General features: G+C 36.7%; 4 protein-coding genes across 4 annotated transcripts; 3 read left to right on the forward strand and 1 right to left on the reverse strand.

Moving 5' to 3' along the window:
* The first annotated feature begins 1,183 nt into the window (after window positions 1-1,183).
* LOC140158882 (nose resistant to fluoxetine protein 6-like) lies at window positions 1,184-16,647 on the forward strand. Its single transcript, XM_072182149.1, has 15 exons — window positions 1,184-1,313; window positions 3,055-3,206; window positions 4,511-4,592; window positions 5,887-6,001; window positions 6,323-6,570; window positions 8,859-9,032; window positions 9,557-9,653; window positions 9,887-9,979; window positions 10,987-11,152; window positions 11,515-11,594; window positions 12,260-12,391; window positions 12,837-12,981; window positions 13,715-13,916; window positions 14,799-14,941; window positions 16,287-16,647. Exons 1-15 carry the CDS (start codon window positions 1,244-1,246, stop codon window positions 16,440-16,442), a joined length of 2,055 nt encoding a protein of 684 aa, XP_072038250.1. The 5' UTR covers window positions 1,184-1,243; the 3' UTR covers window positions 16,443-16,647.
* Window positions 16,648-31,026: 14,379 nt separating this feature from the next.
* LOC140164712 (nose resistant to fluoxetine protein 6-like) lies at window positions 31,027-57,656 on the forward strand. Its single transcript, XM_072188071.1, has 14 exons — window positions 31,027-31,150; window positions 37,564-37,721; window positions 49,752-49,839; window positions 49,956-50,073; window positions 51,665-51,924; window positions 52,944-53,117; window positions 53,321-53,417; window positions 54,313-54,405; window positions 54,575-54,740; window positions 54,963-55,042; window positions 55,284-55,415; window positions 56,159-56,306; window positions 56,531-56,729; window positions 57,505-57,656. Exons 1-14 carry the CDS (start codon window positions 31,042-31,044, stop codon window positions 57,654-57,656), a joined length of 1,974 nt encoding a protein of 657 aa, XP_072044172.1. The 5' UTR covers window positions 31,027-31,041.
* Window positions 57,657-59,824: 2,168 nt separating this feature from the next.
* On the reverse strand, window positions 59,825-103,936 carry LOC140164722 (uncharacterized). The gene is made up of 19 exons (XM_072188083.1): window positions 103,826-103,936; window positions 101,772-102,286; window positions 85,614-85,763; window positions 85,352-85,420; window positions 84,632-84,830; window positions 83,389-83,577; window positions 81,743-81,990; window positions 74,710-75,065; window positions 74,048-74,228; window positions 73,084-73,263; window positions 72,045-72,197; window positions 70,630-70,811; window positions 69,488-69,579; window positions 69,086-69,180; window positions 67,823-67,897; window positions 65,506-67,090; window positions 64,642-64,892; window positions 63,339-63,439; window positions 59,825-62,087 (listed from the first exon to the last, which is right to left on the reverse strand). The coding sequence occupies exons 2-19, from the start codon at window positions 102,139-102,141 to the stop codon at window positions 61,950-61,952; spliced, it is 4,614 nt and encodes a 1,537-aa protein (XP_072044184.1). The 5' UTR covers window positions 102,142-102,286; window positions 103,826-103,936; the 3' UTR covers window positions 59,825-61,949.
* A 3,703-nt stretch (window positions 103,937-107,639) lies between these two features.
* Window positions 107,640-113,339, forward strand: LOC140164733 (protein FAM204A-like). Its single transcript, XM_072188091.1, has 6 exons — window positions 107,640-107,787; window positions 108,251-108,375; window positions 109,388-109,508; window positions 111,997-112,226; window positions 112,492-112,638; window positions 113,017-113,339. Exons 1-6 carry the CDS (start codon window positions 107,640-107,642, stop codon window positions 113,077-113,079), a joined length of 834 nt encoding a protein of 277 aa, XP_072044192.1. The 3' UTR covers window positions 113,080-113,339.
* Window positions 113,340-115,306: the final 1,967 nt, after the last annotated feature.

Genomic DNA, 115,306 nt, shown 5'->3' on the forward strand with positions numbered 1-115,306 from the left:
CGTTTCCGTACGGTATTCCTAAGCCTTTTTAGAGCGTTTTATTTAAAAGGCGACCCAAGAATGTGTGCCAAAAATCGCTTACCCCCCTCTCGGCTTGCCAAAAATTGCTTGCCCCCCCCCTTTCGGCTCGCCAAAAATTTCTTTCCCCTCCCAATTTTACCCTCCCCAGGGCTCATAATTATTGCATAGCCCCTAAACTGTTAATATGTTTGATATTGTTTTGTGAGTGGATTTCTTAAATATTGTTTTGTGAGGCGGTTTATGTGTTCTATTATTTTGTGAGTGGATTTCTTTTGTTATACCGTATTGTTTTGTGATACAAAGTTGAAACATTTCCAATGCTGCATATCGATATTACATCGAAAAAATAATGTAATTATGGGCTTGACGTATTTGATATATTTTCGGTGTTTTTTAAAATTGTTTTATGAGGTACCAGTCTTTTTAATAGTTCTATAGAAATGTGCACAGGGGTTGATGTACATAGACCGCTTGATCACTTGTTCAAAAAAGTTCAAAAAAAGATAACTAAGTCGAAGCCAACCAATTTGCATGTACTATATGAAAGATAATTGTACAAGGATTACTTAGCGACTTCAAAATTTGAAGAAAAAATTCGCCTTCGGCTTAAAAATCCGGAAAAACTTGAAAATTTATGAAAATTCAGCTCAAAATCCAAGATGGCGGCCGTAAAGTGAAAATTGTCAGAAGAAGAAAACTAAATCGAAGCCAAGCCATTAACATGTCTCACATGATAGGTAATTGCATACAGATTAATTGGGGACTTTAAAAAATGAAGAAAAAATTGGTCTTTGGTTTCAAAATGCACAAAAAGGCAAAAATCCAAAATGGCGGATATGCGAACAAATGATCAGGGCCAACACCTGTGTGTGAGGCTGTAGAAAACAAAGATCCGATATTTTTGCACTCTAAATCGTGCCGTATCTATTTTTGGACACCCTGTACATGAACCAAATCAAAAACTACACAACAGACCCACTTTCCTTTTGTTGCTATTGAACTTGAACTTGACCAGTGAGGTCAACTACAACTATAAATGGTGGACGTGATTTGGTGCATGAAAACTAGCTGACCTGGCATGCATGCATCATCATAGATAGTGAAAACTATGCGTGCATGCATGCATCAGTATATCCTGTCATGGTTAGTCAGTACTGTAGTTTTCCAGGTTAAGAAAACATAAGGAAAGGATATCGAATGAGTATGAGCTAAAATCATCAAAATGGGCGACGACATGGATTGTAGAGACGGCATTTATCTACTAGTCAACAACACTGCAGCGACTATTAAAGGTAGTACTAGTAGATACCCAGCAACTAAAATGTGTTTATAAAATGTTTAGGCCCTGTTCAAAATGTTTTAATAAAAAATTTAAATGTCAGGTTATATGAATACGTTTTTAAAACATTACGCTAAGGCTATCAAATTGTACAATATTTTGGGCAAACATGTTTGCAAAATATTCTGTCAACAGTTAAATAACATATTCTGTTAGAATGTATTGCATGCATTACGTTTTCAAAAATGTTTTATGAATGTTATCAAAATGTTGCATATCCTTTACACATGCGCGTATTTTTTTGGGTGGGGGGGGCTTCGGGGCGCGATCCCCCTGGGGTAAAAGCAGGGGGCTTCAAAAAGAAGGGTGGGAGATGAAGGGGCAGCAAGACGAATAATATGAAAGAAAAAATGGCGGGGCAGAAGGGGCGGCAAGAATAATTAGGCTATTAATGAAAAAATGGCGGAAAATGTGGACATGGCAGTCTTAATACATTCTGATGTGTAATCGATCAGCAATGATTTAAATGAAGCACCTAAAGTCAGTGGGTGATAACGAACTGTACATCGACGGGTGTGCCTTTTGTGCTTACGGCTACTCAATCACACCCTTGGGTTGTATGGGGAACAAAGGTACTTTTCGTTCCAGTAGGCACTTTCACGCGACTTTCGTTTGATCACTTATTGACAGTAGCCTGCTAGGTAAAGCGTTAATACGCTGTCAGGTCTGCTTACCGATTTGATTTAATGGCGGAAGCCCTTTGTCCCGAACAAAAGGTAATTTTCGATGAATAGCTTGGCGGAAAATCAATTCGGCATCAAAAGAACAAAGCATTACGTAATTTATTTACCCTCCAAGTCCTTTCTATCTAAGCTTATCTAACATCCTTGAGAAGAACCCTGTAGTACACCCGGCGCGGTATTTTGAAAGGCTACATTTTCGACCATGCTTTGCCAACAGAAACTAACAGATAGATAACGCTCTGAGATACAGGATTCCATCCACTTCAGCTTCAGAGCTCTTCAGGGCAAATTGTATTAAACATTTTCACTCTGCCAAAATCCCCGCCAAAATCTCGACAAGCGGCTTTATCATATAGTAAATCCTGCACCAAATTATTGGGAAAGTACCGAAAGTACCTGTTGGTTGGAAATGTTCAAAACGGAACGTTACATCACAATTGTATTGTTATTCAAGGTTGTTTAATACGCGTGTCTGTCATCGACTTGACAACAGGCACACCCCGGTACAAAGCAATTGTATTCCGTCAGTTTCTGTTTGGCAAATCATCAATACACATGTATTTTGGTCAAAATGGCAACAATCTTTTTTTTTTTACCCCTACCCACCTGTAGTAGCTTTTCACAACACATAAGTGTATTTTGTCTATAAGGTGCGAACTTTGGTCAAAATGGCAACAATCTTTTTTTTACCCCTACCTACCTGTAGTAGCTTTTCACAACACTTAAGTGTATTTTGTCTATAAGGTGCGAACTCGGCCAGGCCCAGAATTACGGCGTGCGGAATTTGGTAACCACAATTCGCCTGTTTTGTCACAATTTCTTTGGAAATAGTCGAAATACATCGATTTGGAGCGTCAATTATGTCAGGATGGTTAAAATGAGAAAAATATGATTTTTATATCATACCATGAACTCGTTAACAATGAGAAAAATAGGAGGAGGATGCTGTCGATCGAGTTAAAAAAACTTTAAAAGTACTTATATTATTTTCCAATATGTATTTCATTTCAGCTCTAGATGCATTTGGTAAAGTGCCTGCTGGTGTTTTGGCTGGAAATTTCGACTGGCTGGGAGACTATGACGAATGTGCATCTCTTACACATATGCACTACTGCTCCATCAACATCGGGATCAATGCGTCTAGCCTTGGTCTACCGATACCGGTACGGTAAAATTAAAGGAAGATATGTAGAACGATGGCCCGTAGGGGTGGTGCAATTTGTTTTCGGATGGGGAATGTCCCGGGGGAATGTACATATCTAGATTAATAAAATGGATCGAGTCAGCTATAGAGTGTCTTTGGATATTACGCAAGTAGTACGAAAGTGTTCTTGAACGTTGGCTTATCGGGTTTTTTCTACTGGCTACGGCTTGCAGTACCTTTATTTAAGACACCTTAAAGCAAGAATGTGCCAAAGAATGCATTCTTACTTCGTCCACAGAGTCAAAGTGCTACACTATCGTAAGTGCAGTTTGGACAATTTTACAGGAGGAGCATATTATTTTGTGTTTTGCGTAGCCTACATGTAGCCGTTTGTTTCCAAGTAGACATAAAATGACATGGGAATGTAAAGCAATTCAATTGTAATTATAGAATATATAAATGGTGTTAAAAATAATAAATAGGTGAATTATTTACTGATTTAGATGTCGTAACTGCCACATACGATAGTGTTGCACTCAAATAGAAATTAGTGTAGAGTGCAACACTATCGTATTTGCACTCAAATAGAAATGAGTGCAGAGTACAACACTATTGTATGTGCCACATACGATAGTGTAGCATTGACGAATTTGACGGCTAAATTAGGATATGCGTAATATAGGCTCAAATTTCCAATATCTGTCATTTTATGTTACTTAAACAACTGTTAATTTATTTCGGTACATAATATTTACAATAGCAAGACATATTTTGCCTTAATGTTATCTCCCAGGGGTTATCTCTCAAGATTTATTACTGAATCTAAGAATAAAAACACCGGATTTGTCGTCTCTATTACCAGTCATGGGAGCTATGAACTTAGGAAGCTTGGTGACAATGCCTACATCCGTCAGCGTCACAGTTAGTGATATGTTAGAGACTGTTTTGTACTTACGATGGTGTATCATTCCGTGATTTTGATGTGTAGGTTCAAGAAAGTAGCGTATGTGGCACATAGCACTAATAGCAGATGGAAAACTGCGTGCAAAACTATCGTAAGTGGCACATACGATATTGTTGCAGGCATTAATAAAATTGCATTGCACTTACGATGTTTTATTTTATTAATTAAAAAATAATTAAGCAATTTTGAAACTTAAAACCTGGTTTAAAATGTGTGTTTTTATATAGCCTTCCATTATTCGTCAACATCTCAAATCGGCCAAAAATGTCACGTACGATAGTGTAGCACTCTGCCGACGACTTTATTTTCCACGAAATGTTAGTTTCACTAATCACGTTATGTTTATTTTTAATGAACAGTTGCAGCTCAGATATGGCGTGTGCGTTCCCGACGTGTGTTCAGAGAATGATATCATACAAGAAGTAGACAACCTTACCATGTGTGAGTAGGTCTGTGCTAGACTACAGATTAGTCTATAAGTATTGCCAAATGTGCAATTCGTGAACACGCATATCTCAAAATGTTACCTCAAGTTGTAAAGAGTATTTGTACCCAACGCATTTAAAGGTAATTTTGCGAATGTTGAAACATAATGGGTTGGAAATACTGGGCCCCGACAGATGATGAGATCCTACTGATATCTGTTTACCAGCTCCCATTTCTTGAGCAATAAACCGACCAAAACGCTGATTTGAATGTTATCGTAAAGCTTGGTATGACATTAGGTGTAAGGACACCATAGGCAATCTGTTTTATCCAATGTCAAAGTTTTAAGTTAAAACTTTGATGAAATTCACACCAAAATATTCCTTTGATAATAAGAATCTACAATATGTACAGCTTGACCTACGAGTACCAGCTCAATATCCTACCATTGTACGGCGAATCAAAAAGGTCAAATTATGGATTCAACAGAGGTCACAATCGAAACAGTTATCCGACTTTGAAGAAAATTATTATGATCTTGGTTACCATATCGATTCAACCAAAAATCGTTTGTACTACCTTGGATGTTCCGTTACGTATACAAAATGAGTCAAATTCAATACCCAGTGGGTACAGATGACGTTGACGTTATTCCCGTTGGGTATCAATAATTGATTCCTAATAATGATGTGACCTATTGTCATGATTATTGTTAAATGTGTTAAGTATAGGTGACGAAATGTTCTAGATATTTCAAACCATTCCTTTTTGAATTGCTATGGCGAAAAATTTGAAATTATTGTCACCCATTATGTGGAGCATTAAAATGTTGACCTATGACATTTTTGCCAAAGACGCCAAATGAAGGCCGCGTTGTATTTCCAGTGTTTTCATTTGCCTTTATAAGTTGTATTTAAAGTTTTGATTATCTTATATGTATATATAAGACTTTCTATGTTAAGTAATTTGATCAGGTAGTTTTATAGGCGGATATTAAGAAATATTCTTGGAATGTAATTTTTGTAAAACTGCAGGCCGATATGTCGTAGATAGGTCAACTCCTTTCTAAATCTTTTGCGTGCACATAAACATTTTGGTCTAACCGTAGGTTCAAATAAAATTTGGAGCAATAACGTAAAATGTGTAGATTTCCCAGTTGATTCATCATTTGGCACCCATTTAGGACGTAAACGTATAAACACCTCACTTATACGGTCAGAGGTAATTTACGGGATTACCAAGTTGACAACTTAGTAAACATTTTGATGTAAGATTGGTTTGCTAAACGATAGTATTTTTCTTCATGCAGTAATACCGCCCGAGTACCGCTTACTTGACTTAGCGACGCCCATGTTTGCCGATTCACCGGTTAATTGTCAGGATTTTCCACAACGACCGTATGATGCTGGATTTATATGTTTCACGTAAGTATTGATAGTAGACTCACTCTCCAAGCCTACCCCCAATGGTCCGTCCAGAAGTACCCTCAACCGCCCGTCCGCCCGCCCGCCCGAACGCCCGCCCGCCCAATATGGCACACAAGGCATATAAGAAGAGTAAGATGATTCGACTCGGTACAACGTTTTCATGGTTTTGAATAAATGCTCTAAGAACATTTTAGTGTTTGCTGGGTAGCGCTAACGTGAGTCTACCGATTGGTGTCGAATACCTGTATCTCAGCATGCTTTCGTACTCGCAACCATCTTATCATAATTATGGTTTCATCATTCCATTATTATTTGCAGTGTTTTCTGCCTGATTTTAGCCATCATGATGTTGTCAGGTGCAGCTCTTGACGTCTTCCAGAAATACAAGAAAAGAAAGATGATCAAAGACAGTAAATTACGGTCGTCATCCCACCAATCGTATGGCAGTACAGGAGAAACCAACAAACTAGCTACTAAGACTTCAATTGAAGAATCAAAGCCTTTACTTGATTGTGAAGTCAAAAATATAGAAAGCAGTTCTGCAGATATTGCTGGTTTAAAACCAAGTAGGTTTTACAGTAATTTGCTAGGTATAATCATCTGAATAATATGAATAATGAGCATTTATTGGATTCGTTCAGTTTTAGTGGCTTCAAAAATGAATTATGATAATGTACATGACAGATATGTGTGGATAGAATACGGAGGAAATTTACGTTTGAGCTAGATCAATGTAGGTATCTTTAAAAGACATCAACAACATATCAAAAAATAGGGTCATATAATTCTGAAACATATTGGCACATATTCAAATTAGTATTTTCCCTACTTCTCTTTTCCTCCTTTTTTGATTATGTTGTTCAGGAGGGTGCCTAGACACATCAGCAAGCAAGGACATTGGTGTTCCAATATTGTCCAGGTGTACTATTGAAATAGGGTTGTTTCATTCTGAAACATCATCATCATCAGTCGGCTGTGGAGCAGGCGACTACAAGCTTTCTCCAACTATTGCGATCTTGGGCAAGCGAAACAATTTTGTTTGGCTGCAGCATCCCTTCAGTATCTCCCAGGAGGTGCTGGACATACTGTAAGTACAGTGTGCGCGGCCGTCCCGGTTTCCTCATCCCGTGTGGTGGAATATAAAGGGCATGTTCTTTCACAGGCTCGTCGTCTTCAAGACGCAGTATTTGGAATCCGATCCACACGCTTGATGTTTAACATGACTCTGTAGCAAGATGTTGCAAAGGCATTGATCTTGTTTTCCATGTCCTTGGTGATTACCCATGACTCGCACCCGTACAGAAAGACAGTAACACAAGTTGTCTCAAACAGCTTGATTTTTGTTTCGACTGGCAGGGATGGGCTTCTCCAAAGGCGTTCCAGTTTCCAGAAAGCTGCCCAAGCTAGTGCTTTTCTTCTTTTTAGGTCTCCAGCACTAGAGCCCATCTTGGAACCCAAGTACTTGAAGTCTGTGACATGGTTGGTGGTACTACCATAGACTTCAAGTGCTGGTTGGGCGTTACAGTTTGCAGTCATATATCCTGTCTTAGGTGCGCTGATGACAAGGCCTAGATCTGCTGCTGCAGTCGCAGTCCTAGTAAGCTGCGACTGGGCCCGGGCTATGGAAGATTCCAACATGGCAATTATCATCAGCAAAATCCAGGTCATTCAGCATCCTAGCAGGATACCTGATTGACCGACGTGGGTAGGTAACAATTCCAGCGGCAATTCCAGAAATTGATTTCTTCTGAAGGTAGTCTACCAGGATAATGAACAGGAATGTTGCCAACACATCACCCTAAAGCACTCCAGTTGTTACTTGGAATGGCTCTGAGATACTTCCATCTACCATAACGGCACTATTGGAGTCCTTGTAGAGCACCTGGATGGAATTTACCACAACCTTTGGTATTCCATAATGCCGCAGCACTGAAAACATGGCGGACCTGTTGATGGAGTCGAAGGCTTTTTTGAAGTCCACAAAAGTGACTGTCAAAGGAAGCTCGTAATCCTTGAAGCCTTCCATGATCCTCATCAAATGTGTATTTGCTGAGCACAGCTGCGACCTGATCTAAAGCCAGCCTGGTTGCTTCTCAGCGAAGGATCAATGAGAGGTCGGATCCTGTTCAAAAGGATCTTGTTGTACACTTTTGCGGCAATGGACATAAGCGAAATACCACGGTAGTTTGTCATGAGAGAGAGGTCGCCTTTATTTGGTAGAGGAATGATTACATTTGTGATCCATTGACGTGGCGGTGTCAGCGTTGAAAATACTTCTATACAAAATTCGAGAATCATATCAATCATGCTATCCCCTCCTCCCTGAAGTGCTTCACCAGTTATAGCACAGTCCAATGCTGATGCCTTGTTGGTCTTCACGGCTGCTATTGCTTCAACTACTTCACGAGTTGGGGCTCAGTGATGATAGGAAGATCTTCAACAGCTGGTGCAGGAAGTTCTGAAGCTGCTGTGCCACTGTCGTCGTTAAGGAGTGAGCTAAAATATTCCTTCCATTTCTCAAGCAGTTCAAGGTCACTGGTTGGGGCTATTCCAGCCCTCTTTTTGACTTTCACCCTTTTCCTTGAGTTCTTCCCAGAAAGCGAGTGTATGATTTTCCAGGTGGTGGTGTAATTTCCCATCTCGTCGGCCGGCCAAGTCTTCCATCTGCTTATTGAGCTCCGGGGTGGATTTTCCACCCCCCCCCCCAAATCCCAGCTATGCCACTGAGAAGCTATTGGTCATTGGCGGAACCTCTCGTGTGCTTGTGTACTAGGATGGCTATAGAATTCCAATTAATGATACAGTATTACTAGAAACTCTGTTTAACAGTAGATTTGAATTTATTTCTTTTTAGGTAGGCTTCAAGAAGTTGTTCTGTGTTTTGCTTTCAATCGAAACATATCCAAACTTCTGGATACCAGTATCGGTCAGTCTCAATCCATTGGATGTCTGCATGGTATACGTGTTATCAGCTTAACATGGGTAGCTCTTGGACATACGATTATATTCGGCGTGATGGCTGGAATAGGTTTGTGTGCACGAAGATTGCGAGAGTTTTTTTAGGGGGTCAGCCCGTTAAGCTCCGTTATTCTGAATGGCCGTTCGAAGGGGCATTATTCCGTAAATATTGGTATTGGTACGGGTTAAAAGGCTAGGGTAAGGGTCAATGCGGCTTAGGGCTACGGTTAGGGTTAGGTATAACCCTAAAGTATTAGGGTTATGCTTACAGAGTGGGGAAAATCCGGAATAACACTCCTCTTGCCCCATTCGAAATAACAACCCTTCGGAATAACAGGAAGTTAATGGAACCGTTTTTAGGGTAGTTGCGTGATTATAACTTAAGTACGATATTGGTTTTGCTATTTTTCTTTGACTAACAACTCCTAATTGCAAGTGTGTCTAACGTGATTATACTTTGTGTGTGAAATTAATTTACATTATCAAATTATATTTTACTAGCTGTCTTAAATGTTGGCATATGTTTAAATTCAGCCCAGAATTTCCCCAAAATAATATTGAAGTCACAAGTTTGATATCTATTTTTTCCTCTAGGAAACCCGTCGGAGCCATTTGAGAAGTTACTTCCCAGTTTCTTCTTTCAAGCTGTTAGCAATGCATACTCAGCAGTGGACACTTTCTTCTTCATGAGGTATGTTTTGTTGATGATGACGATGATGTATCATTATTGTCGTCGTTGTTGTCGTTATCATTTTATCGTAGTCGTCAACATCATTGGTCATCATCATCGTCGTTACTGTGTAGCCCTACTGATCATCATCGTCACTGATCATTATCATCATCTGTATTATATTATTAATATTATTATTATTATTATTATTATTATTATTATTATTATTATTATTATTATTATTATTATTTTAGTGGATTCCTGCTTTGCTATTTGACATTTACTCGGATGGCGAAATCCGACGGGAAAATTTCGTGGCCTATGTTTTACTTTCACCGGATATGGAGGTTTGTTGTATATTTTTAAACTGTCTTTCTTTCTCTGAACTCTCTTGTCGTAATGCACTATATTTTGCTGGACTGTAAGCTAATGTAGTCCAGCCTATAACATTATAATGTTGCGTACATTACTAACAATTTGCTCTTGCACTCAGCGTGTTTATAGTCAGAGCAGATGTGCGGTACATAAATTGTTCGGAAACTTGCCCACTATAAACACTAGCCGTACGTATAAACGGGTATTATGCTATCCGTCTCAATCGAAGGATATTGGCGCGAGAAATTTGCACGAAGATTAATTTTTGTACTATATTACCGGAAGTAGCAACCTCTTCATGATGCGTTGGATGCGCGCAGTGCAGGACATTCAAAACTCTTCTAAACCTCATCTCATATCGAAAGGTTTGGCTACAAAAGATACTCTTATAAATGCATCTATGCACAGTTTCCACCTCGACACACCTGAGTACACAAATTTGTCCAAGGTCAGAGAGTCTAGTAATCCATTGTCACTACACGGTTGAGTGCATAGCATCATAAGAGCTGTGTGAGCTTCTAGCCGTGGCTTCTAGCTGGTGAATAGTGTAAAAAACGGTATCTGTGATCGGTTTTGTTAAAACCCCGATATTTTCCTTCATCCAATCAGAAAAGTTTTTATATCGAACGAAAGCTAACACTTCCCGCTAAAAACATGTCTTCTTGTCAAAAAGGATACAATCTTTTCTTTTGTGATCCCTATTACCACCTAGAGTCTGTCCCCTTAAGCTATCATGGCTGCCATTTCAATTGTTATACCATTCCGGTTACTTTAGGTTAAAGGTGTAACCAGATTTCACCCTCAAGTGACCCTCTAATAAGCACCCCTAATCAAATTTTGTTTTTCAATCCGAAACATGTGATTACTGCTGACATGCCCCATTGTCCAGCTATGGTACTTGGTATGCGAATCGTCCCGTTCGACCTATATTTTTCTGAGCTCACACATTGTTTTGTTAGTTTCTTTGCTTTGTTTCCAGAATAACTCCATTGTACGCATTTGTTATCCTCTTCATGATCTACCATCATCCATACTTCGGAGATGGACCTAAGTGGTATCAAGCTATCCACTTCGATTCACTTTGCGAACAGTATTGGTGGCGAAATCTTCTTTACATCAACACCTACTTCCCACAGGCAGATATGGTGTATGTTTTATGATTTGATTTCTTTAAGCCATACATTGACATTTTATAACCATACCAGTACCATACTGAATTTTCAATCCTTATGAGTGTATGGTTTTGACACACCATGAAATTCTTTAGAGTAATTGCAAAGATTTGTGCCAAGTCTACACGTTTTACAATAAGCAATGAACTTTTTAGACTGCGACAAGTCTGTTTTAGGCTGATTACATGTCTGTTCTTTTAAAAATATTTTTGGATGATTTTTTTTGTTTTTTTTTAAAAAATGGACTTATCGAGTCCATGTTGAAAAAAATATTGTGTTAAACCTTTTTAAGCCTAATAAAAATGCTTATGTTGACTCCTTTTATATCCTTTTAGTGCATGCAGTGGTCATGGTATTTGTCATGTGACATGCAATTTTTCATCATATCTCCATTGATTCTACTACCTTTATTCAGGTATTCGCCGTCGCAGTGACGTCATAATCGGATTATCTCCCATAGCAATAGATGAATAAAATTTTCGAATATACCGCCCTGCACTACAAGCAGGTTGTACTCATCACCTGTGTATGTCTGCAAGCATAGATTGAATACAATACCGCTCTTTTCAAAGATACTTATCTTACAGGTGCGAGTGATCAGCATTTCTTTGACATCTATGATTCACTGCATAGGTACCGCGTGAACGTTGTAGTGCAGGGCTGTATTCAAAAATTGTATTCATTTGCTATGGTAGTTAATCCGATTATAACGTCACTTCGACGGCGAATTGATAAAAAGTTTTAACTTTTCAAATTTATCTTTTCAAATAAATCATGAAAATAAATGATATGCATATAGGCATATGCTGATGATGATGACAATGATGATGATAGCAGTAATATTCCACCGCCGAGAGCTGCTTTAAATGTTCAACATTATGTAATTGGTGGACATGGTAGTTGGTTTGTCGGTTAGAATCGTCGTCTTCTACTGACCTGCAGCAATGTCATGTAAATGCCGTATACCTGTATCAAGGTATTCTTTATATCATGTAATGAGTGAAAAGATAATAATAGTTATAATAAATCTATCGATCGTGATGCTACAGAAGATGATTCAAGTTTTGACTTTACACACAGGTCTCGAAACGCTGGTATACTCGTTGCTTCTGTCATGCTCTTAGCTAGCTTGGTGGTAACAGGTTCTTTGATTGGCAAGAATCACCTGACAACAAATGGATATGGTTCAATCTTAGGAGCTGATATTGGCTTGTAAGTGGTACTAGTGATCGACACAAAAAGTACTACCAAAAGTTTTGTATTACAGTTAATCAGTCAAAAGTTTTCCCTTTATTCCTCATAAAACAGGAAACTTTGAGGACGTAATAATAATGTGCCTTTTGTAATTTTATGGAAAAGGACACTCTGAGGGGTTGTCAGACTGAGAAATCGTAAAATATGAAAAGTATCCGTGTCGAATACAGATTTGATCAAAATGATACTATACAGCAACACATCAAATTTTAACAAGCAGGGTTTCATATGAAAAGTAATTTAAAAATAATATCCTCAGGTAAAATAACAAAACAAATAAATGGAGTAACATATTATTATTAGTAGTAGTATTATTTAACATGAATAAACCATGTTGATTTGATCGTTTTTCTGCTAAATGTGCCTAAATTATCACATCCCAAATTGTCTCTCTAATTCACAGATCCATTAACGGTTATTCAAAGAATTACTTGGAATTGGTATACATCCAACCATACACACGAATTCCTGCTTTCTTAATAGGAATGATCATGGGTTACATTATGTTCAGGCAAATAAGTGAACATCAACGTATACGCCTTTCTTCCGTAAGTGAAATATCGACTTATTCAAGGCAAATACCCCGATTCTTTAAAGTCTGTCCTCAGATGCGACACTTTTCTTTGTTATTATGTATACGAGTGCCTGTGATAACCGTGTTCTGATGTTAGACAGATTTTTACCGTACCACACTAGCCTAGGGGTTCCCAATATGTTTAAAGCATGCAACATTTAAAGCCACAACTAACATTTCCATAGGAAATGTATGATTTCTTTTCCACACAATATTAGTTTTCACTGTCAGATATGTCCCTGTTTCCGAACTGAGGCAAAAAAAAAGAAAGAAAAAAAAAAGAAAGAAAAGCAAATCGCTATTTTTATACCAGCGGATAATGTCGGTTAAATGCGTATCACTCGGTCGAACGTGAATGTCGTCGGTTCTTTTGATGTGTTACGACCTTCCCGCACGCCATGTACGTAAAGTGTGATTGAGATCAAATTTTGAAGCTAGCACATGTCCGAGCACAGCTACCTTTTTTCCAGAGCAAAAACGTCATGCATATTTGATTCTGTGCATATTCATTGGGGACAACTGAAATGTTTTAAGGACAAGCAAAATCTTAGGTTGTCTTTATGACAACCTTCAAATTGTTCCTTATTTTGGACAGTAACAGTAACATCGCGTACGCGTTCGATTTCGATCGTAATAATCTCAGGAACTCTCTGAACAAGTCTGAACTTTTCATAACTGTTTTATTTTTATTTCTCACCTATATTCAGATAGTTGTGTCTGGCGGATGGGCTTTAGCATTTGCAGTAGGTATAAGCGTCATATATGGAACTTACACCAGCTATGGCGATGTGTCTATGTTCGAAAGTGTATGGAGCAATGCCGTCAATGTCCTGTATGGAACTTTCAGCAGATTGGGATGGTCACTGGTCTTGTCATGGGTCGTATTCGCTTGCTATTACGGCTATGGAGGTATGATACAGGGTGTTTGCTAAACATCTTTTTTTTCACAATCATGTCTTTTTTGTCTTTTACATAGATTTAGCCTCAGTCTAAGAAACAAGCTTGAACATACCCCTCAGATAATTTTACTCCTGAGTTTGGGTCAAAGTTCCATAATGTGTCTTGAGTTGATCATGATCATAGATTTCTTGACCAGCTATCGAAAAATTGATTTAGTCTCTGATAATGTAACCATTTTCCCAGTTCACGAATCGCCCCTGAATAAGCCTCAAATATCCGTGTGCGGCACACTTTTGTACGGCACAATAAAAAGATTACTGAAAGATAATGAGCATCTTATGATGATAAGACAAATGAGCAACAAATGGGTATTGGAGTTTGAACATAATTTAACGCTTTAACTTTTAATGGAAACATTCAAAAGTATTTCTGTATTATTTAATTTATTTCAGGTTGGATCAATGACTTTCTGTGTTGGTCATTCTGGATACCATTGAGTAGGTTGACTTACTCAGCGTATCTCGTACATGGTCTGGTTATACAAACATTATCAAGCATATCCATCTTCATATCATGTATCTATTTCATTTATTTCAGGTTGGATCAATGACTTTCTGTGTTGGTCATTCTGGATACCATTGAGTAGGTTGACTTACTCAGCGTATCTCATACATGGTGTGGTTATACAAACATATTATCAAGCATATCCATCTTCATATCATGTATCTATTTCATTTATTTCAGGTTGGATCAATGACTTTCTGTGTTGGTCATTCTGGATACCATTGAGTAGGTTGACTTACTCAGCGTATCTCGTACATGGTCTGGTTATACAAACATATTATCAAGCATATCCATCTTCATATCATGTATCTATTTCATTTATTTCAGGTTGGATCAATGACTTTCTGTGTTGGTCATTCTGGATACCATTGAGTAGGTTGACTTACTCAGCGTATCTCGTACATGGTCTGGTTATACAAACCTATTACCAAGCATATCCAGCAACAGGTTATATGACAGTCATGTCATCCGTAAGTAACACAATTCCTCTCAATTACAGGCACATCTCACCAATAGCCTTTCTTCTGTTTTCATAGAAACAAATACACATACACCCACTCACCCCCCCCTCCACAGAACGATAACTGCTTCATACACACCTGACATCGAATAATGCAACCCAGTCAATGACGTAATGTCATAGGGGCACGTGCCCCCAATCGGAGACAAATTCCATATAATAAATACCGAAAAAGACCGGTGCCCCTCATCAATCAGACCCAGTTCCGGTGCCATCCGCCCTAAGCAGCTCCCTCCACACACCCACCAAGCACACCCCCGTCACAAACGCAAACAGTCACACACTCCACACTGTCTGCATTTGAATGGTAGTTTCTCATGTATGTGTCCCCGCTTGGGGCGGTTACAAGTGCCCACACAATACCCACACAAACACATTGAAAACATTATGATCTCTCAGTACTTGAAGCGAAAACACATCGCCGACGTATCGCACACTCAATGCCCAATGAACACTAGCCCTACTATAGGGCCTTTTAAACACACTATATCCGAGAACCGCTAAAACCCACTAACCGTTGGGGAATACAATGTAGCAGTCACAGGGTTTAACAGTTCTCTGAATATAGCCAGGTTCAACATGGTTTTGGATCACCACAGTCAAAAGGCCCTATACTAGTAGGGCTAATGAACACTTTCCATTTCTTTCAAGCAAAATTAGTCTGAAGTAAGCCCACGTCAATTTTGGGATTCTTACATTAACCATTTAAGCGTATTCAAAGCTCCACATTAGTGGAAACCTCATGTCAATACGACCTTTGGTTACAAGGTTGCAACAATTTCAACACCAGTACATCATTGTACATTAAAGAATTTAAAGTTTAAAGTTAGAGTACTTTAATTGAGTTATTTTTAGCACACCTAAAATACAGGTAAAGACATACTTATTAAACTTAGTAACTTTGGCTTAAGATATGGCTACGAAATCTGGCACAACAAAACGCTAAATCCGCGCTTCTTTTGAAATAATTTCACGATTTTTGACATTATTTATTATCGAAGTTGGATGGGGGTCAAAAAACATTTTCCCTTCGGAAGAAGAATGTTTTTCCATCCATTTTTGCAAAAAAAGGTCAATTTTGATTTCCCACTCCTACACACATTGTTTGGCCCATATCTCAAAACTAGGATTGTCGCGTTCCGACTGAGTTTGGCTTGATCGCATATACATGATACAGTTTGACTGAATAAGTGTATTTCCCCCTACATTGAATGATTATCTAGGTACCCAAATCCTCCCCGGACGATTGAAAACGGACATGCATGTTGCATTAAGCCATATATTTTTTATTCCAGTGCTATATCTTTTGTGGCTGTTTGATGATTTCTTATGCCGCTGCAGCTTTATTCTCCATAGCTGTTGAATACCCATGCGCAGGATTGGAAAAACTGATGTTAGGACATGATGTCCAATGTAACAAAGACGAAGACAAGTCTGATGTTAGGACATGATGTCCAATGTAACAAAGACGAAGACAAGTCACAGAAGAGTGGTGTAACAACGATGACATAAATCTGTTTCAAGTTGCATTTTACTTCATCAGTTTCGAGCTATTTCTGTCGACCATCTTGACGATTTCAGTGCAGCAGATTCCCAGAGCGTAGTTTAGACATAGTTAATACATCCTTGCTTGTGTAATTGGTCCTTTTTTTTAAATAACAAAACGCACTTTGGTCCTCGTTTGAACGATATACCCGTATGTTTAAGCAAAATGCACAAGGCCCTCTTGATCACTATATAATTAGCCTGGCATAAATAAGGACAGAATTATAATTCGAAGTAATAATAAAAGTAAATATAAAAGTGAATTCCATCAAAGTCTCATCGTTTCTTGGTTCACCTTTTCAATACTCAATACTAAACCCAGAAAGTATCGAAACGATTATAGATAGTCAGATATATCGGGAACTGAAATATATAGCAAACACTTATTTAATGTATATAAAGCGCAGCTGTCTCCTGTGCATTTTGATACCTCTACGATATCATTTGGTCGAGTTATGGACGCTTGAGTGGCTTCAAGTCGGATTTTGAAAGTTGCACTTAGCTCCTATTCAAGCCAAATGCGTTCGTCGTGTACAACCCCCCCCCCCCACACACACACACACACAATTAAGACAAAGGACACCGATGTGCTCTGTTTACTTAACCATGAACTTTACTTTATTTTACTCCTTCGACTTCCAACTTCGATACTTACTACCATACCCTTTACTTATCTCTGACTTATCTCATGAACTCTTTCTGCGGACATCTCAATACTTGGTGTGCCCACCATCACTGTCTATCACTGCCTGGATTCGTCGTCGCATGCTTTGAACAAGATGTCTTATCTAAAGCCAAGAATTTTCTGCTTTACAAATGCTAAATTCCGCTTTTCTCCGCTTTGTAATTTTAGCACATTTCTGACATAATAAAATTTCACAAGAATCTTGTGACGATCATTGCGATTTGCAAAGTTGGGATGGGTAATTGGGTATCATGGCTGCAATGGGGCGTTGTACGGTAAATCTATGACGGATTTTACTTTATTTTGATGAATTTTGAAGACCCATTTCATTTAGTATTTTATTTATTTCTTTTCAATTGTATTTTTTGCTTATTTTTTATTTTTTTTCTCAGAAATGCGTTTTCCGCTTTATCTCCGAATTCCGCGATTTTCGCGGAATTTCCGCAACGCGGAAAATTCTTGGCTTTAGTCTTATCTTTCCTTGGTCAATGTCTTGCCATTTCCTGAGCAGGATGCGCCGAAGGCCTTCTAAGGTGGTGTCAGACTTGATTGCCTTGTTAGCTTTCCTCTTAAGTGTTCTAGTGGATTAAGGTCAGGGCTCTTTGCAGGCCAGTCGAGAGTATCCACAGAACACATCGGTGATCTTTGTCTTGATTTTGTGTGTTGGGGTGTGTGTGTGTGGGGGGGGGGGGTGTACACGACGAACGCATTTGGCTTGAATAGGAGCTAAGTGCAACTTTCAAAATCCGACTTGAAGCCACTCAAGCGCTCATAACTCGACCAAATGATATCGTAGTGCAACAAAAGTGGTATCAAAATGCGCAGGAGAAAGCTGCGCTTTATATACATTAAATAAGTTTTTGCCATATATTTCAGTTCCCGATATATCTGACCATCTATAATCGTTTCGATACTTTCTGGGTTGAGTTTATAAAAAAGACTATGTTTATGTGAAAGGACACGTCAAACTGTTAGTTTAAAAAACTGTACGCTAACAGTTTTTTAAACTAACACTTAAAAGTGTTTACCTCTTGATGTTCCTTAGCTGCATGTGAACCACTGATTGGCGGCCCATGTTTTTTTCTTTTATAGTGCATATTATGTGCCTATATAAGTTCTTGACCCCGGTTCTTGACCTGTGTCGCTCCTCATTTGCCATTGTTCATTCTAGCATTTTATAAAAAATGCCTCATCAATAATGTTTAAAATTTAAACGAGGTGCTTTACGTAATCGCCTATATTGTTAGTTTTTTTAACCGTTTATAAATTATAACGCTTTGGTGTGTTTAAGTATAAACTTTAGAGTGTGATTATTTGATAAGGGAATGAAGGCAAGGTGCTAGGTTTTAGTAATTTATAGTATTTCCATGAGTACGCCGTCGGTTATCAGAACTGATGAAGTCAGAGACACATCTGACGAAAACTCGACCACTCACCATACTCACACAGGAACGGCTGTACCGGTACTGTGATATAAACCGACTGCGTACTCGTAGAAATAATAACTTCTTATGGATACCTGTCAAAAAGGCCTTATCTGTCAAAAAGACTTATTTGCTAGGTTTTATGTAGGATTTGTAATATGTAGGAATAGAAAATAAATACTAGTAGCCGTAATTTTTCTTATTTCAACATTTTATTCAAAAGGCATATTATGAGCGTTTTATTTAGGTGCCCCATGAATGTGTGCTAAAATCACGTGCCGCCCCTTTCGGCTCACCAAAATGTCTTGCCCCTCCCCATTTACCCTCACCCAGGGCTCATAATTATTGCACAGTCCTATTAAGATTTGGTTTTTTTTTTTTTTTTGGGGGGCAAATTAGTGAAAATCTGTATTTTGATGCTATTTTGAGGGGTGTTGCAATAATGATGTGTACCCCTGGGGTGGTGAATTCTCAAAATGGTCTGCCAAAAAGTGCTTGCCCCCCCCCCCCTTTGGCTGTGCCAAAAAATCTTTGCCCCCCCCTTTTGACGTGCCAAAAAACCTTTTGCCCCCCTTTTGACGTGCCAAAACATTTTACCCCCCACTTACACATGCAAGATTTTTGGGGAACCCGAATTTAAAACCTTAAATTGTCTTATCATAATGTGTATTAATACTAGCGCTCAATTGTTGATAACTGCGTGTTCTATATACAATAAATGAGCCTACGCACAATAGTTTTTCCATACATTATATCGATTTTGACTCGCACGTGCTCGCCGTATACCAAAAGTATGTCGGTGTGGCGTGGCCTACCATTTTTCTTGTAGTTTCTTGTATACACGTCGATGTTTTCATCATTTATACAATAAATCCACATTAGACCCCTAATTTTATTTCAGGAAATAAAAGATTAGATTACCATAAAAACGAAACAGTAATCATTGGTAGGGTCTAATGTCATTTTATCATGGAATTTTCAAGGTTTTTTCTCATATCGCCATTCTCGCTCAATTAAAAAATATTTTGGCGTATATAAAATTGAAATAAAATTCTCTGCCTCATAAACGACATCAAATGTGGAATCACGAATCGTTATATATGATGTGCAGCTAATATTCATATTTTCTTTTATACAGAGGATGCTTCAGTTTTGACAGGAAAAATATTTTCTTGAAAACCCTCTCACTCGGTTATTTCAAAACGGTAACCACGCTTCCCTAGAATGTGCAATAAATTAGCATTAAATTTTTCTTATTCTAACAGCAAGCGTTTCTAAAATGCAGTATGGCGAAATGTGGTGTAGTAGCATGGTAACTTTTATGTCAATCTAGTTGACTGATCATGAAAACTAGTTTACTAAGTTCATGGACTGATGAAAGGTGAGCTCAAAATTTTAATGCTAAATTATTGCACATTCTAGGGAAGAGTGGTTACCGTTTTAAAATAACCGAGTGAGAGGGTTTTCAAGAAAATATTTTTCTTGTCAAAACTGAAGCATCCTCTGTATAAAAGAAAATATGAATATTAACTGCACATCATATATAACGATTCGTGATACCCAATTGTGGCACATTTGATGCCGTTTATGAGGCAGAGAATTTTATTTCACATTTATAGACGACAAAATAATTTTTAATTAAGCAAGAAAAAAGAAAGAAAAAACGTTGAAAATTCTATGTATAAATAACATTAGACCCGGCAAAAGATTACTGTTTCGTTTTTATGGTAATCTAATCTTTTATTTCCTGAAAAACATTTGGGGTCTAAAATGGATTTTTATGTAATTGATAAAAACATCGAACGTGTATACAAGAAAAATGGTAGGTTCCTCTATAGTATTTTACTGACCATGGAAATGTACTGACACCGTGCGAGCACATGTCAAAATCGATATAATGTATTGTCCATATAGACGCGCATTTATCATGTTTATTGTCGGATTAACAACAATTGAGCGCTATTAATACACATTAATGTTTTTAGGCAAATAAAATTCCAAAATATGGTACGTTTTCTGCTTTTGCTTGTCACGTGGTAGGCCTATATTGAAGTTGCGATTATATCTTCAAATAAGTTTCAAATGGATTCCATCAAGACAAGCGGCCGAGTGGTCTAAGGCGCTAGGCTCATTATGCATATCCAAAACTATTTTGACCCCCCCCCCCCCCATAATGTACCATTCTACTAATTCAATTCTAGTCAAATGGCATTAATGATACTAAAATTTGTATTCAAGTGCAATGAAATTATACCCATGTTATTGATATAAAATATGTGGAATTGTGGAAATGTTTTAAAGTAGCACGCTAAAATTTTTGCCATTTGGAAGCTAAACGAATGACATTTGATGTAAAAGTGGTTTAAATACGTGGATTGTACTTTGGGGGCTAAAATGGCCAAATATGAGCTTAATTTGGTCAGAAACACACATACAGGCGTCAACATGGGGGGATGATTGTATGGGCCATCGGGATCTACGCCTATTTTACTGGGACTTTTTGTTGCGGCGATCCGCGCAAAACTAGACTATTTTAGCCCAAAATACAGGGGCGTAGCCAGTTTTCTTGGTCGGGGGGGGGGGGGGGAAATAAAATTTCGGGGGCACAGACGAAAAAAGAAATTGCAGTTGCAAATACATACCGGTTTGTTTTTAGAGAGACTGTACATGTATTTGAGCTTCCAAAAAGGCTTTATTGGGACAAAACGCGTGCAAAAATTGTGTATTTCGCCCATGATGGGATGAAAATGCCTTTATTGTGATAATGTGCGCACACAGCGTGCAAACATTTTGTATTTTACACTATTTTGGCCCATGATCGGGTTGAATTTATATGGAAAAGGGTCTCCTTGCTCCTTTTCTTTGCCCTCCAGATTTTCTCTTTCATTTTTGTCAGAGGGGCACTTTTCTCTTTCATTTTTTGTCAGGGGCCCTTCCGCCCCTGTCTACACTGCTGCCGAAATGGTGTGTTTTGCTTTTAAATTGATGGCCAAGTTCACGTGATCGTGAAGCGCAAAATGTTGCAATTTTACCCTATTTGGGCCCAAAACATGGTGCTTTTCGATGTGCTAAAAAAGTTGCACATGGCAATTATTGCTTTATTTTTTCTTCTTTAAGGATTTTTATGGGATGTCCGGATCATGTCCCCCATGGAAAAATTTAGGGGGTGGGACGTGTACCCCGCGTTCTCCAAGCTTCCTCCATCTATAATTGTAATGCAACATGATTTAGTGTATATATCAGTGATAATAAATTAATAATCTGTACTACATGAAACATTATAATTGTAAAAATTGTCAACACTAAAGAAGAGCAAAGATATTGCAGCTTTTAGTGATTTAAAGAGCTGACCAGAAAGAACTGACACAAACCTCAAATTTAAGTTATAGACGACAATTTGTAACACTGGATCAAATGTAGGCCTACTTTTGTTCTCCAGGGTTTAATATGGGAAATTTTTTTACCCCCCCCCCCTCTACGTGCCGAAAAACTTTTTAACCCCCCTGTTCATACCCCCAAAACTTTTTTTTAACCCCCTATTCAGAACTCCTAAAATTTTATGACCCCCCTACATATTTTCCAGCCCCCCCCACCAGAGTATTTCTGAACACTCCTTATGTACTTGAACCATATAGACTTCTACTGTTTATGCTTAACGCTTGAACTAGAAATACAGGTCTGGTTTGGTCACTTCAGTCAGAAACTGACAATGACCCGACTTTGACCTCTATTATGATCAGCTATTTTGGTCATTCATTTGCTATAATATTTAAATGCAACGGACGGCACAAAGTAACCCTGGAAATCGACTGGAAATATGTAGTAGATAAAGGGTGAGAAACAGACCATTACCATAGATAATCGGTGTCTTGTTGAGGTATGGTGAGCATGTTAGTCGCTCGGAAGGCGAGACCCCGAAGGGTCGAGCCTTCCGAGCGACTAACATGCGAACCATACCTCAACAAGACACCGATTATCTATGGTAATGGTCTGTTTTGAACCGTTTATCTTACATATACGGTGAGCCAAAATAAACGAATTTGTTGTTATGGTTTATTCATTTTCCAAAAGACAAACTGGAAAAGCTGATATGATTATCTTGTGTAAGTTTAGGGTTTTCCAAAATAAAAACACACCGAGACAGTGTAATATTCTTCCCGTGTGTCCTGCGTTCGAGTCTACGAGTCTTATCAAGTATCAATTGCAAGTGATTTAATCAAATCAATACAGCATTGATTTTAACGGGAGATTCAATTCAATTCATTTGTGGTCCTGTCCCACTCGATAGCCTTATTTAATTCTTATTATTAATTCTTTATACATATTCGTAATATTAATAATGAATATGTAAATAGTTCAAAGTTCAAATTACCAAAGTGGGTGTGTTTTACCTAGACATGACGGTATCATTTAACACCATAGAATTTATATTTATCTTTAATATACGTATAGAACAAATGTCCTGAACCAAATCAACGCATATTCCTTGGTACCCTCCTCGACCTATTTTGGTTGGGGTTAGGCCTCAGATTGTTGTAGTTTTCTACATCTAGTCTTGTGGCCTGTAATGTACTGCATTTTAGGTGCAAAATATCCTTGGTTGAACTTAATTTGTAAGACCTCATGGCTCTTGTTTTGTTACCTACTTTGTCGGAATCTGCGTTTGTTGGGAGAGGGGGGACAAAGGTAGATTGACATCCTCGTCCTAATTATACAGGCTTTAAGAGACATAATACAAACTAATTTGCATTATTCAATAAAGGTGTTTTTGGTGTCATTCAATACACACAAGTATTGTTTACCATCTTCATTTAAATCTAATATGCATAAACTTGCATAATAATTTATGCTGATCGTGTAAAATATATTAAACTTTGATGCATTTTAAGTTTGTTGAAATGTCCAAAAAGTCAAATCATGTGGCCAGTGTTTCTAAATATGAACATGTACTTCTCCTGTTATTGACCTGACCAAGATTATCTTGACCTGACCAGATTATCTTGACCTGTCCAGATTATCTTGACCTGTCCACATTACTTGATATAATCAACAGTTGACCAGACTTTGAACAAAAGAAATACAATAGATAATGGAACAAAAGAAGAGGGCTAGACGTATATGTATCGATAGGATATGATTTGGGGGCATGAACGTGATGAATGCAGACAATAGATCCGGTCAATAGATATAGACAACATGAGCTAACATGGACTGAAGGGGTTGTTATGTATTGTATTATTTAATACCGCGATACCGTCATGCGTTCGTTTGGTGTCAGTAGAGAGGTTGCGATTTCCAAACGTAGACATCGGACGTACGTTGATCTATTCAAAACCACTCTCCTGTATCGAAGCGAGGTCACGTATTTAGCTATTTTTGAAGATATTCCACGTGCGAAATCGACGTAGATACATCGTTGAAAATGAACAAAATTTGTCCATTTCACAATATGTTAAAGACAGTCAAGGATAATGAACATACGAAGGAAAGTCTAATTATTATTATGATCCTTTTTGTTTGTAACAAATCATTATAATAAAGGTACAGCGATGTGTTAAAAATGGACTAAATTTAAACGCAATATTCATACGCAGAGATTGTCTATTGAAATGTGTGTGATACTTTGCGTCAGGGGCGGACTGGTGGTTTTAGGCGGCCGTGGCAAATTTATTAAGACCGGCCCTATTACTTAAATAGAGCGCAGCGAGCGAAGCGAGCGTAGCGACTAGCGCATGGGGTCCAGGGGTAGGGTCGAGGGGCAATGGTAGGGTCGAGGGGCAAAGCCCCTGGTGGGGGTCCAGGGCGAAGCCCCCGGACAACTAAGGGTTTTAGCTATTCTAGGGGGTCAAGAAGCCCGGATTTGACAACGATTTCTGAAGCCAAATTCCATTTGTACAGACTTGAAATATTCTTTATCCGGCATTGTCACTCACTTGCAACAATCAAGATCAAACCAAAAGTTGGTGATGATGCAGTGGAATAAATTCGCCCGAAGCGCGAAAAATTGACACTTTTTAGGCTAAAATGGCCAAATATGAGATTGATTTGGTCAGAAACTCACATAGGCCTACAGGTGTCATCATGGGGGTTTTTTATGGACCATCCCCTTTAAAATATTGGGGTTGGTTGATTTATTCCCCATCCCCGGGATCTACGCCTATGAGTTGAAACATCAAAAGGGAAAGAAATTGGTTTGAGTATTGAACTGAGTAATGTGGCTGTAAGTATTATGTAATGTAATCCCTGCATTACAAGGAGCACACCAGCCCAGAGGTTTTCGAATGATGGTCTAGCCGTGCTAGTTTTGACAGCTGATGGTGGTCCAAAGGGCTTAAGGCCGGGAGGGGGCACTCACTAAAAATGAGTGAAGCGATGTGCGTGCAGTGCGGCCACAACCCACATCACATTAGCCCCCATTTTTTATTTTACTGAATTACTGAACTCCTCACTCAATGACCCCTATTTTTTCTTTTCCTGTCACAAAAAGACCTCCCTATGTAAAGAATTTTTGACAAATTTCTGGTAGTCTTTCACCGTTGTTTCTCAAAAAAAATCCCATTTTGATGACTTTTGAAAACAATTATCAAAAATTTGTCAACTTTTATATTTTGACCCAAGTTTTGTCCCAGTCTCACTGAAAGAACCCCCTTTTGAGGCCTCCTTATACTGGACCCCCTTGGTTATATGGCGTCGAAACTCTCACCAAAAGACCCCTATAGCATGTATAGTTTCAAACTGGTGTCCCATGTCCGCACATCCCCGTCACTTCGAAAGTCGAGTGCCTGTAGGCCTATCAGCCCATATTTCTACAGGCCTTAGGCCCTATCACTATGCAGACAAACAGCGGGCACACTGTGTAGGCCCTTATATTACTCATCCCCTCAAATGTCCCCCCTCATTCCTTCTCTTTTCCTTTCTTTCTCCTATGTCTGCCTAATACCAAATGCCCATACCGGCCCTAGCCTCATTCCGCAGCCGCAATGAAATACCAATATTCCATTGACAGCCAGCCCAATATTTTGCTGTTGGCTTAAAATTTAAAAATTTTACTGTATCGCATCTAGAGTAGGCCTATTGGCCTTTTGCTGTGTTTACTTTCTAGAGAATTGATTCAAAAGGCCATTTGTAGGTGATGCCGCGACGGTGTACTAGTGGCCGGCCTATAATAGCTTAGTGTTAGGGCCTATACCTTAAGCCCTAGGGCCTATGTCTTAGGCCTTACGCCTTCGGCACTCGGACCTATGCCTCAGGCCCTAGGGCCTATGTCTTAAGATACTCCTTCCCCATTCTCTCCCCTTTTCTTCTATTTTCCTTTCTTTCTCCTCTTTTCCTTTTCTCTCTTTTCTTTTTCTCCCCTTCTCCTTTCTTTTCCTTTTTCTTTCTTTTCTCTTCTTTTTGAGCAACCGGCCCTGAGCGGTCCAGAACCAAGCGGCCCATGTGGCGATCGCCACAACGCCACAGTGGCCAGTCCGCCCCTGCTTTGCGTATAAAAAATTACCTTGCGATTTGACATATTGGACTCAACGTAGCATTAAAACGTACGTTCCACCATGGTTCCACGTGGAAATAGGCTGATTTTACCTCGAGTCTAGGTAAAGGAAACGTAGAGAACGAGTGTTTCTCTACGAATGTTATGGTCAAAATATCATGTGTTTTTTGTACAGCTGAGGGGTGGTGCAATACCTTTGTGTATCCCCGAGGTGGTGAAGTATTATAGGGGTGGGGGGGGGGTCAAAGATTGGTTGGCAGGTCAAAGGGGGCAAGCATTTTTTTGCAGGTCGAAAGTTGGGTGGGGGAGGGCAAGGAAAGTTTGGCTCAGATATTTTAGGAACATTAGGAACACGTTCAAATATGCACAATTCCTGATCGGTTATTTATTTATTTATTTATTTATTTATTTATTTATTTATTTATTTATTTATTTATTTATTTATTTATTTATTTATTTACACACAAATTCAAAGTATAGACCTCTGGCAAGGCAACGGTTCACTCGCACCTATAAGATTAGTATTTTTGAAAAGAGCTGTATTGTATTCAATCTATGTTTGCAGACCGTCATACACAGGTGATTAGTGCAATCTGCTTGTGTTGGCATGGTTGGGCGATCTATTCAAACATTGTATTCATCTATTGCGATTATTACGTCACTTCTTAACTTATAGAGGCCCTGCATTCTTTTATTGATTGGCTCAAAACAAAGGATTTGAACCGGTGTCCTTCACCGTAGTTATGGCGGAGTACAGTTCAACAAAAGCATGATTGCAATCTACCACGACATTTCGGCTCACACACATAAGAAATGCACTACGATAAAATAGGTTGATGAAAACAGTGCAACAGAGCATTAATGCCCAAAATTGAAAAGCTGTATAATTTATAAACAATATACACTACACATAAAAAATACTACTACAAGGGATTTTCAACATATAAGAATCCAAACAATCAAGTACCAACATGCACAGTTTTGTCCTTATATCACTTTTGGGTTTATAACAAAATGTTTTCAAGCCTCTATCGTGATTGGCAGCTGCATATAGCCCTAGAACTCTGGCCATAGTATCCGTTTTTACTTCCACTAGGGCCAGAGGCACTTACATTGAAAAATTTGTTGGAGATGCTTGAACGATCCAGTACAAAAAATCAATGCTTGATCGAACCAATACAAATGTGTGTCAGGTCACTAATTAACATGATAAAACCCACTTGAGAACACACAATCGCCAGTCATTTCTAAAGACTCATTTATACTCAATCGCTTTTGCAGAAATCTGAATCGCACGCATGATCAGTGTACTAAATCGCCGTCGTATTTGCCTGCTGAGCATGCGCATGAATCGCTGTTTTTCAAAAGCGACACGTAGGCCTATATTGACACCCTCTGTCGGTCAAGGATTCAGTCTGATGATGAGCAACCCATGGGTATAAACACAGCTTTACACAATGACTAATTTACATAGGCACAAAAGACCGTGTTCATGTACCGTTACTCAGCCAAACATGGCAGAGTAGGTCCCGGATGACGGTACATGTTCCTATCTCCTCAACGTTATACCTTTCCAACAAGGAAAGAGATACGAAAGGCGAACGTCTAGTCCATACAGGACCAACGGAATATTTAGCACCATAATCAACGCCGTCAGGCGTTGGTCCTTACACATTGGGTCGCTACCCCCAGCAGTGCACCCTCATTATAATAAACAGTGACCAAAACCAAACCAGTCGATGAGTTACGTCATGAATCCAAATATGGAAAATAGCCCCGCCCATCATTCGGGCCATCATTCAACCGCATCTATTACATAACTGGGACTCTCAAGTCATCTCTAGTACTTGGTATCTCAATCGATTGATTTTGATAATGCAATAAAAGCAATACAAACTTTTGAGGTCGCTTACTAGTGCATAGTAGATATCTACTATTTCCATGACCAGTGTAAATCGGGCTAGTATGAATTAAATGAAAGTTTATTGTTGCTATATCAGTGCAGAGATAATGTAGGCATAATCAGTGTTAACAAAAAGTCATTTATATGATTCTAGGTTTGTTTTCTTTTTTATTTAAAATTGTCACATTTGTCGATAGGCCTAACCGTGATACAATTAAAAAAGCTAAAAGAACATTAATTCTACACACCGTTTATTTGGAACTGAACTTTGATTTATTAAAGTCTAAGTCATAATGTACGATCTTATATAAATATGAATTTGGTTATTTTTTTTCAAACCTGATTTTTTTGGCATATTTGTAATGTATAACACATTTCACAACTTGCACCTATATGTATTCAGCCAAATTTGTTGTGTTTGTATGTAAACAGAGTAAAGTTTGACATAAAAGTCATAATTCAAGAATTATGACTTTATGTCCTCCTATAGAACTGCGTGTTAAACGGCCAAAATAACAAGCAGTGTTTACCTCGTTATTTCCGCTCAAAATGGACAGAAACCATTCCCGATAATTAGGGCCTATTACTGGTATTATTTCAGCATTTTGAATATATAATGACAAATTTAAAATTTGAAGGAAATCGTACATTAAGCCTTTAACACCTAACTGGAAATAATAGAGTGAGTAAAATAAAACAAAAGGCGATACAACTCTGCAAGTACTGTTGATATTTCAAATGCATGTGAAGAAAAAAAAGGAACGGAAAAATTACAGTATATTTCTTTAATCCCGAAGGCATGAAAGGGCCTGTGATTACTATTTGAATTTAGGGTTTTGATTTAAACTATTTTAATATCAACTCTTTAAAAAACAACATGGCCCTCTCGTTTTAACCGAGGGCATGGGATTCACCACTTTTAATTGATCAATCGAAAAATGAATTGATGATTTAATAAAATAATATGAATTTAATGTAAATAAATAAATATTTTCTTTCTATAAATAAATGGATAAATAAATCAACAAATAATTCGAATAAAATAAATAACAACCATAAACCTGATAAATGACAATATATAAATCAATAAATGAATAGAAAATAAATAAATGAATAATAAAACCAATACTGATGAATAGAAATAAATATATATATTAACGAATAATTAATGAATACACATTAGGTTAATTCCTTTTCTTGAAAATAATAAGTTCAGCAAGTTCTTTCTTTCTTTCCTTCCTTCCTTTTTTCTTTCTTTCTTTCTTTCTTTCCTTTCCTTCCTTCCTTCCTTCCTTCCTTCCTTCCTTCTTTCTTTCTTTCTTTCTTTCTTTCTTTCTTTCTTTCTTCTTTCCTTCTTTCTTTCTTTCTTTCTTTCTTTATGAGTGAAACCCAAAGTTTTTATGAAGCGTGTGTCCTCCAATTCTATATTTTTCTTAAACATGTTAAACGAATAGGCCAACTATCACAGTTAATAGAGGTTGTGCATATGACGTATCATATACCGTAAATATGGCGGACTACTCAAATCCATTCAGCAAAAGCATGAGTGCAATCTACCGAGACAGTTCGTCTCACATACATAACAAATGCACTACGATCAAATAGGTTGATTACAACATTTGATTAAATGGACTGCACTGGCCCATGATTACGGTGAAGGACACCGGTTTCAAATCCTTTGTTTGTAGCCAATCACTAATTTCAAGCACAATCTCTATACAAAAATAGTAACGAATCGTGGTTAACCAGGACAATATTAAATGTAGTGATGACAAACAAAAGGAATTGATTGTGTGCAACCATGGAAATAGTAGATGTGTCAGTGAACTGAGGGTAAGAAGAAAACCGAGTATTATAATATCATTAACACATATCAACTGAAGAGGATTAATAATCAATTTCGTTACGCAATACTTGTGTCAATCCCAAGCTAGAAGCTAGTGTTCTGGTAGCAGGTAGGCAAGCCACACCTACTGACAGCTATTGATGATATTCAGTCAATCGGATTGGCTGAATATCACTAGTAGCTGTCAGTAGGCGTGGTTAATCAGTTTGACATTTCCCCCGACTTTCCGGGAAGGATATGTCTAATGTAGAAGGACCCACGCCTGACGGCGTGGACTATCGTACTAAATGGAGCGTGGTCCTCCTTGAAGGACTACGAACGTCTAGCTGCATAAGACATCTCTTTGACAGCTGATATTCACCAAGTGGCTATTAACTGATGAGTACTGTCATTATGCTAATATGAAATCATTGTTTATCAACAAAGGCGAGGGACTCGTCTGTCGATATGCTCAAACAAACCGCTACACTGTTCAATGGCTTTCTTGTACTATATGAAATATGGTGGGCGATTTGAAATGCACGTGCCCTGAGCAAACTACGATGCGTACGCACACTGCAGGGCAAAGAACAATGGAAATTGTCATAATTCGCGCGCATACTGCCGGGCAATGACGTCACATGTCAAGTGGTCTATACCCGATCAATGTTGGAGTTGCCTATAGCCTATATGTTTAAAATTCAATATGGCTACCGAACTGTCATGTGGTCCAGTGGATTAGTGCGCTGGACTTCTGTATTCTGTATGTAGCAGCGGCGTGGGTTCGAGGCCCACCTGTGCCGAACTGAAATTCCATTTTTTTTTAAAATTTAATATTAGGGAAATGAGACTGGGCGAATTTATGTATGACGTAGAGAGGATTAAGATCCCTTTATTGATCCCTGACCCCACCGACTACCCCGGGCTGATTTCATGCAAAACAAATCACCAGATGACTGACTATAGGACATAGCGCCACAACACGAGCGTTGGTAAAGTATGTGGCCTCACTGCAATACATAGCTACGTAAAAACGTACGTGTTAACGTACGTGTTAACGTACGTGTTAACGTACGTCCTACGTCTACGTTTGGAAAATCGCAATCTCTCTACTGTCCAATATAGTAAACTTATACTCGGTAAACTGTGCTGTTGTTAATGCCCGTTTTTGTCATAATTATGAAGAAATTTTTGCTTAGAAAACTCATTGAAAGAAAACTGAACACCATGGATTGCATCAAAGCAATTCTTGATATGTTGCGGAACGACGAGGATGTGGATATGCAAGGTATGTGGATCACTTTCTCATTAAAATAAATCAAACATACTGAAAAAATAGTCGATCAAGTCATGGGCACCTTTTAAAAATACGAAGGCATAGGAAAACAGTACGGAAACGTGAAATGCACGTGCTCGTAACATTCGCAATATTATAGCCTGTAATTCTAGACCATATTATAACCCGAGAACTACGAGGGGGGAGGGGGGGGGGGTTGTACCAACCCTCGTAAGATTTTTTATCCGTCATAAACATATAAACCGCCTGTTTACGCCCAAACGACCTAGGCTAATCGTAGATCAAAAAATGACCGGGCGGTTTGAGGCCCACCATTGGTTTCTACTTTCTTATAGTAAACATTTTCATTTTCATTTCGCTCTTGTAGCTGTTTATTGTTTGTTTGTTTACCCAGGTTGGTCCGTTCCAAGCTCATTCAATAAAAATGCACAGGCCTGGGTCCCGGTCCACGCACTCCGTGTATCCGCGGGTATTCATGCTCGTCGAAAATTTCGCGAAATAAGGGTTTTCAGATGAAGAAACGCGATTCGCGAAACACACAAAAAAGGGGTGTTTTTTCAAACCATGTGTTCGCGAAATTGAAAAAAAAGATATTTTCATCGAGCAGCCTACGCGTTTTTGCCAGAAAAGGGCATATTAGAAATATCGTTCGTGTTTTAGCGAAAATAGGGGTATTTTCGAAGGGAAAATAATTCGCGAAATCGCTAAAAAAAGGGGTGATTTTCCCATAACATTTCGCGAAATGAGATGCAAAAGAGGGTGTTTTTAAAGTTCACCGACAAGCATGAATACCCGCGGTTGGACGGAGTGCGGGGACCGGGGCCTGGGTAGCCAGTGTAGCACAGCGTCATCATCCCTATATCTTCGTGTCAAAAATTGCCGTGATAGTAGGCCTACGGCGAATCCTCTCGTTTTTCAATAGCTACGCATGGCGATTTTGTTCGAGATAGGCCGAGCGACTCATGCTAAGCATAGTACGACTATCATATGAGATACCGCCAAGTTCTATTCTACACGTTATACAGTGGAACCTCATTATAACGAAGTTGTCAGGGACAGAGAAATTAGTTCTTTATATCCAAATTTCGTTATATCAGGGTTGTAAAAAACAATAAATAACAAAAGAATTTTGTATCTTGGTTCTGGAAAAATTCTTCTTTAAAACAGGGTTTTTCTTGTATCCATGATTTCGTTATAATGAGGTTTTACTGTATACGATTTGCGCATGCTCTAGTATCCCACATGGTGTTGCTATTACAAGGAAATTCGATTTGTTTTCAGGTAAACCCAGGTTTTGTTTTTAAATACACTAACTTGAAATTAAATACACTAATTAGCGGCCATTGCTGTTTGCTCTTGATACATTTTTACTGCATTTTTGGCGTAACGATTTTTAAATCGTAAGTTAAAATTGTGATATATTTAATTTTGAGAATTACAATTATATAAAGGAACACATTTAGCCCATTCACCTAAAATCCAGGTGCTTGTATTATACAGGGTGTAACAATAAAATTTATACAATTGCATTTTGACTTCTCAGGAAAAAACTACAAAAGTTGTGGCACAAATGTTTTATGCAATACAATCAGTAATATCTTGGCTAAGAGAATACGTTTAGTTGGTTTCTTTACTAGCTTGGGTTCAAAAGTTATGTCCGATTAACTAAATCGTCCAGAAAACGTGTTGGGCCACTTTTGCCATGTTTGCGGTGTGAATTGCGCATAATCAAGTTTGAACCGCGTAGATATGTTTATCGGTCATTAAACATCAAAGCACTGACACAAAAGAATTATAAGTGGTGTTTCTTCTTATATTTAACATGAACTTAATATTAATTATGATATTTCTTTAAAATCTATAAATGAAGTCGTGAAACTTTGTTCAATTAATCTTATAAATAAAGTAATTTCTCACAACCCTGAGATATCATTGGGAAAACTGAGAACAGTTTTTGCATCCATAAGTCATGTAAGTACAAAACAATAAAATTTTGAACTTAGTTCAGCTGGGCTTCTAGCTGTTCTAGGGCGACCACTATTATATTGCCAGCATTTCTGTTAACAAATTTTGCATACTTCGTATGCCTTGATGGAAGACGTGAGTTTGGAAAATGAGCTACGGTATAAACAATCGTATGGTTTCTGGTTGACCTCATGTGCTACCGAATGTCACAGCCATAAAAATACGCTCTTCCAACGTAAATTGGGGTTAAAGTTGTTGAGCTGCAGCCACGATTTCTAGTAAATGAGGTTGTTATGTCAGTGCTTAGATGCGACTTTCAAAAACTCAAGGAGATATTCTATTATGTAATCATTTCTACCACTTCCGAATACCCCATTGTTTAAAACTGCATATCATAAGAGCACCGTCCAACTGGTCCATGGTTCAAATCTATCCAAAAGTGGCCCAAGCGGTTTTAAGACTAGGTTACATAACAGGCAATATCTTCACTTGTATACCATCGATTTTATTGGACCAAAGCTTATCTGATGGCTAAAGAAATTATCTTGATAGACATATAAATATCAAACCAAAAAATAAGCGGCATACTTGTGTCATTCTATTTTCACAATTGTACAAATTTTATTGTTACACCCTGTAATATTCGATCACACGTGTATATCACAATGCATGTAAACTTTCTTTATATCTATGTCAATAATAGAATATAATATATTGTATGAAAAAATATTTATAACATAGGGTGTTGACGCTGTGTGTAGGCTAAGATGAATGCTGGCCCAGATAGCTTTGATATACAAAGCAAGAAATGGAAGAAAATAGCAAGGAAAATGATACAGGAGAGAAGGGCACTCCTAAACACAATTGTACAATTTTACTCTTAATCCTTATTTCATGAGAAAGGAAACTAGAATTCCAATCTCCGATGCAAAGGCTCAATCAAAGTATTCCAAGAGCTACTGACCTTTTACTTGTTATTATCTGTTCCAAGCCCGGTGACACCTCATTACAGAAATTGGACCTGTCGATAGGTTTGTATGAGGGGATAGCCTTTTGCTTGATAAAATCAATATAACTTGTCAGGCGCGAATGAGGCCATTATAAAAAGTTTTTTTGCTACTACGAAACGCATGGTCATTCACCAATTAATGAATAAATTTAAAAAAGGCCTAAAAAAGTATACAAACTTGTCATATCATTCCACCTGATGATTGCTACATGCTTGTAGCATGAAACTCGGAGTAGTGGCCATGATGTGTTAATTAAACTTTATTTAATTATTTTATACAAATTAGTAAATAGTATATACTTATCCAATGTCCACCAACCTTGCCATAAGCCTACATAGCTTTTATTATATAAAACTGCATGAATTTGGATAACATGTTCTGTATGCCATGTTGAAGAACAGTAAAGGATATAGACCTATAATCTGAGTTAATCATGCAGGTGTTTCAGTTGTATTTAGTGATTATACAAGATAGTGCTGAAATTTAAATTTAGTTAATTTCAATAAGCACAGCATATTTTTAACAATTGTTTATTCAATTCATAAACCAATGTGATCCCATATAGAAGAAAATACCATGTATTTCTGTATTGCGTGTCCCCTCAATTACAAACACAACAAAATATATATTTGGCCTCATTATCCTGATTAAAAGACCATTCATAAACTAATACATTCACAAAGGTTCATTGATCTAAGAACAGGACTAGTTTAGTATATTAGCTTTCGGGTACTTTCAAGACAAGACTGACACACTAGTGTTTTTTTCCTGTGAAATAGGCCTAGGGTCGAGGTTAAAATATAAGAAAATGGCAAGCAGCTAAAATCCGGGGCACACCGACACCGCCTGGCTAATAATTATTTGGTGCAGAAGGGACACTAAAATGAATACACGGGATCGATACACGTGAATTGCTATGCACGATTTTGATATCAGACGAAAATCTTCTGATACCGGGTTAGAAAATGATGAATATCTCCCGTCATGATTTTTTTTTCTAGAAACCAGATTTGGTCTCATAAACTTGGAAATACGTGTTGAACAGATATGATAGTCGCTAGAATGCGCTTTGAAAATTGGCCGTGCGCTTTGAACTCAAAATTTGACCATTTTATATTGCGTTGGTCCTGTTATGGACTACAGCGTGCAGCGTGTAGTACAGCTGCACTCACTGTAGGCAGTATAAAAGTCGATGACCATTGACCTCAATGGGGTATACAAGCTTAATCACGCACAACCAAGATCGATTACCCAGCTATTGTGAGTAGCCTTAGTTATGTCCCTCGACTAATTATTAGTTTAAAAGAGCTTTAAAGGTTTGAACCAAATGGCTAATCGTGGCTGTGGATTTAACCTACCATGGCGATTCCTGCCATGAAGATATAGGGTCGAAGACACTGTGCGGGGCTAAAACAAAACACCCAAATTGTTATGACCGAGTTAAGCCCGATCCTGACTCCACTTCGCAGCGCGATGCGATACTGCGATGCTTTTCAAATATCGCAGCATCGCGCGATGAAATTAAAATGTACATTTTAATTTCATCGCGCGATGTTGCGATGTTTTAAAAGCATGTGGGGTCTGCATCTCATTTTAAGGTCATTCTACCGACCTTGATTTTCCAGCAGCCAATTAGAAGCGCGCACGGCTGCGATATCGCAGCGCGATGCGAAAAAGTTGAACATTGTTCAACTTTTTCGCGGACCGATATTTCCACCGCGCGATGAGAATTTTCACCGCTGAGCTCGTAAAAACCTGGCTCAGATTACAGTTTTTATAGCATCGCAGCATCGCATCGCGCTATATATAGGATAATGTGGGATAAAGTGAAAGACAATATACAAAACATAAAATATAAAGATCTAAATTTTCAATTCTCATAATTTCTTTTAGATTTACAAACCCTAATAATAAAACAAAGTCAAACATAAGAATAACTTTTTCTAGATGTTTTTTTTTCGATTCTCATAATATTCCTCATAATACAATGAAAAACAAAAGAAATAGATTTTCAAACCCAAATAAAATAAAGTCAAACATCAGAATAACCTTTTTCTAGATGCCTATTTTTAATTCTCATAATTTTCCTCATAATACAATGAAAAACAAAAGAAATAGGTTTTCAACCCCTAATAAAACAAAGTCAAACATAAGAATAACTTTTTTTAGATGCTTATTTTCAATTCTCATAATTTTCCTCATAATACAATGAAATACAAAAGAAATAGATTTTCAAACCCTAATAAAACAAAGTCAAACATAAGAATAATTTTTTTCTAGATGCTTATTTTCAATTCTCATAATTTTCCTCATAATACAATGAAATACAAAAGAAATAGATTTTCAAACCCTAATAAAACAAAGTCAAACATAAGAATAACTTTTTTCTAGATGCTTATTTTCAATTCTCATAATTTTCCTCATAATACAATGAAAAACAAAAGAAATAGATTTACAGATCCTAATAAAATAAAGTCAAACATAAGAATAACTTTTTTCTAGATGCTTATTTTCAATTCCCATAATTTTCCTCATAATACAATGAAAAACAAAAGAAATAGATTTACAGATCCTAATAAAACAAAGTCAAACATCAGAATAACTTTTTTCTAGATGCCTATTTTCAATTCTCATAATTTTCCTCATAATACAATGAAAACAAAAGAAATATATTTACAGATCCTAATAAAACAAAGTCAAACATCAGAATAACTTTTTTCTAGATGCCTATTTTCAATTCTCATAATTTTCCTCATAATACAATGAAAACAAAAGAAATATATTTACAGATCCTAATAAAACAAAGTCAAACATAAGAATAACTTTTTCTAGATGCTTATTTTCAATTCTCATAATTTTCCTCATAATACAATGAAAAACAAAAGAAATAGATTTACAGATCCTAATAAAACAAAGTCAAACATCAGAATAACTTTTTTCTAGATGCCTATTTTCAATTCTCATAATTTTCCTCATAATACAATGAAAAACAATGAAATAGATTTACAGATCCTAATAAAACAAAGTCAAACATCAGAATAACTTTTTTCTAGATGCCTATTTTCAATTCTCATAATTTTCCTCATAATACAATGAAAAACAAAAGAAATAGGTTTTCAACCCCAAATAAAACAAAGTCAAACATAAGAATAACTTTTTTTTAGATGCCTATTTTCAATTCTCATAATTTTCCTCATAATATAATGAAAAACAAAAGAAATAGATTTTCAAACCCTAATAAAACAAAGTCAAACATAAGAATAATTTTAGTAATATTTAGTATGAGGTTTTCAGGCCTCACTCACATTCACGCTCTCTATTGAATTCCTTAAAATGTTATGGTTTTAAAATCTATTTCTTTTGTTTTTCATTTGACGCTAAGAGGCCGTGACAATTTAATTACTTATAATTTTATATATTTAATTTCAGCTATAGATGCATTCGGCAAAGTGCCTGCTGGTGTTATGGCTGGAAATTTCGAATGGTTGGGCGACTATGACGAATGTACGTCTCTTCAAGGCTTCCATTACTGCTCCGTCAACTTCGGAATCAATTCGTCTGCTATTCCGAGTCCCGCACCTCTACCGGTAATCCTAACAAGAAAATGGGAGGGGTATATACCATGGCCCTCTTGGGCGGTGCAATTATTTTGTGTCGGGGTTGCCGACCCGTTTTATTCTGTATAATAATGCCCAAAGAGAGCTGAACAAACTACAGCAGGTCTAAGACAATGGGCTGTGACCTTTATCTGCTTTTACACTTTAGTCATTTTAAAGGCAATCTTTTTGGGTTTTTCCTGTCTAATTTTGACACGTTTTCTTTAAAAAGTTAAAAAACCACCAAACGAAACATTAAATTATTGCCATTTCGACCGCGTCCAATTCTCCGGTCACCATCATGTGCTAAACTGTGCTATATACGTACAACATAGAGCTCTATATTACCTCTGTATACGATAAATTACTAAATAAATTAATACTAGACTTAGCTGTGGTCTAAGGCCACGAACACAGCCGTGTTGTGGCCCTTTAATGACCTTTGACCCCAAAATCTATGAAAACCCCACAGTCATTGGCTTATGTCAATGCATGTGTGCACAAAGTATCACTCTGCCATGTTATTTTTGATAGCAGGAATATTTTGAATGTTTTTTTGTCTTGGACCGGAAGTGACCCCTTAATTAATGACCTTTGACCCAAAATAAAAAAATACCACGTGTAAACTGGGTAACATCAATTCATGTGTGAATATACCGTCACTGTGCTATGTTTTTCTTAGCTGATAACATTTTTTGAAGGTATATTGTTTTATACCGGAAGTGACCCCTTAATGACCTTTGACCTCAAATCTGTGTATGATTTATAGACACTGTGTAATAGCAATGCATGTGCGCAAGTTGCATCACCGTCCTACGTAATTTGTGGGAGAAGTAGCATTTTGAAGCTATTTCGTTTTATACCGGAAGTGACCCCTTAATGACCTTTGACCCCAAATAAAAAATACCACATATACATTAGGTTAAGATAATTCATGTATGCACATACCATCACTCTCCTATGTTTTTCTTAGCTAATAAATTTTTTCGAAGGAATTGGGTTTTTTACCGGAAGTGACCCCTTAATGACCTTTGACCTCAAATCTGTGTATGATTTATAGACACTGGGTAACAACACAGCATGTGTGTAAGTGGCGTTACTGTCCTGCAAAATTTGTGGGAGAAGTAGCATTTTGAGTTGAAATCATGTTTTTGACCTTTGTGACCCCTGCGTGACCCCACGAGTTTCATGTGACATCTAGGGGCATGGTCAGTGATGGTTGTGACCAAGTTAGGTCAAAATCGGTGTAAGCATGTCAATGCTAGAGCAAATGTAATGGTCGACAGAAGAAGAAAGAAAGAAACTAGACTTAGCTGTGGTCTAACCCACGAACACAGCCGTGTTGTGACCCCTAATGACCTTTGACCCAAAATATATGAAAACGCACATAGACATTGGATAATGTCAATGCATGGGTGCACGTGGCACCACTTTGCTATGTTACTTGTGGCAGAAGGGGCATTTTGAAGGTTTTTCGTCTCAGACCGGAAGTGACCCCTTAATGACAGTTGACCCCAAATAAAAAATACCACATATGAATTGGGTAACCACAATTCATGTGTGAACATACCGTTACTGTCCTATGTTTTTCTTATCAAATAAACAATTTTGAAGGTTTTTCGTTTTATACCGGAAGTGACCCCTTAATGACCTTTGACCTCAAACAAAAAATACCACATATACATAAGGTAAACATAATTCATGTGTGCACATACCGTCACTCTCCTATGTTTTTCTTAGCTTATAAAATTTTTTTTGAAGGAATTTGGTTTTATACCGGAAGTGACCCCTAATGACCTTTGACCTCAAATCTGTGTATGATTCATAGACACTGGGTAATAGCAATGCATATGTGCAAGTTGCGTCACCGTCCTATGTAATTTGTGGGAGAAGTAGCATTTTGAAGCTATTTCGTTTTATACCGGAAGTGACCCCTTAATGACCTTTGACCTCAAATAAAAAATACCACATATACATTAGGTTGATATAATTTATGTGTGCACATACCGTCACTCTCCTATGTTTTTCTTAGCTAATAAAAATTTTTGAAGGAAATTGGTTTTATACCGGAAGTGACCCCTTAATGACCTTTGACCTCAAATCTGTGTACGATTTATAGACACTGGGTAATAACAATGCATGTGTGCAAGTGGCGTTACTGTCCTACGAAATTTGTGGGAGAAGTAGCATTTTGAGTTGAAATCACGTTTTTGACCCCTGTGACCTCTACGTGACCTTTGACCCCACGAAATTCATGTGACATGTAGGGGCCTGGTCAGTGATGATAGTGACCAAGTTAGGTCAAAATCGATGAATGTATGTAAATGCTAGAGCAAATGTAATGGTCGGCAGAAGAAGAAGAAAGAAAGAAAGAAAGACTAGAGCAACTGTGCCCTTTGCAAGGGCACGAGGTAAGTTAGGCTGATGATTGTGACGATCTGATGAAGCAGCAATACTGTGCTGGATAAGATAAGGATCATTGCATTTAAATTTCAGCTCAATTGAAGCATTTTGAAAATTTGACCTTTGACCCCTTTAATGCCCCCTAATAACCTTAAATGAATCTTAAAATGTTTTTAAAATGTTCAGAACATCATAAGGATCATTGCATATAAATTTCAGCTCAATTGGAGCATTTTGAAAAACTTGACCTTTGACCCCTTTATGACCCCTTAATGACCTTAATTGGATTTTAAAATATTTTTAAATGTTTAGAATGTCATAAGGATCATTGCATTTAAATTTCAGCTCAAGTGGAGCATTTTGAAAAACTTGACCTTTGACCCCTTTATGGCCCCTAAATGACCTTAAATGGATATCAAAATATTTTTGACATGTTTAGAAAGTCATAAGCATCATTGTATTAAAATGTCAGCTCAATTGGAGCATTTTTCAGTTAAATGACCTTTTTTTTTTTTTTTTTCTCCTGGATGACCTTCGACGTTGAAAAACCCCATAACTTTTGTAGCCATCTACCCAATACTGCTTGTGACTGAGTTTGGTCGAAATCCGATCAAGGATGTGGCAGAAGAAGCAAATTGTGAGAAGAAAGAAGAAGAAAGAAAGAAACTAGAGTCAACAGACGCTGAATACAAGCCGCAATTTGACCCCTATAACTTGACCCCTGGGTTACGGATGGGGTCAACTGCTCTTGCATTGTGCTTAGGATGTCATAAGAAATATTCCTGGTGAATTTCAGCTTAATCGGAACTTATACATGGATTTTGATTTTTGAAAATTTTGATTGACCTTTTGACCCCTTAATGACCTTTGACCTCAATGAAAAAAAACCTTATGTACACCGACAAAATGCATTGTTCCAATTTTAATTAAAAAATTCTACTTTGTGTAGTTGTTGAGATAAAAATTCTTTAAGTTATTTAGCTAAAAACTGGAAGTGACCCCTTAATGACCTTTGACCCCCAAAATAAAAATACCATACATACATCAGGTAACACTGATTCATGTATGATGGTTATATTACTCTGGTCTGTCTACATTTTGAGACAAAAATTTTTTGAACATTTTTGATAATTTTGGTTTTTGACCGGAAGTAACCCCTTAATGACCTTTGACCCCGAAACTGTAGGCATCCTAAAGACCCTGGCTAGTAGCAATGCATGTGTGCTAATGGCGACTCTCTGCTATGTAATTTGTAAAGACAGTGAATTTTTGAATATTTTTTATACTTTGACCGGAAATGACCCCTTAATGACCTTTTGACCCCTTATCTGAGCACACCCTATAGACACCGACTAAAGTCGAGTCACATGATATAACCATGTCCTCATCGCATGAAATTTGTGGAAGGAGTAGCATTTTTTGTGAAATCACATTTTTGACCATTATAGCTAGGTCAAAGGTCACAGCGAGGTCAAAGTCAAATGGAAGGTTTGGCCTAGCCCAATGGTCATTTGGGTCAACTTTGGTTGAAATCTGTCAATCCCTTGCGGAGCTACATGCAGTTGATTGCGGTTGCCAGAGGAAAGAAGAAAGAAAGAAGAAGTGAGAAGAGACAGAACAAGCCGACATTCGTCGTCGGCTTGTAACTAGAGCAACTGTGCCCTTTGCAAGGGCACGAGGTAAGTTAGGCGGATGATTGTGACGATTTGATCAAGCAATACTGTGCTGGGTGCTGGATAGTATTAATTTTAATAAGACTGTTTCATGAATTGCCGTTTAAATGTACATTCATCGTGGAAAGCTGGCATTTTGAAAACTTGACCTTTGACCTCTGTATAACCCCTAATGACCAGAAATGAATTTTGAAATATTTAAAACATGTAAAAAATGTCATAAGGATCATTGCATTTAAATTTCAGCTCAATTGAAGCATTTTGAAAATTTGACCTTTGACCCCTTTGTTGCCCCTTAATGATCTTAAATGAATTTTTAAATATTTTTAACATGTTAAGAATGTCATAAGGATCCTTGCATTTAAATTCCAGCTCAATTGGAGCATTTTCAAAAACTTGACCTTTGACCCCTTTATGACCCTTAATGACATTTAATGAATATTAAAATATTTTAAGCATGTTTAGAATGTCATAAGGATCATTGCATATAAATTTCAGCTCAATTGGAGTATTTTCGGTTAACATGACCTTTTTTGACCCCTGTGACCCCTTGGATGACCTCCGACGTTAAACAACCCATAACTGTTGTAGCCAGCTACACAATACTGCTTGTGACTGAGTTTGGTCGAAATCCGATCAAGGATGTGGAAGTAGTAGCAAATTGTGAGAAGAAAGAAAGAAAGAAAGAAGAAAGAAGAAAGAAATGGCAAGAAAGAAATAAGTTAGGCTGCCCGCCTAACTTAAGAAACGCAAAGAAAGAAATAAGTTAGGCTGCCCGCCTAACTTAATGATTGTGACGATCTGATGAAGCAGCAATACTGTGCTGGATAAGATAAGGATCATTGCATTTAAATTTCAGACCAATTGGAGCATTTTGACAACTTGACATTTAACCCCTTTATTGGCCCCTAATGACCTTAAATGAATCTTAAAATATTTTTAGAATGTTCAGAACATCATAAGGATCATTGCATATATAAATTTCAGCTCAATTGGAGCATTTTGAAAAACTTGACCGTTGACCCCTTTATGACCCCTTAATGCCCTTAATTGAATTTTAAAATATTTTTTTAATATTTAGAATGTCATAAGGATCATTGCATTCAAATTTCAGCTCAATTGGAGCATTTTGAAAAACTTGACCTTTGACCCCTTTATGGCCCCTTAATGACCTTAAATGAAATTTAAAATATTTTTAAAATGTTAAGAATGTCATAAGGATCATTGCATTTAACTTTCAGCTCTATTGCAGCATTTTGAAAAACTTAACCTTTGACCCCTTTATGACCCCTTAATGACCTTAAATAATTTTTAAAATATTTTAAACATGTTTAGAATGTCATAAGGATCATTGCATTTCAATTTCAGCTCAATCAGAGCATTTTTGGTTAACATGACCTTTTTTGACCCCTGTGACCCCTTGGATGACCTCTGACGTTAAACAACCCATAACTTTTGTAGCCAGCTACCCAATACTGCTTGTCACTGAGTTTGGTCGAAATCCGATCAAGGATGTGGAAGTAGTAGCAAATTGTGAGAAAGAAAGAAGAAAGAAAGCAACTGTGCCCTTTGCAAGGGCACGAGGTAAGTTAGGCGGATGACTGTGACCTCTGTATGACCCCCTTAATGACCTTAAAAGAATTTAAAAATATTTAAAACATGTTAAGAATGTCATAAGGATCATTGCATTTAAATTTCAGCGCAATTGAAGCATTTGACCTTTGACCCCGTTATGACCCCTTAATGACCTTGAATAAATCTTACAATGTTTTTAAAATGTATAGAATGTCATAAGAATCATTGCATATAAATATCAGCTCAATTGAAGCATTTTGAAAAACTTGACCTTTGACCCCTTTATGACCCCTTAATGATCTTAAATGAATTTTAAAATATTTTTTTATCTTGGGAATGTCATAAGGATCATTGCATTTAAATTTCAGCTCAATTGGAGCATTTTGACAAACTTGACCTTTGACCCCTTTATGGCCCCTTAATGACCTTAAATAAATTTTAAAATGTTTTAAACATGGTTAGAATGTCATAAGGATCATTGCATTTAAATTTCAGCTAAATCGGAGCATTTTCGGTTAAAATGACCTTTTTTGACCCCTGTGACCCCTGGATGACCTCTGACGTTAAACAAATCCATAACTTTTGTAGTCAGCTACCCAATACTGCTTGTGACTGAGTTTGGTCTAAATCCGATCAAGGATGTGCAAGAAGTAGCAAATTGTGAGAAAGAAGAAGAAGAAGAAGAGGAAAGAAAGAAATGGCAACTAGAGCAACTGTGCCCTTGGCAAGGGCACGAGGTAAGTTAGGCGGATGACTGTGACGATCTGATCCAGCAGCCAATGTGCTGGATTGTATTAATTTTAATAAGACTGTTTCGTTAATTGCCGTTTTAATATACCTTGATCGTGGAAAGCTGGCATTTTGAAAACTTTTAAAATATTTAAAACATGTTAAGAATGTCATAAGAATCATTGCATTTAAATTTCAGCTCAATTAGAGCAATTTGAAACACTTGACCTTTGACTCCTTTATGACCCCTTAATGACCTTAAATGAATTTTAAAATATTTTCAAAATTTTTAAAATGTCATAAGGATCATTGCATTTGAATTTCAGTTCAATTGGAACATTTTGGAAACTTGACCTATGACCCCTTTATGACCCCTTAATGACCTTAAATGAATCTTACAATGTTTTTAAAATGTTTAGAATGTCATAAGGATCATTGTATACAAATTTCAGCTCAATCAGAGCATTTAAAAAATTGACCTTTGACCCCTTTATGACCTTAAATGAATTTTAAAATATTTGTCAAATGTTTAGAATGTCATAAGGATCATTGCATTTAAATTTCAGCTCAATTGGACCATTTTGAAAAATTTGACCTTTGACCCCTTTATGACCCCTTAATGACCTTAAATAAATTTTAAAATGTTTTAAACATGTTTAGAATGTCATAAGGATCATTGCATTTAAATTTCAGCCCAATCGCAGCATTTTCGGTTAAAATGACCTTTTGTGACCCCTGTGACCCCTGAATGACCTCTGACATTAAACAAATCCATAAGTTTTGTAGCCAGCTACCCAATACTGCTTGTGACTGAGTTTGGTCGAAATCCGATCAAGGATGTGGAAGAAGTAGCAAATTGTGAGAAAGAAAGAAGAAAGAAGAAAGAAATGGCAAGAAAGAAATAAGTTAGGCTGCACGCCTAACTTAAGAAAGAAATAAGTTAGGCTGCCCGCCTAACTTAAAGAAAGAAGATCCTGTAAGAAAAAAGACACAGCCGTGACTAACGTCAACGGCTGTGTAAAGAAGAAAGAAGAAGATCCTGTTTAGTAAAAATACTAATTAGCTGTGGTCTAACCCACGAACACAGCCGTGTTTTGACCTCTAATGACCTTTGACCCCAAAATATATGAAAACGCCCATAGACATTGGCTAATGTCAATGCATGGGTGCACGTGGCACCACTTTGCTTAGACTATGCCATAGACGAATTTTATTTAAAATATGTATGAACCCATTTCGTTGAACTCAAAATTATACTGATGTTTATTAAAATTAAAGTATTCAATAGTAAAATGGTCATAAAGAGTTAAAAATATCAGATGATTAGTGACAATAAAAGTAATTGAATGCAACATTATCTTGCATAATTATAATGGCTCACTTTAATACTGAACAATTCTGATTTTGGAATCTACCAGTTTATTGATAGCGAACCCCGAAAATCCGTCTATGGACTTTGAATTTTAAGCAGAACTTTACCCTCTGGACTTTGCTCTCTAAAAACACACTGTCAAGCATACTTGTTTATCAGTCCATTAACCACAAGTACTAAGCATGCAGCTGCATGCTATAGTACAAGACGCGCTTGATGTTTGATGAGAGATTAACTTTCGCGTCAACACAAAAGCGCCGCAAGTACCACAGATACTATGTGTACGATGTAGTTAATTGTAATGACGCGGGCCCGGCAGATTTAAACCATAGCGAGATATGGGCGACCAATCACAAGGCAGATCCATAAAGATGCATTACATCATGCCCAATTTTAGTTAGGCCAGAAATTGGCCTAACTCTCCATAGAGTCCCGTGTTAAAAATCTTAACCGCAAGGCAAAGTCAGTAGTCCACTTGGGAAGCTAACAAACAGAGGGAGTGCGGTGACTGAAAAGATCAGATACAGATGTGAAAATCTATCAGTTGCACACAAATGACAAATCAATATAAATCAGAGTTTTATGTTTAAACGTAATAGCCAGAGTATGCAAAATGGGCAAGTGGACTACGGAGAAGTCTACACTTTGCTATGTTACTTGTGGCAGAAGGGGCATTTTGAAGGTTTTTCGTCTCAGACCGGAAGTGACCCCTTAATGACATTTGACCCCAAATAAAAAAAAATACCACATATGAATTGGGTAACCACAATTCATGTGTGAACATACCGTTACTGTCCTAGGTTTTTCTTAGCAAATAAAAAATGTTGAAGGTTTTTCGTTTTATACCGGAAGTGACCCCTTAATGACCTTTGACCTCAAACAAAAAATACCATATATACATAAGGTAAACATAATTCATGTGTGCACATACCGTCACTCTCCTATGTTTTTCTTAGCTTTCTGGCGCAGTGTAGTTCATTGAATCAAATGTTGTTATCCATACTGCAGTTACTGTCCGTTTTCCTATACACAATACACATTGTCATTGGACTCAAAAACAAGCATGGGAGACAACACAATTTTGTGGTGGTCATGTTCTATACCAACCGAGAGATCATTTGGTTTATTTATATATAAAGAATCCTCTATGGGATTTCTTAAGTATCTCATACCAAAGAAAAATGCCTCGACACCAGACATGACCATAATCTGCGCGTATTTGAAGGCACATTATTTCTTATGACGTTATTAATTTAACAACTTCTAGATTCCGTGGGAAAGTGACCCTTGACCCGGACAAGACCATAATCCGCAGCCATTTCAGGGCACATATTATTCCCTATGGTAAATGCCCCAAAGCCAAACATGACCATAATTTGCACTAATTAAGGGCACAAGTTACCATTGTTCACCATAAATATTCGCCAATTGGCACACTTCTAGATTCCATGGGAAAGTGACCCTTGACCCTTGACCCGGACAAGACCATAATCCGCAGCCATTTCAGGGCACATATTATTCCCTATGGTAAATGCCCCAAAGCCAAACATGACCATAATTTGCACTAATTAAGGGCACAAGTTACCAAAGCCTCAAAGTGTATTTTATAACACCCAATTCCAACTTTACGCAGATTTCAAATAATGATCATGTCATTTGCCATGATTTGTCATAAATGCATATAATTAATGCATAATATCATTGAAAGCCGAAAAATAACTGCACATATGCGTCTTCTTTTATAGACATGAAAAGTTTTGCTTCACTTATTTCCCGTACTTATTTCCCATCTTTGGCACAGTTAATTGCAAGTATTTACCACCCTGCCTAGGAAACTGGTGACATACAGTCACATACTTGGCTTGTGTCTTTAACGTCAACAACCATTTTTGGTTGTTTTGGTTTTTATTTTTAATTTTTAATTTTTTTTTTTTTTTTTTTTTTTGATTATGTGGTAAAGTGTTTCTTTAATTCTTCTACTTTTTGATTTTATGATAAAGTGCCTCCTTGATGCCGACAGAAACATTCTTTTTGTGGAATTATTTAGCATACAAATTCTCAGACTTCAGAATTTGCTATGAATTCAACGTCATATCAGTCACACTTATTTTGAATTTGTTGACTCTTGTTATCTTATTTCTATACAGCTAGTTCTCTATTTACATTGTGAACCATTTTTCTCCAGTGTTTTGCGCTTGGAGCCATTCATAGTTTAACACGACCGCTATATGCAGTGTTTAGGACTTAAACTTGAATTCAAAATTATAATAACTTGCTGACTTGCGAGTTATTATCTTATCCGTGTCCCCACTTATTATGATAAACATGTTTTATTAAACATGTTAAGGCATTAACTTAATTTCCATTAAGCCTGCATGTCTTGTTAATATTTGCTTCAATTCTTATATTGTTATGCATGACTTCGAATTTAACTCATTTTGTGAATATTTGACATTTCTTAAGGTATTTTTGTTTCAAATGATTAACTTTGAAATGTTTAACGCTCTGATAAAACATTTAATGCTTGTGTAAATTTAAGCCGCATAATTTAGCATTAAACATGTTTTCACAGTTACGTAAAACTTATGACCAATTGATTATTCTTACTAATTTAATGCTTGTGTAAATTTAAGCCGCATAATTAGCATTAAACATGTTTTGACAGTTATGTAAAACTTATGACCAATTGATTATTCTTACTAATTTTCCGCTAAAACATGTTAACTTATACATGACTCACTGTTACTTTACTTGCACTTAATATATGTACATTTATTGGGTGTGGAGGGTGGGTTTTTCAATAGAAGTTGATCTCTCGATGATAAAACATGATATGAGTCAAAAACCCATTTGCATTTGACCAGCTACAATTATGCCAAGTGATTGGTTGCATCATAGCAACAACAAAAACATTTAACAAAACCATTATGATTGCATTATAACCATGCACCTGTTTTAACATGGGTGAACACATATCTGAAATCACTGATGTGCTTAACTCCAAGTGGATCAACGGCTTAACCCATATTATACACAAGGGGGAAAAAACTCCCATCTTTACACCTGGCCAAAAATTTCTCCCCATTGACAATTTAGTTTTAATTCGACTTCGCTTAATTAAAAGCCAGTGCTCTCACCATTGACGCGTGACCCTACAAATGATGTATGTTGGGAGAATGGACACTTGCCTAGTTAACATCACTGTGTGAAAAATAACCAGCCAATATTTTATTTATTCTCCAAAACTTCTAGCAAATATATTTCTCTAACATGACCTAAAATTACAGCTAGGTTAGATGTTCAGAAATGGTCGTACTTTTGTAAAATATGAGTGAGGGCAAGGCATAGCTAGCCAACTCCCCGTGTTATTTGAATGGAGATTTGACCGAAAATATTGGTATCGGACCGCTCACTTCTGAAGGATGCCACAAAAAACCGGTAAAAGCTACATTTAAATTATTCTAAATAGGTTCTAGAAAATAAAGTTTTGTAACATGTCCTAAATTTTTAGCTAATTTAGGTGTTTGGAGAGGGTCGTACTTTTGTGTTTTAGGAAGGACATGTAAACGACAGATAACACCAAAAATATGAAGAAATTATTTCTAAACCGTGTTAAGTCAAAAATCATTATGTTGCTCATTTTCAAGAATGCTGGTTTACAAAAAGCACGACATTGTCTGATTTCGTGAACAAAGCCACACATAACATTGTTTCCTTTCGTTTCCTTTGTAATCGGTTACCCAACTGAAGCTATGAATACCAGTTTTATTGCGATATCGCACATGAAAACAGTCACTTGTGCACAACCAGAGAAGATCCGATTTAATCAGTTGAGCTGTTTCAATGAGTGTTATCTTGGTTTAATAGCTTTTAATGGGGTTAAGTCCTGCAAAGGTCGAGATGAATTCTACTGTAGACATGACTGCATCATGCAACCTATTTGATCGTAGCGCATTTGTGAGAGGAACTGTCGCGATAGATTGCAATCATGCTTTTGTTAAATGCATTTGAGTAGTCCGCCATATTTACGCTATGATACGTCATATGCACAGCCCCGACACCGCTGAACCACACGATGAGATAAAAAACTGGAACCTACAAAACAAATAATAAACAAATAATTAATCATTTAATCTATCGAATAAACAACTACATGTACTAGCAAATGTAATTTATATTAAAAAAAACTATTCGAGCTCTTTTCAACCAGCCATCTATCTTTGCTGAAATTCAATAAATGTTAATGTTTCGTTCTACTTCATTAAACAGTCCACTTTAGAGTTCAAGTATGGCGTGTGCGTTCCTGAAGTGTGTTCAGAGGAGGCAATTACACGGAATATAGGCCTTCTTACCAAGTGTAAGTATGATTTCATCGGTTTACAAATAAAACACTGTGTCCATGTCCCCAATAACAAAAACATTTGAATCTCAATTTGATGTGTTTTACTGTTTTGTTATTTTTTCTTCATGCAGTAATACCAGCCGAGTATCGTTCAATAGCTACCTTAGCGACGCCCATGTTTAGCGATTCACCTGTTAATTGCCAGGATTTCCCACAGAGGCCATATGATACTGGATTTATATGTTTCACGTAAGCGTTGAAGTACAATTCTTAAAGGGCTTGCATGGGGGGGTACTTGACTTTCGAAGTAACAGGGTATGCGACATAGTAGGCAACCTTTCAAGATCAGGAGGCACAAAATAGGAAGAGTACCGACAGCCTAACATCTTAACACTTTTTGGAAGTGTATTTAACCAATGTCAACATGGGATCAGCAGCAGAAATGTTTTTCTAACCATGCTTACATACGGTATTGGAGTAACGCCTCAGCTAGGCTATATGGTACTTTACCATGATGTTTACAATATGCCAATATGGAAAGAAAATGCAATGTCCGTAATTTTTCGGTCACTTTTCAAATGATTTTTGACTAAATACTATTTCAAACGACGTCATGATGTAAAACATCAATATTCTTCCAGCCAGCTCGTCAAAATCCAAGGGGCGTCTTTGGTCTAGTTATTTTATATATTATGTCTATACGAGGGGGAGGCACATTTTTACGCCACTGGTATGTGGACACTGATGCAAAACTAGGGGCCTTTCGACGAGATAATTGACGCCAAAATTGCGGGTTTATTGGGTTAGAAGCTCCGTGAGAGTTTTAGGTAGTAGGGCCTATAATTGAGTAACAAAGGGTGTTCATTAAGTTAGATGGAGTAAAACCATTTTCGCTGATTCCATGGCTTACACTGGGTTTGCACTGTGTCTATCAGCAGCCATTTGGTCTAAAATGGTATAAGAAATATCAAAGACGTTAACGGTTGTTTGATGGCATGTAAAACTGAGTCATTTTAAAGAAAAGTTGAACAATGATGACCGTATTTATTTAAAAGCTTTTTGCATCTTTACAATGGGTAGACACTTGTAAAATGATATCAGAACATCAGCAAACAGACTAACAAATGACAAGGGAATTTTCAAAAAACATTATCATGAAATGTAAGATAGCCTATATAAGCTCATATTATTTGGACAATTTAAATTAAAAATATATGTAAATAGCGCCCTCAATTTCCACACAAAATTATGTGCTGTTTATATAAAATTGCTACAAAATATTATGTGTATATACAGTTTATTATTGTGATAGCTGTTGGTATTATTCAGGTCTATAATTGAACATAATAATATTAATAATGTTTTGTTAGAAATTAATGATCACATTAAACACCCTTAATTAAGGGTAAGATGCATCCCATATATCCTGGACGAGACTGCCACAAGTTTACCGGGGTCGAACTCCATTTTGGTTTGGGTAGGGACGCGCCTCCGAGTCGAGTGTCTGAAGTGGTACCCATTCTTTTTTCCCGACAGTGAGACTAATCCCGGCATTTCTGTACCTCAATCCTGGAATTTGGGGCCAAATTCAACAGGTTTGACATTATTATTCTCAACATTTTTGTTATGGGGACATTTTGGCTCAAGATTCACGAAATCGGGTCAATTTCCTGACAAATTGTAAAGAAAAAAATCGGACATCTATACATCATGATATCTCACAAAAAGGGTTCATCCTGCAGAAGGCCGAAAATGAGACCCATCTGGACTTACAGAATTATTAATTATGATTCACGCTTCATTTGATATTTTGAAATTTATTGTTTTTATTTATTTGCAGTGTTTTCTGCCTGATTTTAGCTATTATGATGTTATCAGGTGCAGCTCTTGACGTTTTCCAGAAATACAAGAAAAGAAAGATGACCAACAACAATAAATTACGGTTACCATCCCACCAATCGTATGGCAGTACAGGAGAAACCAAGAATGCAACCAATTCTTTACCCGAAGAAACAAAACCTTTAGTGAATCACGAAGTCAAAAACATAGTTAGTTCAACGGAACAAAGCAACCCTTCGGAGTCACTGGGCTCGAAACCAAGTATGTGCATGTGTGTGTATTGATCGATTGATTGATTGATTGATTGATTGATTGATTGATTGATTGATTGATTTAATTATTTGTATGAAAGTGGGAAACTTCCAGCAAAACTCGGAAATCATAATTTTTAAGGCACTTTTTTAATTGATTGAAAAATAAAATCCTCCATGTAGGGAGTGTGAACTTATTTTCTGGAATACCATTTACCATTCATCAGATGTCTGTTCACACCATCTACAGGAAGTTCATTCCGCAGTCCACACCGTGGTCCACACTCTCTTCGAAAAGAAAGCTCTTCCTCAGGTTTCGTGTTCATGTAGTATCGTCCATGGGCGTCAATCCCAGGGTGGGGGACAGGGGGATGTGTCCCCCACCATTTTTTCAGCCACTTTTTGACAATTCAGACCGACCCCACCCACTACGTCAATACATGTTTTTAAGAAAGGGTTTAAGTTACATTTATTGTCTCGGTATTAATCATGTTAATATTATATTTTTCCAGTTGACCATTAATATGTGAATTATACTGTACTGCCATCACATGCCAGCAACACTCTGTTTGCACCTGTCTCGTCCTGTTTGTCTGCACTTTGTCCTGTCCACTGTTTGTAGCAAGTTTTTCATGTTACTGTGCATATTTATGTAATCTCAAGGTGGCCAATTTTAACGAGCTCTGCTCTCTTTTGGTTTTCCTACCAATGAACTGTTTTGTATATTTATCATGTTATGTATTTTCGGTGAAATAAATTGAACATTGAACATCGAACATTGAACATTTCAAGCCAGATTGGCGCTAACAAGTATCATCTTGTGTTATGTAACTTGACCTCCGGTCTGATTTCGATTCATCAAACCTTTTTGGTAGAATCTATAATTCTTATATCCACAGGCAGTTCACGCTGATTTTTTCTTCATGCTCTTCTTTTGATTTGTTTTTCGTTTTTGAGCGCCTTAATCTAAATATTAATATTAATTCAATTTCACAATCGATGAGATATATTTTTTATCCTTCTTCTCAGGTATGCTTCCAGAAGTTCTACTGTGTTTTGCTTTCAATCGAAACATATCCAAACTTCTGGATACCAGTATCGGTCAGTCTCAATCCATTGGATGTCTGCATGGTATACGTGTTATCAGCATAACATGGGTAGCTCTTGGACATATATTTGCGTTCAATTTGATGACTGGAGTAGGTTTGTATAATATGAGACTGAAGGAAGTATGTGCACCAATATAATACTTTGCTTGTTAATCTCTGTATAAATGTAAATGTCAAAACAACGGGCAAAACAATGACCTGCAGGGAGTAAAAACTTGTGCTGCATTACAAAAAGAAAGCGTAACACCTAGCGAAATGATAGTGGGAGCTTTAGTTTTTTTTTTTTGTCTAATACAGAAAATGCACCAGACCTTTTTGAAAATTCACTTCCCAGTTTCTTCTTTCAAGCTGTTGGCAATTCCTACTCAGCAGTGGACACGTTCTTCTTCATGAGGTATGTTTTAAGACAAGGTGATCCAGAAAGACGGCCATTCTCCCAACTTGTACCATGTGTACGGACAAGAATTGTATTCATGAGAGAGACGCGAATCAGTGTGTAGGGTGGGTGTGTATGGGGTGCGTGTGTAGAGTCACGGTATGCCGTTGATCATAACAGCACATGTCATTTTCTGTGTTTGAAGTTATGATGGCTTTGACGGCTCCCATATATACTGCGAATCTCAAGCTCATGTTGAAGAAACGGGTGAAGGTCTATATTGCGAAGTGTTTTTGTTCCAAATGGAATGATTTTTGCTCCGAAGGCATTTTGTTCCCATAATATTTTATGCCGAACAGTTTTTGACTTCCGGAAGGCCATTTCTCTGGAAGGTTTTTATACTGATAGGTTCGTACTCCAAAAATCTAAAAGGTTATTATTCCGAAGGGCCAATGCTCCGAAAACTATCAGTCGGAAGTGTTTTTGCTTTTGGAATAATAACCCCTGTATCATTTTCGGAATACCGCTTCTTTGGAATAAATACCTTAATAATGACTCTTGAATAATTTTCGAACTAATGCCCTGTCGGAATAAAAACCTTTCGGAGTATAACGAACCTTTGGGAATAATATTTCGGAATAATAACCCATTGTAATTGCCGCCATTTTTGGACAAAAGACCCTTCAGACTAAATACCTGTCGGATAAATTACCCTTTGAGCAAAGACCTTTTGGGTTTACGACCTTCCATAGCATAGCGTGTTTGGAAAACGACCTTCGGAATAAACCCGTTCGGAACAAAAACACTTAGAACAATCTTTCTTACACCCGACGACCATGGAGATTTCCGTTTTGTGAATCGCTACTGTAAATATTATATTTTTCTTTTTTAATTGTTATTTCCTTATTTTCAGCGGGCTTCTACTGTCTTATGTCACATTCACCCGGATGGCGAAATCCGACGGGAAAATGTCATGGCTTCTTTTCTACTTTCATCGAATATGGAGGTTTGATTATTTCTTAAATTTTCATCTTAACATGCATGACACGTTCCGTAATTGACTAAAGTTTTGTTTCTCTCCCACACCCACACAACACAACACACGCACAACACTTAAACTCATATTTTTGTTGTTGTTTTGTTTTTCATTAATACAGAGTCTTCTTTTGTTTCAGAATCACTCCATTGTACGCATTTGTTATCCTCTTCATGATCTACCATCATCCATACTTCGGAGATGGACCTAAGTGGTATCAAGCTATTTACTTTGATTCTCTATGCGAAAAGTATTGGTGGCGAAATCTTCTTTACATCAACAATTACTTCCCACTAACTGACATGGTATATATTTTTATTTGACTTCCTATAATAGTCAGTGACGGCACAAATATCACAAACATTATAATATAAGAATAAAATTTGTTTGAAGGATCGCATTTGGTGTAAATGTTTTTTGACTTTGCATTATCTAGTAACAGACATGACAGAGCAAGATGCAAACCGTAAAAATGAAATTGAGGAGAATGCTATGTTGATTTGTTTAATTTCTTACCATGTTTACAGTGTATGCAGTGGTCTTGGTATTTGTCCTGTGATATGCAATTTTTCATTATCTCTCCATTGATTCTACTGCCCTTATTCAGGTAAATATAATAAATAGTAAGACTCTAATAAATAAATAAAATGCACACATACGGTTGCTAACAACATGAACAATGATGAAGAATACAATTATGACGAGGATGATGTCGGTGAGGAGGATATTGGAGGAGGATGATAACAAGGATGAGGATTACGGGTAGAAATGAAGGAGATAGTGAGGATCATAACGAAGATGGCGATGGTGATGATGTGATGGTATTAAGCTTTGACTTTTCCACACAGGTCTCAAATCACTGGCATAATCATTACCTCGGTCATGTTCTTAGCTAGCTTGGTGACGACAGGCTATTTGATTGGTAGAGATCACCTGACTACAAATGCGTACGGTAACCTGTTTGGAGGTAATCTGGCTCTGTAAGTAGATTTTATCTAAGTTTGTCTATTATCAGCATGATATGAATGATCTCGCCAAGACAACTTACCAAAAAATGTAAGTCAATGATGACAAGATAATTACCATGCCAAGTCACAGTATCAACAAAAACATCCAGGCCACAGTGTCGGCAGGCCCGAGGCCGGAGACTCCCATAGTTGAGTTCTGTACTAATGGAGTTCCAATATAGAAGGGCCCCGCAGGGCAAGAAAGCAAGAGTTACCTTAATGTAACATTGACCAACAGTAACCTTAATGTAATTTGGCACCTCAAAAGATATATTCTTCTGTTAATATAGTTATCTATTTTACTTCATTTTACCGTCCAAATGTATTGGAAACCTTTCAGCAGTAGGAACCGTAAGTCAGTGGTTATTTCGAACCCCGGTTTCGAACAGGGAATTCATATCTTTGTTTCATACAAGAGGTTGATCAAGAAAACCCTAAAAACGGTCAGAGTGTATTGATTGTTAATGCTTTGCATGCTGGCTTTAGGTTTCAACATAAAAAGTCCAAGTTTTGAGATATTCTCTTAAAATATCAAGAGCTATCTTAAAAAACCATGGAACCAATACTCATTTTATAAATTTTTCATGCCGATTCCAAATATGGAATTGAAATTTGTCGTCTACAATCAACATCCGCGTGGAGAAAGTTAAACTTGCCCGACGTGCTTAATCGAAAATGTAACCTTTGGTCACACTTTGATCTCATATGAAATACAGGTCCATCGACGAGTATTCTACTAATAGCTACTTGGAACTGGTGTACTTCCAACCATACTCACGAATTCCTCCTTACTTAATAGGAATGATCATGGGTTATATTATGTATAAGCAAATAAGTAAACATCAACGCATACGTCTTTCCTCAGTAAGTATCTCGCCATATCATCTCTCTTGATTCCAAATACTAGTAACACATTTGCAGACTGTAGCTGCAAATGATCTGTTTTACCATTTGTCCGTGTATGGTGAATATAAAACACCCTTTTCCTGAAATCTTAATTAGTTGCTTTTGTTTCACGTAGGTCAGTCTAGGTCGTATAATGCTAATGACTGTTCCTATGTTTGTTTCACACTTTATTATTTATCCAGATTGTTGTGTCTGTTGGATGGGCTTTAGCATTTGCAGCAGGTATAAGCGTCGTATATGGAACATACACCAGCTATGGCGCATTGGCATTCCAAAGTGTATGGTCCAATGCAGAAAATATCCTGTATGGGACTTTCAGTAGATTGGGATGGTCATTCGCCTTGGCATGGGTGATATTCGCTTGCTATTACGGATATGGAGGTAAAATACCCATCAAATCCCTTCCCTTTTACGCCGAGGCACCGCATTGGAATTGTTTTCACTATCCTCTAATTGTGTTACCTAAATCCGAGCCCCGGTCCTGAGGTACCCATACATACCCCCAACCCCTTCTCTATTATGATGTACATCTCATTGCAATTTCCGAAAGCACTCGTGTGTAGTATTTTGTTAGCTTTAATTTTATACCACATTTGGTACCAAGAGCTCTAAATTGACAGCAAGATTGGTGATACCAGTATATGTACAAATGTGCAAGTGGGCAAGCCGTCATGAACAAGCCGGAAGGCTAAATTTGACTGTGTTTTTTTGATGTTACTTTTGTGAAATTCAACTCCACAAGATTTGATAGAAGTAACTCTCTCCTTACATAGAATTCTATGTATTTAGTCTGTATTTATCAGTATGATTAGTCAGTCTGTTGCTGGGGTCCTCGATGAACTTATGCAAGTAGTAGAAGCAGACAACTAGCGGGCATTGATAGACAAAGAATCAGTTAAAGATAATAAAACACTTTAATAATAAAACAGTATCTTTTAATGGAACACTAGTTGAAGGAGAATTCAAGAGAATCTGTTATCATATCCAACATCATATCGTGGTCTGGTTATACAAACCAATCATATCCATCTTCATATCGTGTACCTTTCATTCATTTTAGGTTGGATTAATGACTTTCTCATACATGGTTTGGTTATACAAACCTATTATCAAGCATATCCATCATCATATCGTGTATCTATTTCATTTATTTCAGGTTGGATCAATGACTTGTTGGTCATTCTGGATACCATTGAGTGGGTTGACTTTCTCAGCGTATCTCATACATGGTTTGGTTATACAAACCTATTATCAAGCATATCCATCATATTATCGTGTATCTATTTCATTTATTTCAGGTTGGATTAATGACTTTCTGTGTTGGTCCTTCTGGATACCATTGAGTAGGTTGACTTACTCAGCGTATCTCATACATGGTTTGGTTACAAACCTATTATCAAGCATATCCATCATCATATCGTGTATCTATTTCATTTATTTCAGGTTGGATCAATGACTTTCTGTGTTGGTCCTTCTGGATACCATTGAGTAGGTTGACTTACTCAGCGTATCTCATACATGGTCTGGTTATACAAACCTATTATCAAGCATATCCATCTTCATATCGTGTATCTATTTCATTTATTTCAGGTTGGATTAATGACTTTCTGTGTTGGTCCTTCTGGATACCATTGAGTAGGTTGACTTACTCAGCGTATCTCATACATGGTCTGGTTATACAAACATATTACCAAGCATATCCAACATCATACCATGCATCAGAAATGTCATACGTAAGTGTTGCGTGGTTGTAACCCGAGCTAGTCCTTTATTCTGGCACTGTGTAATGTCGGGAATGTCGAAAAATCAAAATTCCAGGGCAAAATGAATTGCTCTAAATTCCTATGATAAATTTTTAACATAATTGGATGAGGGACAAATCCAAATTCGATTAAAAATTCATGATCCAAAAGAGTAAAACTCAATTTATCTGAATTACATTTTAAAATCTTAAAGATGCAAATTCAGATTCATAAGATTTGATTTTTACTTAAATCATCGGGCCCCAAGTCCAATTTACCCCCACTTTCATTAAACATTTTGTGTTGCTTGTCAAATGTTTAACGTTCCTTTCCCCATGTTATCTTCTTCAAATTTCTAAACATAAGACCCGATTGATAGCCGACCTCATCAAAATGTAGATTTTTTTTATCGTTATCGAGGGAAAGCATATATTTTCTCATGTTTTATTTAGGTAGTATGAACAAAAGCATGGTAGTTTGGTTACCACCGCAGATGTTTTGTACAGATTGTGATACACATTTTTGCTTCTAGAATCCAAATTGCTAGAGCAATTTAATTCAAAACTTGGAATAAGAAGCTTTGGTTACTAGCAGAAATAAAACTGAACATGACAGACTAACAGAATAAACCATTTTTTGTTATTCCAGTGTTATATCTTTTGCGGCAGTTTGATGCTTTCTTATGCATCTGCAGCTTTACTCTCCATAGCCATCGAATATCCATGCACAGGATTGGAAAAACTGATGTTAAGAAAGAACAGTCAATGTACCAAAGAGGAAGGTAAACCCCATCAGAGGAACGGTGAAACAGTGGTATCATAAATATTGTTGATGCTGAATTTCTTATCAATAACATGCTGGACGCTTAATGTTGGAGGTAAAATTGGAGGCAAAACAATGGAAAATTTGGCTTGAGCTGGATTAAAAAAATATTATAGGTAGATTAATATTATTTTGATTCACAAAGTTGGAAAAATTCCTTATGATATGTGTTAATTCTGATCTGTAACTGCTGAACATTAAAATGTTTAGGGATCAGATAGCAACGTTTGTGCAGTATTTTTTGTGTGACATGAGAGCACATCAGACACACCAAATTGCATTCTGAATACAAGGAACGTCCTGATATCAAATATTTTTGATTTTTTGAAATTTGCGAAAGGGCAAATTATTATAAATTGATATTTTTGACATATAACATTCCTCAAAGTAATCTTTATAAATCAAATGATATCTACTTAGAATGTATATGTAGCTGGGAGTAACGACACTCATTTGAAAATTTTGACATTTTGTATTTTCCAAACATTATCTCTGACACAAATGAAATTAGTTTTCCCCATGAGGAACAATTTTCCAAATGTGTATGTAGGGTAACCATTTCAAGGATAGTGCCCTGGAAATGGATCGATGACATACCAAACTAGGTTTTCTCAACCCAATGGAAATATAATCCAACTTCCATCTATTCCTCAGATAACTCAAAGAACTATGATCGATAGTACATAAGATTCAGAAAAAATAGCACGTTTTGCCAGAAAAAACAATCCAATCCTAATTCTTTAGTTGGAACTAACTGGAACAAAATGCCAACAAAAGTCATATTTTTATATTTGGAAATTTTTTTATGAAAAAGGGGCAATTTCGCAGGTTTTCTTACAACTGTAATCTCAAAAACATTAGTACTGTATTTTTCTGGACTTCTGGAGTAGTAAATAACAAATCACACAACAATTAAGATATGTCATCGGTATCTGAGTAAAATTTTACTAACCCAACACCACAAGATTACACTTATTCTCAGTTCTTTGTAAAGCTTTTGATAAGAATGCACACTGTTAGTGACTTCAACATGTATGTATACGGGGCAACAGAAAGAACTTTATGAAAATATCACATTTAGAAATCTATTATACTATACATGATGTCCAGTTGTAAAAAATAGGTTAAGACATAATACACTTTTTGAACACAGCTTATCAAATATACAGCTTAATATAGTATAGCACTTATGAATAATTTAAAATTGCATTAAAATATTTGCATATAGAAGGAATGGTCAAAGTAAATGTGTAAACTCATAATACTGTTTCTATTTATACTAATGCTTTATATTACTCAAGTTTAGATTTAAACTTTTTATATACTAATGTTGCTGAAGGTAAATATTATACACATGTACATTGTACACAACTTGAAACAAACAGCGGGAATATTAATAGAGTAACGCTTGCTCGGGTGGTTTGACCCACTCTCCTTGATAACAAGTTAAAGGGCGAGATTTTTATATCATCAGTAAACTAGACTGTCTAATGTTTCTTGCAGATACAATCATTTGGCAAAAACATCTTACAATTTGTATTTTCTGGTTGTCAACAGCCAGAAATTAACAACATGGTGGCCTATTGGCATTGTAATACATTCATTTATGTGCAACCTGCTAATCAACTTAAATTTTGGAAATAGTATTTTTTGTGGCTATCTGATTGGGCCATTCCTTAAAAAGAGGGTGCTAGAATCATAAAATGCTCCTTTAATACAGCAGTCGTGATCAATCTATGGCTGCTTTGCTTAGAAAGTATAAAAATGCAAGGAAGTAGGCCAGTTACAATTTTATAGTACAAATGTAGCCAATCAGGAATTTTATAGTACAAATGTAGCAATCAGGAAACTACCCCAGCGACTCTCCTGTGATGTCATAACATCAAGTGTGTCACAATAGTTCATCACCTGATCAGTCAGCCTGATGATGCATTTTGGATGAGACGCGATACTGTCGCTATCAAAAATAGTAAGACCAGATGAACAGATTTGCTCTATTTACGAAAAATGCTCTTGCAAAAAGCGATCAAGTATAAATTTAGCACATTTAGTCTTATTTTTGCTCTTTTGAGACTTTTTTTACAAGAGATTTTGGAATGACATAGTGCACAATATTTGTTGGAATTGCTTTACATTATATAGTACAAGTTAAAAGTCATGTATGATATCTAGAGGAAAGACTCGCACGGTTGATAGTCTTAGGCACAAAATATATCATGTATTGTTTTTCAATGAAAAATATATATACTTTATTAAGAACCAAAATATTTCAACAAACAAATAAAGCTAATTAATGTGTCATGCCACTTATTACCAGCCTAGGTGGCAAAGGGTGGCACTTCAATATTGGAGCCTCATGTATGTTGGGCTGTTATGGCCCATGGCCTGTCACCCAAATTATTTGAATACCCTTCATTTCTCCTAGGACTTGGATCTGTCAACCATGTCAACCAAAGACCCATCTTTTTTCTCTCATTTACAAAATTTAATTTTGATCATCGGATCAGTTCTCGTTGTGACATTTTAGTCAAAATTTAGTTATTAATGGAATATGAAAATAAATGAATGTACACACTTTCAGATAATTTACAAGTCTTAGAAGCATTTAATTAAATTTTAATTATATAATTAAAACATTAAAAAACAATAAATAAGTATACAAATTGAAACACAAAAATGCTTCTTGTGTAAAACGCTTCTACAAATACGAAGATATATCATATCTGTACTAACACAATTTATTTTAAGTTTTACATTTTAGATTTATAAAACAAATGAACAATTTTGATATTCAGCTAAAACTGCTCAGTAAAATTAATCTAAAAATTCATGCTCATTGAATGAACCCTCCCTCCCCTTACAAACCTAATAACTCTTTTGGTCAAGTTTCCTGCTGTCTCTTAATTAAAGGCTGATGGTTATGCTGTGCCATTGTAAAAGCATATTGTAGAATACTTTACAACAGATACCCGCTGATGCTGATTATAGTTGTCAAACCTCTAGCAGTGAAGTCTTGGAAGAACAGAGCAGAGTAACTCTATTCATATGGGATGACCACAAATTCTATTTTAGGTTTGCTCTTGTCGTTGTATGACCTCCTAATGATATCCACAGCTTCTGGGTGAGTAGCAGAAGTTAGCGGGGTACCATCCACTTCAAGGACTTCAAACCCAGGCTGAAATAATACAAGATAATTGGAACAAAATGTCTTATTGCTATATTGTTTGAAACAAAATCAAAACTTTTAAGAAGGTACTACACTAACAGCAAGTACTAATATAAAGATTTTTGTAGGAGATAGTGTAGGTGTATGTTGTATATAAAACACATTACATAACTCTGTATATACAAAGATTCTTGTCATTTGATTGGTCAATTAATATTGTATTTTTGTTAAGTAGTTACCCGGAGTTGTTAGCTTTTGTATGACTATTGCACTATGTGCGAGTGCAGTTTTGATTTTCCACTGCATGGATGCGTCAGTGCGGGAATGAGACGTAGCATTAACTTCCACACAGGTGACCACATGAATAAAATATTTTCTTTCAAAACAAAGATATTTTAGATATTCTTCAATTATTATGTTGTCCTATAGTGAATTATGAAACTAATTGGAAGAAAACAAATTTGTGTTACAAGTTATATAAAATAAATATTTCGTGGTTTTTTTGTTTGTTCATGCAATATGGTAAAAATATTTGCATTCAGTGAAATATGCACAGTTCCATTCAATATTATACCTCATGAAAATATTCTTGCCATTGTACTTATAAACATTCAATATTTGTACACTATAATTGATTACCTCTGTTTTACACTGATGCTGCTTAAATAGAAAACATACGAAATAAGACCACCAAGACATAAGGCCACCAAATGAAACAAAGCAAGTGACAATTCTGGATTTAAAAGACTTCTGATTTATGCATTTTTTTCAGAAAGAACTAAAATTAGGATGACAAAAGAGCACTGATGAGGACCAATACACTATCAAAGTTACGTAATTAATCGGATTAATTACCATAGCAATAGGTGAAAACAATTTTGATCATATTGCACTGCACTACAAGCAGGTTACACTAATCACCTGTGTATGTGTGCAATCATAGATTGAATACAATAGTGGTCTTTTCAAAGATACTAATCTTGCAGATGCAAGTGATCAGCATGATATGGTTCAATGCAGAGGTACCATGTGAACGTATCTGTGCAGCGCGGTATATTCAAACAAAATTTTCACCTATTGCTATGGTAGTTAATCCGATTATTATGTAACTTCGCCAGCGTATAGCCGTGAATATTATTTAAGCTCAATAAAGCAATGGTGAAAACATGTAAAAAACTATGAGGATGTACAAAAATTTGCTTGTGAGAAACCGGGATAAGTGGATGGTAGTGGAATAAGGTTATATAAATGCGAACATACCTTAAGACTTCCATTGTCAGCAGCCGCTCCACCTGGGAATACTTTGTCAATTCTAACCATAGGATGACCCTGAATTTCTCTTCCACCTGCTATACTGATGCCTACAAATTATAAAAATGAAAGGACACTAATTAATGATGGAGATAATACAAACCCCATAGATAGGCTTAATTAGAGTATACTACAAACTACAAACAGCCCTTTGCAAACACAAACACAGCCCTTTCAGACACAAAATAATTGGGAAAAGGGTTTTCCAAGGATTGTCAAATTTGAGTTTAAACCACCTTTTAAGTGAGATTAAAGTCATATTGCAACTGGCATTGTAAGATATTAAGATAGTTTAGCCATAGACCCTGGAAGATATTTCCAGGGTCTATGGTTTAGCGTGCCAAATCTTTCTTGAGTAAAAATACAACCTTTCTTTTTTACTTTCCAATGGCTTGTAATTAAAAGCTTGAATTTTACATTTAATTTTGCAAACTTACATCTAAGGAACCATTCACAAACACTTGTAACAGGGGGGCCTGATACAAAAAGGGGGCCCTGAATTTTTTTATCTCTCTGAAGGGGGGCCTTTAAAAATATCACCTTAATTTTTCTCGTAGAACATGAGTTTACATTATTTTCAATGGGGCTGAAGTTAATTTTTCTTGGCCATCAAGGGGAGCCCTGAAAATAATTCCAAAAGAGGGCCCTGAAAAAAATATGTGAATTTTTCTTTTTCTATCAGGCCCCTTGTTACAAATGTTTGTGAACGGTCCCTAAGACAAAAGATCGCTGATGTTTAGTTTTCAAAGACTTACTTCTCCAAACAGCATCTTTCACACTTTTCAACATGTTCATAGAAACCTAATATTTGTAATGGTACTGAGTGCTGACCTCATGTTGATGTACCGAGTCCAATTTCCCTGCATTGCTACAAAATGTCCTGACATATTTCAAGCTTCACTGAATGCAGTTTTCATTGAAAAATCTCTAAACTCTAGTGTTTATATAATTAAAGTTTTTGGATACTTTGCCCAAAGAAATTCTGTGAAGATTATTGAGAAGAAAATTATTGAGCACAATTGTAGGACATGTGTTTGCATTATGTGTATATGACCTGTAAAAAAGACCTCAACATCACTGAATTTATGTTTTCCTGACTTTGAACTTCTGCCATATTCAAGGACTATGTCCGACACAGTGGAATCTTCCAGAGGCCTTAGTTTTATTTTACTGCACATCTCCACTTTTCTTTGGAATCTACTTATTTTGTGCCGACATTGCTTCCTTATCTCTACCTATGAAAAAAACTTACCTAAAGATGATCTGAATTTGGAGAGTTCAACAGTTATAGCTTTCACAGCTTTTCGTTCCATTCTAGGACTGTTACTAGGTGTGAGATCATCGGCTGGTCTCAATAAGTCCTCTTGAGCTCTCCTCTTGGCATGGGTGGTGATTTCTTTAAGAGGTGAAGGTTCATCCTCATCACTTGAGATAGAGATGTAGTCTGGTATACTTCGAATCTGAATCTTGGGGCCTCCTTCCTGCCTGTTAAAACTGTTCTTCCTGAAAGTGAAATGTTTAAAAAACATATTGAAACAAAAATGTATTGGATACATCTCTAAATTTTATTTATAAATGTTTGTGAGAATGTCATCAGGAAACTGTCTGCCTTGTAAGGTTTCACAAAACTTGTGCCCTCATTATTTTATTTGAAGTTTGTTTTTTAACATGCACGCAATGATTGCTGATATACTAATTATCATCTGAAATAGTTAAGTTTATATCAGGGTCTTTCATGTAATTTCATTTTGTAATTAAAAGGGCATTTCGTGATCCATAGCATCATCCCACCACTTGTCTCAAAAAAAGTTGAGATTTTTCCCATAATTCCCATTTTAATTCAAAGAGCTCTAGTATGGTCTGTACCTTAACTTTTTGTTTAGCCACTTTATTGTGGTAACTCTACAAATAAAAACTGCATGAATCTTTGCCTATTTGGCACTGATTAAACTATATGTGGTTCTAAAGTTTTCAGTGAAAGGCAAGCAATCTCATGCCATCCACCAAGCTTTGCTTTGTTCAAAGCTGACTGCCTTGTCCAATCAAAAAATAAAACAAATCTGGATGTAAGTTTATGTAACCTTAATATGGAACAGCATGTATTTTCTATACTTACAGAATTCCTCTCCTTGGTGGTGTAGGAGATGCACGATATTCTCCAAAAGAGACTCTTGAGCTACGCCTTGGTTTAGTCTCCTCCTCTTCTTCTTTAACCAATATCTTCTCCTCAAATTCTACTGTTAAAGTGTCTTGCCTCGATGCTGGTCTTCTTTTCTTGGTCTTATCCACTTCAGCATATATAGGTTCATTCTTGGTTGAATTAATGTTACTTTTAGTGGCATTTGGGGTGTTAAAAACTGGAGGCGCTGAGTAAGATCTTTCTGCAGATTCAGGTGATGGAGAGAGTTCGAAAGAAGTATCGGTGCTCTCTTCTTCTTCCTCTTTGATTAAATCATATGTGTATGTCTTTTTGTCATCATCACTATCATCCTCAGATGACTCGCTATCATCACTAAATTCAGGTAATGCAACGTCATCTCCAGAATCCTCTTCGTCCTCATCCGCACTGACACAAATACTAGGAACATTCTCAGAAGGAACATTTAACATTAAACTTCTCCTGGATGAAGTCTGAGGCACCACATTTGTTTTCTTAGCATTGATGCTGTTCTTATCAGCAATGTCCATATTGTTAAAATTGATCTCACTGTAGATATTTGAGTCTGAATTTGATGTGTTTTCATCACATGTCGTATTAAAGTTGTTATTAACGTTTTGCGCTATAAGTAAACTTTCTGGAGATAGCGGGGGTGGTGGAGGTGGTGACACAGGGGGAGGAGGTGGAGGGGAGGCTCTTACAGGAGAGGAGTTCCAGGAGGCATTCAATGATGGATGTGTTGCCATGGGAGGAGGTGGTGGGGAGAGTGATTCCAGAGGTGGAGGAGGGGGAAGTGGTGACACATCGACTGGGGGAGGGATTGGTTCAGGTGGGGGTGGAGGAGGTAAAGCATCTATAGCTTCTGGTGATATCGTTGGAGAGAAAGTAGAATCAGGTGGTGGGGGTGGGAGGGGAGAAGAGGGTAGAGGGGTTGATGTATTGAAATATGCAGGAGGTGATGTTGGTCTAGATGATATTGATGGTGGAAGAGGTGATTTTGTAGGGCTTGCTGCCACTACAGGTGATGAGGTTGTTGGATTATTAGGAGGAAGAGGAGGAAAACTATGAATACTGAGTGGTGGTGGTGATTTCAATGGAGAGTGGGGACGTGTGGAGGGTTTTGTTGGAGTTCGTGGTGGTGGAGGTGGTGGCGGTGAAGTTGGTTTTATTATGGATTTTACATGAGCAACTGCTCCCGGATGTCCATCTTTTGTCAAATTTCTTAGCATGGCTTCTCGACCTGTTGCATTATCACTATGTCTTCTAACTAGAGAACTTTTAGGCAAAGCCAAGTTATCAAGTCCATGTCTTCTCTCCCTGGGTCTACCACTCACAGTGTTGACTTTAACAGGAGATGACTTTAATGCTACCGGTATATGACCATATTCTTCCCCACTGCTTTTTGTTGTCTCTTCACTTTCTGCGTTCAATAGTTGTTTGACTTCTTCCTTTCGTTCTTTTTGAAGACGTTCTAATACATTTTTATGCCGCTCCTCCTTGACTTTTTCTTCTGGGTCTTGAAGGTGAAAATTACCTTGCTCATCTGCAGATCAATTTGAAAAAAAAGAACTTTGTGTTACATTTTCCACAATCAGATAATACAAATGAAATTAGTTATATGCTATACTTTGATTGGTGCTAACCAGGAAATGTTTGGTTGCTGATACTACCCCTCAGTGCATAATCAGCCCATTTTCTTTATTTCATTATACAATATTTTGCCAAGTTGGCTGTGAAGGTTTATTGTGGTATGTTTAGGGTGTGCACTTCATAGCTATAGTCCCTGCTTATTTTTGTTTAACAGATTATTGAATTGGGCCACAGTGGACAGTAACAATCAGTAAAGCACGCAAAGGTTGTATTTTTTCCCACTTTGATTGCAAGCTATTGCATTGACAAATGTCATGCCTGATGTTTTCTTCACCTTTGTTATAGGGTTAGGGTTAATGTTTGGGATATGGTTTGTAGATGGTTGGGTTAGGATTAACGTGTACAGTTAGGGTTAAGTGAATAGGCAGATCCGAGGATCCATGTTTTGCTAATTTTCCAATAAAAAAGTCTAAAAGTGGGAGAAAAATTGACAAAAGGGCCACTTTTTGGTGATAATGCATCCAAAAAGTCCAAAGGGCACTTTTTAGGGGTTAGGTTCACTTTTTTACAAAAATATGCACAAGAGCACTTTGAAGTCCCGCACCCCCCAAAATAAATCCTGTGTACAGACCTGTACATAAGGATGATAGGTGTTCAGTTATTTATTTCAAAACTGGTTCTTTACCTGGCCTGGAATCAAGTGGAATTTTCCTTCGTTGGCTTGGACTTCTTGCAAGAAAATCCCTTGGAGACTTATCACCTGTAAGTAACAATAGTCACAACTATCAATTACATGTGTTTTTTTTCCAAATAGCCATAACTATACTAAGTTGAAGTCAACAAGATGACATCAATCAGAGGATGTAAGAAGTGTCACAAATTGTGGTTCATTCTGCCAAAGAATGTCCAATTTGTCATTTCTTTATTTAAAGACTATTGGGGATGGCCTTTTTATCCTTTTATTGCGGTTATCATCCTGAATGAGAATTCCAAAAATGTTTATTTAAGGTACACTTTCGGTCCCCATGCACAACAACTCAATATGACAGGTTTCCCTCAGCATTGGACTATTCTAGTTGAAATACACACTCCCCCAGTGGAGGGATTATGAATTTGAAATATAACAGATAATTCAGCATCTCCCATTTGATACTCTCTCTAGTTGTGGAAGATACAGGTAACACCATGTACAGGGGGAGTATGCATTTAAAATAATTAGCCTTAGCCATTATTTCCATTTAAAAAACATACTCCCTCAGTGGACAAATCTCAAATCTTCCACAGTGGCATGGCAGGTTTCAAATGGAACAGCCCATTATGGGGCTAAACTTAATTATTCTAGACTCTCTTAAAGGAGGATTTTGTGATCCTAGCATCCTCTTTTTATGACATTTTTCAGTAGATATCCACGAAAAAAGCTTATTTCCAAAATTTCAGAAGATTCCGATTTTGCGTTTGCGAGTTATGCGTGATTATGTGTATTACACTGCTCCATAGACAATGTGTTGTAATTTCGTTCTGGTGCACCAGAACGAAATTCAAATTTGGCGATATTTTTGCTAGACGAATTAATCTGCAAGAAATATTTGGTACATAAACATTATGTAGCCAGAGGTATCCAGTGGTGTAAAAATCTCAACTTTTTTTGGGAAAAGTGGGGGGATGAGGCTGTGGATCACGAAATGCCCGCCCCTTTAAGAAATTTCAATTGAATGAGCAAAGCCTGACATAGCGTTTATGTGCGATGTACGCCACTGTGTGTGACAGCGCATATGCAACACAGAAGTAAATTGGTTAGTATTGTATCCAAGGTAGTGCGTTCCTGTTGTAGTTTGACATACGTGATATTCGATCGTGGCTTGATCGTGTACAGCTGTTGAAAGCCGTGTTCATTAAATTGAAATTCCCACAGTTCAACCTGTGTGGAATTAATAGGAATGCATCTTACCTTGTGTGCCGGCTTGCATCTTCTCATGGGCTTCCATTTCCCTTCTAGATACCATGCTATCAAACCGGCCAACATCCGTTGCAGATATCACACCCCTAAATATGAAAGTTTTAAAAATATAGTTTCAATTGCACACCCTAATACAACAACAACTCAGTGCGATTTTGGATCTATAATACAAAGGTGTAAGGTTTTCCTTATTGTTATATCAGTGAAGTTTGCTTGCTTGAAATTTTGTTTTTGATGATTTTTAAAAAATAGGTAATATACGTTGTTGAGGACAACCAAATAATTTATTTGTTAAGTCTCAAGTTCAGAGTGACTAGTGAATGGTAAACCAATACATATCTTTATTCAATGTAAAACTTGTTGAGATTTGCAACTTCTCCTTTGAATCCTTACCTTATTTCTCTCAGGAGCAGCATCTTCTCTGGTTTGTCAAGTATAGCCAACAAAGGCTCAACCAGCCTCTCAACATCACCTCCTTTGTGATACTGTCAAAATATCATACACAAGTTAATCAAATCAATGTGAATTACAATCCAACTCGTGGGATAATGAAGATGCATGCATTTAGTATATAAATACCCTAAAAATTGTATACATGCATATATGCCTATTAATGAGTTGCCCGGACAAGAATGAATTTTATGGTAGTTTATGTAACTTTATCATTTTTTTTTCTTTGTTATGGATATTTGTAAATTAAAAGGAAATTTTTTTTTTAAAGTGTAACAAAATACCCTAAAAATCTGTTCTTTTCTGAGAAACTCGTTAATAAGCACATTGGCTTATTATATGACTTTTTATGGTGTGATGCCGCCTGTGAGTCTGAGTCAACAAGAACTTGCCTCTAAAGCAATGCCAGGCGGCGGATGACATGATCGCGCCGGCAACTCGTGAAACCGCCCGGCCGTATGGCATTTTCCATATACTCGGTTAGTTTTGTGGGGTTCATTATCGAACCCCAACGGTTTTAGCTTGTATTTATATTATTTATCAACATAGGCCTATTTGTTTGTGATATTTCAAGCGATTTAAAATTTCAAAATAATCCCATTCAATTACACGGTTGACGATGAAAATTTACTGAATTTAGGGACTGCATGTCATACACCACCTGAGCAATGCCTCATTTTCAGCATTGGAAAAAGTTGTTTTTGACACCAACTTTTTCTGGTTTTTTTAAAAAGCTGGATTTAAATGGGATTCACCACCATTATTAATTTATAATGGGTTTGGTCCAAAAGAAAGCTCATTTTTTATGTAACTTCTCAGAAATGAAAAGATGGGACAGGTAGTTCATACAACTAGCCTGTCCAACTGTCTGTACTTTGGATCAGTAGTGACATCAATGCCTTTTTGTGGATGAACTGCAAGTATGCCGACAACCACTCTTGCATGCGTGTATGTACGCTCTGCGCGATTAACTTTACATGCGCAATTTGATACTGTGTCCAGGGACATACGCACCTGTCACTACCAAACTTGAGGGGAACCAATGTTTAGTTTGACTTTTACTGAAATTCATACACTACACTCACCCTCTTTATGTGTCTTCTTATTGCTTTGATTTCATCATTACTGAGTAGCTCCTTGGCTCTCTCAGCAAGCAAAGTCATTCCAGAGACATCAACAGCTGTGCTAGAATGCATGATCTGTGTCCCAGCTCCTTGGATGAACACACCACGCTGCTTACCCACACTGCCTTGCGTTGATGCTATACCTAAGGGATGAACATTCAATATAGACCATATAGGTAAAGCCATGGAAGGGACATCGGTTACACAAGAAAGAATGAATTTGTACACTAGATGACAAAATGGGGATGTATCATACTCCCCTGGTCGCAGCTCTGCTTCAAGAGTGTTGCTACTTGATATTAAAGCCATATTATAACATTTCTGTAAAAATAGATTAGTATTTATTTTCCATAAAATGTTAGCTTTTACTGTCAGATATGTCCCCTTTTAATTTTGAGCCGAACAAGTGAGGTAAAGCATAGAAAATTGGAATTTACTACTAACGCCCATGCATGTTACCCCCGCGGTTGTAATATGGTACAATCCTCGGTGTGTGTGTATGTGTATCCCATGACGCCGTGTAATGTACTGTGCATACGTGTTCGACTAATATTTCCATCGTAATAATAAAGCCGGTTCCATTGTTTTATTCAAAATCTCGAATTTTGACAAAACTACAGCACCTAAAGTCTTGATTTTTGCAGAGTATCTTTATTGACTAAAGTACGTTACAATCGTGTAAAAACAAGAATTTTGAGGGCGTTCTCCTCAGCAAATGTTATAATATGGCTTTAATTGTCTTACAGTCTATTCTGCATTTTTGTTTTTCAGCTGTACAACCTCAGTATTTCTATATTTGAGAGCAATACGATTGTATGAAAAGCTTTTTTCTGAATAAAAATAACTTGCATTATTTTCTTCTCTTAATATGTTGGAATCTTGTTTAAAGATTTTTGCACTAGAAAGTTAAAAAATTTTTTTAAACATTTTAATATCCAAATTCACCCCACCCCCCATTTTTTTCCTTTACTATCTTGATCATCGGACCCTCATGGACAGTGACTTAGCTGGCCATCACTTTGGACAGGCAGTTTGTTCCTGGGACAGGCTAGATCAAGGCCTTTTAGCTGAATTCTAATAAATCAAAGCTATAGCTATATACATATTTATATCTCAAACCAGTATCTCACCCAGACACCAGGAATGAATCATCTCGTGCAAGTCTATGGAGACTAGTCATGGTTTTTGCCCATCATCTCAAACAATTGATATATCAGTTGGTTCCTTTTGCCATGGTGGCAGTATATCTATCTAAACTGAGCCCCCAGAAGGTGCAGAGGTCCAACTTGTGTTTTCAGAGTCAACATTTGATGCAGATCTTTTGAAGATGAAAACAGTCTAGTTATCTCTACTGCATTCTTATCACAATAACTTACTTGATGCTTCACCAATGCTTCCCCTTTGTGAGCTCCCTCCACTATGACTAGAACCTGTCCTGCTTGCTTCATCATCATCAATCAGATCATTGGATTTACTTTTTCTCAATGCAGATAGCACACTATGCTTTTTGGTGACCCCCGTTGCATGATCTAGTTAAGAAAAGAAGTGTGAAAACGAATGAAAGCCTATCAGGGTGTGACAAATAGGCCTATTTAATAGGTCCTACTACTGGATCCTAATGAATGCCTATCAAGGTGTGACAAGTAGGCCTATTTAATATGTCCTACTACTGGATCCTAATGAATGCCTATCAGGGTGTGACAAGTAGGCCTACCGCCTAATTATTAAGTCCTACTACCGGATCCCATGCACCCTCGGACATGGAGACATCATACTCGCTCGAGGGCATAAACAATGATCATGCCCTCAATTCTAGTAATGAACCCTGTTCATACATTCCAACATTCTGTGATTGTATTTCATCAAATAATAACAAAAATAGGATGTAACAGGGATCTCTTAAAACTGATTATCTGTATTTTTTTATACTGAAATTGCTAAAACAACTGGGCCTTAATGATGTTTATGCTCTACTCTTGCCACTATGGTCTGTCTCGTCTCAAGTTGTGAGTAATGCCCATGTTGGATTTGGCAGTGGCAGATTCAAATTGGTGCATTTACGCGCTTGCATCACCAGCGTACAACAAATCGCCTTTCTACGCATGTGTATATGCCCCGTAGGATCAGGCTAGCATCTGCCTCTTCAAAATCCAACAAGGCGTTACTCTCAACCTGAAACAAGACAGACTATAGATAAACTTATAGATAACTTGTGTGAACTTATCTTCATCATGCATTATGCATGTGATCTATTCAAATTTTTGGTCAAAACATTGATTTTGCCATTTATGCCAGCTGACTCTGTTTGTTATATATGTTCATATCAAGGAAAAATGCTCAAAATGTTTTGGTTAATCATCAAATCCACCCAAACTTGCAAAACCTTGCATTTTATATTGTTTTCCTACCCCTTACCTCTCGTTCTTGTCTTCTTCTCCCTTTTCCTTTCCTTTGTCTTATCCTTTCCAATAGCACTTTCTTTATCTTTGTGTTTCACTTTAATTCCAAATAAGATTTCTCTAAAGGTTCTATTTCTCTGCACTTTTGTTGTCTTCTTTGGTTTCTGATCATCGTCAAACAATGGCATTGGTTTTTCTATGAAAAAAGAGAGCAACATAACTATCAGTACATAACCCTCTAAGTCATTTTATATTTTACATTACAAAGCACAGAGTATAAAGGAATATACAGGAATTATAAATGGTACGGAAATGGAATAATATAACTTGGACTGTTGTAAACAAATTTTGATACACAAAGGAACAACCTGGGAAATGATATGAGGATTTGTTTTTGCAGGTCAAAAAATTAGTCTTTACAAACTTGAATCCTTAAACTTAATTAAGAGTGGCTATTTAATGGTCATTAGGCAAAAAAAAAAGGTTTGTCTCAAAGCTCGCGCGCGCATTTGTAAAATCGTGAGATTTGGAAAAAAAGAAATGCGGAATTTTTTTATTTCAATTTTTTTTTTTTTTTAGTTTTTCCAGAAAAATTCGGCGAAACTCAAGATTTTTTTCTCCAAATACCATGGAAAAAGTTGGGAATTAAAAAAAAAAAAAATCGCATTTGTTGTCAAACCACTCGTGAGCTTTGAGACAAAACATTATTTTTATTTGGCCTTATATACAATTAATCTCATACTTTCAACATAAAGGAAAATATGTAAGAGAGAAAACACAATATGCTTGACTTTTTTGAACCATTAAGAATTCCAATTTTTGGGGAAAGTATGGGAGAGAATCAGAATCTATAGATCAATTTCAATTGGTCTAAAAGCCATTGAAAGCTGTCAGTCTAATTTAACTTCAACATTTTGTCATCTCAGGCTATTTTGTGATAAAGTTTTCATTTTAAACAAGAAAAACACTTTGTAGCTTACCTCCAGGTAATTTCACACTCATTGACCTGCCAAGCTTTGATCTGGCTCTCTTTGGACTTGTTAAAGCAGTCGTTCCCATTACTGTCTTAGGCTCTATCTTAGGACTTGGTGGTCTGTCTATCACTGGTGATGTTCTCCCATCTACTGTGGGTACTGGTGGTGGAGAAGGCACTTCTAAAGTCTGAAATATGAACAATATCATGTATATACAGATTATTAAAAATAGGGTTTTGGTAAAATGCAGGAAACAGAAGGATGTAACATGGTCCTGAACATGCTGAGGGTGGGGATATCATGAAGAAGATGCCTGGTGTAAATTTCTGACTGTAGGTGATGTCAATAGTAAGAGCAAGCGCAAAGGGCCAAGAACCGTGCCCTGGTGATGTGGAGCACTGGTCATTGATTACCACAGCCTGTATTCTTTTTGATAAGAAGGCATTGATGGAGTTGGCTGTCTTCCCGGGCTGTCTTGCCCATGCCATAATGGTGTAGTTTAAGCTTGTGCTGGACATACAACAAAGCAATGTCAGTTTGCCCAGTCTTCCAGATCAAGAATCACAGCTCAAAATTTGACATAAGTTGTACAATTTCTTATGAAAGTGTTTAACATACTGGGGTTAAGGAATTATGTCCTGATGGATGAGTTAGAGATGTCATCTCACCTGAATAGCAATGCTGGCCTGACTTGGTGGTCTTGGAGACACTGGTGGAGACACTTCTGGTATTGGTGACAATGGTGAGCCAAAATCTACTGAATCCTCTCCACCCCTGTATTTGCTCTCATTTGGTTCAGTCTGAATGATCTGCTCTGGTTTTTCTATCATCTTGGGGACTGTTCCATTTGGAGGTTGGGTAGTTATTGGAGGTTTGGATTTCAGAGAAGGTGGGACTGGAGGTTTAGATTCTACTATATTGAGAGACATAGGTTTGATTTCAGCAGTGGGTTGTTTGGGTTTAGATTCGTTGAATGGTTTCAAAAGTTTGGGTTCTGTTACTGGTAAATGTACACTCGATGGTCCTGGAGAAATAATAACAAGAACGATTAAGATTTAGTTCTTTTATATGTTTGTAAACGGTCGATCTGTTCGGAGACACACTCAGGTCTTGATGGAACCAGGCTCAGCAAAATGCTAAAGCCAGGCTAATAAAAATTCCCTTTAAAAGGGAAAGCCAGCCTCAATGTAGAAGAGGTCTTGTAATTAGTTTTGGTCAATGTGAAAGGCATTTTTAGGATCACGCTTACATCTACATGACAGTCCACCAAACCATCAACGATGAGAACATGCACACTGAAACAGCAGAAAACATTAATTCCTAATCTCATGTCAACTCTTTTAATTCATTACATGTACTCCAAATTGTTCTGGTCTGTTTGTTTTGTTGTTGTTGTTGTTGTTGTTGTCGTTGGTTTTTTTTGTCTTTTCAGCTTTTTTACCCACGATATCTCAATTTCCAATTTTGTAATACCAGAACTTACGAACTCAATATCTTCGCTTAGGAATGTCCGATTTCACTGCTTTCGATATATACACTGCCGGTTTGAGTTAACTTACATGTACATTTTATTTTAAAATAACTTAATTAATTCGCAATGTATAGTTTAAGCCTACTATATTATAATAGATAGTGGCCAGCACATTTATAAAGGACTGGTTACTCACTACAATCTTCACTCTTAAACTGTGTTTTTCTGAATGTGCTGATCATGTTGATTGCTAGTCGGAAACTCCTCATGAAGCTATGGACATGGCATCTTACATACTCCATTCTATAACAGTCTGCCTAGTGCCTTGTGTGTTTTCTCTTCAATCATTTTGTTGAATGTAATTTTATGAATCAAATAGTTATGTGTCATTTTATTTATAATAAAGAAGTTATTAAATTAATAAAGTAAGACAATTTATTTATCTATAAGTGCATGTCAAATGGGGTACATTGTTCAATACTATATGCATAAATTATGCCCATATTATAGCTAGGCCCTAAAAACTTTATTTTGCATCGGATTTTTCCCGTTGAAAAGACAAAACTGATGTATGATAGCAACCATTTCATCAATAACATTTTGAGTCATTTTTGGGGCGCCCGCCTTAAGCGGGCGCACCTAATAGGCATGACTTTGTGAAAAGCTTCTAATTTCACTCTTGCTAGATTTACTTCGCAATTGTTTTGCTAAAATTATGCCCATATGCCCAACTCAGAAATAAAACCACAATTTGTTTGGATTTTATTTTATTATTGTTTTCTGATATGCACGGGATAAAATGTTGAGCGTATATTCTTTGTTTAAAATACAAAATTAATGGACTTATAAAAACACCTAATAAATCCAGACCTTTGACCTTTGTATGCCTTCAACCAGTTTACCGTGTGTCTTAGAACCCGATAGACGGTGACATTTGACCATACACTAGGATCTACAACATGCTCATCTGTCATGGGAACAGTTCTTAAACCCTAATACATTTGTACATTCATCCTTGGAAGATTTGGGTCCACAAACTCTACTCTGCAACTTGAGGTCAAATTTTGCACTATGATTATGTAATTGAGGTTATTGGACTATGCCATTGGGATGAGACTCTTGTGGTCCATAGTACCCAGTAATGTTTGCTTAATTAGATGTTATCTTAATTAGAGCTCTAGTAGGTTATTATTTGCATGGTGTAATTGACTTGGAACGTTTGTTTGCTGGGGAGATGTCAGAGTCAGGATGTAGGTATCATTATGCCTCAAATCACGAATTATTGTAAGATTAGTGCAGAGTAGGTTAGATATGAAAATGGAAAGTTACAACAAATGACTATACACCTGATTCGTGAACTGTGTCTTTTTTAAAGACTCTTCCTGTTTATCCTTCATCTCTATTTGATTTTCAGTGTATTAGCAAGTAGATGATGTATATGTATCACAGACTTTATACATTTATAAAAACGTTTTCTATTGGTCAACATAGGCGTAGATCCCGGGTGGGGGATAACCCCCCCCCCCATATTTTGCCAGGGGAGCTTACTTATTTGTGTCTTCTATGCTATTCATCATATACCCCTGCATAACGAAATTCAACAATATTCCATATCCAAAGCAATATCCTCACTATAATAGGTCCCAAAAACAGAATTTTTCCCCACCCCACATAATCGCAAATTGACACGAAAGCTTCATTCCCATTTATTTCATCCAAAACGGTCCTGTCATACATCTTCCCCGATCAAACACATTTCTCTTGCATTTGATCATTTCCTACTCTTCCTTAGAAAAATCATTATAATACCAAATCTAGACACCATGGAATTCACCATATCACGTCCAAGCACTATTCATCATATACCCCTGCATAACGAAATTCAACAATATCCAAAGCAATATCCTCACTACAATAGGTCCCAAAACAGAAATCCCCACCCCACATAATCGCAAATTGACACGAAAGCTTCATTCCCATTTATTTCATCCAAAACGGTCCTGTCATACACCTTCCCCAATCAAACACATTTCTCTTGCATTTGTTCATCTTCTACTCTTCCCTAGAAAAATCATTATAATACCAAATCTACACACCATGGAATTCACCATCATGTCCAAGCTCACATTGGGCGCCCCATTCCTTTTTTAAAGGAATTTTTATTATCCATAAAACGACACAGGATATGATAGATAACTACTTTCACATCAATATGGTCCATATGATCACAGATTGTTGAGAATCTGTGATATGATCCGGGATATGATGAAGATTTTGATTCTATAGATCTGTTATCAACATGATATCACGCTGTTCAGTGGTCAAGGAGTAAGGACCCCGGTCAAGGACACTGATATGACATCATATAGGTGATGTCAGATTTTCTTCTGCTGACCATATGATGCTATATATATTAACTATTATTGTAACATTTAGGCCTTTAAACTTTTAAAGTCATAATTAATTAGTTCAAACATAACGTTGGTAATACTCACTCGTTTTCGTTCGTTGAAACGGCAAAACATACTTACTTTTCCTAACAAATAGAATTAAAATATTTAAAAAAAAATTTAACCACAAAAAGTAAAAAAAAAAATCATTCCAATACCACTAAAATATAATCTCTTGAGTAAACTGACCCCAAACCTGAAACAGGTACCAGCCCCGAATGGGCTGGCGAAAAGCCCACAAGCATGCTGGCTATGCAATACAGAAAGAAAAGAAAGGCACATAATAATATTGGAAATAATAAAGAAATCTTACATTGAGTACTACTATTAAAACAAATGTTTCCAGAGTTTGAGTTGCATTGCTTCAGTGGTTATTATATGAGAAGCAAAAACATTATAACAATGCCCCATAGGGTAGTAATAGTATTTACTCTAAGTGTGTTTTTTAAGAATGAACATTTATTTCTGTATTGATTATACTGAGGTAATGAGAAAAATATGATCTTTCTTATGTTTTGATGAGAAAAATGGCAAATGCGACTGTCGCTCTGGTCACATACCATTTTAAGGCATGATTTTTTCTAGTATGCAAAATCAAGTTCAGAAAACACACCTAAAATAGTTCAATTACACACAATAATTTGGCACATATTTGCTGACATTTATTGATCTGAAAAATAATTGATCAATATTTCTCACAAACTATAATAGGTTACATTTTTGGACCTCTGCCAAAATTCCCATGCTTAATTGCTCAGCACATAGACAAAAGACCATTTCAAGAAGTTGTTATAATTTATGTACATGGAAATCAATAGTCTAATATAATCAATGGTAGCAACACAAAAGTGCAGTATTTTCTGGAAACACGTTTGTTTTTTGTCCATACACTGTATTTCTAGTATTTTAAGTCAGTCAGTTAGTCAATTCAGTCAGTATAATGTCAAATTATGAATTCAATAGCATGTAATTGACACATTTTAGGCGTGTTTTTTTTTAATTGAGTTAAATATTTACAAAAATGGCTATTGCAAAAATAACCAATTATTGCACGGTTTAATGATGATGCTATTTGTGATTTGTGATTTGGCTATTACCGTATTGGTCCGAGTATAGTCCCACCCGTTTTTTAGGTGAAAAATTTTCACAATTGGGGGGTGGGATTATACTTGAATTTCAAATCATTCATGGTTGACCTAAAAAAAAAAATTAAAAAAAATTCAAGATGTTTTGTATTTTTAATATGAAAATTGATAATTTGTATTCATGTCATACTCTATTAAGGGCTGGGGTATGAACGTTTGGACAGTATTTATTTTGGGACATTAGAGCACATCAGACATATCGAATTGCATTCTGAATACGAAGAATGTCATTCTGATATCAAATCATTTTGATTTTTTGAAATTAGCAATTTAATACACATTTTATGGCAAATCATTAAAATTGATATTTTTGATATTTAACAGTACTTGAAGTAAACTTTATAAATCTGATGATTTATACTTAAAGTGTATGTAGGTGGGATAAAAAGCCGACGATCAATTGAAAATTTTGACCTTTCGTATTGAAGATATGGATTTTTTTTCCCAAAACACCAAACAAAAATAAGGTCTTTTTGGGAAAAAATCCATATCTTCAATATGAAAGGTCAAAATTTTCAATTGACCGTCGGCTTTTCCTCCCTGCTACATACACTTTAAGAATATATCATTAGATTTATATAATTTACTTCGAGGACTGTTATATATCAAAAATTTGAAAAATATCAAATTTTAATAATTTGTCATAAAATTTGTATTATATTGTGATTTTAAAAAATGAAAATTATTTGATATCAGAAAGACATGCTTCAGATTCAGAATGCAATTCGATAGGTCTGAGGTGCTCTCATGTCCCACAAAAATACTGTCAAAAACGCATAATAAACGCTCATTTTGGATCCCTTAATGATTTCAAAATGCATTGAATTTGAATGCATTTTGAAATCATTAATAGAGTATGACATGAATACAAATTATCAATTTTCATATTAAAAATACAAAACATCTTGAATTTTTTCTTTTTTTTTACAATTTCTGGAATTTTTCGAAAAATGGGGGATGGGACTATACTCGGACTAATACAGTAATAAAAATAAAGCAGGTAAATTATTTAATAAAATATTTATTATACAATTTGAATGCGTATGTATCAATGTCTAATACATGTCTACTAAATATGTATAATAATAACACAGCAAATACCAAACATTTTCAAAAGCATTTTCAAACAGTTCGATAAGGTTGCCACAAAACTTGTCCAGGATAAAAAGTTGTAAAAACATTTTTGAAGACCTGTCACTGGAACATTCTAACATTATATTATTTAAGTACTGATAAAATATTTTGCAAAACTGTTTGCAAATTATTTTTTATATTTTTACAACATTTTAAAAACATTATATTAGTGTTTTTTCAAACTTCAATTTTAAAACATTTTTATGACCTTTATATAGCCCACATTTAATGTTATTAAAATGTTTTGAACAAAAACAAAATGTTTTAAAAACATTTTTGCCGAAAGATAATTAAATTTTGCTTGATGTCAATTTGCCTGTGACACCATGTAAAAATTATTTTAAAATGCCAAATTATCATTATATTGTGACACTGTAGCAACACAATATGTTGCACAACACTAATTGTATTGAATGGAAAAGTGCAATTACTGAGAATATTGATGATATTACTCCAAAGAATAACAATAATGGTATTATTATGAATATAGATTTAAAAATAAGTGGTTGCAACCTTCATTTGATTAAATTTACAATACATTAAGGTTGGTCTGAACCCTGGAATTATGGAAACTTTCGGGCCTCATAACTGCTTAATTGTTGGTGTAAAGTATATAAAAGTATACATATTTAGAATGGCAAAGACTAGAGAAGTTCATCTGTGAGGTCAAAGAGCATAAAAAAATCCCCCCCAAAAAACGGTTTCTTGGGCCAATTGTTTTTTTATTAATTTTTATAAACTTGATAAAAATATCTAGGAGCCGTTTTTTTCATTTTTTTGAATTTTGACCAACTTTACCAAAAATATTTGAAATTTGGGCGAAAATCTGGCTTTTTAATGATTTTTTTTTTTTTTTTTCATTTTTTGACCATTTTTGGTGCAAATTTCTCGAAGTTGGTCGAAATTTTAAAAAAATGGAAAAAACGGCTCCTAGATATTTTTATCTAGTTTTTAGAAATTAATATAAAAAAAAATTTGGCCCAAGACGAATTTTTGGATTTTTGGCCAAAAATGAGCATTTTGGCCCAAATTTGACCTCACAGATGAACTTATCAAGTCTTTGCCATTCTAAATATGTATACTTTTATATACTTTAGACCAACAATTTAGCAGTTATGATGCCCAAAGTTTCCATAATTCCAGGGTTCAGACCAACCTTAATGGAGCAAATTAGATAATTGTTTATCTGTTTCTTATAGGCCCTAAGCATCATAACTCCATAAACCGCATAGATAAAGACATGACAGGGGTGTAGATTTCAAATGGAGTCACCCATAAAACCCATTTGAAATTCACACTCCCTGTGTGGGAGATAAAGGTCATGTATTTCATTGGGGCATATGTATTTTAACTGGAATAGCCCCACTTCTTTCTTAATAAAGTGCTCTAAATTCTTGATGTTATTATATATTGCTGCATTAACTACAGGATAAAATATTATAAACTTTCTTTAGTGTTATTTGATAAAAATGCCACAAAATTGCCAAGGGAAGCAACTTACTTGCTGTAGTAGTCCTTTCCTTTGGTTTGGATTCCTTTTGTTCTTTCTTCCCTTCCTCTCCACTCATCTCTTTTTTATAAGCTGGATAGCGATTCACACTTCTTATGGTCATGATAAGATGACGTAGATTCTTGATGATTTCAACTGCTTGTGTGTGTGTTATTTGTTCAAAGTTTTCACCATTGACATTGACAATCTGATCTCCTACTCGTATGCCCTTTGCCTCAGCCAGACCGCCTTTGTCGACTCTGTTAACAAATAAGCATGCATGAAAGTACTCAAGTACAGTTCAATATAAGAGTTAATAGGGACCGGCTACCAATTCTTACTCCTCACCATCTCTTCCTCCTCCACTTCTTCCTCATCATCCTCTTTCTTCCTTTAGTCATCTTCTACCTATTTTGTCATCTTCGTCTTCTCCTTTGTCTTCATCTACCTCTCTGTCTTCTTTTCCTTTATTTTACTTCATCTATGTCACCTCCTTCTTTGTCTCTGTGTCTCTTCCTTTGTCTTCATCTACATCTTTGTCTTCTTCTTCTTTGTCTTCATTATTTTACTTCATCTATGTCTTCTTCTTTATATATCTGTGTCTCCTAGTGCTTTGTCTTCTCTTTGTTGCTGTCATTCTTTGACTTCTTGTTCTACTATTTCTTTGTCTTCTAGTTTAGTTTCTTCTTCAATTTCTTCTTCCCGTTCTATCTCTCTATACTCTTCCTTCTGGTTCTTTTTTCTGCCTATTTATCTGTCTTCTTCTTTCTCTTTTTTGTCTTTGTCCTTGCCCTGTCCTTTCATTGGTCCAATCATTAACATTCACATGCAAAGATCAACAAAGCACAACACAGGACTAATAAAACATCATTCCCTTTAAGCTCAAATTTTTACTTAAAGTATTAAAATAATGCAGTATGCAATGGCATCTTTTGCAAAAATATTTTGTTTGTGGCATAATTGTGGGACAGAAATTTTAAGACTGGAAAAAAGAAAGAAACAGAAGCAGATACGTACTGGGTGGGGGGGGGGGGGCTACAGATTCATAGACAGATAAGAGACATATATTTATTTTCAAAAAAGAAACGCAGTGATATTGGATCTAGTACTTGTTTGGCTGGATTTGCGGAAATCTGAAATAAATCCTAACATTAGTATCACATTGTTCATGTTGTTGATTAGTTCAACAGTATAAATCACTGATAAAAACACATAAATGAATTAAATTACAATTGGAGCTGCAACTGGAGACAATTGTCAACTTTGGGTTTCACATTGTTTCATTATATTTGAAGTAATCCAATCACTATTTGTAAGTAACAAAGGTAGAACCACATTGAAATGTTTTGAGTCATTAAATAGCTATAGAAATGGTGTTTGGGTTAGGGTTTTGAAGAGGTATGGTCAACTATGGTGTACTTTTTTTCCTGGGACTTTATTTTGATTTTTTTAGGTTTTATGCCTACGTGCTCAAAAGCGCACAGTGGTAGCTCTACAATTATGTATGTGGCACCCCTAGGGCCCTACCCCGAAGATGTACATTTTGCCCATTTTGGCCCCAGCCAGATGTCAACGGTCAAGGGCCCCATCAGGGGCCCAAATGTAATCCTAATTATTCACAACTACCTCTTGACATATAGTCTGTGTTCAATACATACCTGGATACATAAATGCCCAGTCCATATTCACTGCCACCCCTAATATTGAATCCTATAAACTTATGGGCATCACTCAGCTGTAGGATGACTCTCCTCTCATCCCCACTAGTTAAAGGTCTTGTGCCATCCATTCGAGATGTCTGGTCCTTGTAGTCGGCAGAGACTTTCTTGCGGTTTGCTGTGTCAATCCTACAATTAATCAAGAAAACTTTGTGTTATGGTCTGTCAACACCTAAAAACCTTTTTTCTTGCCCTATAAAATGAGTGCTGTATTTTTCTGGAATCGGGTGAAAGCATTCACAGCAAGCATAGCGTTTATGGTTATCAGATGAATTCAAAGTCAACTAAAAACCAATGCTAGTACCAACTGAATCGTTTGATATTGTTTGCAGGGCTGTAGCAAGGTTGAAAATGTGGGGCGGCCCTCACAAATGTGAGATGGCCAAAATACAAATATATGCCAAAATTAAAATAAAGATTTGTGACCAATCACATGAAAACTGACCATGCACTTCTCGGCTGGCTTCATTTGCAGATAACAATTAAATAAGATGAAAAAATATAAAGAAAATAAAAAAGAAATTTGAGCTTCCTTTGCCTCATAAAACATACTTTTTTATCTGGTTTCAACAAATAAGGTGTCATTAAGCTAAAAAATTGCAGTTCATCCTTGTTTTAAATCTCCATTTCTGAAGACAAGTGGTTGGTTTTGATGTGATGGGCCCGAGGGAGTCACTCCCATTGTGGCCTGTACACCATCCGCGATAATCAACTTATGAAAAGCACCCTAAACAAGGATTTAACCCTTGGCTAAAACAATACCCTAAACAGGGATTTTATTCCTTGCATCAAATTTCATACCCTAAATTTCATTTCCGCGTATTAGCAATTGCAATTTTGCTACCCTTTTTTTCCAATATTTCATGTTTTTGACACCCTAAACGCGTTACGCGCGTACCCACGAAAAACTATCATTTTTACGCGTTTTCATTATCGCGGATGGTGTACAGGCCACAATGGGAGTGACCCCCCGGGGTGATGGGTCATAGTGGGGCCCTGCCTGTTTGCACAATCCCTACCAGGATTGGATCACTAGCGATTCGTCTCTTGATCATCGCTGCTTGTATGATATGGGTATGTGCAATAAGTATGTTCACCCGTAGGTGCAGGACTCTTAATGCAAGATAGACACCCGCTGCAGGGGATGTGTCATACAAAAAGTCATACAAAAAGTGCTACTTACCATGTAGTTGTAGTATCTTTCACAACAGGTGCCTGTGTGTTGTCTGTCTGTCTGTTAGTAATAGGTCTGGCATACATGATCTTCATGCGTAAGCGATCACTTCCTTGTAAAACCAAGAGGGCGCTGGCTACAGTGATAGTTTCAAAGTCAATGTTGTTTACTTCTAAGATTTGAACACTCGCTTTTAAACCATTCAGTTCTAACAGAGAAGAAAATAAAATAACAGTTAAGCACAAAGAGAAACATGTTACACCTTGAAATAAATGTGTATCATCTTTAACATTAAAATTCTTGCATAAGCTTCAAGGGGTATTCCTTTCAGTGACGTGCACAGGTTTTCAAATGGGCCATGTGTCTCAATTCCTCCTCAATGTTTTGCCCGCTTCGCTAGCCATAATCCCCCCCCCCCCACTGAATGACAAAAGTGTGGGGGCATGTCCCCGGCTACCCCACCCCTCTTGGGCATGCCACTGATTCCTTTATAATGTATGTAATGTTGTGGGTTACAAAAATATATTTCATCAAAATTTAGTATAGTTTTCATTAATTAGATTTGTACTGTGTACTGTTAAATGCATTTTCAACTTACTCACCAGCTTGTAATCCGGGAGTGGTATAACAAAAATAATTATTACTCTTGCCTGGACACCCTTTAATTCAATTAATTTAAGCTCAAAACGGCACTGATACTATTAGCTAGATACGTTTTGACTAACTTACCTGCTTGTGATCCTGGTACCACATGACTGACAATGACTCCAGGTCTCTTGCCTGGACAACCTTTTATTCAATTCATTTAAGCTCAAAACGGCATCTGATACTATTAGCTACATACGTTTTTACTAACTTACCTGCTTGTGATCCTGGTACCACATGACTGACAATGACTCCAGGTCTCTTGCCTGGACAACCTTTTATTCAATTCATTTAAGCTCAAAACGGCATCTGATACTATTAGCTACATACGTTTTTACTAACTTACCTGCTTGTGATCCTGGTACTACATGACTGACAATGACCCCAGGTCTCTTGCCTGGACAACCTTTTATTGCAAAGCCAAGATCACCATCAGGATCTCTTGCAATAGATAGCATTCTTGTTTTCCCAGGCTCCTCTGATGATCTTGTATGACCTGGAAGGAAAAGGAAAGAGAATGAAGTAATGAAAATCCATACATAACACTAGCTTTCAGAATGTCACGACAAGAACATACCTTGTCCATTATCAGTGGACTTTTTTCAGAGGGGGGGGGGCAAGACAAATTTTAAGGGGGTACCTTTTGGCGACAAAATCAGTTAATGCTACGAAAAATTGTACCATATTGAAGCTAAACTGGTGAAATATGGTATAGAAAGTGATTAAATTTGCGCGAAGCGCGTAAAAATTGGCACTTTTTAGGTTAAAGTGGCAATAATGTAAATTTGGTCAGAAACATAAAAAATTCTTAAATGTTGGGGCGGTCACCATCCCACAGGGGGGGGGGCAAGACTTTTCACAGGGGGCAGCTGCCCCCCTTGGCTACGCCACTGTTCATGATGAGCATATCTGCGAACACTGATGGCCCTGATTGGCTGATTCAATTTTGCAATCATAACAACAAACAGGTATCTAATGGCCGATTATGGGTCAAAGCTTTGTTTCTTGCAGAGTGGTGCCCATGAAGGGAACACTTGACCCCCCCCCCATGCTAAAATGATGGGGGTCACCCCACCGCGACTATTCCCCAAATATTGAAATTAGACAATCATTCCTAGTTACATATAGGTCAACCTAAAAGGCTTAGGAGTGAGCTGTACATTTGTATTTCATCTGTCAAAAAAAAAATGTAATGAATAAAATAATAATCATGATAAATAGTGCTGTATTTTTTAACATTGGAAGTACACTACACTTTTATTTGCCTGATTTTCATTGTTTAAAATACATGTACAATAAGTTGAACCTTATTGTAGGAAATGAGCCAACACTTTCAACCTCATCATACATGTTTAGGGGTATGGTGGCGCAGCGGTACGGGCTCTGTCTTGTATCGATGGATTGCGAGCTCGAACCCGGACAGTGCCATTGTGTTGTGCCCTTGGGCAAGGAACTTTACCTTACTTACTTGCCTCTCTCTACCCAGGGGTGAAATGGGGAGCTGTTATGAATATTGTCCATTGAGCGCCGCCCAAAGGTATGAGCATGCCTTATGGGCATTGTATGGCAGCTGAAGTATTTTAACGACGGCGGAATAAATGTAAATCGCTTTGGTACATGTGCACATGTGAAAGGTGCTGTATAAATACCAACATTTTTTTTTTTTTTAACGGTTTTAAGATTTTAATGTTACACTGGTCCACTTTTTGTGACACTTTCTAAGTCTTCAGATTCACATATCAACAACAGTCAAATGTCAGTTAAGGGGTCAGCATGGAGTCTGCTGGCCTGAAGGATAGGTATAAGCTCATAAAAAGGTGCTTTATAAAAGTGTAGGTCTATCATCATGATATGATCAGTGGTGTAGCCAGGGGGACAAGGGAAAGGCCCCTCCCCACACAACATCTTGCCTCGCAGCCCTCTTGCCATACCAAGTTTTGGCCATTTTAGTCAATTGTAGCCCCTTTGCAAGTCACCTTGTTCCTATTTTCCCCTGTAAAATCCTGGCTTTGCTACTGCCTATGATATTAATAACTTGCCACATTAAGTCACCAAACCTTTCTTTTTATACCCGCATGCAATAGCATGCAGGGTATCTTCCCATCCTGTGGTTTCTTATACCCGCATGCGAAGCATGGACGGGTATATTGCCATCCTGTGATTTCATCTCCTTCTCCTCCTTCTCCTTCTCCTATCAAACACACCATTCTGTCAAGGCTAGCGCTAAAACTACAAGGGCCCCAGGGCCCATATGTAGTACACTTATGGGCCCTACCTCGTAGATGTGCCTTTTGCCCATCTTGGCCCCAGAGGTCAAAGGTCACGTGAAAATACAAAGCACGCCGTTTCTCATCAAATGAAGCAGCCTCAGGGCCCTGAGTTGGTACAGTGATAGCCCTAGGGGTACTCTATATTTACAAATATACAAGAGCCCCATATGTTATATCTTATGGGCCCCAGGGGCCCAAATGTTAAAATATTGTGCAACAGATTGACAAGCCTAGCTCTAAAAGTACAAGATCACTAGGGCTCATATGTGGCATATGTATGGGCCCTAAGTTGTAGATATGCCTTTTGCCCATTTTGTCCCCAGATGTACAAGGCTCTGGGCCCCAGGGGCCCAAATGTTAAAACAAAGGGCCGGCCGTTTCTCAGCAAATAAAGTAGCTACAGGGCTGAGATTTGGTACACAGATTGGTCTTCAGTATTATATTGTCATATGTATATGTAACTCCCATATGTCACATAATATGGGCCCAAGGGCCACAAACGCTAAAACATATGGCCGGCCGTAACTCATTAAATAAAGCAGCTACAATGCCCAGCTTGAGTCTACTGATAGCACTTGAGAATCATTCTTCAACATATGTACACGAGCCCCATATGTCATATATATTGGGGCCCCAGGGCCCCAAATGTTAAAACAAAGGGCCGGCCGTTTCTCATCATATAAAGCAGCATTATGGCTCAGAGTTGGTACACAGTTTGCACCTGAGAACTACATTGTTATATGTACATATGAGCCCCATATATCACATAATATTGGCCCCAGGGCCCCAAACGCTAAAACATAGGGCCGGCCGTTACTCAGTAAATAAAATAGCTACAGTGGCCAGCTTGAGTCTACTGATAGCACTAGGAAATTATACTTCAACATAATTATGTACATGGGTCACAAGTCAAATATTATGGGACCCAGGGTCCCAAATGTTAAAACAAAGGGTGGGCCGTTTCTCATCAAAGAAAGCAGCTTCCGGGCTCAGAATTTGTACACAGATAGCACCTGAGAATTATATTGTTACTAACACCCACACACCCATCCACCCCACACACGTAGGACTAAACAGACAGATCGTATTATATCATAATTGGAAATACCAGCGTGAAGCGTTAAGGTTGTTCCAATTAAATTACATACCCATTGGCTGTTCCATTTAATTTACATACTCCCTCTGAAATGGCCCAAAAAAGGCTGTTCCGTTTAATTTACATACTACCTCTGAAATGGCTGTTCTATTTAGTTTACATACTCCCTCTGGAATAGTTCCCCCTAATCATATTGCATAGCCTCACTGTGAGTAAGAGAGACTGACAACAGCAACCTATGGAGAGTAAGAGAGACGACTCCACTGGGAGGGGACTTTTTACAATTTCTTTATTTTAAGTGCTACGACAGTGCAACCTTCATTCAATTAAAGCTTTTGACTTGGACTTTCACTTTTTACACATTTTCTGCCCAATTGGGCGACTTTTTACAATTTCTTTATTTTAAGTCCTCAGCAAATAAGGACTGTAAGTTTGGGTACACCGATAACATGCTTGGTATAGCCGTATTTGTGTACAAATATATAGCCTTCTAGTTCTCCTCCTTTTCCTCCTCCATCAAACACATCATTCTGTCAAGGCTAGCGCTAAAACTACAAAGGCCCTGGGGCCCATATGTGGTACACTTATGGGCCTTACCCCGTAAAGTGCCTTTTGCCCATCTTGGCCCCAGAGGTCAAGGTCACGGGCCCCAGGGGCCCAAATGTGAAAAATACAAAGCACGCCATTTCTCATCAAATGAAGCAGCCTCAGGGCCCTGAGTTGGTACACTGATAGCCCTAAGGTACTCTATATTTACAAATATACAAGAGCCCCATATGTTATATATTATGGGCCCCAGGGGCCCAAATGTTAAAATATGGTGCAACAGATTGACAAGCCTAGCTCTAAAAGTACAAGATCACTAGGGCTCATATGTGGCATATGTATGGGCCCTAAGCTGCAGATGTGCCTTTTGCCCAAATTGACCCCAGATGTACAAGGCTGGGGCCCCAGGGCCCAAATTTTAAAAACAAAGGGCCTGCCGCTTTCTCAACAAATAAAGTAGCTACAGGGTTCAGATTTGGTACACAGATAGGTCTTTAGTATTATATTGTCATATGTATATATAATCCCCATATGTCACATAATATGGGCCCCAGGGCCCCAAACGCTAAAACATAGGGCCGGTCGTTACTCAGTAAATATAGCAGCTACAATGCCCAGCTTGAGTCTACTGATAGCACTTGAGAATCATACTTCAACATATGTACATGAGCCCCATACGTCATATATATTGGGCCCCAGGGCCCCAAATGATAAAACAAAGGGCCGGCCTTTCTCATCATATAAAGCAGCTTTATGGCTCAGAGTTGGTACACAGTTTGCACCTGAGAACTACATTGTTATATGTACATATGAGCCCCATATATCACATAATATTGGCCCCAGGGCCCCAAACGCTAAAACATAGGGCCGGCCGTTACTCAGGAAATAAAGTAGCTACAGTGGCCAGCTTGAGTCTACTGATAGCACTAGGAAATTATACTTCAACATAATTATGTACATGGGCCTCATAAGTCAAAATATTATGGGCCCCAGGGCCCCAAATGTTAAAACAAAGGGCGGGCCGTTTCTCATCAAATAAGGCAGCTTCCGGGCTCAGAATTTGTACACAGATAGCACCTGAGAATTATATTGTTACTAACAGCCACATACTCATCCACCCCACACACGGAGGACTAAACAGACAGATCGTATATCATAATTGGAAATACCAGCGTGATGCGTTAAGGCTGTTCCAGTTAAATTACATACCCATTGGCTGTTCCATTTAATTTACATACTCCCTCTGAAATGGCCCCCAAAAAGGCTGTTCTGTTTAATTTACATAATCCCTCTGAAATGGCTGTTCCATTTAATTTACATACTCCCTCTGGAATAGTTTCCCCTGAATCATATTGCATAGCCTCACTGTGAGTAAGAGAGACTGACAGCAGCACCCTATGTAGAATAAGAGAGACGACTCCCCTGGGAGGGAACTTTTTACAATATATTTATTTTAAGTGCTACGACAGTGCAACCTACATTCAATTAAAGCTTGCGACTTGGACTTTCACTTTTTACACATACAATTTCTTTATTTTAAGGCCTCAGCAAATAAGGACTGTAAGTTTGGGTACACCGATAACATGCGGGTATAGCCGTATTTGTGTACAAATATATAGCCTTCTAGTTGGTATCTACTATACAGACAGCTGTTGCACAAATGTATCTTAATTTGATGACATAATTGATTCATATAGGCCTAATTGTAAATACAATGATGAACAACTTAATTAAATTGCAGCTTCACCAACAGGTTCAATGCATTTTGATCTCATTATTGTGACTATATTTGCAGCAAATTTAGAGTGAAATGAAATGATTTGCTGCATAGTACAATGTGATTGGGTCCTGTTCAGGGAAAATATTGGATTGACCCAGACACCAAGCTAATTATGTCGAAAACGCTGGGCAGTTTATTTCTAAAAATGGGTGCGCATTCATGAGATACAAATCTCTAACTATCCAGGCTTGTGCATTTTTATTGTATGAGCTTGGAACGGTCCATGGATTTCCTATGGATTAGCATGTGTCCCTCACAGACCAACATGGGTAAACAAACAAACAAACAAACATTCAAACCTAGATCATCTAAATGAACATGGTGAATAGAAACAATCAACATCATCCCGTTGCTGAAGTCATGAAAAGACTGCTTATGCAATACAGACTGTCTTGTGTTCTATTTGCCGACACATGACACTCTAGCTGAAATAAAGTCAGATTGTAAATTTATGTAAACCTGTAATTTCAGATAGAATATCTCAAGCAAGATTGATTGTGAATTGAAAAAAGTAGACTAATGCAATTCAAATATACGAAAAATTGACATGAAAGAAACTCTTTCTTTTTGTTAACTAAAAATTATACCAATAAGGGCCCATGGAACTGTGGGTGCTCAAGTTATGTGCACATCACACACGCACCCCACCTCACCATACCAATGCAACGCTTCATATTATTTGACCATAAACCTGGGCAATGAGCACCTGCATTTTCAATGTTCTATGGCCCCTGAATTCTCAACACAACATTAGATTAAACTATTTTCAAGATGTAGTTGACTTTTGGCCTACATAAGCAAAACACAGGCAGTCACCTACCTGGACAACCGATTCTTTAGAAATGCTTAGTCGCTAAAAAGTCGATCGATACATGTTAAAATCAGCACAATTCAGAGATCCACCTTTTGCTATGAAATTAATTTTCTCGGTCAAATATAAAGCAATATTTTTTTTTTTTTCTTCAGTAATGTCAGTTAAAAACTTGGTGCTTGGATACACATTTTTTTAAAAATCCTGGTGTTAAAATTAAGCATCAAATTGTATCTTTTAGTGTGATATTTTTGATTTTTATAGGCCTTGAGTTCGCCTTCACAGCTTTTTTACGGAATTGATTTTTAGCGTCTCAAACTAATATAGTTTGCTAAAGAAAGATATTTCCCACCTCTGTAAAGCACATCGTGTGGGTCTATATATTATAGTTTTGTCAGAATTTCCGTTTTATTTTACCATTTTTCCCTTCATGCTCTGAAAATGTCAAACTCGGTGCTTTTATCTAGTGCGCAACCAGCAGAAATAGTCGATATTTTCATTGTTGTCATCCAGGGCAATTTTCCATTGAAAAGCAAAGATCATGAAGATTGCCCGACTAGCGATTTGGTAGCCCAAATCCCCAATTGGGTTTTCTGGTAAATGAATAAAAATTGTGGTGAATTTTAAAAATTTGCTCCCGTGATAGCCTGCAATTTCAATTTATAATGATTCCATGATTATGAAAACCATTTTGTCTGTCTGTGTGTTTGTTTACCTAGGTTAGTCCGTATTAAGAGACGCACGCTTGAGGTTCATGAAATCCACGGTCCAAACCTAGAAAAATTAGCGTGTTATTATAGGGGATTTTAATCTTCTGTTCCTCCTATCTCCATAGATAGGACCTACCCACCGCCCCACCCCATCACGGGTTGCCATTTTCATTACACCCTTCAGACTTGTGTTCGGGTTTCTGTAGAGATTCATCAGTGTTCGGGTTTGTTTTTAATTTGACATGTAGGCCTATATATAGGCCTAACCATATTTGTCCTAATTAAGCGCTATACCTAAATGTATAGCTATGCTATATATTATTATGTAATATCATGTACATGTAGGCCTATAGGGTGGGGTGGGTGCAGAGGTGTGTGAGGTGGGCACTGGGTAGTGGGGGTGTATGTAGGGAAACTTTGGTGTGGTAATCAACACACTTTAACCATGACTTTCAATGCAAGGCTTATTGTTGCCACAAATGTTTTTTTTTTTCCTTAAGGTTATTTAATAAGTTTTTATAAACTTCCATGTTTAACCTGGTATTGTTTTGGCTGCTTCATTAGGGCCTATGACTTTCGGTGGGTTTCCAAAAGCAGTTTCAAACAAACACAAACAAAAGGCACCATACCCAGTCACCTTCATGACAATTGAAACACTATGTCAAGTTATTCTGTTTTTAGGCAAGCAATTTTAAATAATTGCTTGAACAGGTTTTTGTTTAAAAACAAAAACCTGTTTAAGTTAACAATGATAATGAACGGTTCTTATAAGCCACAATCTCTGATGGTTCTTATAAGGACAATCTATTTCTGGCGTTTAAATAACTTGAAAGTCTGGGGGCGTTACGCCGGGCGTTCTGAAGGTTATTTCTTTGGAAGTGTGTTCCAAACAGTTTGCTTGATCATAAAACATACAGCGTAATATAATGTTTTGTAAAAGAAAGTTTTGTTTCAAATATTGCCCAATTGCATGTAAGCCTTCGGGCAAAGTTGTTTTGAGGAGAAGCAAATTTCAACACATTGATCCGAATCACTCACGTGATGATGAAATATCCTCATCGTGCTATAAACATGATCAGTATAGGAGCGCTATTAGGCCTGCTGGGAATTTCGTTGCTATATTGAAGTTCTGGCAACACTGTATCATGCCGGTATTCCTATTAAACCCAGGGATATCGATCCACAATGCTAGTATTATTAGCCTTATATTTCACACATTGATTTTGAAAAAATTTCAGCCGGTGAAAAAATGGTGAAATCAAAACGTAAATTCTGACAAAACTATGATATATCGCTCACGGTGATGTGCGTTAGAAAGTTGGGAAAAATCTTTCATTAGCGAACTATATTACTTTGAAAAGCTAAAAGGTTGATCCAAGAAAAGGCTCATGGGCAGAGTTTAAGCCTATCAAAATCGAAAATCTTACACTTTAAATGACTGAATTTCACGCCTAAGTTTAACACTAGGATTTGAAAAAAAAAAATAAGTATCAAGCACTACAATTTGACCTGACATTTACTGAAAAAATAAAAATGATTGCATTTCATTTGGCCGAGAAAATTAATTTTACATTGAAAAGGTGTAACTCAAAATTTAGCTCGTTTCAACACCAAATTTGATCGTTTGTATTGCCACATTAAATGACTGAGTGAGCCTTGCTAAACAAAAGAATCTGTTGTCCAGGTTGCTAACTGCAGGGACCAGATCGGAAATGTTACATTATGAAATAATTTCAATCAATAATAATCATCAATGCAATGTTATCATTTACAACTCTCATAAACAAGTACGATCAATTCTTAGGAATAAATTAAGATTTAAAGTAGGGCATTTATCGGTTATTTTGAATTGATTTCTGCACCTTTGAGCTGGCCTGGTTGTAGGATATTATTTATGGTACTTGTATCATCAATAGGTAAAACCATAACCTCATTAAATATTAATTTAAAGCTTAATGCATCACCTGTCCAAAATACTAAATAAACCTACCCCGGTATGACCTACTCAAATACAGTTTATGAAATATAACAAATGCTTACAGAAGTCTTTCAGGTTTGATAGAGATCTTAGAAAGCTTTGAATATTGAATATGTAAAAGTACATGTATCTGATTCTTGATTTTGTACTAAGTGGGGATATGGGATGTGTGGTAGGAATTCCCAACATTGATCCTGAAAATATAACACATTTATGAAAATCTGGCCAAAAAAATATAATAATATTCTGAAATGAAACAATTACAACGTATCTGTTCAATATTAAACTAAATCCTAGAAAATGTTCGCCAATTTTGCTTAAAAACAATGAAAAATAGTACTTTACCAGACTTTTTCAAGATTTTTTAGCCTAGACCCAACATCGTGAAAATACTACATGAATCTGCTTCACATCCCTGCTAATCATTATCATTCGATTAAGAAATACACCAGGAAAGGGTGTATATGGCAGTAACTATTAACAGTGTTCGAAATAAGTACTTATCCTCTTGTCCTCTTGTCCAAAAATCACTGGGGACAACCATATTGAGCTATGAACTTATCCCCCGGACAACCACTATATTTTATCCCCAAAAGTATGACACATTTTGGGGACAACCAAAATGTATTGAGGACAAGCAGAATTTGTGCTTTAGTTATCCTCGGGATAACCTCCATATTTTCCTTATTTCGACACTGACTATTAATATTAGAGAAGGTTGCAAAATTATCTTTCTTAATCCCTATCATGACCTTGAAGTTCATCTGACCAAAGAAGATTCTCATCTTCTCCGCTCTGACTTGATTAAAAGGAATCATTTTGTTAAATTACCTCAATATATACAGCTAAAATTAAAGGGGCATTTCGTGATCCACAGCCTCATCCCCCTACTTTTCTCAAAAAAAGTTGAGATTTTTATATCACTGGAAACCTCTGGCTAAATAATGTTTATGTACAAAATATTTCTTGCAGATTAATTCGCTTTTGCAAAGATATCGTGAAATTTGAATTTCGTTCTGGTGCACCAGAACGAAATTACAACGCATTGTCTATGGAGCAGTGTAATACACATAATCATGCATAACTCGCAAACGCAAAATCGGAATCAACTGAAATTTTGGGAATAGGCTTTTTTCGTGGATATGTACTGAAAAATGTCATAAAAAGAGGATGCTAGGATCACGAAATCCTCCTTTAAGTATAAATTAATTTTAACACCAAATACATGTACATCATCAATTCAGCATATCCGTACATTTAACCAACCCAACCACGGTAGGAATCATTTTTAATAAATGGCCAACATCTTCTTGGACATTACTCACTCTTGTCTATATTTTATGGAATTTTTATTACATTATAATCCCGGCACTTGTCTTTCCGTCTTCTGGATCTAAGCACTCAACAAAGAGGGCTTAAGGACCATTGTGAACAAGTACCAGTGTGCACACTTAAATGTAGATTTTTTTACAACCTAAATGGAAACAATCAACTTTAAAATATGGGAGCGATTGATGAATAGGGTGCAACTCTACTAGTCTTATTACAAGACTGCACTACCCCAACCCTAACCCTAAACTCCGTAAACAAGGACTGGACTCAAGTCTAGCAAGCTGTTCCCTATTCTGTATTGTACTTGGAAAGCAATGTAGGCCTATATGTGACCCATTCCAGCAAAAGTGTATCAAAAAATCAACAACTGAGATAACTTTGCTAATTTGTATAGAAAGAGACATAGAATGGCTTTTTACCATGAGTTTCAAAATACCTGCATAAAGGTTTGGATTGACAATGATGATTTTTTTTCTTTTTCTTTTTCTTTTTAAATTTTCATTGCCCAGAACTTAACTTGTATATTTGCTAGAGAATGCTTCACATATTTTAGCACTGAACTTTCTTCCAATTCCTTAATCTGCGTTTCATTATACCTCATACATAAGAAAATACAATATCACTATCAAAAATGCACCATTTTACATGCACACAAAATATGAATTGTTTTTACAAATGTAAAAAAATAGGCAGGTCAGTCATTATATCAAAGCAATTTGTAGTAGGTCAGGCGAAGGTATTGAAGCATAAGAATTGTTTTCACCACTGTTAATTCAAGTCACACTTCAGCAAGCAACCATTTAAATACCGGTTACCAAGGAAACAGTACACAAACCTGCTGCATGTGGAAACCGGAACTTTGTGTGTGTGAATAGTGCTTCTATGTAATACTAATAGCATTACACAACATGTGAATGATGTTGAAAAAGGTTAGCATTACAATCAAGATGCATTGTAACTGAGAACATTGCTATATTACTAAAACTATAGCTGATGTGGAAGATATATATATGAAAATTGAATAATATTTTGAGAGCTACGTTTACAATGGAAAGTATAAAATAAAGCAAGCCCGGATAAACAACAGTATGGTTGGTACTGTATAAATTAAATCTATAAATCTTGTTAAATTTTTTTTGATCCCATGCCCATTTTGATTAGGCAGACCTAAATCTTTAATTTGCCCTTCATTGAACACTGCTGAATGTGTGGTGTTAGACCTCATTTTAAAACAACAATTATGCACATCTGAACAATCGAAATTATTGGAGCAAAACAACGGTGAATGGAATATTAAATTTTCTTTGTCACAAGCAACATATCAGAACTGACAGGTCATCCTGTCAGTGATGCCAATGCCACGCCTTAGGCGCACTGTCCAGCAGTACACTTCTTATAATATCAGCCAGGGTTACCATAATATTTCATCCCAAAATGTTGGACAAATAACCCAAAGAAATCTCCCAAATTTTCTCTTTATGGATTTTATGACAAGAACACTACCAAATACGATGGATGGTGCCGGTGGTCAATGTCTTGAAGTCACCCAAGTCATGAAGTCACCCAATGTGGTGAACATCTTCAAAAGCCACCCAATTGGGCTGCCAAATCAGGGGTTTGGCCTCTAATAACAGCATCTTTTCTATTTCTTCCAAGGTAGGCAAATGTTTTGTCTCGGCGGGTAATCAATATATGGCTTTTAGCCAAACCCAGGCCACCATAATTCAATATAAATGGTATATAATCAATATTCTCTTAGCTCTCAGCCAAGTGGGGTTTAAAAATTGACAGTTTATATTGCTCCTGTGAACAAAATAAAGGCTTTATATTTACACAAGAAGTAATTGAGTTACAATGTTCTTTTATGGAAACTGGGTATGAAAAATACCTTTTCAGCTAGCTTCACACAATAATAACACTTTTTATGGAAATAAAACCAATTGTTACCACCAATTGATAATGTTCTGCTTTGTACAGTTTGTTTAGTATACCACAGGAGCTAGTTAAATGTTAACATAAAAGATTATTTACCCCACATGACAGTAAATAGGAATATATAATAACAAAATATATAATTTTATAAATTATCATAATTATGATAAGAATTCTGAAAATGTTCAAAATGAATCTGTCATCTACAAACTCACAATATAAAAGCACACTCATTTCATTTCATTTCATTGAGCAATTTGTGTGGTGATACAAGGTGTTTCAAAAAAATACCTAAACTTTAGCAGCACAAGAACAACAGACTCATCCACTTGTCAAGGTTGAAGCTGGTATAGGTATGTGTGCAACGCTAGCAGCCAAGGGTCCCTTTTTCAGGTGAAGACCCCATTTTAGGGCCCATGTGCATGCTCCAGTTATTTAGCCTTAAACTCTAACAAGTAGCTCTTTAGCTCAAAGTTTAAAAACTTTTAGGCTCCACAGCCTATAGCTGCCTATAATTTGGCCTAATTTTAGACTCAAAAATAGTGTTGAAATTTCAGTTTAGAAACCCCTATTTTGCCTAAAAATCACTTCTCAGTTAGCACTTGTTCCGTGGGTAGGGGACTGTGACAGGCACTCTCTCCCAAGTTCTCGGCGCCACACACCTCTACCAAAATTTAAGTTGAGTACCCCAACCATGTCAAAAAGAAATCTACGCCACTGCTCTTAACTTTGTAACAGGTGATTCAGAAGCTTATATTTAACTAATTTCAATAACTGATGATGAATTCAACTATTGATAAGGTTTTAAGACTATTGATTTGATGGATTTGAGCAACAGGAAAATCAAACTGGATTTGTTTCCTTTGTTAATTTTAAACATTGATTAATGACAATGACATCACAAAAACAAATGATTGACGTAATAACTTAAATTTCAACTAGTATGGAGCATCTTATTCCGCCATCATCATCGTGTAAATTATATGAGTCATTTGTCAATCAAACATTAGTTTCATTTACAGGGGTGCGGTAGTACTCAAGTTTTGTTTGGGTAGTGGGGGTGTGCTGCTGAGAATTTTTTAAATGGACCCATCACTAACTATAATATACAAAGTTTTCAAGAAATTTGGAGAGATAGAGAATACACTGAATAGGCGTACTCAATACACATTTCAAAGCTACAATGTTTTATTTTGTTTAATGCATAACATTAATAAATATCCTGCTACAGGACTGCAGAGGAGGGAGAGGGGAGACAAGACTGGGAGAGGAGAACTGAATGGGGTATAGGTGACACAGGTGTGAAGAGAAGCAAAGAGAAGAGAAGATGTGAGGAAGCAAGAAGACATATGCTACATAGAATCATATTCTTGATCATGGAAACACAAAAACAACCCTAATAAATTGGAATGCTGCTGCAGCATTCAACATTGCGCTATTCTGGTGGAAGTGTTTGATGAATCAATTGTTAAAACATACAGATCAAAATAGTCTCAATTTATATGCATTAACCGTAAGTAAACTAAAACAGGAGGTTGTTGCACCTCTAGCTTTGATTTCGAACAAAGAACTTGTCACAATGCAAATAATCAGCGAGTATACTACTTCTGTCCAACATGTATGTAAATAGTTCTGGGGAAGCAGAGCAGCTTCTTGAAGTAAGAGAAGGTTTTACATGTGAAGTTTCAATGCATATTTTCATAAATCAAAGTAAGGCAAAGAACAAATAATATTTACCGTACATATCTAAAAATAGTCAAGTGTTATTGCATAACAGCTGCTATACTAGGAGTAAATTCAACATGTAAATGAAACACACTTGTTAATACTGTAAGCTACTGTACATCTATTTTCAATATTATGAGGAAAAACAAAAGCATAATATTAGGGGCCTATATATTTGGCAGAAACTGCCCTGATTGGCCATGTGTTCCTATACCTGGTATAGAACCTGGGTATAGAAGTGTAAATAGAATAATATATACCGGTAGCATGACTCCTAATTTGCATTCACATAATGATGAGCAAAAATGTTCAATAATTTTAAATGTAAATATTCATCTTGCATGTCCAATAAATCAAAAATCACTGCTTACATTGCTATTGGACATAATGAATGGTATGTTTACTGATATGTTGTTCACCAGTATTTTGCAGATATCTCCCATGCAAGTTACAATGTACACACCAGCAAACACAAAACATTTTCGACATTAAGGTCAGAAAAGGTTGCCAGAAAACATTTTTAAAATGTCAGGTTTAGAAAACTTACTGTAAAATATTCTATAACATTTTGACAAGATCTTTAAAATGTTGTAGTGTATTTTCATACAAAAACATTTTAAAATGTTTTCATGACCTTTATACACTCAACATTTAATTTTATTAAAATTTTACTAAAACCAAAACCCAAAATAAAATTATAACATTTTTTTAAATCTTTTGTGTTTGCTGGGACCTATGCCCCACAACCTGCACCTAACTGGAAGGGGTATCGCACACAAGAAAATTCTGAATTTTTTTATGATGGTACAGAGGCTCCAGCCCCCAAGTTAACAGATCAAAAAAAGGATTTAAAAGTTTGGTTGCGTATGTTACTATTGTCTGTCAAACTTTTGATTGATTTTGAAGTCCCTCAGTTTTTTATAAACAAAGACTTGAAGCATAAACTAAAGGGTAAATCTATTGTAAATAACTTCATTTCTCCATATTATAATCAATTTGTAAGTGGCTGCCATCTTTTTGAACATATAACAATTTTAAAATTTTTCTTGAAATGTCTGTCAAATAGTAACATACGCAAGACGGTGCTGTAATTCCTGCTAAACTAGGGTGATACAGCTAATTATGCTACATGACAAAGCATTTAGCTCCTCCTAGCTTTGTGGCACTATCACTTTGTGAGGAGAAGCTTTTTTGATGACACAATCCATTGTTAAGTGTTGTCTGTCAAACATTTGTACGCAAGTTTGTATGCATAAGATTTGTATGTGTCTGTCAAAAGTAACATACATGCATACGCTTAAAAAAATTAAAAATCACTTGATGTTCACATTATGATGATAGTTTAGAGTTTATAAAAGTGTTTTAAAACATGTGATTTATAAACTGCATGTGATCTTTATTCAATTTCCCATCTTGAACTACTGTTTTTGCCAAATTATTATTCTGTATGTTACATTTGACAGACACCTTGCGTATGTTATGGCTTGACAGACACACATATATTTATTTATAACAATTTATCCTCCTTATTGTAATATTTGGACACATTTTTTTCCACAATCAGTTGCTGTAGGTCCTACACCTAAATAACCACAAAATACCTTATGTAATACTTTATAAATTTTTATTTGATTGCAGAAAATCATCAAAATTGTGTCTGTCAAATATAACGTACGTAAGGGCTAGAAAATTAAATTTGTGAAGTAAATGGTCTAATAACTTATCTTTCTTTTAGTGTATTATGAACGATATATGTGCATACTATAATTTAAACCTGGTTGGAGACCAAAAGAAAAGAGCTGGAAAAATAATTGTGTGTTACACTTTTATGACACCTTAGCTTATTTTGAGCCATGTATAGAGGCTGTCAGCGTGACGTCATATGCCGCCATCTTGTGGGTACACGCTTTGATGGTCGTTTGATCTCCATGCGTGAGCGGCAAAATCACCGCGTTGATGTGCGATAACAGCTGCGTGGCAAGCTGCGCCCTGTGCGTAGTGTCCAACGCATGAACACCCAGATCATTTGTACCCACAAGATAGCGAAAGGCTGACGACCTCTAATCAGACAAACTACAATCTACAAATGTCCAAATTTGTTGCCATACCTACACGTAAACCTATGTAATTTGTTAAACTATCCATGATGCAGAGCAAATCATCATGGTTAACTGCATCATTTCCTTCCAACCCCCAGCCTCCCATCATTCGGGAGCAAGATGAAAATGCATCTAGTCTAGTCCATGTCAACATTGCAAAGGGAAGGGGAACATTTTGCAGGGAAATGTTCGGGTGTGGCAAAATTTTTGTGGCAAAAAACTAACCTTCATGTCTGTTATGCACATTCCTTGGATCATCACCAGTCCTCCTCCTTCCAGTAGATGGTTTCTCATCAGATATAATCCCAACAGGATAGTATGGATGCATCATTCTAGAGTACGGTGCCAAACGATCAAAAACAGGCAGATGGGACAAAGGGATGAGATTTCGAATTTCACGTAGTAGATCCAGTTTTCGAGGGGTATCCAAAGCACTGCATAGACATACCATTAATCTTTGCACATCGCGATATGTCTGGTACTGCTTCAGAATATCGTGAAGATAATCACGCTCTTGATTGGTAAGGAGGATCTTGGACTTTCGACGGAACTCCTCCAAATTCCATCGTTGCTCTTCTGGTGTTAATGCAAACATGATGATGATAATGATGCAGAGAGCACTCCTTACAACTTATAAATTTGAAACATCTACATTGTCTGATATTGGATTTTTCTGAATGTGATCTTGCAGACTGGTTTGCAAATGTTTACAGAAGTACCGGTACATGTCTGAATCAAAGCTGTAAGATAAATGAAAAATTTAAATATATTTAACAAAGACAAGTAAATAAAACATTTATGGAAAACTACTCCAGATAAAAAGGTTTGTCTCACTCAGGAGACCCCGCACATAGCCAGGCCTGGAAAAAATGACTATTTCCCGGGAAACAAAGTTTCCAACCATTGTTAAAGCCTTAAGGTACGATTTCTGTCAAATTTTAATTTTATTATTTTTTATTCAAAATGTTGAAATAATATTAGTAATAACTGTCGGGAAGGGTTGCTGTCCATTTTAAGTTGAAATAACAAGGTAAAGTGAAAGAAATCCCACTGGTTATTTTGGTCATTTAACATGCAGTTCTATGGGAGGACATATTATCATAATTTTTAAATTATGATAATGTTGAACTTTGCTTTGTTGACCTACAAAGTCAAGACAACAAATTGGCCGATTCCATTTAGGTGCAAGTTGGGACATGCGTAAACATTACAAATATGCAAAAAAATCAGGTTTTAAAAAAATTAACCAATTTCATATTATAAGATCGTACATTATGGCTTTGTTCTTCATTAGTAAAATTTCCCTCCATTCAGACATCAACATTTCCCAGGAATGTGCTTCCTGAATTCCCAATTTATTTTAACTTGCATTTTAGCGCAGCAGTTTTGTTTTTGATGATTTCCTTTTTTTTACAGTCAGATTAATTTTAAAACAATTCAGCCTGGAAAGTGGCCCAAAATACACTACCAAAAAACCCACTTTGCCTTTTTCCATTTGCTCCTGCAGTAGTGTACGTTGTATAACCATTTTGTTTGATTTGGCCTTGATTAATTTTATTCATGCTAATGTAGGCCTACTCCAGCACATCAAACTGAAATACAGCACACATTAGGCCAAATAAAAAAACAAACATGTTTCATGTGTTCCACTTCCTTTTTTGAGGTTTCTTCAATTATATTTTTGTTTTTTGAAATTCAAAAAATATATCTAGGAAGTTGAGATGCTTTCTATAGCCTTGCTAATAAATATACAAGAAACACTTTTCGAAGGTCTTGTGATCAAGCCAAGGGGGCTTACCGCTCAGAACAACAAAATAAAAAAGGCCTCCTAGGCTCCTTTTTCCAGACTTTTTATACGCTAAAAGAGCTCTACGTATGGGTATTTACACCAATTTTGCGATAAAAAATTGTAAATAAAAAGGCCCCTGTAAGGCCTCTTCCTCCTTTTTTTTTTCGAAAATCCGAACGTGAAACATGTTTTTTTTTACTTGGCCTTTAGGCCTAAATACCAACAGCATAATAACATTATAGGAGTATGGTATAGGTAAGCCAGTTAAAGATTGCAAAAGTGAGATTTGATTTTTAAATACCAGTGAGTATTAAATATAGGTTTATTTACATGCCAGTAAAGGTTCCGAATTCGACTACCATGACCGTAACCACGGACGCTATTTTCCGCCGATTTCTTACTTCATTTTCAGCTTCATTTTCTAAGCAATCGCTGTAACTAAATACCATCAAATTATTTCACTTGCAATAACCGAAACATACACACTCACCTGCAATTTGTTACAAATAGACATTCTAGATAACGTGTGAAATCTGCATCCAAATTTCACGGATGTCAAACGCAGTTCACATCCTCAATTTACGCTAATCGATTCTGATGCACTGTGCAGTGAATGTGTTGATTGATCAATGTTGTTTGTAGTCGTTTTCACTTTCTGATAATTGATTGATTTGGAGCAACAGGTGGTATCGCCCATGGTGGTGGCGCTCTTAAAGATTGGTACATGGACTCCAGGAGGGTAGTGTCCGAGTCTGATCCAGGCGGAAGTCTGAATGGTCTAAAAATGTCAGTCAGCCTGACAGATGTCAAATCCCCGGGTCAAATCAACTAAAGTCAAGTCTAGTCTGAGGGACAGATAAAAGGGATAGAGGAAAGAGGGAGAAGAGGAGTATGGATGGAAAGCAGGAACAGAGGAGACAGGAGACAGGGTGACGGCTGTAGCGTAGATTTCTTTTTGAGAAAATATTCTTGAAGTACTGTTTTCATCTCAGGTTTTCATCCCCTTTTGGTGAAAAAATAAGTTTATCATTGATCCAAATAATTGTTTTGGAATAAAGCTAACGATTAAAGTTGTTTCTTTAGGCCTACATAGGCCTGCCAAAACTTTTCAAAAAATAGGATTAAAATAATCTTTTGAAAAGAGGGCGCATTGAGGGTTCTGTTTTTTTTTTATTTTAGATTTATCATTTTGGAGTAGGCCTAGGCCTATAATAGAGTACCGAAGTGATGACGTCACAGAAAACTTTTTTTTTTTTTTTTTTGAATTTCAGCGTTTTGAATCGGGTTTTGAATACCATGTAGGCCTATCGGTGAAGCATGATGAAAAACATCCACAGTCCAAATTTGGTGGGAATCGGATCATGAGGGCCCGAGATATCATCGGCCGCTTGAATACCGGTAGGCCTACCTAATTAGCCCCATTGAAATCAGTGTAAATTGGCCTGGTTCCAAACAGTTATGAACCAGGCTAATTTACACTGATTTCAATGGGGCTAATTAGGTATTCATACGGCGATTGTTAGCAGGCCAAGAAGGGGGCGTTTTTTGGCACATCGCTAAGAAATTGTACCCCAAGGGCTCATAATTATTCCCTTAGACCTAAAAAGATATTTGTTTGATTGGCGTATAACATTAACAAAAATTAGGGTAGGCCGGTCGGCGATTAAAAAACAAATTACACACATTTTAAGCTGTAAATTGCGTAAATTGGAACTTTAAAATTTTTTTTAATTTTTTACATTTTTTTGCAAAAATATATACCTACCTAGTTATTATAATAAATATATGATCATCAATATTATATATAGTCAACAGCACGGTATCTATAATATACACACAGTCATGTCTACTTATTCTGTGACTTTCAAAACAGGTTGCTTGTTTTGGCGTGACATTGATATTAGGCCTACTGAAAATGACGAAAACTGCATTTGTGTATTATTTACAACACAAATACATCATAACACATGGATGCTTTATCATCCAGCCGTACTGTGCATTATATTGGAGAAATACTACATTCTTTTATAGGAAATACACCAAATTTGAAAAATGTAGAGCTTACAACGCAGAATAATTCTCGATATGGGATTAAGTGAAACATTTCAATATGACTACAGATAATTAGGGTATATACTTGTTATACTTTTTATAATTATGATTTTTACCACAATTTTTACCCAAAAATATCAGATCGAGGATACAACTTCCTCAAGGATCCTCCGCAGTAAATAAATGATAATTGATGATGGTGAAATAAACGTGAACTTGAACTTGATTTGAATCTTCTCCGTTGCGTAGAGTGGGATTACCAGGATTGCTTTGTAACATCAATCAATATATCAATATATTTTATTAACATTCACCAAACAAACTGGTATAGTTAATATTTACAAATACAAATATTTACAATTGAAATTGCAATATTAAAGTTACAAGTACAAATATTTACAATTATAGAAGAAATATAAATTAGTCTTAATAATAATAGACAATATTAATAGTGGCGCTCAAGTCCACGTTACATTGAGCCTATAGAATGAAAATATGACAGGGGGTCGCTGCTCTAAGCCCAAATGGGAACTTTGTTATCTTAATACTAATAACGGCGTGTCCGTCCGTCCGTCCGTCCGTCTCTCTGTCCGCGCGGTGCACAATCGCGTGCTCGCGGGGCGCTATCGCGTAGTATCAATGCGGAGTGCCGGCGGGAGCAGTGCGTGCATCGGAAAGCATTAGGCCTATTTTCAACACATATTTCAATACGGAACGCGTGCATTGGCCTATTTCAGCAGAACATGACTATTCCCGAGGTCCTCAATGGTTAACATTATGATAAAAATAATCTGTTAATAAAATAATCAGGTAAGGCCTATAACCCGTAATAGGGCCTATTAGGCCTTATTGGGTTGACATTTCTCCCGATTGATTTCATTACTTTAGTAACGGCCTACATCCAATCTAGATACTAATTTCGGGGTATTTTCGGGGTCCTCCAACGTAGTAGCAGGACACTCAGAGCTTGGAAGAGGCGAACGATGGGTTTCCAGATTATGGTACCGAAGTAAGCGCCAACTACAAAACAGAGTTGTGTCAAGTTGGATCTTGATCATTGAGACACGGCGAGGCCTATTAGTTTAATAGGTCAGGGCAGCTATATGGGTAACGGGTGTTGGGCAATTAGAGATATAGGCCTATTACGAGAACCGCACAACCCGAGAACCGCGAAATCTAGTTATCTATAAGTCCATGTTCGTTCGTGAATCAAAGGCTGATTTGACGAATTTGGTTATTGGAGTAATACTGTCAAAATCACTTGCACTCATTATAAGTTTGAAAATGTCAGTGTCTACCATACCATCTATATCATACATTTCATGTATTGCAGATAATAAATCTTAATAATAACATCATAAATAATCTATATCAAATTTTATTAGAAGTAAGAACAGGACACAACAAATTTACCTGTATAACATTTTCCAAACAAATTTGTGGTCAACGGTTATTAATTTTGCAGGTTTTCAAAATAGGTCGTTTTGGCAAGATTTTTTTGCGTCAATAAAATTGCCGAAATAGGGGGTGGGTCGACCCCCCCTATCACCGATATACCGTAAAATCATGTAACTTTGGGCACTTTTCAGAGTTTTTAAACCACTGCTTCTAAACAAAACCAATAATCTTTCTAACTATCTCTTTTTTATGACATTAGGGTTCCCTTCTACACCTTGAAGTTGAAAGAGATTTTTTAATAATTTTGTAAGGGTGCCCTAGGGGTTAAAAATAGCCTTACCAAAGTTACCCCGCACTTTGGGGCAACTTTGGTCAGAGTATTACATTCCATGAAGAAATGTGACATTTGACCCCTTTCAAAATTAATCAAGCACATATTCTTGCTCACAAATATCGAGTTTTATTTTTCTGGAAAAAAATGTAAATGCTCATTTTTGGTCAAAATTCACGATTTTTTCGTAAATTTCGAGGAAATTGGACATAGGCCCCCTAAGCGACTATTATTTCTTCCAAATATATTTCTTAACAAATTGACACCAAATATGACTAAAAACAATATTGCTGTAGGCCTACGAAAATATGACCATTAAAAAAAAAGATCATTCTGGGACACCCTGTACAACGGGAATCCATGAAGCTGTACATGTACATGCAAAATCGATCCGACCTTTGACCTGACATGTTGTTGCTATAAAACGTAAACACAAAGTTGAAATCGTGTATTACAAATCTGATGTTATTAATTCTCCGTTTCATCACGAAAATGATTTAAGTTACTAAGTTAGTAAGGTAACATGTTTTCTGTAGTACCTGGACTCCATGATTCCGAAGTAAGCAGCGATTCAGAATCGGATATATCACGTTCAGAATCAGGCGCAGATGGTGACCAAAATGAAGTAAGCTTAAACAGTGCAGATAATGTGAACCCAACACTACATGTAGGTAACCTAGGCAAACCTTAGTTAACACATTTACTAGTCAGCGAATTCGCCGAGACCGGGGCCCCAACACAATGCATATTTACATAGAAATTTGAACTTTTTTCGAGAATAGGTGGGTGAAGGAAACCTACATAAATATGTTTTCTATACTTCACTTGACCCAAATATATGATTTTTATGGTGATAATCAAGTCGCACATGGAATTTTAGAGGATTTTGATAGCAGTTCCATTAAAAAAGCTGCTATCGCCATGAGACTAAGATCTAGAAACACCCCGAAATGCCGTTTTGGGGAATTTTGCTAGCTGAATCTTTTTGATGAAAGTCAATCTTTGACAAGATGTAACTTTGCTACGGAAAGTGCTATGAAAAAAAAAGGTTTTCAGTTTTGGCTTAGTTTACTCAAGGGCTTTACTTTGATATATAAAACGATGCAATTTGATGGCAAATTTGAATTCACCTAGCATACCTACTACATGTACCAAGTGATGCGGAGAAAGAACATCAGGCATTACCGCGGTTAGATCTGGATACAAATGATGTGTCAGAATGTATGCCACCGGCTGGGACGTCCCATCAAAATTGGGAGGTATGCTTTGTTTTTAATATAAATACTTATACTATTTATCAAAAAGTTTTTAATTATTCCGTGGGCGTGGTACATGTATGTGATGTGTGTCAAGCATGAATGCAAAAGTAATAAACAATCATGCTGATTCGCTGATCAACGGTCATGACAACAAGACTGTTGACCCATTCATCATTAAAGCTGAATCTATACTCGATCGCTGAGCGATTGCGATGCACCACCTTTAGAAAGCGATGTGCAATCGCCAAATTTGGCGATGCATCGCTCGTCGCTTTTACAATTATAATTTTCACAGCGATAGCGATTGCAGACAATAATTAAAATATTCTAAATGCCACAAAATACATTCTTAAAACATTCAATGCTGTCAATAATTATTGCTTTGAATTAATTCAGCACCAAGAGTTAATAATCGAGAAAGGTAAATTATTAGCAAAATAATAGAGCCAGTTGTTTGTAAATGATTGGTTGATGCATTCATGTGTCAAGTGACTTCGCTATGGGGTTGACCCATAATTTTCATGGCAAAAAGGGGGGCCCTGAAATTTTTGAGGTCTGTAAAGGGGAGGGGCCCAAAAATTTCACGATGAAATGTTTTAGCATCAGGCCCCCCCCCCCCTTACAAGTGTTTGTGAACGGTCCCTAAGCCTTGATGATCTGGGTGAACATCTTCTCCCACAGACTTATAGCATACATGTGAACCGTATCCCAATTCCGTATCCCAATTGCACCACCCTGCATCTTTGTTTATTTTATTACTCACAACTTTTTTATTTTAATCTCAGAACAGTAATTTTGGTATCAAATAAAGGAGAACTTTCAAGGCTTTAAAATGAATGCGAACAGACTATAAAGTTGTTTACTTGTTACAAATATTAGAGTCATTTTTTACTTCAAAATAACCTGTTGGGTGACCCAGTTCATCATGACACATGGCCAGTAAGTAACTGCCATTCCTTAAATTATCATCTCTCTTCAGAACATTTTTGATTCTTCTAACCTTTTTCTTCAGAAATTTCAATCTCTCCAGAAGCGTCGCAGTAAAACCAAGTGGGTGACAGATGTAACAAAGTCCAGCAGGTATAAGAAGAGGAGGAGAAGAAAGCGAAGGAAATCTGCACTACATGTACAAGGTACAAGTGGTATTGATGATTATTTTCTTCAAGCTGAATGTGCTCTCATCCATTTTGTCAATTTTCTTCCAAAAATTGCCCCAGTCCATTGAGTGAGTGCTGCTCATTCTGGGCTGTTTTTTAAAAATACCAGAGTGAATTACCCTCACATATTCTTTGAACTCTGAATGAAACAGGTACAGACCCATTCCATGTCAACTCCAGGGATGTGCACCGCAGCACCTCTTCAATTTTTTTCTTTTTCTGTGTGGTGGTAGATATTGATGAGAAAGTACAATCCCTAAAATGTGAGCTTCATACTCCATTTCGTTTTCCTGTGGCATCAATTTGAAATTTAGGGGGGTCAGCATAAAAAATGTGCATAGCCTTGAAAACACGTTGGAGGTCCATAAATGTATAAAGGAACCCTTTACAACTTTGAAAAGTATGTATCCTCGGGTACTTATTTGTGTAGAATTCAAATCTGGCACCAGAAAACTTGTAACTCCTTTACTTTAAAAGATACAGGGCCCTGAAAATGCAACTTCGTCCATCCAGGACCAACTTTGGGGGGTCAGAACTCCAAAAGTAAAAATAATTTTATCATCCATTTTTTTGCCAGTCAGAGCCCTTTGGTAGGACATTACTCTTATCCGATATTGAGCCTATTAGAATACTTTTAGCTGAGATATTACCCATGCAAAACCCCAATTGTACATATTTTGTACATTTTAACCCCCCTGAAAACCAATGTCAGACATTTTGATCCACCATCAACTTCAGGTATGTTGAAAATATGTCCTTGGACAACATTTCTGAGAGATATGAATGAATGAATCTGAATGAATGAATCTTTATTTCCATAATAAAAAACAACAAAATACAAAGAAATTCAACATCATAAAAATAAAACAAGACAATTATGGAGGAGATGATCGAAAGGCCAATAAGGCCAGCATTGAACATCCCCTTTCACAACTAAATTAATACAACAACAAACAAACAGAGTATATTAAGCCTATCACACAAGATATTGGCTTTGGGACTCGATGACTTCAACACATCAGTGAGGTTTGCATTCTCCATAGAGTTGTACATAGGTCATTATACATGCGAAATCAAAAATGTGTACAACTCTATGGAGTAGGCAAACCTAAGTGATGTGTTGAAGCCATCGAGTCCCAAAGCCAATATCTCTCAGAAATGATGTCCAAGGACACATCTTCAACATACCTGAAGTTGATGGTGGGGCAAAATGTCTGACATTGGTTTTCAAGGGGGTCAAAATGTACAAAAAATGTACAATTGGGGTTTTGCATGGGTAATATCTAGTGATGTGGTCGGCACCGTTTTTTATTGTCGACATGTCGATATAATTCGTATACCGACGTCGACAGTGTGTCGACATAAAAAAAAAATTCTAAAAAAAATAAATTTTTTTTTTTTTTTTTTTAAATTTTCAAAAAATATTTTTGGCCAGAAAATCAAGTTATAGGCCCAAACTGACTTGTTATTCAAGGTTGGAAACCAGAGAAATACTGCTACTCAAAAAAAAAAAAAAAAAAAAATGCCAATTTTTGTTTACAAAGTTGGAAAAAGTTGTACATTTTAATTACTTTTGTTTCTATTGAACAGCTAGCAATGCATACTAATTCAATGTGTCCCTGACTGTTCAATAGAAGCAAAGGTAATCAAAATGTACAAGTTCACCAACTTCGTAAAAAAAAATTGGCATTTTTAAATTTTAGTAGCAGTATTTCTCTGGTTTCAACCTTGAATAACAAGTCAGTTTGGGCCTATAACTTGCTTTTCTGGCCAAAAATCTTTTTTGAAAACTAAAAAAAAATACGTGCCGACGTCGACATTATGTCGACATAAGGCATGTCGACCACATCACTAGCTAATATCTCAGCTAAAATTATTCGAATAGGCTCAATATTGGATAAGAGTAATGTCCTACCAAAGGGCTCTGACTGGCAAAAAAATGGACAGTAAAATTATTTTTACTTTTGGAGTTCTGACCCCCCAAAGTTGGTCCTGGATGGACGAAGTTGCATTTTCAGGGCCCTATATCTTTTAAAGTAAAGGAGTTACAAGTTTTCTGATGCCAGATTTGAATTCTACACAAATAAGTACCCCAGAATACATACTTTTCAAAGTTGTAAAGGGTTCCTTTATACATTTATGGACCTCCAACGCGTTGTCTTCTAAGGCGTATATTTTTATGCTGAACCCCTAAATTTCAAATTGATGCCACGGAAAACGAAATGGAGTATGAAGCTCAAATTTTCGGGATTGTACTTTCTCATCAATATCTACCACCACACAGAAAAAGAAAAAAATTGAAGAGGTGCACATCCCTGGAGTTGACATGGAATGGGTCTACAGTACAAATTTATGTTCAATAAAATATTTTGCCCATCAACTATACCATAACTGTACTGCTACTACTGAAAATAAAATATTTAAAACTTGAATTTCATTGGATCCATGTTGATTTAATACACAGGTGATGGTCAGAGTTCAAGAAGCCACTGTGACCAAACTGACAGTAAAACAGCCAAGATACAAAGTGGTAGCAAAGAAGAAAGCCAAGAGGTTTTATGCAATTCAGAGCCATCTTCTGAGAGCAGTACATCATCAAAACAACAGCAGCAGGAACACTGGGGTACATTAAAAAAGTATCTAAATGTCAACGATCATTTGAAACGAATAGACCATGGAAAATATGCTCCAAAGGTATGTCTCCTTTTAACAAAGCTTTGTACTATTAGATCAAACCTTCTAGTGCTGTATTGCAGTGTACCCACTAAGGAGTATTGAGATTGTTGGCCCAAGCAATAATGGTCAAAGTGGACTGTACATAAATTTTGTATAACTCATGCATGAGCTCTTCAATGGATAAGCACCATGTGAATTTACGCTAGCATGTAAACAACAGAGTATATATGTCATGTGTGAGAATTTGTTATTAATTGTTACGGTGTTGTGTGATATGTTTCAGAGTGGGATGGAAAAGAAACTAGATGAAGCTGTAGCAGCAGGAGATTTTGAAAAAGCAGAAGAAATCAGTGAAGACTTATCAAAGAGAGAACTAGCATGTAAGATTGCTAAAGCAGCTAATGCAAGAGATTATTTGGCATGGAAACATGTAAGTGTGTATTGTGTAATGATTTTAAAATTATTTTTTCACTTTATCACTTGGAAAGCCACCTGTGTATAATTTCACCTCCATAGAAGATAATGCATCAAAGTCAGCTTTTGCAATAATGCTTTGGCTAGCACAGTTAATGACATTAATATGTTGAGGCAGCTGAATGCGAAATCTTCAAAAATCTGTGAACAGATCACTCAAAATTTCAGTGCATCTAACAAAATGCTCACTGACATCAGTGACTTACACCAGAGTGAAAGCACTATACATGTAAATATACACTTGTTCATGCATGTATCATTTTACACCAAATTTAAGTAATACCGATACACGAAGCTTACACAGTATGTTTTTTTTTCTGTCTTACCATTACAGGAACAGGATGAACGGAGGGAAGCAAACAAGAAAAAAGAGAAGGAAACTAGCCTGGGGATTTGAACCCAAAGAAAGATGGCAGATGAAAGGAAACATGTGACTAATCAACTGTTTTTAGTTCATTGGATATTATTCATCCATCTGCTTGAGGTGGGAATCTTGACCGGATGTTTTAGTTTTCCCTGAAGTTCCAGTCCCATGTAGAGGATTAATAACATCATCAACACTTTGAGAAAGCCAGAGGGTTTCTGGCGAAACTGTCAGCAGAAAAACATGTTTTTCATCTGGTCGTGGCTGATAATTTTAATTATCAGAATATTAATGTTAAAATTAATGTTAATATTAATGATAATTTTAATGTTAAAACAGACCTGATGAACCTCTTCAAACATGTGACTAATCACATGTTTTGGATACAAACTTTAGATTGAACTTATTGATGTTGTCATATAGCATTTGTGCAATATTAACACTAGGGATATAATAATGTTGACACAGAGGGTCAAGTGCATTGTATGTTTTGTGGACAGAAGTATACACAAAAGTTGAAAAGTATTTAGCTTTGAGCAAAATATTCCGTATGTTTTGTTTTTATCTCTTTTTTTTTATGTCACAAAGGGAAACCAGAGGCTAGATAGATCAAGAGATAAGTTTACCATGATTTAAATACCAATGCTAAGCATCATGATTTATGTGCTTTGTCAGAGAAATAATTTTATGACTGAGGTTTATACATTTTCATGTACATCCATTGTTGACATAATTTGCATAATGCACAATTGTATATTATACAGAAATATAATATGATACTACTATTTTTTTTCCGCTTTTGAACTACAGAACATTACCACATAATTAAAAACCTGGTCTCCCTATAACACCACATACAATAGCACAGTCAGCTATAGGTAAAATTGGGGGTGTTCGGGTTCTTGCTGATGGTGCACGGAAATGAACAAAAACAATATGATCGCGCTGATGTAGAACAATTAAATTATCTGGTTTTAAATACTGACTGGTACAATGTTTTCAAAGATGACTGGCCCATTGATCGGGTCTTGGACTCTTTCACACAGACTTTTTCTCTTATATAGATAAATGTATACCTAAGGTTACTAAAAACGTAAATTTAAACCATGGTTTTCTCATGATCTGAAGCGTATGAGTACTAAAAAACAGAAAGCTTATCATAAAGCTAAACGTAGTGACAAACAAGCTGATTGGGAAACTTATCGTAAGTTGAATAATGAATTTACCTATGCTAAGAAACAGGCCTACAATTCTCACTGGGAAGTCAAGTTTGCCAAAAATGATAACTTAAAAGTTTCTGGTCATTTGTTACGCTCTAAACGCGTGCTGAGCCAGATTCTTGTTCTTTTGTCATTGATGGTATTCAATCATCCAACCCGTCTGAAATTGCAAATGGTTTCAATCACTTATTTGCCAGTTATTTTACCAATTCCAGTCATGTCAGGGAGGTAACTTCTCCTGTTCTTGATGTCCCCACCATAAGTCATATTAAAATATCTGATGACATGGTTTTCAAAAAACTCAGGAGTCTCTCCCCTGACAAGGCAGTTGGTCCTGATGAAATCTCATGTCGTATGCTCAAATTGTGTGCAAACCTCATCTGCCCTGTTCTCACTCGCATTTTTAACATATCCATTTCAACTGGTAATCTTCCTTCATGTTGGAAGACCGCTAATATTGTTCCTGTGTATAAAAAAGGTGATCGGAGGGATTTCAAAAATTATCGTCCGATTGCACTTACATCAATTATTGTCAAAATGTTGGAGAGTATTGTTTCTGACCACATCCGTAATCATCTTTTGTATAACGGTCTTCTTTACACTGACCAGCATGGATTTTCTCCTGGGAAATCATGTACCACTGCTTTAAATGAAGCCGTTTGTGAGTGGAACAAAATTTTGGATCGACGTACATCCCCGACACCGCGTATTGACTTAGTTTCAGTTGATTACAGTCGCGCTTTTGACTCTATCTCGCATGCAGTTCTTTTGGCAAAGCTGCATCGCACTTATGGTTTTAGGGGTCCACTCCTAAGCTGGATCTCTTCCTTCATTACCAACCGTAAGCAGAGGGTTGTTTTCCGTGGTCAAATGTCCAATTTTGTTTCTGTCCTCTCAGGTGTGCCCCAAGGGTCGGTGTTGGGGCCACTGCTTTTTAATATTTATGTCAATGACCTCCATCTTCACCTCTGCTCCAAGATTTTTCAATACGCTGATGATACCTTCTTATTTCGCACAATTACCAATGATTCTGATATTGA

The sequence above is a fragment of the Amphiura filiformis genome, chromosome 1 (genome assembly GCF_039555335.1).
Source record: "Amphiura filiformis chromosome 1, Afil_fr2py, whole genome shotgun sequence".
In the NCBI taxonomy this organism is placed as follows: domain Eukaryota; kingdom Metazoa; phylum Echinodermata; class Ophiuroidea; order Amphilepidida; family Amphiuridae; genus Amphiura; species Amphiura filiformis.

Coding starts and splice junctions, on each gene's coding strand:
- LOC140164722 (XM_072188083.1), bottom strand. CDS start 102,141: ATGTTTGCATTAACACCAGAAGAGCAACGATGGAATTTGGAGGAGTTC. Junction 72,198..73,083: donor GAAGAAGACAAGAACGAGAG/GTAAGGGGTAGG, acceptor TTTCTTAACTAG/ATCATGCAACGGGGGTCACC. Junction 69,580..70,629: donor TAAGAAGACACATAAAGAGG/GTGAGTGTAGTG, acceptor ATATTTTGACAG/TATCACAAAGGAGGTGATGT.
- LOC140158882 (XM_072182149.1), top strand. CDS start 1,244: ATGGGCGACGACATGGATTGTAGAGACGGCATTTATCTACTAGTCAAC. Junction 6,571..8,858: donor TATTGCTGGTTTAAAACCAA/GTAGGTTTTACA, acceptor ATTTCTTTTTAG/GTAGGCTTCAAGAAGTTGTT. Junction 11,153..11,514: donor ACTTCCCACAGGCAGATATG/GTGTATGTTTTA, acceptor ATATCCTTTTAG/TGCATGCAGTGGTCATGGTA.
- LOC140164733 (XM_072188091.1), top strand. CDS start 107,640: ATGTTTTCTGTAGTACCTGGACTCCATGATTCCGAAGTAAGCAGCGAT. Junction 108,376..109,387: donor CGTCCCATCAAAATTGGGAG/GTATGCTTTGTT, acceptor CTTTTTCTTCAG/AAATTTCAATCTCTCCAGAA. Junction 112,227..112,491: donor ATGGAAAATATGCTCCAAAG/GTATGTCTCCTT, acceptor GATATGTTTCAG/AGTGGGATGGAAAAGAAACT.
- LOC140164712 (XM_072188071.1), top strand. CDS start 31,042: ATGAAGAAATTTTTGCTTAGAAAACTCATTGAAAGAAAACTGAACACC. Junction 37,722..49,751: donor CGAGTCCCGCACCTCTACCG/GTAATCCTAACA, acceptor TTCATTAAACAG/TCCACTTTAGAGTTCAAGTA. Junction 49,840..49,955: donor TATAGGCCTTCTTACCAAGT/GTAAGTATGATT, acceptor TTCTTCATGCAG/TAATACCAGCCGAGTATCGT.